Source organism: Anastrepha ludens, chromosome 6 (genome assembly GCF_028408465.1).
Source record: "Anastrepha ludens isolate Willacy chromosome 6, idAnaLude1.1, whole genome shotgun sequence".
NCBI lineage: Eukaryota > Metazoa > Arthropoda > Insecta > Diptera > Tephritidae > Anastrepha > Anastrepha ludens.
This window is the reverse complement of record NC_071502.1, coordinates 33,205,927-33,350,105: the sequence shown is the minus strand read 5'-3', so window position 1 is coordinate 33,350,105 and position 144,179 is coordinate 33,205,927. Positions and strand designations below refer to the sequence as shown.

Below are 144,179 nucleotides of genomic sequence, written 5' to 3'. Positions count from 1 at the left end.
CAATTCGAACAAGAAAACGACTGAAACCTTTAAATACGCTATACAATGGCATCACTGCGGACATAAAAACACGGATAGATAGGAGGTGGAATAATCTAGCCGCTCGTAAAACCGCGAAAATCATGTGTACGCAAAATACAGATAAACACGTCCGATTCGTAATAGCTCTGTCCAGAAAAGAAAGCAGAACTATCGTAGGTATGCTGACAGGCCACAATTTGCTAGCGACGCACACATACAAGATAGCAATTACAAACAACTATAGCTGCAATGAACTAGAAGAGAGGGAAGCTCTTGAACACCTTCTATGTTCTTACCCTGCATTAGCTAGAACCCGAATGATATGTTTAGGAGCTCTACAATATGAGAGATTACAATGTTTCTCGGGGTTAGAGCTTCAAAGCTTACTTAGATTCGCAAAAGACGCAGGCTTATTACAAGAAGCCTACTACAAGGAAACTTAAGAGTCAAGCTCAATATGGTACCGCTAAGGGCTAATAGGGCTATGTGATGGCTTTCAGGCAGCTAGGCCAACTAACCTTCATACCATAAACAATATACTTTTGTAAGTCAACAGAGCTCTTCAGGACATCTGAAACGAAAAAGTTGAACCTCTTTATTATTCTGTAGGCTTGTCATTCTGGCAGGTGCTACAATGGGAAATTTTTTTTAAAATAACAAAATGGCGGACTCTTGAAAAAAGGTATGTTTTTCGGGTGGAAATCAGACTGTAGTTTCATTGTAGCACCTGCCTGCATGACAAGCTTACAGAATAATAACACAGGTCAACAACGTTTTGTTCTAGGAAAGTGTAGGGTCATTTTCGAAGTAATTTTTTGCGTAGAATCCGAATCCGGGGTTTAAATTGCTGACGTGAGTCAGGATTTTGAGATATCCTAACCTAAAAGTGCAAAAAACGATGTTTTTGCCCATTTTTGAGGTTATGTAGCTACGCAGATTTTGCTCTTCATAAAAAAGTAAACATAGTATTTTAAAGTATAAGTCTTCCTTTTTTAAATGCCGTTGAGTTTGCTTAAATATCTTTATTTCTCACTGAGATATCGCATTTTGAAGTTTCCATGTTTGTGAATTTTTCGATATTCGAAAATCCATTGAGATAACATGAGACGTGATACGGTCGATTACATAGTCGCACAAAAAACAAACATGGAGACTTCAAAATGCGATATCTCAGTGAAAAATTAAGATATTTGAGCAAACTCATCGGCATTTAAAAGAGGAAGACTTATAATTTAAAATACCACGTCTACTTTTTTATGAAGAGCAATATCTTCGTAGCTACATAGCCTCAAAAATAGGCAAAAACAGCGTTTTTTGCACTTTTAGGTTAGGATATCTCAAAGTCTTGACGTGATAGAGCAATTTAAACCCCGGATTCGGATTCTACGCAAAAAAATTACTTCGGAAATGACAATACACTCTTATAGAACATTCCGAACCCATTTTTTTGCAGACCTGTGTAATCAATTTAACTTTTTCGTTTCAGATGTCCTGAAGAGCCAGAATCCTGCTGACAAGCTACCTATCTATCTTTTTTTTAAGACGCTGGTTTTGTATACTATTTGATGTCAATAATAACATACTATAAAATCAATTATTTGGCGCGTGCGCCTTGATGTCGTTCTACAAATGGAGGAGCCTACAGTTTTAACCCAAATTCGAAAGCAAAGAATTTTTTATAAGAAGCTTTTAAAAGGCAGAAAAACACACAGAGGTTTGCCATTGCCTGCCGAGGGGCACCCGCTATTAGAAAAAATCTTTTTCTTTATTTTTGGTCTTTCATCGAGATTCGAACTTACGTTCTCCGAATAGTAGTCACGAACCAGCCCATTCGGCTAGGGCGGCCGAGAAGATCGGGATTGGTAATAGAAAATAGAAGTGAAGTCAGTATCTATACTGATGGTTCCAAGGTCAATGAACACGTAAGTGGAGGATTTTACTCTGAGGCGGTGAGTAGCAGCATTTCCTTCCGGCTACCGGATTATTGTAGTGTAATTCAAGCTGAAATTTTGGCGACCAGAGAAAGTCACCACTAGAGAAATAAATATATACAAGGTGAAGCCCAAAATAAACAAGACTGAGCTAATATAGAGACGACAGGAGCTTTGTTCGTTCGTTTCTCTTTCGAATTTATGTCGTTCGTTCTTCGAGTTTGCTTATTTATTATTCAAACTAGTCCCCTCTGGCCTCGATACACTGTTTTGCGCGATCTAAAAGCTTTTCGAAAGAGTATTTCAGTTCATTGACCGGAATGTCCTTCAGGATGTCGGTACAAGCCTTTTGGATGGACTCTACGCATGCAAAACGTATTCTTTTGATGGCCAAATGCAGTTTTCCGAATATGCAGAAGTCACAGGCAGCCATACCAGGCGTATACAGTGAGTGATTGTTGGTTAAAATGGGATTTCTAGTCAAAAAATCAGTCACAAAAGAGGATCTATGAGATGGTGCATTATCATGGAATAAGCGTCAGCTTCCTCCTTCGCGGTATTCAGGGCGAATTGGACGAATGCGATGCAACAAACGCTTTAAAACGCCAAGATAGAAAATTGCATTGACGGTTTGTGGTACGAACTCCTTGAGGACAATTCCCTTGAAATCGTAAAAGCAAATGAGCACCTACTTGAGTTTTGACTTCTCCAAACGCAATTTTTTGGTTGGCGGCTCCTCTGGGGCCTTCCATTCGGCACTTTGACGCTTAGTTTCAGGTTCATGTTGGAAATACTACGTTTCATCACCAGCTCCAATGTTGTAAAGGAAGTTCTCATCTTTTCTCGCCTCTTTAATGAGGTCTTTCGAATGTTGAATTCTGAGCAATTTTTGGTCCTCAGTTAACTTGTGCGGAATGAAACGTGCACAGACCTTTCGTAAGCCCAAATGGTCAGTTAAAATGCGATAAATCGATAATTTGGAAATATTCAACTCCGATTCCGTGAATTTCAACCATGACTTCTGTTCCTTTCTGATACATTTACGAACAATTTCGATGGAGTTTTCGGTGATTACTGATTTTGGTTCATTGTCTTTTATGTCTTCACAACCATCTCTGAAATGTGTAAATCACTCATGAACTCAGGCACGAGATAGACAATCATCGCCATAAACTTTTTTCATCATTTCAAATGTTTCGGTAGACGTTTTACCGATTTTAAACAAAATTTGACATTAGCTCTTTGTTCGAAACTCATTTTTGTACCGATGACACAAACATACTGACACTTTAGATGCAATAACTTCGCTTCCACTAAACCGAATTTCACCAACCTTTCACTGGAAGTCAGCTAGGGATGTAACTTTCAACGCACTAACTCATTAAAAAGATGGCACTATCTCCTTGTATGTATGTATGTATCTGTGCGTATTTATTGATGCATTTATGTACTGCATTTCCGTATAAAATTACAAAAAAAAACTAAACCTTCAACATCTAATCGGCAAATAAATATACCTAATAATTTATGTACTTGCGTAATATTCGACAATGTAACATTCAATAATAGCAAAAACACATGTAAGTTTGCATGCACACAATTCAATAATTCCCAGATGACCTTTTTTCTTTGCACAGACCCAACTACGGGCATATATGGTACATACATACATTCCCAATTTCCCAACGCTGCCATGCAGAGGGGTTCTGACATGCCCATATGATGATTGACTCAAGTACATTATCTAACTGAATTTGAATTTCAATTGAATTGAAATTTGGTAAGTTTGCGAAACCAGAGCGAAACATGCGAGTAGCAAAAAACAAAGCAACACAGAAAAAAAAGACAACGTTTCCGCTTGTCTTGTTCATCAACCTCATGGCAAAACGAACCCAATTATCTTTCAATAAAGAGAGCACAAAGCGTCTATCCTCAAGTTACACAAATTGTTTTCTTGCTTTTACTGGCCCTATTGTTGTTGCTCTATTTGGTTTTTGTATGTAGCGGATTTGTATTTACTAAATCCAAAAAGCCAAAGTAACATCAACATCAACATCAACACCAAAGTGAGAAAATGCTTTCTGCATTGTTGTGGGTAAAAGCTATGCGGAGAGAGGGTGCGGCACTGTGCCGGCGAGTTCCATGCGAAGCCGTAGCATCAACATGAAAGGGGGATGATCAACATTAGCTCCGCAAATCCGTAACGTGGCGTAGTTGGGCTAAACTGATTTTGCGTGAAAAGTTCATAGTTAAATGTGGAGTCGGGAACGAAACACAAATCTCGCCTGCGGGCAAACATTTTTATTAATTCATAATCAAATCCAGACAGTATCTATGCACGTACATGCATATATACAAACATACACATGTGTGTGCAGGGGTCATATACACATAAGCCATAAGCCCAGTTGGGCATTCCCCTTCGCTCAGCAATATTCGTGCACGTTATGCCTACTACATACATAAATATATTATTACGCTCTGCTCTACTAGCAGTAGCAGAGCGATGATTTTGATTTGACTCCAGCGTTCGCCTTTCGGGTAATTTAATACTATTTTTCAATTTTCGTATTTTACAAGCATTCATAATGGCATGTGAGCGCAGTCGGTTAGAATGTGCAATAGCCGAAGAACATACACACACATACACACATGCATGCACGATATATTAGCAAGTACTCATGTACATGCACTTAAGCTCATGTTGCGCCTAAAGAGGTAATTTTACCGCTCTAATTTCTCAACAATGACTGTTACAGCGGAAACATTAATACATACGTAGATGAGCGTGTACTTCAAACCTTACAAGCAAATCTTCGACACATTCGAAACACCTAATAAAGATATTCAATTTATTCGCTATACTTCATGCTCGTAAACGAAATAAACAGCTTGTGCGGTCCAGTCATTGTTTGAACCAAAAGCGATCTCTTAAACGCAACGTGGTTTTCTTAGTAGCTTTCGATGCACAGCCGTGCTTTGCATGTAAATTTGATAGAAGAATCGATGAGCCGTGAAATTTTAAAATTTGACTTTGTTCCAAAGTGAATGTTTATCTCGTCAGCCTTTCCCCCACTAAATCCACGGGACCGTCTTTACCACCTGGACGCAGGAAGCCAAACTACAGCTAAAGGTGAAAGTCGATGACACACCAATACCGGCAGTTACCAACCACAAAATTTTGGGCGTCACCTTCGATAGTTTGCTCTTCTTTTTATCGCACACCACCGCAATTGCCACTAAGGTCCAAAACCGCAACAAGGTGCACAAATCGCTGGCCGGTAGCACTTGAGGCAAAAGCTAAGAAATGCTGCTGGTGACATTTAAAGCAATTGGCCGGCCAGCTCTGAATTATGCTGCGCCCGTCTGGTCACCTGCCATTAGTGATACTGAATGTGATGTCCCCTCTGCAACACCTTCACATTGAGGCTTCCACGTCCTCTGTAGTGCCCCTTAACTTAATGCTCAGTTAGAAATTTATACTGGGGTGATATATTTTCTAGAGCCTGAACCACCTCCCAGGCGTGTCAGAAGGCATCTCTTCAACTGCACTGACGAGATCCAGAATAAAACACAATTGCAATTACTGAACCGGACAGTATATAAAAAAAAAATAATTGGCGCGTACACTTCTGTTAGGTGTTTGGCCGAGCTCCTCTTCCTATTTGTGGTGTGCGTTTCGACGTTTTTCCACAAATCGAGGGACCTACAATTTTAAGCCGAATCCGAACGGTAGATGGCTTATTATGCAGAGCTTTTTCATGGCAGAAAAGCACTCGAAAGTTTGCCATTGCCTGCTGAGGGGCGACCGCTACTAATAAGAACTTTTTTTGTCATTTTTGTTTTGTGGACGGAGACTCGAACCTACGTCTTCCAAATGGTAGTCACGCTTCAACCCATTTGGCTACAGAACTCAGCCAGTGTATGTACCGACAATAAACGACATCCATCGGGAGACTCTGCCTCGCGAGACCTGCGTAACTTTGGCTTAATACGTTCTAGATATTGTAGCAGGTTAAACTCCTACTTTGTTTTTGCTCATTCCGAAACCAGAAACTTTTGCTAAAAAGAGCTTCTTTTGACTGAGCAGACAATAGAACAGTAAAGTCCTCTCCCAGCTTATCATTCTGCACGTGCTTAAGTATATTGATATAGTCCACTAAACTGACGAACAGCATTTCCTTTGCCTAACTCAAGCCATTGGAATGAATACGAATTCGTTATTATTGAAAGTATTTAACAATTTGTGAATATTAATGGCTCAGCTAAAGCTGCATTTCAACACAACTTGAAGAGAAAATACAAATCTAAATCAGCCTATGTATGTATAAATGTTGCGATGCCGTCTTTATCTTGACAATCGTAGCGTAGCGGCGTCTTTTCATGGGTCTCTTCAGTTTTGGGAACAAGAAAAAGTCACAGCGGGCCAGACCTGCGGAATACGGTGGCTGTGGCATCGTTAGTGTGTTTTTTTTGGCCAAAAAGTCGCGCACAAGCAACGATGTGTGAGCAGGTGCGTTATCGTGATGCAAGAGCCAATTTTTGTTCTTCCACAAATCCGGGCGTTTCTGGCGGATTGCTTCGTTCAAATTGCGCATAACTTGCAGGTAATATTCCTTATTGACCATTTTACCCTGTGGCAAGAACTCAAAATGCACAACGTCTCTGCCATCGAAGAAAACGGTAAGCAAAACTTTTACATTCGACCGAACTTGGCGCACTTTTTTCGGTCTTGGTTCGTGCGGCAGCTTCCATTGAGATGATTGAGCTTTGGTTTCCACGTCATAAGGATAAACCAACTAAGCTATGACCCTCTGGAGAAAATTTGGGCCGTCGCGGATAGAGTCCAACATCTCATTAGCAATGCTCATGCGATGCTGCTTTTGTTCGGAATTGAGCAGTTTTGGTACGAATTTTTCCGTCTCATGCAAAAATCGAATGTAACGAGCAAATCGATGTGTTTAGGTCCTCAGCAACTTCTCTAATGCGGTGATTCGAAGATTGGCCAATACCATTTTCTTCACTTCATCAAATGTTTCGTCTGTTGTTGAAGTGCTCGGTCGTCCGGCACGCTTTTCGTCGTTCACATCTTTTCGGCCTTCTGAGAACATTTTATACCACCGATAAACGTTGCTTTGGTCCAAAGTAGCGTAGCTTCTCCGTATGACACAGTCAACATTCGGAATGCATCCGCGCACTTAATTTCGTTTTTCACACAAATTTCGTTACAGGTTCTTTGATCCATCTTTTTGAATAGGTAAAAATCGAAGACGAGCCGAAACACGTGCAAGCAAAGCAGCTGTCAACAATTAACTGAACATTCAAAATGACCGAACTCGTGAGTGAGAGACATGAGTACCAACATATCGCCACAAAAAAATCGAAATTCGAATTTACGTAACCTGTGAAAATGAAAAATTCGCGATACTTTTTGAACACACCCCGTACAGCTGAAAAATACTCTCCCCATCGGGCTGTACATAGTCTAATCGGTCGAGTATCATCCAAGTATTCTCAATTTTGCCGATGGTTTGCCGAATAGTGCGTTCGGTAGGGCGTTGTTGTGGCGTAAGTCTTTCCATGATGAAAGGCCAATGAATCCTGAAAAAATTATGTATTTAGTTTGACAGTAGTCACGTGTGATCTGTCAAAAAACCCCTATTGGAAAAAGTACCTCCACTTTGATCACCCTTTAGTTTACTTTATTATATAAATCAAAATTTCAAACTTTGTACAAGATTTATACAAATGCGACGAATTTCCAGCAAAGTTTCAAACTTTTTAATTAGAATTTTAAAAGAAAGAAAGATTTGGGAAAACAGTTCCATATCCCAATAAATTTTAGTACAATAAAGCGCAACTTTGAAAGAGCTCAAAATTCTCGTTGACACTTTTTCGCTCCCAAAAAGTATATGACAAAGGACACAAAAGTTGGACACTCTTTTTGTTGATGCACAACAATTTTTCACTAAGCTATCAGAGAAGTGGTGAATCGAAGCGGATGGTATGCCCAAACAATTGCTTGTGCTGTGCTTTGTATCCACTGGAGTTTAAAGCGCAATTCTATTATTGCCTGTATAGTATTTTAGAGCGAAAAGATTCCTTAAGTCATGGCGTCATGTAGGTGTTTATTTAATGCTTTCTGTTTTTTCTGTTAAAACTTGTCTTAAAGAAAAATCGCTCTTATTTAGACACCAGTCGGAATGAGATCGTCAAGTTGCGATAGACTCTTTCGTTGAAAAACCGGCAATCGGCTAAGTTGAAGAAAAGATCGGCGATGATGTGCAGAATACGTTTGATGCTATTATCTTTGCCATTGTTATTGTGATTGTCGTTTTCTTTTCCGCTTCCACTTTTCAAATGAGAGCCCACCCATGTGCAGATGTGTGTGTGCGTACAAATTTTACATACTTTAAGGGCATTAAATGAATGCAGCTGGATAAACAAGGCCAATACCCAGATTAGGAAATGAAAAAGTTCTTTGGCTTAACAAAGCCAAGAATAACAAATACAATTGTGCGCATTGGTAATTCGCATACATACATATATGTGAACCCTGCTGGAAAGTGGAAATGTTTTGAATGATGCATAAAAAACACAAAATCTAATAAAGGGTGGTTAAATTTCAAGGGCCGATGTTGAATGTGAACCACACCTAAACGTCAACGACACCGTTGGACTTCTTTCTTTCGGGTTATTTGAAAGAAACGGTGTCCATCGATAATCCAGCAACAATTTAATAGCTAAAGGATCAGATAATACGGCAGATTAACGGCATAGAACCTCAATTATGCCTCAGCGTCATCGAAAATTTGGACCAACGGATGGAGGTGTTCCGCCGAGGCCCGCCGGCCATTTGACCGATATTTTGTTCCATACGTAATTGAGATATACCAATATTATCATAATAAAGAGAAATGATAATAATTTCCTAAAAAAATTTTATTTTATTCAAAATCAACACCGGCCCTTGAAACTTAACCACCCTTTATATGAATGTTTAGCTTGGTCTGACCTCATAGTGCAGACATAAACTGGTCAACTTCGGTAAGGAAGATATCAAATATCGTAAAAGGGGTCGACTGAATCGGTCTCAGAGATCTTCTTCACTGTTTTTAAAAGTGAATTGCACAACTTATTTCTTACAAAAGCACGGATCAGATGGAGCTTCATTTTTTCGTTTGCTATTTCGAAACCCCTTTGGCCTCAGCACAATAGACGTATGATTCAGAAAGTCCTGAGGATTCCGCGTCATTCAATTTCCAACCTCGTAGCTGTGTTTACCGATTATTGGACGATCGGCGCACACGCGGAAAAGCTGTGTTACCATTTAACTCCCTCCTTAATTGCAGAAGCTGTGGAGATCTTTCAGAGAAGGAAAATGTTGAGCATTTTCTCTATAAATGTCCGGGTTTGACAGCTAGACGATTAAGTTCAGTGTGTGCTTGTTTCTTCGGTACTCTGGAGCTCTGCTACAGCCTAAGTTCCCTCAACCTTCGCCATTACATCAACAGCTCTGGTTGGCTGTAGAAATTTCCCCTTTGGAGGTTTCAGAATGGCATCAAAACGACGTTTTAGTGCCACTTGGGGAGTGCCAGACTGGTATTTTCACCATTTCAACCAACTGCGGCTTCAAACCCGTTCGTAAAAATATTGGGTTTATTGGGTTCGACACAAGAACCGTCAGTGCGAATTACTACAACTTCGAGAAAGAGGCAAACGAAGTTGGTCTATAGGTGAGCAATCCAACAAGTAATTCGCTGTTGACAATCACTCGTTTGAATTCGAAGTTGTAATGGAATTTTTGGCCTTGGTAGCCAACTGAAAATCAGAGTCCACTCTCGAGGAATTCTATAAGTATCCCATTATGTTTTTTATATTATTTTAGAAGGCTCTTTAACCCTCCGTTGGGCACACAGGTCTGGCCAGACTGGCTTTTTCGACTTTGAATGTGAATTTCAAAAAATATTTCAGTTATTGCTAATGACATGAGCCTCCAGGCAGCTTTTTAAAATATAATTTTCTATTGATTTATGAATATAGCCTTTTTAAAAACGATCCTCGAACAGGACGAAAGAAAGTCTAGACCCGGATGCTCGCCCGAAGGTTTTAAAAAATGTTTTAAACTTATATTGGGTGAGTTCGTAAAAAAACCATTGGTACGAGAGAGAAAATGACGCTGTCACAGTAAGGGAATAAGCTTTCTAGAAGGAGCACGCTGCCTTCGCATCCCACACGAGCCGTAAATGGCGGCTGATGCCCATATTGATCATAAACTATGGAAGAAACACTTCTTCAATCTGCTAAATGGTGATGGCAGCAGAAACTACGGAAGATTCGGAGCGCCAATTCTACAGGGGTTACCCTCCCTTTACCCGACTACGATGAAATATACAAAAAACAATAAAGTTGCGGTAGATGTCGAACTACAAGGGCGAGAACTAGTTAAGGTGCATGCATCAACTCCTCTTCACCATATGGTTGAACGAATTCTCTCTGGCCGACTATAATTTCCACTCCTTACAGTCCAAGTCTTCTTAAAAGCAGGGTAAGATATTCACAATTTGGCAAATCTTACAAAATATCCTAGAACCTTTTCTTAGACGATTTTAAAGCCGCTTTCAACGATATTGCGCAATGCCACCATATTTGATTCGTCTTTTTCTTGATTGGCACGATAGCCGCTTACGCGATTTTGTTCAAGTTTAACAATGCACGCCAGTCGTTTCTTTCTCCAACTGGCGCCTCATCGGATATTGTCATCGTCCACGCCTCTATGCCATACTTTGGGACGGGCATGATGGGAGCTTTATGGAGTGTCCTTTTTTGCTTCCTAACCGATAGATACCAAAAGCGGTTTCGGATAAGATAATTCCCTTTAGTCAGACTTCTTTGGCCTGATGTTGGAAAGGATTGTTCGAGCTGCAAAACGAAATCGCACAGGTTCGATTTCTTATTAGGTCAAATTGTTACTGGAATATGAACAACTTCATCGATTTCCAAACGAAAAATGGTCCTACAGGGCACCTAATATGTACACGTGAATGCATATGTATGTATGTATATATGTATATATGTAAGCAAGTATATAAGTATATATAAGTATGTATTTATGTAAATCTGCGCGAGTTCCCATTCCGATATGATTTCATTGCAACAGTGGCATGTAGCCATCATTGAATGACATCAAAAAGCAATAGCCTGATATGCATGTGTGTATGTGTGTGTGTGTGTGCATAGGCACTTTCAGAGGCACAATCATTTCCCGCTACTATAAAATATGTATGACATATTTTGCGAATGCGGATGTCACTTTAACCCCTGTTGTCTTTGGCGTGTTTATTCGCGCCATTGAGCAGTTTTTAATCAGTAAATCTGTTTCAAAATCCAAAAGCCACAACGAAGGTAAATGTGTATGTACGTATGTATATGTGTATGTATGTATGCGGAAAATATGGTTGCTCATGAATTTTGATGATGCGACGAGTAAATTCAGACCTTTTTATTTAATGTACTCCTAATCCGCTTTACAATCTAAAATTTATCGTAACCACAACAACACAGCAAACCCCAGCCCCAGAGTGACAACAAAGCAGGCAAGTGGATGAAATGCATGCCATGAATATATTCCGCATTCACTTAATCTGTATTTCTCTAATTGTTTGCGCTACAACAAACACTTTGGGTCGGCTGCATTGGTTCGATGCTCATTGTTCGGCTTAACCGTTTTGTCATTTGTCGTTTTCGGCGCTTATCGCCAGCACCATCGTCATTACCATTGCCGCCGACATGGGCAACATGTCACCATCGGTGTCACGCTACATTGTAACTCCAATCCGCATATCCGTGACAACACAATCAACTTGGCAATCTTGATCCTTGCCCGTCTCGCTTCGCCTAGCAGCCGCTGCTGGGACGAACCCAGCCTGCATTCAATCACATACCAGCCTATCGAATTATTTCATAGTTGTTGGTTTGTCAAATCCACATCATAAATGGCTTTTAAAAAGGTTTCATAATGCTTTGACGCCTCCATTGAACAATGCACCGGTAGAGGCGTGTCACCTTTCGCCATCATTTGTCCATCGAGCAGTCAGCCTACAGCAACTGAGATCAACGCCGTACCTTGGTTTCGACTTTCATATTCCAATAGTGTACGGAGGTCTTTTCTCTTTACTAAATGAAAATTTATTCTTAAGAATTCTGCTAATTCCTTAATTTGAAAAATCCTATTAAGATGAGGGAAAATCTTGAAATTCCATTGCAGTAATTAGAATTTCTTGCCTTTTCGTACTTCAACTTCTCGCTAATGAGACAATAAGCGTAAGTGTCAAATTATGTGCAACCGAAGACACGCCCACACTTGGCTTCGATTTCAAGCGCTTTTGAAGTTGCATGGAAAATGAGACACAAAGCATGCAATGTAATGAAGTATTTGAGAATATATTCATGTTTATATATTTACATATGTATGTATGTAGAAAGTTGGTAATGAATATGCTGACAAAGCAGCAAAACGTGCTTTAAAATTGTGTCTCCACTACCACATGCCGTTCGGACAAAAATCCATCAAAAATATATTCTCCAAAGCTATGGGTTCACGACAAGAACGTAGTTGGTCCAATTATAAACACCAATACAAAGAAGTGAATCTTCATGGGAATGGGATCATCTTACCAACAAACACATCAACCTGGATGAACAAATGTTTTATACGCCTAAGGTTAGGCCACTGCCTTCTAACACATGAATACCTTTTGAAGAATTCTCAACCACCTTCATGTACTTTCTGCAACAAATCCGATCTAAGTGTACGTCATATTTTGCTAAGTTGTACCGCTATTTCCCATCTACGCACGCAATATTTTGCAAATAAAAACCCAATTGAAATTCTCTCCAATGCATCAGAAACCAACGTAAAACTCATTTTCAACTTTTTAAAACATTTGAACATGGCGCATCTAATCTAAGATATTATAATAGATAGGTATAGTATGTAAATAAATATAAGTATATAATATACAATAAGTAATACTAATCATTTCACGTAATGACTTAGCCGATAGCCCTGGTAGCTAGTGCAGTAAACATATTACTTTATAATTTTAATTATAATTTAATAAATAAATAATAATAATAATAATGTAGAAAGTTTTTTGTTTTTAAATGGGAGACTAACACTTTTAATTCATACTTAGCAGGATCAAATACTTTTAGCTTCGGTTAGGATTTTGTGGCAGTCGGTTTAGAATAGCCAACTCACTAAGGCCGTGTATGTCCCTTGAGGTGCCACTGTGTAACATGAGAACCGCAGTGCTTATTCATCATGGAACCATTGAGATGCTCTTATGAAGCCTAGGATAGATTTTATCCCAACACCGGATAGTTCCGTAAGATAGTCAAAGGAGTATTTTCCGAACAACCTTGCTCTACTCCTACCTAAGGCTGCACAATTACAGAGGAAGTGTTCCACTGTTTCTTCTTCTGCCTCGCCTCTACAAATTCTGCAGTATTCATGAGAAAATACTTTTAGCCTAGAAGAGTGCCTACCTAAGAGCCAATGACTGATAACACAAGCCACGACCTTCGAGATGTTCTCCCTTGAAAGGTTGAGCAATTCACCTAACGTTTCCTTATCTATTTGCGGTCAAATAAGCCTGGTTGTAGCACAAGTATTTTCTTCTCCCCATGACTTATTGGTATTTTCTGGAGAAGATTATTTTTATCCTTAATTTGCAAGTTGCCATAGGAAATTCAGTATTGCCTCCGTTTCCAAGCAGTTTTCAAATAGTGGAAGATTAGTACCTTTTCTGGCTAGCTAATCGCCTTTGCAATTGCCTTCAACAACTCTATGTCTCGGAACCCATATAAGTCTGATCTTGTAGACGGTGCTAATATTATTTGGAGCTGCTAAGCATTCCTGAGCAACTTTAGTAGAACTGCCTCCATTGATTTGATGCTTGCCTGGCTGTTCGAGAACATATTTATCGTAGTTTTTGTGACGGCGTGAGTGTTGAGGTACACAATTACCTCCTTTACGGCTCGGACTTCTGCCTGGTAGATACTACGGACGGAAGTCGGACAGATAACTCTAATCCTAATTCTTTTGAAAATACTCCATATTTATATATAACTGGCATTTACACCCTTTTTGGGTGTTTGGCCGAGCTCCTTCTCCTTTTTGTTTTTTGGTGTGCGTCTTAATGCTGTTTCACAAATGAAGGGACCTACTGCTTTAGGCCGATGCCGAACGACAGATATTTTTTGAGGCGCTTTTTCATGGCAATAATTCACTCGGGGGCCGCCATTGCCTACGGCGGCCGCCACCGTAGCCTACTTTATTTTCTAGCTTGGATCCATCAGTGTAAAAATTCATTTCCCCTCTTCGCGATGGTCTTTCACTTTCTTCTTTTCGACTCTTTTCTTGGCGGGGTGTTATCTTGAAGAGCCTGTTGAAAGTGGGTTTAGGGATAGAGTAGACGATTTCCTGACTATAACTACTCATACTTTGTAGTATAGATGCGTGGTCGAACTGTCGGGTCTTCCATAGCGCTGTACTATTAAGTCTAAGCGCTGAAGCGGCAGCCACGTGTTTTCCTACCAGATTTAGAGCAGGTAAGTTGACTGGCATCTCGAGAGCTTTATTTGGGGTAGTCCTTAAAGCGCCGGTTATGCTTAAAAACATAGTTCTTTGGATCTTGCGCAACAGTTTCGTAGAACTTGCCTTTTGAGTTGATGGCCATCACACAAGTATTCCATATAGCAAAACAGACCGAAATGGAAAGCCAGTGTATAATATGAGGTGCTAGTCCCCATTAGATTTCGACTGCTTTTTTGCATGTCTGTAATGCAATGTTGGCCTTTTGCATCCTATTCTACTTATTCAAATACTTTTGGAATTTAAAATTTTCTTCAGTTTCTCCCTTCTCAGGTTATCCCTCGCGATGATTCGATTGCAGTCGACTTCTGCAGGAGAGACTTAACAAAATAAACTTTTTAACATTTGGGCCTTAAGCCACAAAAAATTAGCGAAAATATGGATTAAAGCAGAACCTCCAACGCCCGCTATGACGAGGGAGATTACGGAACCTCAATATAAAGGGTCTTTCAAAAGAGCCCTTATGCATTCAATTATATTTTTCTAAAAAAATTCGTACTATTTATAACAAAAAAGTGCAAGTTTCAAGGGGCTCAAGTTTTGGCAATATTTTTTGCTGACGGTGTTGAGTGTTTTTTTCTTCCATTTAAAAAAATGTCGACCACGCAATAAATGGAGGACCCACCACCCAGAAAACCGCGTTTGGAGAAATCAAAAATCAAGTCGATGATCATTTTTTTTTACGATTCCGAGGGAATTGTTCACAATCAGGTCGTGCCAACGGGGCAAATCGTCAACGCAATTTTCTATCTGGGCTTTTTTGGTAGAAATAATCGCCTGAATGAGTCGACAATTCACACATTTCAAGAAACTGGTTCTGTCGAGGATTGAAAAAGGAGTGACAGGCCAAAAACTATATGGTCTGTTGAGAGTATTGCTGTTGTTGCATCATATTTATATATGAAAACCATTTATATATTGAAAGAAATATTGGGTGATGATCTAAGTTGACATCTTCTGACCGGCTTTTGTGTGACTAGTAGAACGAGACGAATATATGTGCATAGAGTGAGACTGAGTACTAGACAAGATAAAATTTCGGATGTAGATGAGTGTCCTACAGATAAACTTGAACTGCGAAAAATTAAATACAAATAAAAACATACCAGATGAGCTCTTACCCGCACTGGATGCAGGTGTCTGCGAATTTTGGTCTGGTTTGTTGTATCGCATTCGTCCAATTCGCCCTGAACACCGCGAAGGAGGGGGCTGAGGCTTATTGCATGATAATGCACCATCTCATCGATCCACTCTTGTGACTTCTTTTTTGGCAAGAAATCGCATTTTCACCATCCATCACTCATCGTTTTCGTCTGATATGGCTGCCTGTGACTTTTACCTATTCGGAAAATGCATTTGGCCATCAAAAGAAAACGTTTTGCGTCCTTAGAGGCCATCCAAAAGGCTTGTATCGACATCCTGAAGTGCATTCCGGTCAATGACCTAAAACACTCTTTCGAAAAGCTTTTAGATCGCGCAAAACAGTGTATCGCGGGACAGAGGGGACTATTTTGAATAAATAAACTCGAAGTAATCAGAACAAAGCTCCTGTCGTTTCTAGTTTAGCTCAGTCTTGTTTATTTCGGACTACACCTTGTATTACTTCTTATTTAATGTAGTTTTTTATTGAAATGGGGCGATTGCGGACGTGATCAATATTCACATAACAAATAAGGGGAAACGTTTGGTTTAAATACTTTTCGTGTAGCATTACTAAATAAATGTGGAAAACGTTATATGTATGTATGTACATATGTATAAAATTTTTCTACAATTATAAAAAGTGATCGGGTTCTACTTTCATTATAAATATTTGAATGTGACTTTTTCATTGATGGGCATTTGGGTGCTTACTATGTGACTACTTCCGGCAAAGCGTAATCGTGTATGTATTATAAGTGCATGCATATGCTTGTGTATTTGTAAATGAAAATAGTACATGCTTCCTATTATCGAACCTTTTTGAATGAATGAATGAGTAAACAAAATTCATTCATGGATCACTCGATACACTTGTAAATTGTTTTTTTGTAACATCTGACGTTTATCAATATTTGAAGATGCTCACGTGCCTATTCATGAAAGTGTTGCTATACCTACACACATACATATGCATGGAGTGCAGTGTTCATTTTGGCAGTAAATGACAGGAAAAGCTTACCTCTCACCTCTCAGCTATTGCTCACTTGTTCAAGCAAACTTTTGTATCGAGCTGCTACCACCACTGAAAGAGCAACCGAAAGCCGAAGGTGAAATTGCAGCAGCTTAAGGCATTTGCATGTTCACATTTCGCTTTATTTGAATTTCTTAAATTTGACAATTGGATCTTCAGCCACTTCAAAGTATTGTTTGGCTGTGCGCACATCCGACTTTAAATTGCTGACAGCAAACTGACAAATAGTAGAGGCTGGACACATACACACCTACATACATACTATATGTAGATACATATGTGTGTGTGCCAAGAAGGAATTTACTTTTGAGATTATTCATTTGGGGAATAACTGCAGTGGGTAGTAAGCATGAAAGGAGAAAATTTGGGCATTTGTCAATGCGTATGACTGCGTATTTGCATAGAGCGGAAGCTGCTAAAAGGCTGACATGTGCTTTACGTACACAAAAGGCGCTCAGACTCGGAGGTGTGGTTGTTGGTTTACTCATACTATGGGTGGCCATGCACATTAATGTTGGCAATAGCGATTAAATAAAGCGTGAAGTGTGAAAGGGTTTTGCACAGAGTATCTCATTTGCTTTGCTTGTTGTTGGTTGCTTATTAAATAAATATTTAGCGAAAAGTGACAAATAAATTTGGACGCACAATAAAATAGATAAACACATATACATACATACCCGTATATGTATGTATATATATGTGTGTGCGTATTTTATATGTAAACATGTCAGTAAAGCTATGAATTAAACAAATAAAATACAAATGTATGAAGACGCTTACATACGTACATGGTGAAAAGATTTGTAGAGGTGTACTACCTAGCAGACCGTTATTCGGCTCTGAGCGAATTTGAGAGATATGCCGACATCATTTGTTTTGTGTTTCACAAAATTTAGCTTTAGCTTTGTGAAACACAAAACGACCCTACTAGAAATTTTGGTAAGGCGGTGATTAGGCGCAAATAAGGCAGACCGCATTCCAAATTTGCGCCTCATAAGGCAGCCAAGCTAGGCCCAAGTCGCGAAAGTAACGCCACACATCCGCCTCATTAGGCGCAGATTCGAAAAACCGAACTTCGGTAATACTCCGGATGCCCTTCTACAAATCAGTTAGGGATTCCCATTTATGCCTAAGTGAGACACTGCCACAGATATTCGTGACCACAACCATATTTGGTATTGTTCTGGTATGGCAGTCTTTGCCTTGCCTAACGTGGGCCTGGTAAGGTAATAGTGAGGCGTGCCTCAGTAAGGCCTGCCTAATTCGGGCCTAACTGATTCTTCGGCATGCCTCATTGTAATTTTAGTCGGGGAATGACGTAGAATTTAAAGTTCCCCTCAAACAAATTTTTTTTCACCACACCCAACGAGCAAACCTGGTATCTATCATCCTTGGCTTACATAAATTTAATATTTTAATAAGAGGGACATCCTCAAAATTCCAGATTTGTTATTAAAATATAATAACCCAAGTATGTACGAGAAGACTCGCTTATCTGACTTACCAATTAAACGGCATTAACGGAAACTAATTCACTGGGCTTAAAGGGTTGGATAATTGAAACAAGCCTCGGCTGGTGAGCTATGAGTTTTTTGGAGCTTTAATCGGCTGCCGTAGCAATACATTGATGACTTGTACCTTAAGTTTATCTCTCCAATCTTTCACGTTTTTTATTGATGGTAAGGTCACCAGCTCAAAGTTTCGACCATAACTAGTAATCAGATGTTGGGTTGTAATGAACTGGTTTCCACTGGTTTCAACTCACACTAACAAAATTTGAAATAAATTAACTTGTGATAGGTTATCGTTTCTGCTGCGCCAATTGTGATCTTTTTTTGGTGTTAGGTTAGGTTTGGCAGCCGCATTGCAGCTTAGCCACTTAAACCACGAAATGGGTCCGTTGTGAGCCGCAGGGGCTGGGCTACATTTCCCTTTCCATATTGAACCATCCTGAGCTTTTTACAAAGTGTAAAAGGTTATTTGTACCTAAAGTGTATATATTGTCTATATTCGTTAAGAAGTAGGATCTTAAATATCGGTTACTGCTTCTGGCTAGAGCCGGGCATGTGCAAAAAAGGTGTTGAATTGTTTCCAACTCCTCCTCATTTCTGCAGCTACGACAGAAATCATGCATGTAAACGCCTAATCTCCTTGCATGATTTCATATGAGACAATGTAGTGTTAGGGCCCCTACTAAGGTACTAATTTGAAGCCTACTCAATTTTATAATACACGTGGACAGTCATAGATTTTGCCTTGGCCATGTTTTCCTAGCAAGGTATTGATAATCCATCCATCTTTGATTTACAGAACTGATTAGTGCGTCTTTGATAAGAAGCTTATAAGTTGCGAGTGGTACCCCCATAAAATTACTTATGTTTGGCATACAGGTACCTTCTCTTGCAAATTTGTCATCACTACAGTTCCCTGGTATATCCCTGTGGCCGGGAACCCAGCATAAGATAGTACGATATTGTTTGGCCATCTCATTTAGAGATTGGCGACAATGTAATACACTCTTTGATGTTATTTGGAAAGCATCCAGGGTCCATAGGGCAGATTGGCTGTCTGATAAAATGCAGAAATCTGTTGATGATATTCTGTTTATCTCTAACCATTTTAAGGCTTTATGAATAGCGTTTATTTCCGCTTGAAAAACACTAAAGTGATCCGGTAGTTTAAAGGATTCTCTGATAGAAAGCTCTTCGCAATATAACCTTGATCCTACACCGGTGTGCATTTTAGATCGGTCCGTGTAGATCTTAATAGGTGTGTTGGGTGATGGATCTTTTTCTAGCCATTCCAGTCTAGAAGGGATTTTCATTAAGAAATTCCTTTCGAAGAGGGAATGGGAGGGTGATAGTCACAATCACTGGGTATATTCGTGTAGTAGTTTAAGGTGGTTGAATGTTCATGTGTTACAGTATTCTATTGTGAGCTCGTTTTGAGCCTTAAAGCGAAACAGGCCGTTGAGTATTTGCAGAAGAGATCTAGGGGTGGTGTTACGAAGAGAGGTCTCAAAGTTCGTAGAATGAAGAGGCTGGAGAGGTTAGATTAGATGAGAATTGTGGTGGGCTGGACAAATCTGAGTACTGAGGCAGGAATACCGTTTTACTATACCCGGATAGATTCCAGTGGAACTAAAAGAGATACAGGATAGATGCCACATGGATAATGAGACGGTAAAATTGGTTTTGAGGTCTCTCTTCCGCAAATTTTTTGGATTGATTGATGAATCTTAAGAGATCCGGAATAGGAAGTGTATGAACCTAATTCATACTCAGTACATCACAACCCAACAGCCTAAGTCTGATTTTAGAAAACGCCGCACTGCTACAGAGAAAATGCTCTGCAGTGTTCTCATTCTCAAGAAAGGATAGGAATATTGGGTCGCCAATGATTCTCATGGCAGTCATATGGTGACGACAGGCATTGTGCCCTATCAGTACTCTCAGATTCTTCTTACTAAGTTTTAGGAGAAAGGTCGCTAATTTCCTGTTTGGTTCCTTCACAAAGCACTTGGCTCAGAATAATGTCTTCTGGGGTTAGAACTCATGAAGTCGTCAATCTGTAGTTGAATCGATGCCGAATTGACAGCTAGAAAGGGTTTTGGGTTTAGTGGTAGCCTGCATTATCCAGTTTGTCAGCCAACCCTTTTTTTTGATTGGCGCGACAACCGCATACACGATTTTGGCCGAGTTTAACAAACCGGCCGCCGTAGCCGAATGGGTTGGTGCGTGGCTACCATTCGGAGTTCAGAGAGAGAACGTTGGTGCGAATCTCGGCGAAACACCAAAATGAAGAAAATATTTTTTCTAATAGCGGTCGCCACTCGGCAGGCAATGGTAAGCCTGTATTTCTGCCATGAAAAAACTCCTCATGAAAATATCTGCCGTTCGGAGTCGGCTTGTAACTGTAGGTCCTTCCATTTGTGGAACAACATCAAGACGCACACCACAAATAGGAGGAGGAGCTCGGTCAAACACCCAAAAAGGGAATACGTGCCAACAAAGCGCGCCAGTCATTTCTTTCTCCTGCTTACCGGCGCCAGGTGGACACACCAAGTGAAGCTAAGTCCTTCTCCACCTGATATTTCCAACGCAGAACGATGATGTTAAATGAATTATTTAAATCAATGGCAAAAGCGCCATAAGCAGATGAATAACTTCCATGACGATTTGTGGCGTTTTTATTTCTTTCAATCGGGTGCCTTATGTTACCTTCAGTAAGAAGTATTGAGTTTTGATCTCAGTTAGATATCAATGGTTAGGTCCAAACGACCTATTAACGGGATTTAAGCGCACTTTCTACACCGACGGATCCAACAACTTCTGGTGGCGAGTAACTCCTCCTATCCGAAACTAATTGTCGAGAAATCTCAACAACAATGCAGACCAACGCAAAAGTTCAAGGCCAATGCTTACAGATGAAGAATAAGGTTTGTTTTGTCATCTTTTAGGCTTCAGTTGTGGCGCTTTTAGAATAGCCTTTCAAACAGTGGATTTGCTGGCTGCAACATTTGGCATTTCTTTAATTTTGGCTGTTGGAAGGGCGGAATTTGCTGAGATTCTCTCTGCGGTGTTAAAGCCATCGCAAGTCTGCCTTTTTAGTTCTTACCCTAGAAGGCACCTTGTTTCACGTAAGAATCCACAATGTTTGGATTTCGACCAAACTTTTTAGCAATTTGACGATTCGAAAGTCCCTCTGAGGTCAAGATGTTTTTTCTCGCGACCTGTTAAACCTTTCTGCTTTCCTATTTTATTAGAATTACAAAGTTTTCGACCAAACAAAATGAATACTTAAAAATGAGATACCTTTTCACAGCTGCGCAAATAATGTAGGCAAACTGAGCGATTCGATTTAGGTGAACCAATAAATCAGGCAAAATATTGCAACTGCTGGAGTTCTTTTGCTGCGAAATATCGTTTGATGGAATAATATCTTGGTACATGTTTATTTTCAAGCAAAGTATAGTCTTGAATTGAATTATAAAAAAAAGTTGGGTTACGGGAACAAGTACGGATGCTTTAATAACCTTTTTATACCATAAAAGTTATTGCCTACAGGTATAATCAAGTGAATCGGGTTGTATATCCAAAGTGAAAAATAGTTTATTTTTCAACTTCACAAACTTGTTTTCTGACTTTTCCACGTAGTTATGCCAATTTGAAGCGTTAGTGTAGTATTATTTGTACCCAAACTGAATCCCATAGGGACTTTCACTAAGCTCACGCAGCTCATAATTCCATTCGCTCAGAAATATATTACTAAGTTGCACTCGTAAACGAATTTTAATACGCGAAGGACAAATTCTTATTCATTTTTAAATTCATCAATTATCAATTTAAATGGACGCGAAGAAGTTGAAAAATCAAAACGAATTTCCGTTTTTCTATACTTAGCCTCAAAACACTGCTGAAATGCCATTCGGAAGCTGGGAGCTGTTAATCTACCCGTGTCAACTCCTTGCGTTCATAGTTTTGAAAGGGTTAAATCTAAGGAAGTGTTTATATCGTCTTTCTTATGTGCAAATTGCGTTGCCTATACTTAAACATACACACACGGATATATCTCCATATACATGTAGAACAAAATGTATGTATGTAAGTACTTACTGGTGCATATTTTTATTCAAATCGCGTTTGTCTATTTACACTACATTTGCTCATTTAATGAGCATCTCCGTGCAGCTGAGGGTGTGATAAATGTCGCTTTTTGTATTTAAATCCAGGTTTGGAGTATTTACGAAATTGTTGACGCCATTTACTTTAGACGATTGAAGATAAGACAGTGGGCAAAAGGGAACTTTTCGCCAGCATATTAAAAATCTATTGTATATTTAGACGAAGAAGTCGAAGCGGGTTGTAGATACGTAAGAGTATTTATGTGTGTATGTATGTACAGATGTCTGGTTGAACGCAGCAACAGTGTGTATAGTTCGCTCAAATTTGCGATTATTAAGGGGGCAGGTGCCTCTTAACGACCATATTTTCCCTGATTTTCATAAAAATTTTTTAAAATGAAGAAGTCAATATATTTTTTTCAAAATTGGCATACAGTTTATTTATACATTAAAATAATAAAAAAATTTTTTTATTTTAATTATTTAAAATGGCGGATGTACACTCAATTCTTCCAGGAAGGTTACAGCGGGGCTTCTCAATCGGCGGGCATCGTAGCATCGGCGTCAGTGACCTGAATACAAAAAACCAACAATTTGTTTGTTTAATAATGTCATAATTTCCATATGAATTAACAAAAAAATGGAAAAAAATCGCGGAATAAAACGCTTCAAAAAAAAAAATTAATATTGGGGCGAATTTTCCTACTGTGATATTTTTGTTTCCAAAAAAAATTTTATCAAAAAATCGAAAACTTGAAACACATCGAAAGTAATATCATAAAACAAGATGTCTGCAAAATTTCAGGGAGATCGGTAAATAACTTTTCGAGTTATCGTGTAAGCCAATTCGAAAAATATAGTTTTGAGAAAAACGCGCCTAAAGTCGGCAACGTAACTATACCTCTCCCAGCGCTCGCACGCAAAGAATATAATCGTCACGGTTGACGATCTATAATATAAGAAATACTTAAATTTACGTTCTAAAAATTTGTTGACATATTCTTAAAGGATTATATTAATATTTTATGAAAAAAAATTTTTTTTTTGAAATTTTACAGGTATCTGTCCCCTTAAATGCTTATATGTGAAAAAGTTTTTCCTAATAACTGTCGGCCCTCAATAGGCAAAGGAAAAGCATTCCATGAAAGCGATCTAGACATCACAAAAACGGAGAGGAGAAGCTTTATCATTAAGTTCTAAACATTCACACATACAAATGTAAATCAGCGAGGAGTTGAGAGCAGAGCTAGCTTAACAGTGCGGTCTCTTTCGAACAGAACTCTATGTCCCCTGTTAGATAGTCCTCCAGATTTTTAAAATTTAAAACCTGTCCACAATTCTTGAGGTGTTCAGCAACCTCCTCGACATAATAATAATTTTATAACAATTTGTTTTCTGGCTATTATTCAAAGTTTGTTAGTTAGTTAGTTTTTTTCGTTTGGGTTTGAAAGCCAGTTTATTTCGCAATTCATATTGAGTTGCTCGTAATACAAATGAGGTAGTTCGAAGGGTATTTGGGAAGTAGAGGTACTGTTGAGCGAAGGAAGTGTTTTGACATCTTTTAATTTAGCGAAATCATGAATGCTTAGGAAAATATGTATTAGCAAAGTAGAAAACAAAGAATGAATTCGCCTTGTTTCATTCTGTGCTGACAGCCACATGGATGCGGCGTAGGAAAGAAAACAACTCAGCTGATTTACCGATACCACCTTGAATAGATTCGCCTTGGCAAAAACAATATAGTAAGACTTGAATATTGTTTCATCGATTCTTAGCATAGTTTTTTGTTTCTTAAATAAAAATTTAAAGTAATTACTAAAAATGGGACGTGGAAAACATTGCACGCCGAAGAAAAGAACTCTTATATACCGTACGAGTTAAAACGGAAAAAGCTATGCAGAAATAGCTGAAATGATGATGTGCTCTCGGTTTAATTTAGTTAAGAAAGATTCATCCTATCTAAGCAAAAAAACGGAAAGAAAACCAAAGTCGCGAACAACTGATGTTAATGTGGATAGAGCTATAATACGCCAGAGCAAAGCAGATCCTTTTAAGTCGGCACGGCAAATAATGCTTGAAATAAGCCAAGAATCTGGTCCACAGGTGCCCAGAAAGCTTGTAGGAAGGCGACTTAACGAATCCCAGCTGTTTGGCTGCATAAGCAGAAAAAGTAACCCTCTCAAAAAGACATATCAAACACCGACTTGCTTTTGCAAAAGCCCACAGAGACAAATCTATTCAGTTTTCGAAAAACGTACTTTGGGCCGATGAAACCAAAATAAATGGGATGGGACCAGATGGGAAAACTATTGTAGGTCGTCCAAAAATCAAGCGCTAAATTATAGGTTCACAAAAAAGACGATTAAACACGGCGGCGGAAGCATTATGGTTTGGGAGCTTTTTCCTGGCATGGTGTTGCGCCGATTGTTCGCGTGGTTGGTAAAATAGATAGATTTCAGTATCTGGATATACTCCGGAATAAAATGGAGCCATTTGTGTTTCAGTTTATGCCATTAAATTGGGCATTTATGCAAGCCAATAATTCAAAGCATACTGCAAAGACAGTGAAGCTATGACTCAGAAGAGAAAGAATTCATGAATCAGTACTCATAAAATTAATCAGTTTTGGAACATTATAGTCCTGTGGTATCTTATGCCATTCCCCGAAAATAACGTTTTTGAGCTGTGCCCGAACTTTCGAGTGTTTTTTGCAACTTTTTTCTTTAAATATATGAACAAATTTTTTATTGGATTAATATCTGGGCTTTGGGCTGGTGTATCCAATACTTTACTGCAATTAAAAACAAGCTTTATGTTTTGAATCGTTATCCCTAGTAGAATTTAAACTGAGGTTTGTTGTCAACAATGAAACAAACTTTTTTTGCACAACTCGTCAAATGGCATTGCAGAATCAAATATTATTGTGCATCCATCATATCTTTATAAACACCAAAACTTTCATTCCCATGCCGGATATACATCCCTACACACTGACTAAAAGTTTGCCAAACTTCACTGTCGGTATACTATTCCGACTTTATAGCGCGTTCAAAGGCTATCTTCACACTCTATTAGGACATTCGTTGTAATACAGCATGATTTAAGTCTCATCGCAAAATATCTCATAATCCTAGTAATCTGGCTGAGCTGGGTACGTTCTATCGTAAGATAACCGCTTTTCATTATCCTGTGCAGAGAGCAAGGGCTTCTTTCGAGCACCTCAAGCGATTTCCGTTTTCCAGGCATTTTTGGGTTCAAATCACTCTTACGAATCTTGACTCATTGATGTCTAATGCGTGTGTAACAACTCAGTGAGATAACAGTATATCAAATCACTTGAGTAAACGATGCCGAAAATAAAGGGTTTTCCAATAAGAGGTGTTATTCCCGTAAAAGATCAATGGTTTCGTTGCTTGTGTGGCACGTAGCACCGTCTTGTTGAAAATAAACATTGTCCAGATCAATACCATCCAATTTTGGCCATAAAAAATCGTTAATCATCTCGATAGCGCAATCCATTCACCGTAATGTTGCTCCAGCTGACTCCGCCGGACCATAAACCGCACCAAACAGTCACACGTTGAGGATAGAGAGGCTTTTCAACAATAACTCTTGAATTTTCTGAGACCCCGAGATCCGACAATTTTGCTTGTTGACGAAGCCACCGAGGTGGAAATGGACCTCATAACTCAAGATGATTTTTTGATGGAATTCCGGATCATTTTCGTGCATTTCAACGACCCAATCAGCAAAGACACGACGTTGTTGATGATCGGCCGGCTTGAGTTCTTCTGTTAACAGGACTTTATAAGCCTGAAGACCCAAATCTTTATGCAAAATACGGTGTAATGACGTTTGAGGAATGCCTAATTCCAAAAAACGATGAGGAATGAACGAACCTGGGTTTTCTTAAACACTTTCGGCTAAGACAGTAATATTTTCGATTTTCGGCTGTTCTTGAGCGACGTGCACGGGTTTTATTCTTCACATCACTAACTTGTCCCAACAGCTCGAATTTTTTCACCCCTTTCTGTATTGTGGTCCCACAAGGTGCTTCACGATGACCCAAAAATGTTCGAGTTTTACGAACCGTCTCTGCCAAATTTTCACCATTTTTATAGTGAATGCTGTTTGTTGTTGTTTAAGCGTGTATTATTCCATTTTTATTAATAGCGTAGTTTCTACTTGCCAAATATCAAAAAATGACAGCTTCAAAAGTGACATCTACTGAAATAGCAGGCTGGGAGAAACACCTGTTGTGTTTTTGTTTTTGCTTGCTCTGTTGGATTCAAATTGTTTACCGTTACGTAGCACGGGTAACTCATGATGAAAAGATTTTTAATGGTATGGCCAATACCAGATCGTTAGCCGGCTCTCAGCGAATTTGGCCTGAACATCGATTGACGTTACAAAATTGCGAATTGCCTCGTGACGTGGCAGCCGAAGTTCACCTCACAATTGTATTTCTCATCATAGTTATTGGCCAACCTGGTAAGTATATCATCCTTGCTGGCAACTATGTAAGTTAATTAAAGGCTCTCCAAATTCAGTAAGAAGCGTTGGTGTTAGTGGAAATGACTTGAATATTTTAGTGTGTCCAAACATTTTCTTGACAAACTGTACATTAGATTAAGCTCAAAAATAATTATTTATGTATTTGCTACGCCGAGATGATTTCGGAATAAATCATGTGCTGTTTCTTTACACTCTCCCTTCATTATCTATATATTTTTATAAGGAAATTTCTACAAAAAAAAACAAAAGTGGAGACCAATAATAATAAAAGTTTCATCTCTTCGCACCACTGTGCAATAAAAATATGCCCGAATAAGTCAACAAACAATAAAAGGTTTCGTTCTAGTTGAAGGGTGCATAAATTGAATTTTAAATAAACCTTTTTATGCTCTTATTTTGTGGTTAAACTAATTGAGTCATCTCCCACACCGATCCGCCTGAACGCAGGAACAGTCTGCATCCAAGGATTCGTATTCCCCGAGAATGAGCGGGTTCAGGCGGGTAAGTGTAGTAGCGAGCTGCTGTCTGTTTGTTTGCACTCGGCGTGTCACCCTTAGAAGCTTGAAAAAGCAAATACGTACGCACACACACAAATACACTTACATGCACACACACACACGCACTTGTGCTAACAAACATATGCACATTTAGCCATACTTTACAATGTGAATTAATTTGATGAAACAACGGCAGTAATTTTTTCAGCCATCCATTTACATAACTGTCTGCCCTGCAACGAGCTGATTTGCCTATTGTTCGTGGGCGCTGATGGGCTGAGCTGCGGTGCATTTGTAAGTACGTAAATATGTAATTGCATGTGTGTGTACGTGTGCGGTGAGTCTATTTGAGTTTGCGGTTTCCTTTATGGTGCGTACTATCGTGGAACTCCCCAAACTGCCATCTGAATGGCACATTAAATGCTTGAGTGTAAAATCAATTATTTAGCATTACATTACCAGATATTTCGACAAATGCTAGCGCTCACCTCCACATTTGTCGCTTTTGTATTTACTCATCGTTGGCTCGTTTGTTTTGTCACCGCCAGTTAGCCATTTTTGGTGTCAGAAGGCAAACGTAAAGGCCGGATGTGCAGACAGACTGACGGACAACAATCGACAACGATGAGTCGCCCTTACGCGCACTTAAAATTACATAAATATTATACACATACATATAGGTATGTTTGTATGTGTGTGTTGTTACTTTATCTCTGATCTGGGCGTTATTCAGGTGATTCGATAATTGCAGATGAAAAGATAAGTAATTTCATGCCATAGGACAAACATTTATTGCAGAGGCTTCGATGACGCCGAGCGAGCATAAGCTGAGATGCGTGAATACCATCAGCAGATACAATAAAACGCTGTGGAATAGAGTTCAATTTGGAGGTTTTGCGCGATTATACAACTCAATAGAGTGCTGTTTTAGAAAAGGAATGCCCCAAAATACTTTCATGAAAACGGATCAAACGGCAGCTTTATTTCACGCACTGGAAGCTTTGCAAAGTTTCGAAATGCGCAAAGTCCTCATGCGGCTCTCGATGAATGCACCCGAGTTGCGTGTTCATTTTTGTGTTTATATATTGTTACGAATTTGTTACGTTTATATTCAAATAAAATGTACCACAATAATTCCGTATTAAATCGCTTTGTAGATTTGTTTGATATGATAACTGCATTTGTGAGAAAAAGGAAATCAACCATTCAAAATTAAATAATGACACGTACATAGTTACAAGGCTTAAGAGGTTACATACGTCCAGAATTTTCAAAAAAATTTTATTTTCCATTTTTCGAAAGGATAGCATCTTAAGAATATACTGTGAAATTTTCATGCGGAAATTCCCAATATTATAGCTTGTACAGCCCATTAGCTAGGTAGAGAGCGGTCCGCGCGTTCCTGTACGTCAAAGTTTGAACTCGTTTTTCTCGAAATTAATTTTTTCGGCACTCATACAGTTTTTAATATTTTTTGATGTGTTTTTTTAATATTTGAAAGTGTTTTCTTTATAGTCTGTCGAGCCGCATTTTTGCTATTTTTATTAAAAAAATTTATAAACATAATTAAAGTGTAACATTTATATCGTAAAACGCATACTTTTTTTAAAATGCCGTAAATTGCAAAATTTTCGAAAATTCGAAATTCGAAAATCCGGCTCGACAGACTATAGCTACAAATTTATTTTACAAGATTTTTTTTACTTTTTACAGATCCATCAACATTTCAAAGAGAAATGATCCAGACCGTGGAGCAAGTTTTTTTATTGTACTTTGGGTCACGTGATTTTTTATATACTACTTTTTGTAAATGCAGTTCTTTTCATTGGGGGGGATGTTTAAGTGGCGGGTCCCAAGCCCAACGCCCAGCCAGCTATCCTGGAATGCTTCGCCTTCTCACGTTAGCTCACTCCCGAACGGGTGTGGGCAAATCCCGGACGTTGTAAGCTGCTTGAACCATATGCAGAAGAATCGTCCTGGCCACTCCCAAGTGAATGGCGATCAGTTACTTTCCCACTTGCGTGAACTTCTACACATGGAACCATCCTCCAGAACTTGCAGAACTTAATCGCTCAGGCATAATATTTTATAAGAGCGTACAATTGTTGGCGTATGCCGATGATATCGATATCATCGGCCTTAACAATAAAGAGGCAAAGCGAATGGGTTTGGTGGTGAACGAGGAGAAAACGAAGTACCTCCTGTCTTCAAACAAACAATCGGCGCACTCGCGTATCGGCACCCACGTTACTGTAGACAGTTATAATTTCGAGGTTGTAAAAGACTTCGTTTATTTAGGAACCAGCATTAACACCGATAACAATGCCAGCCTTGAAAACCAACGTGGAATCTCTCTTGCCAACAAGTGCTACTTTGGACTAAGTAGGCAACTGAGCAGTAAAGTCCCCTCTCGAGGAACAGAACTAACATCTTACAAGGCTCTCATCATGCCCGTCCTAACGTATGGCGCAGAAGCTTGGACGATGACAACATCCGATGAAGCGACGCTTGGAGTGTTCGAGAGAAAGATTCTGCGTAAGATTTTTGGAAATTCGCACGTTGGCAACGGCGAATATCGCAGACGATGGAACGATGAGCTGTATGAGCTTTACGACGACATAGACATAGGGCAGCGAATAAAGATCCAGTGGCTACGTTGGCTGGGTCCTGTTTGGATACAAACGCTCCGGGTTTAAAAGTATTCGATGCGGTACCAGGTGGTGGTAGCAGAGGAAGAAGAAGGCCTCCTCTGCGTTGGAAAGATCAGGTGGAGAAGGACTTGGCTTCGCTTGGTGTGTCCAATTGGCGCCGATTAGCACGAGAAAGAAACGACAGGCGCGTTTTGTTAAACTCGGCCAAAATCGTAAGCGTTATCTCGCCAATTAAGAAGAAGAAGAATTTTTGTGAAGAAAAATTAAAATAAATTCTTTTATAAAGTTTAAGTTCTAATAAACAATGTGTACAATTTTTTCATATTTATTTCTCTTGTTATCCCTTCTAAAAACAGTTTTCTTTTAGCGCATTTTTTGCGCTCCACTTATGCTTTTGACTGAAGTCATGGAATATTTGTAAACACTGAATGTAGAATTGCAGGAAAAACTAAAATACTATCTGACCTCTCACAGTGTGCATTTAGTTTTCAAACTAAATTACAACTTTTCCAAAAGGACATTAAAAATAAAACATTTTGCCCATTTCCCTCGAATTAAAAAAGTTTGGTCCAATATTAAACATCCATAGGAAATTAACATAATTTGTAAGAGTTTTCCAATTTCAACATAATTATGGCCCAAAAAGCATCTGGCATCTCTGGAATCAAAATTAATAGAGATGCAAGAAGATCAAGCTCTTTGTACAATTCAAATATAAGTCGACGTTGTTTACTGAATTTTGGAAATTTGTACCAGAATCGAAAAATCCTGATTAAAAAAGGTTGCTTGTCGAATTATTTCAACATTCGGTACAACGGTATTCACGTATGTGAATAATTTGATTACACTGTAATTTAAATTCAATGTACTTTTCAAAAAATGTTGTTTCTGGTGCTTTTTAAATGTTTATAATCCTTATTATTTATTCATTTTTTTTTTTTTTTTTTAATAAACTTTTCTTAAATTTCTTTGTTTTTGTCATTTGTGAAAAACATTCTTCAGATTTTAGTCTTAGTTCTTTCATTATTAGTTACTCCATAATCCCTGAACGTTTCATAGTGCAGGTAGGTAGGTGAAATGGTTGAAGTACCAGTCTGGCACTCTCTAAGTAGTACTAAACGCAGTTTTGGCACGATTTTGAGACCTCCAACGAGCAGGTATCTACTGCCAGAGGACGTTGATTCCTATAATTTTTGGAACGATATTCAAATACGTACGTAGCATACGTATTCGTACAAGTAAAGGGTTTGCCAATAGCAGGCGCCATTTTGAATAGCCCGTATTTTGCTAGTTGTCACTTTTGAAGCTGTCATTTTTTGATATAATATTTGACAAGTAGAAACTAAGCCATTAATAAAAATGGAACGATACACCCTTAAACAACAACAAACAGCATTGCAATTTTAAAATTCACTATAGAAATGGTGGTGGACGGTTCGTAAAACTCGAACATTTGTGGGTCATCGTGAAGCACCTTGTCGGACCGCAATACACAACTTGGTGAAAAAATTCGAGCTGTTGGGACAAGTCAGTGATGTGAAGAATAAGACCCGTGCACGTCGCTCAAGAACAGCCGAAAATATTGCTGTTGTAGCCGAAAGTGTTTAAGAAAACCCAGGTTTGTCCATTCCTCGTCATTCTTTGGAATTAGGCATTCCACAAACGTCATTACACCGTATTTTGCATAAGGATTTGGGTGTAAAGGCTTATAAAGTCCTGTTAACACAAGAACTAAAGCCGGCCGATCATCGACAACGTCGTGTCTTTGCTGATTGGTTCGTTGATATGCATGAAAATGATCCGGAATTCCATCGAAAAATCATCTTGAGTGATGAGACCCATATCCACCTCGATGGCTTCGTCAACAAGCAAAACTGTCGGATCTGGGGCTCAGAAAATCCATGAGTTATTGTTGAAAAGCGTCTTTATCCTCAACGTGTAACTGTTTGGTGCGGTTTATGGTCCGGCGGAGTCATTGGACCTTACGTTTTCGAAAATGAAGCTGGAGCAACAGTTACGGTGAATGGATTGCGCTATCGAGAGATGATTAACGATTTTTTATGGCCGGAATTGGATGGTATTGATCTGAACGTTTATTTCCAACAAGACGGCGCTACGTGCCACACAAGCTAACAAGACCTTTTATATAGGGTGGGCCATGTAAAATTTGCTTTTTGAATCGGCTATAAAAAAAAACTAAACAATATTTTTTCATATCTTTTGTTTTATTTTGAAGTTTGAACATTGTCATTTATGAATAAAAAATAATATCGTTTAAATGACTGCCATGACTGGCTTTACAGTAGGCCATTCGATCAACCCAATTTTTAAGAACATTTTCGATTGTTTGGGCTCCAATCTCATGAATGGCAACTTCGATTTCGTGTTTTAAAGCATCAATCGTCTCTGGATGGTTCGCATAGCATTTGTTCTTATCGGCTCCCTACAAAAAATAGTCCAACGGGCTTAAATCACAGCTCCGAGGCGGTCAACTGATATCGGAATTTCGGCTGATTATTCGGTTTAAAGAATTTTTGCCCATTGAGCGAACCGAAAACGCATTGGATGGTCATTAGGCTTCAGTTCTTGCGCCAATTGAAGTTTGTAAGCCTTCATACCGAGATCTTTATGTAAAATTCTCCTCAAAGAAATGCGTGAAATGTTCAATTCTTGAGAACAATGACGAGTTGAGGTTGTTGGATGTTCACGCACATTTTCGGCTACAGTAGCAATGTTTTCGAATTGTTCGAAAAGTTTCGTTCACGTATTGTTTTATCCATTAACGATTCACTTTCACGAATACGATTAACAAATTGATCCACAAACTGTCTTGTTGTTGACGGTAACGCTCGCCATTTATTGCAATCGTGGAAGAAGAAGAAGACTCACCACTTTGGAAATAGGTTTTCAATATTTCCCAATTTTGTTCAAGCGTATAGCGTCGCATTTCGTAAATGCCAAACCTTTAAGTAAGTTATGAACACATTTGACATGTCATTTGTGTTACCATTCTCAAAAAAATAGGGGGTTCAAACAGCAAATGTGTGCAAATCGATCAAAACGTCGCTACGTATCCCATATTAGGGAACAGATACACGGCATTTTGCACTTGCTCCTTGTACGTATTTAAGTGTAACTCGAAAAGTGAATGAAGTCTCACTATGAATTTTTCGGGGATTACTGAGCAAAGTCTCAGATATTAACAGAAAAACAAATGAGAAAAAATCTGACAAGTGTTTGCCACAAATGATAAAAAAATCCTAAAAATATTTAAAAGAAAATTTAATTCTTTGGCAAAAAAAAAAAAATGTTTTTGAACGTATATTTCATGCTAAAAAATAATAATAAAACAAAAAAATTATCAAAGTATTAAAAATAACCGTAGATATTTCACTTTTTGTGTCTCTAGGGTGTCTGGTTTGTTGCCAATGCTTTCTCGCCCTTTTTAGTTTACTTTTTCTTATGCTAAAGCCTACTCAAACAACTAATTTTCAGAAAAATTTACGACCATAAAATAAATACTAAAATACTTGGATCACCTGACATGGAATCATTCTATAGTAGCAACGCAGCTCTCTTTTTGTTGCTTATGAATTCATTTTCAGAGATGCGTAACCGGAACTATTAAATTTAATTTTATATTTATGGCTCTATTCTAACTTAAAGTACAAGTCCTAGTCCTAGTTAGTTCTTCTTTGAATTGCAGGGCATTTTTAATGAGCTTCGTTTACCAAAGTCGTAGAGAGTAATCGAAAAACGGAGGCGTAAGATATCAATGTCTATTAAGTATAAAAAGTGCAGACTGCGATGAGCGAAGAAGTGATGCCTGCCAGTACACCTGCACTGTACCGCAAGGAAATCAAAATACATAGTAAATATATTTTTAAAACTTAATATGTCTCATGCGAGTACTTCAAATATATCTTTTGAGTTCAAAGCTTCATAAACGACAATTGGCAAAACTTTCCTTTTCACTTATTTTCCGCATTGCCTTAAATTTTCTTTTCGTGGGACCGAAATATTTATATTTTCACTTTGCATATTTCAAATTTTTATGTTACTGCACCACTTTGTGCTTTGTGCAGCACATAGCCGATGACATAACAGTTTGCGCCACTGCTGCGTAATGTGGGAGATGGTGGCGCCTCAGCAATTACCTATCGATGGGTGTGTGCGATGCCTGCTCGCTCACCACAAATAGCCATTTTCAAACGTTTCACCAACTAAAACTCAAACTTTTGATGAAATATCCCATTCAGCCGTCAAACAATCGAATGGCCTAAAGTTTGAAGCGCATGAATGTGTATGTGCATGTAACTATACTGAAAGGTACATATGTGTGTATGTATGTATGTACTTTGCACGTCCATAAGTACTTTCACGCAGCACTCGTCGCGACAGTAGCACCAGCTTCCGCGTCTGCATCAGGCACCAATACGTCAACTCATCATGTGAATGCACCAGCTTCTTATTTGACCCGGTTTCATCTTCCCTTTTTAGAGCTGTTAGTTATGGATTTAGGCAGATAATTGCTTGTCCTCTGAAGTGGTTGGCTCATCATCGCGCACAGCACTCAAAAGTGCGACTCACCTTGTAATTTGATTCGAATAATTTTCAGAAAATTATGGGAAAGGAAGCACTTACAAGACCAACTCACGTAAATTCATGAGTACGCACATACGAGTGTGTATGTATGTATGTGTTTACGTACTAGGGCGGTTGAACTTTAACTGAAATAAACTTTTGCCCTAACCCCTTTGCCGCCGATTTTTTTCTAACCGTATTTCTCGCTTATGTTGTACACTGCGTTAAATAAATGTAGCGAGGAACGTCTGGGCAATTTTTTGTTTCTTATTTAATTTTAATAACTTTTTTAAGCCATAAAAGTATTAAAAACAAAAACTCTAAAATTTTCATCAAAATTTCAAACTTTTTAGTCAGCATTTTTAGAAAATTTCTAGGTATGCAGTTTCGTAGCCATATAAACTTTGTTAGAGTTTCGAGGAATCGCCTTGATATTTTATATTTTTTGTTTACTGACTCCGTTGGGTGTTTTTTTTTCATATAAAAAATAGCCGAGCATTCGTTAAGTGGATGTAAGCATATATCGGGTGTTTTTTAAGAGCTTGAGAATTTAAAATTAATACAAAACGGAACGATTGTTTTAATGAATTTTTTTATTATAATCTGGTAGATAATTTCAAGTGCTACTTTGGTCTAAGTAGGCAACTGAGTAGTATAGTCCTCTCTCAACGAATAAAACTAACATTCTAGAAGGCTCTCCCTTGGGGCTACCCCGTAAGGCGTCCCTTGGAGAGTTTGATAGAAAGATTTTGCGGAAGATTTTTGGACCTTTGCTCGTTGGTGACGGCGAGTATCGCAAGCGATGGAACGATGAGCTTTACGACGACATAGACATAGCGCAGCGATTAAAGATCCAGCGGCTTCGTTGACTGGGTCATGTCGTCCGAATATAAAACGCTTCACTATAAGGTCTCCTCTGCGCTGGAAAGATCAGATGGAGAAGTACTTGGCTTGATTTGTTTTGTCCAACTCGTGCCGATTAGCATGAGAAAGAAACGACTATCGCACATTGTTAAACTCGGCCAAAATCGCCTAAGCGGTTATCGTGCCAATCAAGAAGAAGAAGATAATTTCATGGTAATTTTTTTTTAATATGATATCTGGCATATGTCGCCCGCGGCTACGAGTTACATGATCCATTCGATCAGCCTAATTTTGTACTACTTTTTCCAATGAATCTGGCTCTATGGGGTCAATGCTGCTGCTGCCCTTTTTGTTGTTGTTGTTTTTGTTATTTATCTTGTTCTTGCCTGCTCGACAAGGCAAGCTCGGTAGTCTTTAATATTTTGGGGATTTCAATGGGTCTGCCGCGATAGCGCATCTTGTCGAGGTAAGGCCATAGTTACTGCTCAGTTTGGAGGAGGGGACGTTATATTCCAGCCGAATTTACCACCTGGTTGCAAATCTTTCAATGGGCGCGGTGACCCATAACACCCTGGATTAGGAGGTGGCAGCTCTTGGTCATCGCTCTGAAGCAACATCAGACATCAGGGTGAGTTATCGTCTGAACGACAATTCCGCCCGGTGTCTGAATCCGTTTTGAGATCGATTAAGCCCGCGTCAAGGTGCCTGTCGTAGCTGGAGTATATAAAGATAAAGACAAAAAAATATGTAAGACATGCTTTAAAGTTTCAATTTACTAATCTCTCAGCCAGAAATAAAGAGCCATTTTCTTGCATGCACTCGGAGATATGCAATCGTCTGCCGGGTGGCGATCGCCATCACGGAAATATTTTATAATGGGTGATTTTTTAAAAGCTATAGGAAAGTTTTTCAAAAAACACGTAAAACTCAGAAAAATGCATGAAATTTTTATTTAAATCGATAGAACAGTCCATATTAGTTAATGTTTGAAGATTATTTCATGCAAATGTTGACCGCGACTGCGCTTCAAATGGTCCATCCGCTTAGTCCAATTTTGGCATACTCTTTCCAATGTTTCGGCCGGTATCTCACATATAAATGCTTTAATGTTGTCTTCCAATGCGTTAATTGAAGCAGGCTTGTCTGAATGGACATGAACTTTAACATAGCCCCACAAAAAATAATCTAAAGACGTTATATCGCACGATCTGGGTGGCCAATTGACAGGACCCGAACGTGAAATAAAATGTTCACCGAACTAGCCTCTCGACAAGTCCATTGGTACGCGTGCTGTGTGGCATGTGGGACCGTCTTGCTGAAACCACATGTCATGCAAGTGAAGCTCTTGCATTTTGGGCAAAAAAAAGTTGGATATCATTTCACGGTAGCGCTCACCATTCACAGTTACGTTCCGATTCGCAGCATCTTTGAAGAAGTACGGTTCAATGATACCTCCAGCCCATAAACCGCACCAAACTGTGACTTTTTCTGGATACATTGGTGGCTCTTGCAATTCTTCTGGCTGATCTTCACTACTCCGAAATCGACAATTGTGCTTATTTACGTATCCATTGATCCAAAAATGAGCTTCGTCGCTGAACACAATTTTTCGATAATAAAGTGGATCTTAAACTTTCTTAACAGAACACGCATTTTTATAATATAATTCAATGATTTGCAAGCGTTGGTCGTTTGTAAGACGATTCATGGTTAAATTATAGACCAAACTGAAGCTGTTTGACAGTGAAACAAAACACGAAACGTGCGTCGGCTGTTTAAACCAACTGTTTAAAAAGATAATAGCTAAAAAATCACCCTTTATAATTTAATATTTCATGTCCATATTGGGCTTCGGCCCGGACATACCATCGAGTGTTACACTAATATGACCTGCACCCGCTGCCACCTTTCTAGTTTTCTAATGTTTTCGCCAGTCGCGGAGGTGGATAGATAGAAGTCTGCGGTCGGCTTTCTCCGTAAGAATTAACAAATTTCGACAGAAAATTGCAATGCTGCGAGACATATGGGAAAAGGTGTGAAACGATTTAATCGAATTGATTACGTGTTTTACTTTCATTTCTTATTAACCGAAGTTTGGTTTTTCCCTCAATTTCAAATAATTCAGAATACTAATTTGCGACCACCCTAGTAAGTTCATAGGCATGTGCAAATGAACAAATAAACTGGCCCATTTGAGTGATTTGTGGTTGTATGCAGAACTTAAACGCCGACAATCAGAAATATCCATCTGTCTGTATCGAAGTTTCTGAAACGATAAAATGCAACGCATCGACTCTCCGTCAGCCGTATACTAACAACACCCTGAAGGCTTCTAATCGCCATAGATCGCCCCAGCCAGATATCAAATGGTTGAATGAATATGAAATTCCCAACCGCAAATAGTCACTTTCGAGCTCGAGTGCAGCAGCAAAAATCAGCCAACTGACAGGCAATCGTCTCATCTCTCCATCTCGATCACATCGCCCTATGTACATACATATGTACATTCATTACAAATACACATAGCTATGTACATCTGTGTGATCGCCGCATATTATTGACAGTGACGCGTCACTTTTGGTGCATTTCTCAGCAGACAACGACAACCAACATCAACAGGCAGCAGTGGCAGTAGCTGCAGCAGAGGTAGGAATGGCCCAGCGATCTTATGCGAAGCGATCCGATATTATCCAGGTTGCATGCGTATTAATATGTACATAAGTATGGAAGTAGTGTAAGTGTGTTTGAGTTTGTGCACACACACATACATACGTACATATATTTACTTAGAGTGCATCTGCACCTCTTCGGTCGTATGACTCTATTTTCATAAGACAGCTAAGTAAACCACTCAAGTAGGACATCAGCGTCATCATCAATGTTGATGATGGCTGCCCGGCTGCATACATTTTACGTTAGTTAAGTTTTCTTTGAGTTTGAGTTTCTTGTTTTTGTTATGTTTTTAAATGGCAGTCGCAGCGCCGGACGTGTCATCGTTGGCGCCAGTCACCAAACCAGCCAACTGGCTGAGAGCACCAGCGCCACAATCACCAGTCACCAGTCCGTTGCGACAATAGCCACCTTCGGCTTGGAGATCTGCATCTGGGAAACTTGCACCGTCAATTCCTCTGCACAATTTCGAGACAGAGGCACATGTGCTTATAGCCCACACATAAATACACACAAAATATGCGCGAGTATGTTTGTATGTATGTGCATTCTAATGTGGCACAAATAAGTGAGTGTGTGGCTATTAATATTATATGTGGAATGGTTGCGGATGCAGGGTAGCTCCTTTTCTGCTGTTATTGTTTACACAGAAATTGATCTTTTATTTCAAAACAAAATAATACAAAATGGCAAATTACTCACTTAAATGCGTAACTGCTATAAATTTCTTCCACTACACAGATACTGAGAGGTTCCTTTTACATCTGCACGCCAACTGAAATTTACATATTTACATATGAATAGACGTGCATATATACATTTCAATATGCCTACTCGTACATACATACTTACGTATACCACTGTGTATGCTCTTCAGTAGGCGGAGGTATTAAATCCTTTTGGAATCGAATTACAAAAAAAAAAAAAAAATGTTCCATAAACCGATTGCAATTCTTTTATTTATTATATAGTCGGGAGTGTATAAATTCGAATCTTCGTGCATGAACATGAAATAATAGAAAGTTCTTTCTAATAGCGGGCGCCCCTCTGCAGGCAATGGGAAACTTCCAAGTGAATTTCTGCCAAGAAAAACCTCCGTATAAAAAGCCATCTGCCCTTCGGAGTTGGCTTAAAACGTAGCTCCCATTATTTGTGGAACAACTTCAAGACGCACGCTACAAATAGGCAGCAAAGGCAACGGTGTTGGTTGATGAGAAACAACGGTTGTTTCTCTTCGAGGATCTTCTCGCTTTACTGTCTTTGAAGCTGAGCTTGTGGTGACTGTTCTCTCAGCGTCTAGGGCTGGTTCGTGGTACACCCCACGGCTGGTTGATGGTTCATCGTCCTCACGGGCGTGCTACCTAAAGAGCGATACTTCCGCCTCTGAGAGTCCGTCGAGGGGATGCTTTCCCAGCTTTTTTGCTACTGCCCTTTTTGTTGTTGTTGTTGTTGTTGTTTTTGTCATTTAACTTGTTCTTACGACTACCTGCTCGACAAGACAAGCTCGGTAGTCCTCAATTTTTTGGGGACTCAAATAAAATTTAAGACTTCAATGGGTTCACAAATAGGACGAAGATCTCGGCCAAACATCTAACAGCAGTGTACGCGCCAATTATTTATTTTTTTTTATTATCATTTACACACATACACACATTTTTTTTATGAGGAGGAAGCATCGACAGCTTAACCCCGTCAGTGTGGGACTAACTCGAACTAAGCCTCGTACAGTCAAAGTACTGATCCCGCCGTTAAATATTTCGTCGTGAGGAGATTTGAGCACTTCACTCAACGTCCGTTTGTCCTGATGCAAAACGTCGAAAGTAGCATCTGTTCGTTGCCACCCACTGTTTAAATCATTTGAAGAGAGAACCACCCCCGACGCATCAGTACTCCACCACCCGCCATATGCCTGTCCATACTATAGAAAAGTAAGTTTCGATGTCCGTTATCGTTAGTTTACCTGCATTTTCGCATTTTTTGCCTTACACGCTTTCTTCGCGTTCTCGCCTTCGCCTTGACTGCTCGCTGTACCGGAGTTGCCGCATTATTTGGAAAGTCACTTGCTGTGCGCTGTTCCATCCGTCGTTGCTCTTCAGCATTAGTGGTACCAGATTATCGGGCGTGATGCTATAGCCGAGGTTAACGGTGACAAGATTCGCCACTAGCTCATAAAACTGATGGTGGGGGAGATGTTTTCTAACTGACGCAACCAATTAGTACAAAAGATGCCATTTTGAAGATGTCCCACTTGTAGAGCCACTGCTTTTTATTAGTCGAACCATCTTTATTTGACTTTGAATTTGCCTATCTTGTCTGTTGTCTTTTCTGCAATTTGTTTCAAGAGAATCCCCCCAGTATTCCCTGTCGTAGAGCACCTAGACTTCGACACTCACACAGGTAGTGAAATACAGTTTCTTTAAATTCTTCTTGATTGCAACTTCTGCAGCTATCGTTGTACTGCCACCTCATCTTCCTGGTATAGTCTCCCAAAGGCTAGTGACCGGTTATTGACGTAATTATGACTTTGTCTGCTCGTGGCGTTCTTAACTACTTGTCAGTTCCTGATTTTTTGAAATTGCGCCACGTTTGTCTAGTTATTTTGCAGGTATCCATGTTACTCCATCAAGTTTCATTAGGCCACGTTAATACAGGGCAAATTTTATTGCTTTAAATTTGCGAAATCCTTTTTGCTGTTGCTCGCTGGAATTCTTGTTTTGGTGTTCACGGCATCACACGGTAACTCCGTTGCTTGCCATTGTTTCAGTTTTTAGTATATGTATAGTAAACAACAACATTGAGAAGAACGAGATCACAAACGGTGTTAACTGTGTGAACGCGGCCTTACTGATACTGATTAGTACAAAAGCTTTTTTTAAAAGCTTCTAGGCAAGCTTATTTTTGGCAGCTCCTTTCCTTCTCAATAACTAAAATGATTTAAAAATGCTGCACTTGCGCCAGACAAGACCTGACGAACAGCTGATTTTAATTTATCCTGTTCACAAGTTCAACAAAATAATTGTTACATAAAAATGGAAGTAAACCGTTCAATTCTATTATAATTTTTTTTTCTTTGTTCACTCCTCTCGGGAGCATAGGGCTTCGATAAGACTCTTCCATTGTACACGGCTGTTGTTTGTGCACCGTCCCATGAGATGTCGGCATCTGCTAGTTCGCGCAACATCGACCTTCTCCAAGTGTTTTTTGTCGATCGCGACCTCTGCTCCCTTGCGGGTTCCAGTCCAGTGCCATCCTCGTGGTGCTATCTGGTGGTTTTCTCAGTGTGTGATCTATCCATCGCCACTTTCTGCGTTTGATTTGCCTAGGTTCCTCGTCCGTTAATATCCACAGTGTGTCGTTACTGATGGTGTTTGGGCAGAATATTCTATTATATTCAAAATATAATTTGTGGAAGAGTTGAATTTTTTTTCGATCTTTTCTCAAATGAAATATGTAATATTTTCGCAGAAGATGACCTCCTCTGCGTTGGAAAGATCAGGTGGAGAAGGACTTGGTCGTCGGTTAGCACGCTTTGTTAAACTCTTATAAGAAATATTGACTGAGTGACTAAATTCTGTGGCTCGCATGATCTTTTCCAGCATCAGGTTAAAGAAGTCACACAATTTTTGATACCAAATGGTTTGGGGAAGTCTTCCCAATTCCCAAAAGAAGCTGCTGGTATTGCTCGATGGCATTTTGCAAAGCCGATAACAAATTCAGATATCGCAGTATATAAGCAACTACTTTTCGCGATTTAGAAAGCGCCTTTAAAATCTACGAAAAGATGTTCTATGTCAATTCGATTTTCATGGGCCTTTCCCCAGACTTGGTTTATTGTCAATAGCTGCTAAATTGTGGGTTTTTCACACTGATATGATTCAATATTTCACTTTTTTGTGTTTTAAAACTGAATGAGCTATAAAACTGCGTACGCAGAAATTTTCTGAGTATGGGAATAACTTTCCGTTCATTCTTAGCCAAAGTTATGAATTATTTTAACTATGATATTTTGTGAAGTATGTGCCATTGTAAGCTAAAAGTAAAGTTTTACTCCATCTTTCAGGCAGCATACGGATTCCTCTGACGAAAATTCGAGTTCTTTTGACTTGATCCACTCATTGAGCCAGTTTCCGTTGCTCTCGTAAGAAGTGAACCGCTATCCAATAATGGCGGACTGCATTGATCGGAACAGATGGTAATTCGAAGGCAGAATGTTTGGGAGATACGGCGGGTGGGGCAAGATGTCCGCATTCACTCCCTCTATATATTTCTCTCCAACATTTTCGACGCTTGGGGTTAGCATAATAGATTAATTTTTCATCGCCAGTGGCGATGCGATGCAGAAAACCTTTTCGTTTCTGCCATTCAAGAAGCAGCCCACTCGTCACCAAGCGTCTCTCGATATCCCTCTCCTTTAATTGATGTGGCACCCAGTTACCTGCTTTCTGGACCATTCCCATCGCGTGAAAACGTTTGCCGACGGTTGATCTGTCAACATCCAACTCTTTAGACACATTATCAAGGGTTCCACATGCGTCTTCATCCAATAATTGTTGTAGTTGAGTACCTTCGCATTTTTTCGGTACCCCTTCGCGGTCTTTATCACTCACGTCGAAATCGCCACTTTGGAAGCGTCGAAACCACTCTTTACCAGTTCTATTTGATGGAGCGCGATTACCGTAAATATTGATCAATATACGACACCTTTCAGCTGCACTTTTCTTTAGAAGGTAATAATGAAGCAATGACTGCTGGAGCAAATGCTGTTTTTTCGGGGCGAACGTAGACATTTTTGACGTCAGATAAAAAAGGATCTTTATGCTTAAAACGAATGCCAACTACTGCGATCGAGACCTCACATATACACCTTCAAATCACCAGTATATTACCAGAGCGAACACAAAAATAGTATCAGCAGCAACACCACTTCTACGAAATTTATTCCAATATCCAATTATTCCCATCGCAATAGTGGCAAGGAACAAAAGATATCTCATTGAAACCTTCTGTAACATTGAATTTCGTGCAAAATCAGTAGGCCTTAGAATAAATGAAGGCAAAACTAAATATCTGAAGGTCTCCCGCAGCGAAGAAAGACGAAGCCCTGAAAACATTCAAATCGGGACATTAACCTTTGAAGGTGTTCAACACTTCAAATATTTGGGAGTGTTAATAAAAAATGGCAACAGTAGTTACGACACAATACAAGACAGAATAATGGCAGCAAACAAAGCATAGGTATTACGCCCACACAAAATTGCTGAAGTCCAAATAACTGCTCACACGTGAATGTAAACTCCGCCTCTACCAGTCAATAATACTACCGGTGCTGTCCTACGGCTGCGAGTGCTAGACATTGACTAGCAAAGGCGAAAATAGCTTAAGAGTTTTCGAACGATGAGTTGCTAAACTTATGCCAGGGAGAAGACACCGTGAAATACATTAAATCCCAAAGGCTTCGATGGTTAGGGCACACTGCGCGCATAGAAGACTTCTTCTTAATCGGCGTATCCATGCTGGATGTTCGCGATTACATACAAACGTCATTGTGATCTTAGTCGTACGGTTGTCAGGTCATATTATTAATGATTTCATTATATTTTTGTCTGTTTTTCGCTGTTGTTGTTAGTTCGCCGATTGTTTTGAGGCCTGTCCACTCTTTGATGTTGTCTAGCCATGTCATTTTCTTCCTACCAGTTCCTCTTTGTCCTTCAATTTTTCCTTGCATCAGCAGTTTTAAAATATCATACTTGTCACCTCTTGTTATGTGTCCGAAATAAGCGACTTTCCTACTTTTTATGTCCATAAGCATGTTCCTAGCGGTTTGCATTCTATTTAGCACTACGTCATTTGATATTTTGTCATTCCAGCTTATTTTCAACATTTTTCTGTAACACCACATTTCGAAAGATTCTAGTCGGTGGATGCTTACGGTTTTCAGTGTCCAGGCCTCGCATCCATATAAGAGTGTTGACCATACATAACATTTTAAAAATCTTGTCTTTAACCCGTTTGGTATGTCCCGGCGTGTCAGTAACTTTTTGATCTTCATGAAGGCTGTTCTAGCCATTTCTATTCTCCCTCTTATCTCCTGATCATGGTCCCATTGGTCATTCAGCCACACCACCCAAATACCGGAAACGTTTTACTCTTTCTATTGTTTTGCCACCTATGGTTAGTCTCGCATAGGAATAGTCTCTGCTGCTTTTATTTACAATAATAAATTTGGTTTTGTCAATATTTATGTTTAGCCCGAAGTCTTTGCTGTGTTTTTCAACTTTGTGGAAGACAGCCGCCCCCAAAAATCTTTTTAATCAACGAACTGTCTAATGACCCGAGCCCGAGGATGTCCAAGCCATAGCCGACCTGAAAAAGCTACGAGTTAGGAGCTGGAGATCTGTTGCTATGGACCGTGCAGATTGGAAGAGTATTGTGGATGAAGCTAAAGCTCACCCTGAGCTGTAATCGCTACCTGATGATGATGATGTTCCAATAGAAAAGAACAACTAAAAAATAGAGTTACTTCTTGCGGGAAATCAGCACGAAATAAAAAAACCAAGCGCTCTCTAAACTGAATTTCCAAATAAAAATTCCCAATCTCGTTTGGTATTTGTATTTTATGTTATTTCAACTCATTTATTGCATTCTAATGATAAGCTATATGTATATTATATTTTTGGGTCTTACGATCTATTTACATTGACTCACTCAAAATTAACATGCGATTTATATATAATATTTAGTTTTTCTCATTCCAACTTGAGATATTTACTTGCGTTACCTACAAAACAGTTGAAGTTGTGCGAAATGTAAAATACATTTAATAACTAAACATAAATCGTAAAAGTTACGAATACAAATAATCGAAAAGTGAATACCACATAATATGAATATAAGTAGATTAATTAATTGTAATATTTCCACTGGTCAGCGCGCGACTTTAACAATTTATTTAACTCGTACCTCCACGAACTCCAGCTGCTGTGCATGCATCTATGTATGTATGTATGTATGCGCTTTGGGATATGAATTAATTACTCAGCATACATATTTTAGAATCATTTGATCACGCGATGTAAGCCACACCACCACCCACACACATATTTATGGTATGTATAACATTTTGTAATGAAAAAATATTCTGTACAGTAAAAGGCTAATACTATTTGAAATTCTCTTAAAATGTCGTATGTGTGCGTGTATGGTGAATCCTCCTCCCCCTTGATTTAATTTGGAGCAAAACTTCTCAAAATTCATATTGCGCCTATGGTGAATTATAAATTATTTTAATATTGATTGCACCCAAGGATGATAGATACCAGGTTTGCTCGTTAGGTATGGTGCAAAAAAAATTTGAGGGGAACTTTGAATGCTACGACATTCGTTTTGTGTTTGACAGAATTTCGCTTTAGCTTAGAGAAATACAGAACGAATGACGTCGGCATATCAATCAAATTCGCTCAGAGCCGAATAGCTGTCTGCTAGGCAGTACACCTCTAAAAATCTTTTCACCATGGATTGCACCTATGCAGGCACGGGGAAAAAATATTTTTTTTAAATTTTACTATTCAACTTTGTATTCTACAGTTTTGCCTCCGCTGAGAAACTTTCAAGTGAGTAACTCATGTCTCGAATACAAACATTTCTCTTCAGAAACACAGCAGTAGCTCCAAATGAAATTATGATGGATACCCAATGAAAATATCTCCTTCTTTTTGCCAACGATTTTTTTTATTGAACATAGAATAGGAAAGTAAAGTTTTTCTTCAACATTTAACCACTTTTGAGTTATCCAAATATTATTTTATCAAACGAAAATCTCTAAAATATGCAAACCAGTTCGATAAAAGCTAAAAAATGGGAAATCGAATTAATAAAATGGCGCATCCTTCAAACAATACACACACACTTCAGACAGGGTTCCGCTTGGGGAGTTCTACTACAAAGTTATACTGTTGTCGAGTATTAGTGCTTGTATGGGTGCCGACGGCTGTTGTATCATGTGATCTCCGGTGGCGCGGCATCGTGATTGTTGTGCGGTAAGTCCGGCGACGTGGAGAATGGTCGATGCAGCAGCTGTGCGCTATGGTGATGATGTTGGTACGCAGAAGTGTCCTGTAATGCCGCAACGGTATTCAGTGTCGCCGCTATGCTGTTGGCGGTGGAGTTGAGCTTTTCTGGAGAATTGACGCGAATTTTCGGTGGTGTGCAATCCACCGCATAAGCAGGTGGCGGATAATTGATGGCGACGTGCAGGTGGCTGCCATTCAAGCTATGCGCCTGAGCTGGCAATTGTGGTTGTGGCCTGATGACGATCGGCTGTATCGGGAATTGTTGGGACATTTCCTTGAGATTGCTAAAACTTTGCAAATAACAACCGGCATTGAAGAGGCTGGTGGCTGTGTCCAATTTAAAAGGTGGCAAGCAGGTGGATAGCGGTGCGGTTGTGGCGTATGTGGATGCTGCTACCAAATGGCTGGCCGATATAGAGGTGGCCAAGTCGCGTGGTTTATCATCATCAATGCTGAGACTCTCTTCGCGATCGTTGGCGCCATTCGATGTGGAGCCCGGACTGTGTTGTAGTTGTATACTACTAGGAACAGGTGAGTGGGTGCCCAATGAAATGTCCGAGTCTGATGTGTCCGATGCTATTGGAGAAGGAACTCCTTCCGGTCGACGACTTCGACAGAGGTGGCCGGAATTGTTTTGATTATGTTGTATTCTGAAACGAATGAGAACGAAAGTTAGAAGTTTAGTTTCGTACAAATACATTTACATACATATGTACATATGTATAAGTTTTCAATAAGATATCTCCTTTTTGTGTAAGATTAACATGGGTGGCCGCCGTAGTCGAAAAAGTTGTTTCTAATAGCAGTCGGTCCTCGGCAGGCAACAACAAATCTCCGAGTGTATTTCAGCCATGAAACAGAGCCTTATAAAAAAGAAAACAGAAACGATCTGCCGTTTGGAGTCCCTCCATTTGTGAAACAACATCAAGACGCACACCACAAATAGGAGGAGAAGGTCGGCCAAACACTGACAAAGGGTGTAAGCGCCAATTATATACTTATATACACCAATTACCAACACATTTAGCAATCCACAAAGCTGAGGGTCTTTCATTCTAATGCCAAATGAACTTCTTCACGGTGCCTTGTAAGACACCCTCCTGTTGCACATTTGCCCCGGTCTTAACCCCTTTTTTCCAGAAATGAAGAGATATGACGCCTTTACAAGACACTCCCCACGAAACCATTACGGAGGCAGGATGGTGGCCACGCTGAACCTTTGGAACAACATTTTTTGGGTCTTTAGATTTTGTAATTTTGTTTAAAAAAAAACTTCTTCAGCAGTGAAAATTGTCTCATCTGTTAAAAGAATATTTTCATGGCCATTGAGCGCATGCCTCCGAAGAAGCTGCTTGCATCTGTCGAGTCTAATTTTCTTCAAGCGCGTTGTCAAAAGATTAAAATGTGAGCGACGAAAGGCTTTCATGTGGAGATCATCTTTTAATTAGTCTTGACATGGATCTGGTCGATACATTCATTTGCCTGGACATGATTTTCTGCTTTCTAAGGGGATTTCTGCGAATTCCTTCCCAAACGGCTTTTATGGCTGCACTGGTTCGAAGCACTTGAGGACGACAACTTTTGTTTTTTTTTTCGTTTCCACGATAGTCGGTTCTACGTTACCGAAACGACCCGGATTTATATCCGGCCAAGGACTTTCACTCCAGCAGTATTCCCCGTATGTAGGTTAGGTTAGGTTGAAGCGGTTGTCCTGTGCGACACACTCAGACTCATAGCCCATTGTGATGCTGCGTGGGGAGCTTGTCCCTCTCTCTCCTAAAACCAGTGTGTGCTTTTCAAAAATTTTAAAATATCTCTGATTTCTGTAGAACTGAGGTCTTCCAACTCATTAAAAAATTGTCTACCCAGAATAGTAAACCTGCGTCTGGATAGAGCAGGACAGTGGCACAGTAGGTGCGAGATTGTCTCTTCCTCGTCCTCATCTAGACAACTTCTACAGAAGTCATGTGTTTGCACACCGATCCGTTGGGCGTGTCTACCTATTAGGCAGTGCCCCGTTATGACTGAGATCAATGTGCTAAGACAGTGTTTATTTTGGCTTCGCAGTGATTCTGTGCGCTTAGCATTTAGAGTCGGCTACAGTTGACGGGCGATTTTGCAGGTGGCTTCATTACGCCATCTTTCGTTTGCTTTCTTTACAATTTCATCAAGGATGAGTAGTTTACATGTTTGTAAGGGTATCCCTATGTCATTATCTATGTACTCATCAGACAATTTAGTGCCGAGTCTCGCTAGTTCATCGGCTCTACAGTTACCCTCAATGTCGCGGTGGCCAGGAACCCATGTTACCTTTAGGTGAAATGACTCAGCCATCTCGTTAAGAGATGTGCGGCATTTCATGGCTACCTTAGAGGTTGTCGACTGTTTTGTGAGGGATTTTATCGCCGCTTGGCTATCAGTGAAAATGTAGATATCATTTCCGGATATCGCGTCACACTGTATCAGTGTCGCGGCTTTTATTATTGCCATCAGTTCAGCCTGAAAGACACTACAGTAGTCGGTGAGCCGAAAACTGAAAGAGATCCCCAGTTGTTCGGAATATACACCTCCGCCCACCCTGCCCTCGAGCTTTGAGCCATCTGTGTATACATGGATGGACTCGCCCTGTCTCACATCGTCCCCGTTCCCACTCTTCCCTCGAGGGTAGGAGGGTCGTAAACGATGTAATGGCAAGTATAGGCGGGAGTGCATAGTCCACCAGTCCGGGAAGCCCCAAAGTGCCAGCCAGGATTTTACTGTGACCATAATCCGTGTTTGACCAATTATTTAGAGTGTTCAGCCTTATTGCCGCACTGCGTACGTTATATTATATATTGCCTGTCGCTTACAGTGCTTGCGATGGTGTGGTTTACATGGCGCTGGTTATCAGAACAGATCGGCTAGTCTTTGAACCTTGTCAAGTTTCTTGATGTTCACATCCTTCTGAAGGGCATCCCACCATATTACAATACCATAGTAGAGAATTGGCCTAACCACTGCTGTGTAGAGCCAATGTATCATTCTGGGTTCCAATCCCCATTTCTTCCCAATAAGCTTTCCGCAGTGTACATTTCGGTCATAGCTTTACGTGCTCTGTCTGCGACTGTGAGCCCCAAATTTAGCTTCCTATCTAGTACAAGTCCTAGATATTTTGCCCTTTCTGTTACTCTAAGTGGTTTCCCTCCTAGGAATAGTTGTTGCAGAGCAGGTGTTTGTGTTTCCTACTAAAAAGTATCAGATCGGTTTTTTCCGGATTTACTTCTAGTCCTCGATTTTTACACCAAAGTGATAATCTGTTGAGAGATTTTTGTTGGAGATCACATAATGTTGGAAGCTGTCTCCTCGAGATTGCTATTACAATATCATCGGCATATGATATTATTTTACCTCCAATTTTTTCAAGTTCTTGTAGTAAGTATGGGGAATGTTTATACTTCCACTTCTTTTTCTGTCTGTCACTTCAGACGTTTGGGAAAAACAATTGATCGTGCGGTAAACAAACAGTCTCGAAATATTAAGTTTTTTCAGCAATTGGTAAATCTCATTTGCCCTTTTATCACACTTTTGTAATGCAATCACAGCAATGCGATATTCCTAAGCTCCCCACTCCATTGCAAACAAGCGAAATTTGCCACGAAACTGAGTATAATTTATGAGTAGACAATGCATACGAACGAAAGCAAAAATAATGGAACTTTTTTCTGCGAATTTGTTCTTGCCGTATGCATTGTAAATTTTGTCACAGAATTTATGGCAAGACAAGGCTCGTTCGATTGATTATGAAAAATCTTCTTTGTTAAAACAGTCGGATATTATTTTTGTGTTTGTATGCATGCTTTGCTATTAATATTGTGGGTAGCCATGATCGATCAACAAATGCAAGAAAATAACTGACGGCTTAGTAATTACTTTTCTTTACATATAATAGTAAGTGGACACATGCAACTGCAGCTGTGATGAATGCACCCTTGCAGCCGCGTGTGTGGCCCGAGCAAGTCCGTTATACGAATAAGCGCTCATTCCACGAAAACAACTTCAAACACTTAGAATTAGAGGCTTTTCCCAATTAATTAAGTGGTTAGATAAAATTGCACCTACTTCCGCTTGGAAAATTCCCAAAGGCTAACTAACCGACCTGCACCATGGGGGCCAACGAAAATGGTTATTGAAGGCTTTCTCAATAGCAGATTACAGCGATAGGTACAATAAATAAACACACGAGTAGGTTCTTGTACGTTTTGTTGTTTTTTTTTTTCAAATACAACACAAATGGAAAGAAAATCCAAGTAATTTGGACGATTTCACGGATTTAAGCATGCATGTAATTTCCTCGAGCAGCTTTTCAAGAATTTGTTCCCACATTATTATCATCGACGGTCGATGGGCTCAGCTTCGACATGGAATGCGGCTTTTACGCGTGTGGGGAAAAACTAACTTATCTCTCTCTTGGTGTGAGTATTCGTGCTTTGTAGGTATGTATGCGCGCGCATTTCTTATCTCACACGTTGATTTCGACAATCCTGAGAATATTTCTAAGTGTACTCGCTCAGACCCAAGCAGTTGAAGAAAGAACTTTGCGCTATTAAGCGATTAACACATTTCAGCGTTTTAGGAATCTAAGATTTTCTACATCTCAATACATTCGTTTGCTGCACTCATCCATTCAACTTTAATACGATTCCATTTCGTTGCCATCAGATTGAAGGTCAAAGCAAAGGGGTAACCGCGCGAATAGCAGGGCACTGCTTAAATAAAAATGCGCTTGCAATGTGTTGTTTTTTATATATAAGAAGTAGAATGTAGAGTGGAAGAGTAAAATGAAAAAACTTTGATTTGCTGCTTTGTCGTATGCGAGACTTTTTAAGGTGCGATCATATTACCAATTCAACCTCTTCACTTCACTGAGTATTATAAGAATGCTTGACATGAGCCGATTAAAAATTTCCAAGTTTTGAATTTCAATATTTCGGTACGAAACGGCAAGACGTCAGCCAGCCTACAAGCCACGCAGTCAGGCTGTGCGGCAGTTAGCCAGTGTCGACTTCCGCCCGAGTGCCAATCGAGTTGGCCAACCAATGGAATCGTAATAATGATGTGTCGCTTAGGTAGGTGCCAGTGTATCGCATTTCACAAAATCCTTACTCTATTATTTGTATGTATGTTTAGTCAATTGTGTGGAAAATATTGTTGTTTTTATACGTTAAAGTTCGAAATTGGACTGGCAAATGCTGACGCTATACAACGTCTTAATTTTAATCAGAAGTTAGTATTAATTACGGCCAAATAACCTTGAAAGCAACTTCTTTTGTCACTTACAATGCAAAGATTACGCCGATCTCGTGCCCAAAGTGAGGCGAGTAAGATGATCTGGGAGGACAGGTAGCCAGCCAGCCAACCAAACAACCAACCAACCAGCCATGGTTCCAAACTGAATGAAGTCGTTGCGAAATAAGCGCAAGAGTAGCTGAAGATACCGATGGGTAGAGTTTAAAGTTGATGGAGCATTCGGCATACGACTGAGTGTACATACAATAAGCTGCTTTCGATTCCCCAGCGGTGATTAAAAAAAAAACACAAAATCCCTTGAATGCAACGTTGCATATGATTTGGCGGCACTGTATTATTTTCGTTTTGACAAACTGTTAGAACTCGTATAAAATAGCATTGCTTTTCAAAGAGCCGCGCCTGATAGTACGCAAAATGGTTTGATCCCTCCTAAGATAGCCAAAAGACAAGCGACCTGTTCCTCACGACATGTCACAAAGTGTTATGCAATTCCATTGTGTCTAGAGTATGAAAAAAATATAAAAAATGCCCCCTATTTAAAGCAAAAAATATATAAAATTATTTTCTAATAGCGGTCTCCCCCTCGGCAGGCAATGGCAAACCTCCGAGTGTATTTCTGCCATGAAAAAGCTCCTCATAAAAATATCTGCCGTTCGGAGTCGCCTTAAAACTGTAGGCCCCTCCATTTGTGGAACAACATCAAGACACACGCAACAAATAGGAAGAGGAGCTCGGCCAAACACCTAACAGAAGTGCACGCGCCAACTATTTATTGTATTTATTTTTTATACTTGGAAGCACGGGCCCAATCATATCTTGGGCTTGTGAGTTAAGCGACTATATAGGGTATACCGATAACAGGTGTTATTGGTGAATGGATCGCGCTATCGAGAGATGCTTAACGATTTTTTATGGTCGGAATTGAATGGTATTGAACTGGCCAACATTTATTTTCAATAAGACGGCTCTAAGTGCCACACAAACAACGAAACCATTGATCTTTTACGGGGAAAAGTTTCCGGGCCGGGTTATCTCTCGAAGAGGTGACCACAATTGGCCACCGAGATCTTGTGATTTAACACCTTTTAACACTTTCTTTGGGGCCACGTGAAAGAGAAGGTCTACGCCAACAGCCCAGAGTCGATTCAAGACCTCAAAGATGGAATTCGTGAGGCTATCGAGGGCGAGGATATAGGGTAGCCACTTTGCAATTCGGTTATGGAAAATTTCATGAAAGGGATATTGTCCTGTAAGCGTGGTCATGATGGTCATTTGCCTGATATTATTTGCCACTATCAACGGCACACCATAGCATTTTTCTTTGAATATCAAAATAGCGCCTCTTAAAAAAACCTTTTAAAGAAAGTCGCTAGATCTTCGATAAATTGTAGTTCCACTACGTATAAATTTACCACAGGCGAGCAGCGAAGCGTTTTTTGTTAAAACTTAACCTTTATAAAATATGTAAAGGGTGGTTAAATTTTAAGGGCCGATATTGAATGTGAACCACACCTAAACGTTAAGCTTTTTTCTGCATTTCATTTGACATTTTTCAATTTCAGACTAATTCAATTTGAACCATGGAAAGATACACAATCGAGCAACGCGTTTAAGTTATTCAGGCTTCTTATGAAAACGGGCGTTCAAATCAAAATGCATATCGCGCACTTCGAGAACTTAATCGTCCAAATGTGCGTACAATCGGAAAAATTGTGCAAAAGTTTGAGCAAACCGGTTCTGTAGGAGATGTGAAAACACCAGTGCATGTTCGTACAGCTCGTACTGCAGAAAACATTGCTGCAGTTCGCGATAGTGTGGTTGAAGAGCCGTCCACCTCAACTCGTCGTCGTGCCCAACAATTGCATCTCTCACGCTCGTCGTTGATGAACATTATGCATAAAGACTTGCATTTACACGCCTTCATTGTGCAATTGACTCAAGAACTAAAGCCTCTTGACCATTTCAAGCGTCGTCAATGGTCAGAATGGTGGCAACAGAAATGTCAACAGTGAATGACAAATTTTCGAAGGAAATCATCTTAAGTGACGAGGCACATTTTCACCTCAGTGGATTCGTCAATAAGCAGAATTGCCGCATTTGGGCGAATGTTAATCCAAGAGTGATTGCCGAAAAACCAATGCACCCACAAAGAGTGACTGTTTGGTGCGGCTTATGGGCCGGCGGCATCATTGGGCCGTATTTTTTCCAAAATGAGGCCGGTCAGGCAGTTACTGTGAATAGTGTTCGCTATCGTGAGATCCTCTCAACGAACTTTTTATGGCCCGAATTGCAAGATATGGATGTGGACGATATGTGGTTTCAACAGGACGGTGCCACTTGTCACACAGCTAACGAAACAATGGCTCTTTTGCGCGAAAAATTTGATGGCCGAATAATCTCACGTCGCGGCGATGTCAATTGGCCGCCAAGATAATGTGATTTGACACCGCTGGACTTCTTTCTTTGGGGTTATTTGAAAGAAAAGGTGTACGTCGATAAGCCAGCAACAGTTCAAGAGCTAAAGGATGAGATAATTCAGCTCATTAACGGCATAGAACCTCAATTATGCCTCAGCGTCATCGAAAATTTGGACCATCGGATGGAGGTGTGCCGCCGAGGCCGATATTTTGTTCCATACGTAATTGAGTAATATCAATATTATCATAATAAAGAGAAATGATAATAGTTTCATAAAAAAGTTGTATTTTCTTCAAAATCAACACCAGGCCTTAAAACTTAACCACCCTTTATATAAGAATGCTTTCTAGTGAAACTAATCACAGGTTGCTCATTGCCAGCTATGACTTCCTGCAATTTTTCACCAAAATTTCAAACTTTTTAATCAGAATTTTTTAGAATTATTTTGAGTATGTAGTTTATTAAAATAAAAAAAAAAGTATACAAAATATGATGGATTCTTGACTATAGTTTTGGATAACAGTAGCCATTTTCTGCCACATAAAAAAATGTTCAAACCTAGTTTGTATGGAAGAAAATGCGCGACAATGTTATATGATATTCACCTGAATGCTTAAAAGCTAAAGAGGCTACAATCCTTCATCAACAAATGCCTCCGCATTATCTGCAGAATATTCTAGCCAAACACCATCAGTAACGACGCACTGTGGATATTAACGAACGAGGAACCTATCCTTAGGCAAATCAAACGCAGAAAGTGGCCATGGATAGGTCGCACACTGAGAAAACCACCAGATAGCTTTACGAGGATGGCACTGGATTAGAACCCGCAAGGGAGCAGAGGTCGCGGTCGACCAAAAAACGCTTGGAGAAGGTGCGCGAACTAGCAGATGTCGACAGCTCATGGGACGGTGCAATAACAACAGCATAGAACCGTGTACGATGGAAGAGTCTTGTCGAGGCCCCCTGGCATATTGCATAAATACTTTTCGAGGTGCGTTCATGTAACAGTGCGTGTAAAAGTTGAAATTTCAGCGCTTCGTATATTTTATCACTTTGGCAAATTTTCTTATTATTTAAATACATATATACACCTGAGTTGTTTGATCTTATTTAAGGGGGGATCCTGCTTTAGAGGCTTCAAAAAATCGATTTTTTCGTGGATTTTTTTGTGAAGGAAAAAAATATTCGATTGGAACGAAACTTTCAGGTTTTATTGTTATATACTTCAATAGTCTTCTCAAATTTTTTTTTATTAAAATATATGTCATATTATGTCTGGTACAAGCATTTTGCCGAGGCGTCTCGAGTGTGCTTGTGGTGTGCGGCGGGAAAGATGCAGGTCGCAATTTTCATGTGAAACCAAACACCCACAAAATTTTTTATTTTAGTATAGTATAGCTTCAAGTTAAACCAAGAAAATTAAACAAAAAGTGAGAAATTCAACAATTTTTCGCTAATTAAAAAAAAAATCATTTTTTTTGGAAAAACAAATTCACTTTACATTGTTTAAAAAGTGGGTTAATCATAACTTTCTTAAGGTTTTTTAGGTTCAGCTAAAAGATAATTTAATTCCCAATGCAATCAATGTTATCTCGTTTCGATAGGACGTTTAACTTATTCCTTATCTTTCTCGCCAATTAGGAAAAATCGTAAAAATAAAAAACCGAGAAATCGCGCGTCAAAGTTTTTGTATATAAAAAATCCGCTCGTATAGGTACCTGCTCGACGCTTGCTCACAATTTCTTTTGTAACTGCGAAAATATTTTGAATTTGCTTCTGAAATTTTGAGGAAACATTCTTGGATAGTTTGGGAAGACATTTATGCAAAAAAAAAAAATCGATTTTTTGAAGCCTCTAAAGCAGGCCCGCCCCTTAAGAAGATAACAATGCCATAAAGAATTACAATATCAGCCAACCCGAATATTAATGAAATCACTCTTTTCCAGTTTTGTACAATAACTTTTTGACACTGATTGTTGAACGGCTTTTCTTCAAATGCCACGTATTAACTTTGAATAAATGGTTTTGTGTTCAACTCCCACTGAGCATAACTTTTCCTATTACTGCGTTGCTTGTCGTTTTAACAATTAATATACGCATGCCGTGCATGTATTTACATACATACATACATACATAGTTGTATGACGTTTTAATAAGTATGCATGCATGCATGTATGTATGTGTGCGTGTACTTGTATCACATACCTACGGTTCTCATGGATATATTAACTCAATTATATAAATGAGTTGAGTACGTCCGCTTAACATTATGAGATGGCATTCCTCACAACGGGATCTACTCTTCAGATGTGTGAAGAAAAATTCACACTACAACTGACAACACAACAATTAGGCTAGAAGCGCCGTCCGCAGCACGACATGGGGACGGAGGTGCAGCGATTCGTGGCACATTGTAAATTAAACAATTTAAAACTTCATTTGTGTCAGACGTAAATCAGACATGTGAGACATCGGCGAGTTAAAGGCTCGCGATAGCAGTAGCTGCATCGTAACGACGGCAATCGAACGTCTTTAAGATATGATGCCAAATGACTTTCAGTGCCCCTCGGTGGCTGAATGAATGTCGGTGAGTGAGTTGAAAAGGTGAAGTTGCAGAACTACAATTGGTGAAACTGTGAGCTGCAGAGCGTTCTACGCTTAACTCACGGCGCAGCAGGCATTGGCCAACAATATGAGTTATGTTATTGTCATTAATCACTCAACACGAGCAGTTGCCGCCGCTAACACTACTTACTTATTGCTCACTGATTACTGACCACCACTCACAACTCACCGCCCATGGCTCCATGATGTTGAGGCGCAAAGGTTTGCCATCAACGGAGAGGCAGCGCGCAAAGCGGCTGTGCACTGATTATTAATGTTATTTTGGGTCAGTGGAATGCGAAACGAAGAAGGCTTTGCAGTGTAGGAAGCTCAACCGATAATTATGACAGAGCAGGAGTCAGCATGATTTCGATGATGAATTTCCAACATTAGGACCCATTTGTTTCTCCTTCGCCGCACCATTTACCAATTGTTCGCCTGCCGGCCTCGCCTTCTAAAACTACTAGAAGTGCTTTTTACAGGTATGCCCAAGCGTGTAGATCTTTTTTTTTTCAACATATTTCTTCCCATCGGCACAGAACAATGCAGGGGCACAACAACGCATCGTAGTATCGCTTCAGGAGTGTCGATGTGTCGGCTTGATGACTGATTGGATTCGTGTTGAGTGAGTCTCACATTCAGCGTGCAACATTTTCTGTGCGGCATCGTCTCAGCTGCACTAATAGAGTAATCTTTGGCCAATGCGCTGCGGGCTGCTGAACGATTGGTGCTTTGTCGCGCGCACTCATTGTCAGGTGATGGGCGCATAAGTGAGTTGTCTGCAGTGGCGGCTTGTCTTGATTATTAAGTATCCACTGGTAGGGAGGAAGGGAGACGGAGTATGGCTATTATTTTATTACACCTTTAAAAAGTTCCGACTTAACGATGTGTGAAAGACGTTAAACGGTCGACGCAGCGGTTGCTAAAACTTAACTGATCACAGCCATAATTATATTAGCCCCGGGGAATCGCTTTACACTTACGATTACACCCGCTTTAATTTTTAGTACTAAAGTATCTGCTTTTTAAGTGAAATGTTAAAAAAATTGTTAATTCTATTACGCTGGCAATTTACAAGTGATAACTCATAAGAGAAAAATATGTGGCAACAAAAGTTCATAAATTCCAAAGAAAATGCCTTAACTTTAGTTAGGACTCAGTGTAGGAGAGATGCTTATTACGAAGCCAGTCTGTTTGTAGGCTTTCCTTTTTCAACAATGATTCTAAGGTGGCAGTCACAGTCAAATGTGCGGAAATAAAACATCGAAATGATAAAAGGCATTTTTTCCGGCAGTGACCGTCCGCGGCAGGCAAGGCAAATCTGTTACTACATTTTAGACATTGAAAAACTCCCCTGCGGAATTGAAGGGGAAAACATCAAGGTATACGTCTCAAGTTGGAGAGGAAGCTTGACCTAAACACCAACAAAATTATTACTAATACCCTTGCATATATATATATATATATAGAGATATTGAGGGAAACTGTAAAGCAGATGAGCTAGCCAGAAAGGGTACCGCTCTCCAACTGCTGAGTGATAAAAGTACCATTGGAATACCCATGGCCACGAGTAAACTAATAATAAAAAACCACTTTATCCAAGAGGCCAATAGGTCATGGAGAAATGAAGATACGTGTCTAACAGCTAGGCTACTATGGCCGCAAATAAACAAGAAAAGAACAAAGGAATTGCTTAGACTCTCAAGAGACAATATCTCGAAGGTCGTGGCTTGCTTAACCGGTCACTGGCTATTTGGCAGGCATTCCTCGAGGCTAGGAGTCTTCTCCCATGAATATTGCAGAAGTTGCAGAGATGAGGAAGAGGAAGAAACAGTTGAGCACTTCCTCTGCAATTGTCCAGCCCTAGCTAAAATCAGAGCAGGTTGTCTAGGTAAATACTTTTTTAATTCTCTTACAGAACTGTCTGGCGTGGGGTTGGCATCAATACTACGCTTCATAAGAGCCACGAAATGGTTCCACGAAGGAAGATAAACGAGGTTCCCGTGTAGCACAGTGGTATCACAACGGACCTGTAAGGTCTAAGTGAGTTGGTCGTGCAGACCGACTACCACCATAACCTGACCTAACCCTTGCATATACTGCCATATGCATGATGTTTTACTGCCATTGTAGCTATGGCCCAAAGTCTGCGAGAGGTTGAGGTTGCACAGAGGAAATTTTATAATTTGCTTTATCTTTTTTTAAGTGAGTTTTATTAACCCGTAAGTACATGAAAAAATGTTACACAAACAGTAACAAAAACCAGAAGATGCAGCCCTAGTAACATCTGGCATGCACCCGCCGGACATACTAGCAATGAAAGATGCCTAAATAGCGAGAACACAGAGGGCTATAAGATCGCAATCTCCTGTGGGGATACGAGAAAACTGCATCGATTAGTGGCAAACGAGGTGGGATGATTCTACAAAATGGCGTTGGACGCACAAACAACTAGAGAGGAACCTACAGTTTCAAGCCGACTCCGAACGGCAGATATTTTTTATGAGGAGCTTTTTCATGGCCGAGGGTGGCAGGTGAGGTCGAAATATTGACGAATAAATAATTGCAATCATTTAATTTCAGTGTTAGTTTTGTTCGTCGAGAGAAGACTTTACTGAGACTCTACTGCGGACTTTACTTGACGTATGGCGCGGAAGCGTGGACGATGATAAGATCCGATGAAGCGTCGCTTGGAGTGTTTGAGAGAAAGATTCTGCGCAAGATTTTCGGACCTTTGCTCGTTGGAAACGGCGAATGGAACGATGAACTGTATGAGCTTTACGACAACATAGACATAGTGCGTCGAATAAAGATCCAGCTGATGGTAGCAGGGGAAAAGGAAGGTCTCCTCTGCGTTGAAAGATCAGGCGGAGAAGGACTTGACTTCATTTGGTGTGTCCAACTGGCGCCGGTTAGCAAGAGAAAGAAACGACTAGCGCGCTTTTTCTAAACTCGACCGAAAATCGCGTAAAAAAGTTCGGCATATCCAGAAAATTTGTGAAACGTGCCATCAATCGAGTCTTAAAATCATCTCAAGTGGAGGAAAGACTCAGAAAACCGGACGTCCGAATGTTGCTCGCACGAGCAGTGCCATAAAAGATGTGCAGATGCAAATTCGACAAAACAGTAAACCATGGCGAGAGAGACTCATCTTCTAAATTAATGCCAAGATTAAGCCGTGATGACCTCCATATGAAAGCTTTTCGAAGGCACACTAGCCATCGTTTGACTCGGCGGTAAGTTAGGTAATGCCAGTAGTTAGGTTAGGTTAGCCTGGATGACAATAAGCCACGCATAGACCTTTTGGTCCCTAGCGATATCAGATGGAGACCGACCTCTATAAATACTGAAAGTAGACATCATGTAGGATGTAAGCGCTTTTGGTGCACCAAAAATAAAAAAAGCTAAAACTTGGCAATTCGTCGCGCTCCCATTATTTTAAACACAGATATAACAATAACATCTGGATTTATGGTAGTGAAAAATGGAAATGAAATACTTCGTCACATAATTTTTGTGGCCAAAACAAATTTATTACTGAAATGAATATTATGGTTGAAGCAACAAGATAAATATCTAACATAAGGAACATAAATATTATGTTTTTCTAAACAGCCGATTTAAAACCTGTAGAACTAATAATACCATCAATTATCAATCCAAAGCGCAGGTTCGCATGTTCACATAATCAATCTCATTCAATACCTGCCCTCGACATTTCAATGAGCGATGTCAAACAGCGTGAAAAGTGAGCGAAGTTATTACTTTATTTCATGTTGTACTCTCACCTCATGCACAAAGCACACACATATGAACATATGTACATTGCTGAGTATTGTTGGTACTACGTAAGTACACACGCATACTCGTATATGCGCATCTCTGTGTAAATGAATTTCGCAGGCTAAAGAAGAATTACCCACACGCGCCAAATTGTATGTAATGTATTATTAGCGCTTGTGGTCAACTGAACGACTGCCTAACCGACCGCACGACAGCTTGAATGGTACACTAGCCCGGCGTCTGGAAGTGGACGTGGATGTGGACATGGACGTGGGTGGATATACTAAGTGCTTCAGTACTTTATAACTAGGTATATATGTATGGATGTGTAAGTATATACATACCTACATATTTACAAACATATGCAAGCTGGTATGTATGTGTAGCTGTGGTAATAAATGTGCGTGCTTGTGCAAATGAATTTCAATTCACATTTTTTTGTATTTACCTGGTAAAATAAATGAAATTATAGTTGATTCAAATATGTGTATGTACAACACCACTAACAACAATGACATTAATAACGAACACTCAACACGAGTGGCATTGGACGACGACGCAAAGCAATGAAATTTGAAATAAATAAATCCCAACAAAACAGGAATAACACTAACAACAATGAGAATGAATTTTGAAGATTTGTTTTCGCTCATATGTGTATGTGTGTGCATGTATGTGGGTATAGCTGTGGGTGATCAATCAAAACACCCCGAAGAAATAAAGTGAAGAAAATCACAGTAATATTAAGAAAATTAGACAGATGAGTGTTGTCATATCAGGGGAATTTGCTGGCAATGAAAAAGTAATTTGTAAAATAAGTAGATACGAGATGCATACATATATACATAGGTACATGTTTCTGTTCAAATGATGATAAGTTGCTGCATATACATATGTTCGTATGCACCTAGTAATTGGTACATGAGTTAATTTTTTTGGGAATATAAAAATAAGTTAGTAACACTTAGATTATGTTTTTTATTATTCAAAGTCACTTCAAAGGCTAATTTTTACAGAAATGGGGATAGATGTACATACAGTTATAGAGTTAAAATTATTCCAGTTAGAATTACTATACACTTAAATTGAGAGAGAGAGAGCGAAATAGGAACATTTTAAATAACTAATAAACGTACATATATGTATGTGTGTATTGTATATATGTATTTATGCAAGTTCCCCCACTTACCAGTGTTCTGAGGTGCAACACCTGCCTAGAGAAACCAATGAATATGCATATGTACATATGTTTTAATACAGAAAAAAGTGCGTGTAGCGTAGTACACATAACAGAAGTGAATCTTTCAAGGCAGACAAAGAAAGAGGAAGAGAACCGAGGGAGAATGAGAGAGAGAGAGAAAGAGAGACAGAGAAAGAATATATATCTAAATAAATTCACAACATTTGCAGAGAATACAAATAGCCAAATTTTACAAAAAACGGAGAAGGGTCCACCGGTGTAGGTAAACGCCGGACACAAACCGTGACAACAACGCGCACTACTCCGAGCCGTTATCACCCGCACAAACGCAGCGATTCCAGGACCGCAGCAATGGCACAAATTACCGCAAGGCAATACCAATAAATCCGACGCCGGAATGGATAGCACTTTATAGTTCGCACAAGTACTAGCCAGGAAACGGAAATAAACGCCAAAAAGTAGGCACCACCAGGTATAGCTCTCTCTCTCCTTTTCCTCTACGTTATATTATTTTTCTCTCTCGCGGAACGAAAATGCCCAAAACGTTGCATGGCCTTGAAATTTTACGCTCCATTGTCGCTCGTCCATCGACGCCTAAGTGGTTTCACTTCAACCAACAACAGTGAACCAACAATTTTTCGTACATCCTTCCCAACTTCTCCGGAAATGCATCTGATACGAGTCATCCATATTCAAGTTTTCCCCTTTCCATTTTGTTAGAATTCAGTTATGTGATGAAATTAAATGGCGGGAAAATATATTTCAAAAAAGTACAGGGAGTCCGGTGGCAGAATTAGGTTTTAAATTTAAAGTTGCGTTCGCTTCGTCATTCGTGTGGGTTTTTTTGTCACGATGCTGCAGTGAACGGGTGCACAATGTGCGTTCGCAATCGAAGCGTATTTCAAAGCCTCTGATTCGTGAGCAACTGCTCGTCGTAGATTTTGTTCACATTGCAATATTCGACGTTTACTCACATTTATACCCATATGACTTTTACTGTGCGTTGGCTTAGTCTACCGGCAAACATACTCCCTCGCATCTTGGCTGACGAAGCAATAAGGCAGCGATCGCATTGGGTTAAGAAGTGGACTAAAATGTACAAAAGTGCAGATATGGATCGCCCCATAAATTTTTGGAACTCGGCTATTAAGTTTAGCCAGGGTTCAGCCGCACATCGTACAACAGCAAATGAAAATATTGAACTCATCGCTAAAAGTTTGCACGATAATCCGCGTCAGTTCATGCGCAAGAGAGCTGCTGTTCCGAGACTTCCAAAAACTATTGTGCATGAAATATTGAGAAAGGATTCAAATCGTGCAAGCGCTTAAGCGTAAAGGATTACAGTGTAAAAATTTCAACGAGACAATGTTGGAGTGATTTCGTACGTTAAATACTGTCTTTTCAAGAGATGAAGCCCATTTTCATTTGAATAACTTAACTATTGTAAATAAGGAAAATTAACATTTTTGGTCATCTAAAGGACATCTGAAGGATCATCAAAGGACAGAACCCACTATTAAAACATCAATAGCCACTTTACACTCCCAAAGTGACGGTTTGGTGTACATTGTCAAGCAGTGGAACAATTGGCCTGTATCTTTTACTTTGAACGATTATTTTCTGCCAATAATATGCCTCTTCTATTAGCCGCTCGCTGTCTCCATGCTCGATTAACTTGACGAAAATTTTGCATGCGGAAACAACAACAAAGTTATCGAATGAGGTTCGCCGCTAGCTAGTTAGACTGCACATGAATTTAAGGCTGCTCTCTTCCCGCATTGCGGACATACATATATTCATTGATTTCATCTATTCGCCTCTTGCTATGACTTGGCGAAAAGAAGAGGCCTAATGAGAGAACATCCGTACCTCAGTACGCACATACGGTTTTGGCGGTTTCAGCAAGATGGTGCCCCGCCGCACTCTTCTAGAGAGACCATGGCGAAACTGTGTGATTTCTTCCCTTCTAAACTGATTAGCCTTTTCGGTGACATATCACGGCCATCGGGGTCGCCCGATTGCATCCCTATGGACTTTATTCCATGGGGATACCTCAAAAGCAAAGTCTATGAACCAAACCCAACGACCATCTCAGCACTAAAGGAAAATATCATTCGCGCCGTTAATGGCATACCGACATCACTTCTGCCGCGAGTGGTAAGGGTCAACACATAGGGAAAATAATTTTTAACCATGCCACCAGCCACCCTGTACATACATACGTATGCCAGTCTTTATTATTACCTTCTACATTTGTGAATTTTTTCAATTATTCTTAACTTACCAGATTTCAACAAACTTTCACATGCTAATATGTAAAGCTTTTGTTTTTGTTTTGAAGTTCATATGTCAGTTGTTTACTCAAGTCAACGAAAAAAGTAATTTAGAAAATGACAAAACTCCCAACTAATTAAAAATAATGATTTGCCAGAAAATCTAAGGTAGCCAATAACAGGTGGAAATGTGAAAGGTGTGAAATCATACGATTTATCTGTAATTAACTTAAAGAATTTTCTTATTTCGAGATAATTAATAAAATACAAATAATTGCACAGAATTTATTTTTCAAATGCAGAAAATCTGGTTTTCCATTGAATATTTTTATTTAATCGCAAAGCGGATTTTGTGCATGCTTAGTTGTGTTATTTAAGCAGAATAAATTCTTATTTTTCTATGTAAAAATGAATTTGAAAGCGCAGCCTCTTCATTGCGCCATCTATGGAAGCCTTTTATTACATTATATCGCGCGCCTTTTAAGAGCTTGAGAACTTAAAATACAGTAGTAATTCAAAACAGAAATATTTTGAGAATAAATCTTTTTTTATTACATCTAAAAAATTTACCTTTCAAGGCATTTATTTTTTACAGTTCAATTTTTTACTCCTTTTTCAAATAAATCTGAGTAATAAACCTAAATGCGCCCAATCACCATTGGCCACGGTCATTTGGCTCCAATTCTTGCACGAGCAGGGTTTTAAAGGCACGCAAGCCAAGATCCTTACGTAAAATTTTCCACGTACCGAAGGACAAAGGCCAGCAAGTTGAGACGAGTTGTCGAATCGACATTTCAGCGTCTTCTTCAACACTTTGCTGTATAAACTTCGCGAACAGATTTAATATTATTTTTGCTTTTTTCTGTTTTCTGTTTTTTGTTCTGGCGTTAAACAATTCACGATGACTTGCCAAAATTTATATATAATTGGCGCTTACCCAGTTTTCGGGGTGCATCCAAATTCCATAAAAAATGTGTGTCCTATTTTCTAATAGCAGACAGTTACAAACCTCCGAGAGTATTTCTGCCACGATAAAACCCTCTCTAAAAACCCATTTGACGTTCGAAGTCGGCTTAAAACTGTAGGCCCCACCATTTGTGGAACAATATGAAGACGCCACTAATAGGAGGAGGAGCTCGGCCAAACACCCAACAAATTCTTATCTGTATATATGTATAATGAAAATCCGTTCCATTTGAATAGATGCAGAACAAACTACGCCTTCATTGCTCGTTCTCTTCATGAACTCAATGGGATATAGAAGTCTATTCATTCTTTTCTCATTTTGATTTATTTAGAGCTAGGAATTTAATTTGACTTCTTTTTTTCGCTTCAGCTTCAACTTGTTGCCTCCACATATTGGCTGATTCGCGCCTGTGACTCCCTTGGGTGTTCCACTCTAGTGCAGTTCTTGTGAAATCACCTTGGGGTATACGCAACGTATGCCCGATTCCTCTCCACTTACGACGTTGGATTTCTATGTGGACTTGTACTTACTTGGTCACATCTCAAAGGGGAAGAATATTCGCATAATCCTACGCAGGTAGCGATTTAGAAAGTATTGCAAAGGTTGCAGTATGCGCGCTGTCATGTTCCACGTTCCACACCCATATAAGTCGACTGACTTTAAGTTAGCGTCAAATATCTTCATCTTCGTACGTCTGGAAAAGTGAGTCGCTCTCCATACCTTGTCAAGCATGCCAAATGCGATGCGTTCCTTAGATACTCGGTTGCGTAACGCTTTCGAGGTAGCAAAATTCATGCACTCCTCCAAAGGCGTGCCAGCAAATTGAAGATCTTGCATTTCGGTGGTGCTGGCACGATTACTTTTGTTTTTGTAATGATGATTTTAAGTCCAGTTTGTGCTGCAGCGTCGCTTACCGCTTGTAGTGTTGTTGGTATTTATGTGATAGCAGACAGATGTCATCCGCATAGTTGAGGTATTCTAAGTGACCACACGAACCCCAGGAGATATTTCTGTTACTCACGCAGGCTTGTCGCTTTACTAAGTCAAATACTAGGTTGAGCAAAAGCGAGGAAAGTAGAATTTCGACGCTTTCACTTAAAACATTCCCATGTTTCACGGGGCAGGTAGCGCCCGAGTGCAGCTCCTTTGCACGCGAGGCTTGCCAAATTGCTTCGAGTGTTGAACGCGCGGAGAATTCACGGTTTATTAAAAGTTGTTTCACCTCAGTGTTCAAACATTGCAAGAAGCTACTTTTTCAATTCATTTTCCGTCAAAGAAATTAAATTTCGCGCTGCAATTACCAGAAAGCAAATCGTAACTCTCAAGCTTACCGGGCGAATTTGTGTGCACGCAACTGTATATGTATGCCATGCCCATTATGCGCGCACTCGTATACATGCAGAATTACACCAACATACAAATATGATTCGCGTTGGTTGAGCGCCAAGTGCGTTTGTACAACACGAAACGCGTAAACATTGATACCAATAGGTTCGAAACACTTGACGTCAACTCGAACGACGCTACATCAGCAACGCCAACGATGGGAAGAAAGTAGGTAAATAAACAAATACGAGCACTGCAGCTTCGGCATAACACTCGATCAGCGCTGACAATAAGTATTGTAGAAAAGGCTCAATGATGTTTACCAACTACTGTATCGGAGGCTGGGAATCAACAACAACACCAACATATACACGCATACATACATAGATACCCACGAATTTTGTACGAATACGAATACGAAGTTTGCTGAACTGCAGCAGAAAGCGGAAGTAGCCCATCTTGGAAAAATTAAGAAGCAAATACAAAACATTTGCATACATATACATATGTAGGCATGTATGTATGTATGTATATAGAAGGCATAGGAAAGGCAATCACAGCCTTTGCTCCCGAACATACCGGGACTATTTGACAACAGTGGATGAAATGGAGAGAGAAAAATCCTCTCTTACAGCAGAAACAAAACAACATCGACTCTAACTTTAACCACTTTCAGAAAATAAAGAACTTTTTTGTTGTTTTAAAATAAAGAGTAATGCGTACATGTAAAAAGTTATTCTGAGTTATTTGTTTTTTTATTTTAATAAAGTAGAATTTGCCGCATATTCTGCTTAAATTGTACGAGATTAGAATATATGTATGTATGTGAACTTCCTTCAACTGTATTCTGTAGTTTTTTACTTCTTCGATCTCTTGCCATGCCGTAGCTTAAGTCGTTTTATTTATTTATTAAATCAATGGATGTAAGAGATTCTTATAGGTAAGATCCTTATAAGCATTAATACAATTAAACTATTATAAATATTCAAAAATTTCAATAGCGAATCTTTTGAAAATGAAAAATCTATCTCAACAAATTGAGAGATTTCATTAAACTCAATTACGGCTCTAGTATTATTTCGAGCAGAAAGAGATTTTGAGAGACCAACATAGAAAAAATCCGGACTACGAAGAGCTCTGGCCGGCAAATTAAAGAAAAAGTTACTTTATTAGATATGTTAGATATATCACAGTTCCTCCTGTCACTAAGAAGAGGGGACTGCAGGCAGCTGGTTGGACTGATGACGGCGGGCCACTTTCTATGTGCAAAGCACATGAAAAAGGTGGGCATCTCAGACAGTGCACTCTGCCCAGCATCTGGAGAGGCGGACCGTTTTCTATGCGTCGGCTCGCCCTTGGCCCAATCAGGCTTGGGGTCTTTGGCACTGATGTGTTAAGAAGCGACTACCTTGGCTCCATAGCACCACAAGATCTACTCATATTTCTTCGGAGGTCGAGTAGATTTAAAGAAAAATTAAGTACAAGTGCAGTACAATGAACTTAATTGTGTCTGGGTGCTGTACTGGCTAGGCTGTTGTCACGAAAACAAAAAAAAAAAATAAATAAAGGCGGATCAGTTTGTTCTTAAAAAGTATTATCGGCTTTGATTCGGCGACTCAAGTATTCTACTGACAATTCTGAACAAAAAAGGAAGCTTAGGTTTAAAAAGGATTTGGAGCCTCATTATTTTTAATTTTAGTTAAAAAGCCCAAAAACAGTGTTTTTTTATTTTATTTGATTTTTTGAAGAAAGTGCATTTATTTGCGGTTTTTGAACATAATTGCCTATTTTTAATTGAATCTACCCGAGTTTGCCTATTTTTAAATAAAAAGAAAAAACGTTGCATGACAATTATTTTATTTCAATTTATTAAAGAAATTTATAAAAAACATATTAAAATATTAAAAAACTCTGAGGCGGCAAAATCTTCCATAAAGAGCCCTATTTACTAAAATTCATTTTAAAACAAGTCTAACAAGGAAAACTCGTTTTTTTGTTCAAAAGTAGCTTTATTCATTAACGTTATTTCCATCAAGAAAAACACAATCATTCCAGCGTCGCTCTAACATTTCGATACCACTTTTGTGAACCGATTTATCTTTTGCCTCAAAATAGGCCTCAGTTTCGGCGATAAACCCTTCATTCGAGCGAAATTTCTTACCGGCGCGCATGTTTTTTAGGTCCGCGAACAACCAGTAGTCGCTGGGAGCCAAATCTGGCAAATGCAGGGGATGTGGGAGCAATTCGAAGTTCAATTCATGCAATTTTGCCATTGTTTTGATTGACTTGTGACACGGTGGGTTGTCTTGAAAGTGAGCAAACGCGGTACAAACTTTGAACAGAGCTCCCTCTCTTCTGTGGCAATATAAAGCCATCAGGTTCTTTTGATATCTTTACGAACTCAGCTAACTGTCGCAAATTCACTTTTCGATCATTCAAAACGGTTTCGTGGTGTGTGATTTTTTTTGATGTTTTCTGGTGTTGCCGCTTCATTTGGACGTCCACTGTGTTTTGAATCTTCGGTGTATCTACGACCACGTTTGAGGTCAGTATACCATCGTTTTATTGCTGCTTCTGATGGAGCGGAATCCCCAAAACACTTTTCAAATCATTGCTCCGCTTGAACGATATTTTTCCTCATCAAGAAGCAGTGTCAAATTAAAACATGAAATTCTTTTTGATCCACTGTTTTGAAAATAACAAAAGTAGCGTCACTCTTAGCCCAATAACTCACGAACTAATTAATAGAATTTCATGAAATTTAACAGCTATCTTTTTAAGATTAGTACTAACTGAAAAAGGGGAGAATGCAAAAAAACTAGTGCCATCTAAGTGTTAGGCCCATGGCTTTTCAGCCCATGTGTTTAACTATATAAAGATCAAAATTAAGTGAAAAATCAATAGAAGAATGTAAATATTGTCTTCTTCAAAGAAATTTCGAAGCTAACTATTTTAATTTAATATTTATTTAATATAATAAAAAATATATTTATCGTTTCAATTAAAAAGTTAAAACTTAGTTTAGAATTTTAATTCCAGTATTACAGTGCTATGTTTGAGAACAATTGAAAACCACATTAAAGTTCAAGTTGAGACTAACTTAACCTCAACTTGATAGAGAGAGAGAGAGTCATAAACTGCATACAAAGAAAAAATGCCCCTTCTATTGAGAACGCCATGATTCTCCTCCTGAGGTTTTGTTGATAAGCAGCGTTAGAGAATTGAGAAATATGGTAATTCTCAACTTAACCTCAAACTGAGCTCAAGCCTTCATGTTTGTAAGGTGTGTATGTGCCGGTGTATTATTCTAATTCATAGGTATATATAATACATATGTATGGTGTATACTGTAGGTTAGGTAAATAGTAAAACGAAAAAAAAATTAAACGGAAACGCGCACACACACACACTTAAATAACAGCTGCCAGTTGTTTAATGAATTGAAAGGGCTTACAATTTTCGCAGCCCTCATTTTGGGCCCTTTACAGATGCTATTTTTCATCTTGGTTTCCGGAATTCCAACAACAGTATGAACATGCATGCATACATACATATGTGTTGGTAATGCAGTGTTTGAGTTTATTTGCATTCAATTTAAAATGTTACTGTTTAAAAGAAATCAGTGATAATTGTCCAATCGAAAGTTATAAATTATGTAAATTGTTAGACAGGAGTGAGCCCCTTGCAACCTAATACACCGTTTCACTTGGCGTTGTAATATAGAATCGTTTTGACATTTCACTATTTACTAGCAAGACAGTGACGCTCAAAAGCCAATCTGTTGACATAAAAGATTTCCGCGCTATTTGAAGAACAACACACACACACCGACAAACGAAATTGGAATTCGAATTTGAATTGCAATAACGACACGTGTTAATTGAATGTGTCACTCATCCACCCGCCCCCTTTCGCGTTTGATTGCGTTACAAATCCACCCCCTGGGAAATGGCTGGGGAAATTGTTTACACAAATTTTCCTTATAATTGTACACAAACATTTTGAATATTTATGACTTCACAGGCAGAGGTTGCCAAAAATTGAAGTTCTATTTCTTATACATACATGCATATATGTGTGTATGTGTGTGTATGTACATATGGATGTGTTCTAAACAGAGCGCCCAACAAAGCCGCTTTGATCTCTCATTTTCGCACACTTTCAATCACGATGTACTTACCACGGATGTAAAGTTTTTCTTTCTCTACCATTCCGGTATTAGCCTGATGGTGGGACTAATCCCTGGATTTAGCTATTCATAATTCTGCAACAACTTAACTTGAAAAAATTGCATCAGTAATGTTTGAGAAGCTCTCCTACCATGTAATAAATAATAAATGAATGGGCTTTGAATATACTTTTTTATTTTAAGTGAAAATTATTTCATTAGTAGCAAAACAAACGCCAGTAGTTAAAGTTAAACGCATTTTGTCACACATTAGTGTGTACATTAGGGCGGGTAAAATGCTTTCTCCACTTTGTTTCGGCGACTGAATTATTCTACTGACAATTCTGAACAAAAAAGTCCAGGGAAGCATAGCTCTAAATTTGTTTTCGAGACCCCTTATCATTAATTTTAGTTGCTAATCCGTAATAATTTTTTTGACTTACATTTTTTTGCGATGAATGTATGTATGCAAGTATTTTTTTTTTGGTATGAGAAATTAATTTTCTGTATTTCTTTTTTACTCAAAACCGTCCACTAAAGAGCAGGTAGAACGAGTATTTTTTCATATTAATCCAACTGCCTACTCGTTTCGATTGTTTTGATGCATCACAAAGATGGCGAAATGACAGCTTATTAAAATCTAGAAGGCAACAACAAACGCAATGATATTTTGAACTATTTAAAAACAACATCAGGGAACATTCGGGCATTTTTTTAGGTCTGGAAACAAATGAAAGTCGCTAGGAAGCAAATGTGGTGAATGCGATGAATGCTCCAACTACAACTTAAATTCATAGAATTAAGTCATTACCAAAATGTTGTTGTTGTTGCTGTAGCAGCATAAACATTCCCATACTTACATACGGGGAATGCTGCTGGAGTAACAGTCCCTGACTGGATATAAACCCGGTCGTTTGGGTAACGTAGAACCGACTGTCGTGGAAACGATTGTCAAAATGTTTTTGCGGCACGGTGCATTGTCCTGATGAAAAAGATTTTTTTCTTTTGCACGAATTTTTTCCTTCAGCTGGTTACAATAATATTTAGAATTAATTTTTAGAAATCCACAAACGAAATTCCGTTCGCATCCCAAGCAACTAATGCCAATACCTTCTTAACCGATGTGAGCACACGAACTCGTTTCGGAGCGGAAGAACCAAGTTTACACCACTCTTAGGCTTTTTTTTTGTTTGTGGCTCATGGTGATAGACCCAAGTCTCACCCATGGTCACAAATCGATGCACAAAATCCACATTATCCTCTCGAAAACTCTCTAAGTGTTGCTGAGAAAGTTGCACTCGAATGTGTTTTGTTCCATTGCTAGCGAATGCGGCACCCATCGCGCACACAGCTTTCTTACTTCAGTCAACATATTGCTTACACTGCCTAACGAGATGCCTAGGGCTTCTATTATCTCTTTCTTCTAAATCTCTTTCAGTCACTTCACGATTTTCCAATACGATGTCCTGTATTATTTCTACGATTTCTGGTGTTGTTGCGGTTTAGCTATTTTTGGACGTCCTTGACGTGGATCCTCTTCAAGGCTTGTGCGAGCACTTTTAAACTTAGCAACCCGTCTTTTTACTGTACTAATTAATGGCGGCAACTCCTTATACACCTTCAACATTCGTTCATAAATTTCCTTTGCTGCTAAACCTTCCAAAAATTCCACTGCACGATTCTTGATTTTTTCCCATTGTAGTAAATACTGTGACACGTCGATACCAAATGGCTTGTAATCGAAGAATGAATTGACAGATTGAAATGAAACTTCATGTACGTTCACATGAAGAGTGCACCAGCATAACAAAACAAATTTTGATTAGTAGCAACACCCTCTCTTTTCGAACCGTAAAACTTATTGAACAACCTAGTAGTTAAAAATATAGTGTTAAATTAATTTATTAAAAACAAAAATTTCTCTTTCGATTTTAATCCTCTAATTTTATATTCTCGACTGCACGTTCTTTGCCAACGCTGCTACTTGAATATTTGTTGTATAAAATGTTGCGGAAAAGTATTTTTCTCGCGTTATTCTCAACTAGCAATCCATGGTTAGAGTTGAATTGGAGAATGATGTTGGATATAAACTTGAAATCTAACAGTTTCTGTGAAGTAGGAGAAATAGTTGTGTGCTGTTTGTTGGTACGTTTTAATATATTATTTTCTCACAAATGGACTTCTTTGCAGTTTTATGTCGAGAAAAACCTTTTTGATATTGCACTTCATGCCCGTTATTAGTGGAGAATGAACTCTGTGCCTGCTCCACACACTCAACCGCGATTTCCGCCAATATTCACACAAATATTCTCAAATAATAAAAATCTATTGCATTTTCATTACCTTGCGAGTAAAAGCAGCTTGCTAATGTTGATGAATATGGCGGTGCATTTGGAAGATTCAACCCTTTGGCGTCCTTTTCTTGTTAGTTTATAGTAACGACTGCTGTTTTCAACAAGTTAGATCTAATTATTTTGCCCGGTATATCTTTTTCAATTCAGTATATCGTCAGTATCAGAGCAATAAATATCAGAGCACCTTCAGTGGTGTGTTTGATTGACTTTTGGTTGTTGCTTTGGCGACCAATAAAAGTATGACATTAGTGTACCCCATCTTGAACGCCACGTAACTGTTGGTTTGTAGGTGATTTTCGTTTTAATTTTTTCCTTCAACGAAAAATCACGAACCCCAAAAACAGCTAATCTAAACTAGGTTTGAGAATTAAATGAGAATCAAGTCAGAGTTGAGAATGAGAAAAATTCCCTGCAAGGAAAAACAAAACCACACTTCATAAGTCCCCAATTATGGGCTTCTCTGCCTCTTCTCTTCTATGTTTCTGCTTTGAGTATACCATGTGGAGAAACACTTGCAGACACACTAATACATATTTAGTTAGATCGTGAGAGAAATGCCAACTCGTGCAGTAAGCGTAACATTATTTACAACAATATTAATTTCAGTTTAGTGAGTATTCAGATTTTCATTAATTCTCAAATATTTATTCGCACGTATTTTACTAGGTTCCAGTCAAGACTTTGTTGCGTTCACTTACATCTAAGTATGTATATTCAACCATTTTTGTACCTACATTTAAATATTAACACAGCTAGGGTTTATTCGTATACCATTTTTTAGTTTTGAACAACAATTACTTTTTTACAAAGGGTCGGTTAAATATCCAATTTGCTGACATGCAATAAATTTCGCAAAAAAAAAATATCTTAAAATGTTCTTGAGGTCAACGGTAATGCAGTAGAGTTTCTGCTTCAGCAACGGACGACGACAAGCACAAGAGTAATGCGCTTCCATGGAAGTGTTGAAGAAGGAAGAACAGACTTCACTCACCTAAAAGGCGCCTCCACTATTCCGTTGAAGAAGCTAAGAAGACAAGAGTTGAGAAGGTGCAAACAAAACGTGAACAAGTTAAGTGTGATGACGAGGCAGAAGTGTAACCCATGTAAGTGAGCAAGCAAATAATATTGAAAAAAAACAAAATTCAGTTTGTGGGTATGCATACGTATTTAAATGCTCATACAGAAATGAGGCTAGGAACCGATGGCTAAGGCTTTTTGCCAGCCGGCCAATGGCCATGTTAAGGCCAATGCTTGGTTGTTGCTATTGTTGCGTGAAAATGCAAAATATGTGGATAGTATATGGATATGCGCTACTTACAAAAACGAGCAATGAATTCCAGCAAAGACTACAAATTCAATAACAACCTTACTTGGAATAATCACAAAAGAGCAACGAGAACAACTACAATTACTATGAAAATACCGTTGAGAGCGAATTACGGGCTTATCTAAGTACGCAACCGTACTCACAAATATTTTATACTGTGAGCATGTACTTGTACGTACTAGGGTGATCGAGTGGTTTTTTTTTTTTTTTTTAAATAGATATTAGCAGGTAATTACTTGCAGCCGCCGTAGCCGAATGCGTTGGTGCGTGACCACCATTCGGAATTCAGAGAGAACATCGGTTCGAATCTCGGTGAAACACCAAAATTAAGAAAACGTTTTTTCTAATAGCGTGTGTATTTCTGCCATGAAAAAGCTCCTCATACAAAAATATCTGCCGTTCTGAAACGGCTTAAAACTGTAGGTCCCTCCATTTGTGGAACAACATCAAGACGCATGCCACTCATAGGCGGAAGAGCTTGGCCAAGCACCCAAAACTTAAATTTGAGTGAAATTAATTTTTCAAAATTTCCCAATAAAATGATGAAATTTTTGGTAATATTTTACTAAGGGGATTTTCCGAATTTTCAAGTTTTTCCGACTGCATAAAGCCGAAGTGGTATAATTTACCACCAAACTAAACACTCCGGAGCGCAGGCTCATCATTCTAGTAGTTTTTTGTATTTTTTCGAAAACCAGCGACGTTCTTATTTATTCAACTTCCTTTTTTTCTCACAAAAAAAAAAGATGGCATAGCTTAGATTATATAGAAAAACAAGTTTTATCCACAAACTAGTAATTCTTAGGCGTGTAAACTTTTATTTTTACATTTTAAAAAATGATCAGTTGCAGTTTTGACTAGTCAGTCGACGATGCTCAAGTTTCTGTAGCAATAAAAGGACTCTTCAGTGCATTTAGTGGCTCGACAATTTAGACCACTCGAAACCAGGTTTAAGCAGCAACTTTGACCAGGGTCACATACTCGTACTTGAAATACATCAGCAGTGCGATTCCCTAACGCATTTTAACGATATTCGTTTTTTATCTTCCCTTAACCACAATTTTAACGATTTTTCTGTTCAATAACCCATTTTATAACGCAAATCGATAGCCCAAAATCAGCTGTTTTGGTTACAATTCGATTATCGCAAACTAAACGTCAACAATTTTGGTTTGATTAACTCAAATGAAAAAACAAGAATTAGTAGTTAAAATTAAAACGGTGATATCACACTGTCAAAATGTTATTAAGTACATATTTGGTTTTTGATTTGTCGATTGGTGAGGAGGTGAAAATTGAAATTTGAAAAGGTCGAGCCAAGGAGCACTAGGAGATTTGGTGGATCCTAAAACACTCAGGCTAAAAAGCCCATTGTATGTACAGCGCTGGAGATGGGCAGATAGTCAAGGAGGAGGGAGAAAAGTATCAGAAAAAGATATAGGAAAGAATAGAGACAGAGATAGAGATAGTTAGCCCCGTGAAAATTTTCCATATTCTTTGGTAAATCTGTAAATATCCTTCAGTCTTAGAGAACGAATATTACTCATTCTTCCGACATCGGAACCCAAAACTCGTAGCCTTGCTCTAACAAAGACAGGACACTCACAGAGAAAGTGCTCAGTGCTATCCGCCTCCTCCAAGCAAGACAGGCATACTGGGTCCTCAATGATTCCAATGATGGTCATATGCTGACCCAATGGGTTGTGTCCTGTAATGATACCGACCAATCAACCGAACGTCTTTTCTTCCAAGTTTTAGTAGAAAGTTTGACAGTTTTCTGTTCGGACTTGTCACAAAACACTTTGCAGTTCTGCAGCGTTCTAGACCGGATCATCGCTCTTTATGTATGCTAGATTGCCTACATAATCGCTGATCCACTTCATGATTCCTGCGGAACTGAGGTGAGGAGGAAGTGAGTCTGCAATATGAGGATAGACGTTTGCTCTGGGATGTGGAAAATTCTTTCCATTTGGCTGCAGGGCAGTTCCTACAAGTATTAAGGTTAACTACAGACTTGACGGAACCTGTATGCTAGGAAGCTCATAGGTCTCAAAATATATTTAGGGGGCTCGTAAGATACCGAAGACTTCATATTATGAGTTCTCACATTCATGGTTCACATGGACTTTGGGACCTTGTGAATCACTTAAATATTTTGTTAAAATTTTCCTTGTAAGATATAAAAACTGAACGAACAACAGTAAATATCTGGAAGCGTCTTAATAAAAAATTGTGTGCGGTGAAACAAAAAAATCAAAATGCCTTTGTTAAGGGGACAGATACCTGTAAAATTTCGAAAAAAAAAATTTTTTTCATAAAATGTTAATATAATCCTTTAAGAATATGTCAAAAAATGATTAAAACGTAAATTTAAGTACTTCTTATATTATAGATCGTCAACCGTGACGACTCTATTCCTTGCGTTCGAGCGCTGGGAGAGGTATAGTTACGTTGCCGACTTTAGGCGCGATTTCTCAAAACTATTGTATATTTTTCGAATTGGCGTACACGATAACTCGAAAAGTTATTGATCGCTCTCCCTCAAATTTTGCATGCATATTTTTTATGATATTACTTTTTATGTGTTTTAAATTTTCGAAAGTTTTTCGAAAAAATAATTTTTTCGAAGCAAAAATAGTAGGAAAATTCGGCCCAAAATTAATTTTTTTTTTTAAGCATTTTGCTCCACGAATTTTTTCTCCCCATTTTTTTTAAATTCATATAGAAATTATGGCATTAATAAACAAAAAAATTTTTGGGTTTTTTGTATTCAGACCACTGACGCCGATCCTACAATGCCCGCCGATTGAGAAGCTCCGCTGCGACCTTCCTGGAAGAATTGAGTGTACATCCGCCATTTTAAATGATTAAAATACAAAAAATAATACTATTTTAATGTATGATATAAATAAACCGTATGCCAATTTTGAAAAAATGTATTGACTTCTTCATTTTAAATAATTTTAATGAAAATTAGGGAAAATATGGCCGTTTACAGGTATCTTCTCCCTTAAAGGAGATGTTTTTGTGTCTCTGAAAGGATTTTTTCTTTACTTGATTTTTAAAGTTTTCGTAGTATTAAAAAGCCAATGAAAAAAATTAGCTAACCTGTTATTGTAAGATTAATAATTATAGAAAAAAATAGCTCCCTAGGATACCTGGTGACCTGTGTGAACGGGTACCGCGCTTCGAGAAGAATAAGTACAGACTTTAAAATTACAAGAAAAGAAATATTAAGAAAACATGTTTTAAAGGCGAATAGGAATGGAAAGCTGATCTGGAGTAGGCGATAATAATAACTTCGTCAGTTTTGCTCCGATCGGCTTGACATTTTGGCACAAAATTTTTGAAATATATTATGAATTAAAAATATAATAATTAAGAAGTTAGAAAAAAAAATGTGCGAAAAAAATTGCATTAAGGCTGTGAAACAATTAAAAGAAATTGCACCGATCACCCTAATGCATACCTTACACCAATTTTTTGTAAGTGTGTGTGCACTTAACTGCTTGTGTATGTGTATAGTTTTTTCACCAACCGCTTTAAAGTGATTCTGTTGGCTTTCCATGGCAATGGTGTTGATTATAAAGTTACGTTCATGACGCTTTGAGTCGAAAGGTGCCAGGGGGAGTGGCGTGCATGCATTGTTATTAGCGTGTTAGCAGTTATCGGTACCCATACACTTGCATAAAAACCGGAACTAAAAAGATGAAAATTATTAAAAGCCCATTAAAGGTGAGTTGTGAATATGAAAAAGAAATGAAAAAAATAGAAACAATTCTAAGAAGAGGCGAATGCAGTAGCTGTTTGTTTTCGTGTTTGTATCAGAATCATGAATAAAAGTTTGGTGCCTAGGTGTTTGTCATACCAGGTAAAGCATTATGGTGGAAGTTAATAATAATACAATAATGATTTTAAGCCGCTAACGAACGGTAAATGGTTTTTATGAGAATCCTTTTCATTGTAGAAGTGAACTTGGTGCCATTGCCTGTGGACTGTGGAGAAAACGGTAATTTTACTTTGATATATCATTTCTCTGCTAGCGAGCGAATCCAAGGTATTTAGATTACCACAGGAGACATACGAGGGGGGTTTAATAAATAGCCGTGTTAGAAATGAAAACACCATTTTTTAAAAAAAAAAAATTATTTTTCAGCATGATCCCCTTTTAGAAAGATACACTTCTCCCAAAGCTGCGGCCATTTTTAGAGCCCTCCAAAAACTAGTTTCTCTCGAATTCTCCAAAATATGCCTCTTTCCCGGCGTTGACTTCCTCGTTTGAACTAAATTTTTTTTCCCGCGAATCATCTCTTCATGTTAGGAAAGAAGAAAAAGTCGCAGGGAACCAGATAGGGTGAATACGGGGGGTGCGCCAGCAATTCATAACGCAATTCATGCAGTTCGGCGGCGACAACTCCGGACGAATGTGTCGGGGTGCGTTATCGCGGTGAAACAGCACCTTCTTTTCCGCCAAATGCATCCGTGTCTTCTTAAATTTTTTTGTGCAAGCAGTCCAATAACTCACTGTAGTATATTGTCCAGTGATCGTTCTTCCTTTTTCTAAAAAATCCAGGAGGATGACGTCGTTCACATACCAAAAAATCGTCGCCATAACCTTTCTGGACCATGGGACTGTGTTCGCCTTCTTTGGAGCAGATTCACTGGAAGAAATCTATTGTTTTGATTGTTGCTTAGTTTTTGATGTGTAATGATGAATCCAGGTTTTATCAACGGTGCCAACTCGACGCCAAAATGTGATCAACCGCGGCACCCATCGGACCGACAATTTTTTCATCGCCAACTTATCATGTAATGCCACTAGAAAGGATTCAACGACACGCTGCTCTATGCATAACAGAAGCGATGAAAACCACTCCAACGGTGACGCTAGAAATGATACTCAGCATGCCACCTATTGACCTTATGACGGAAAACCTGGGGTATTCACCTGCAGCACCTTCAGTCACAGCTCAATAGGAAAGTGGAGCTCAGGTTGCACAGACTGCATGACTCCGTACTTTAATTGGGAGAGAAGGTTTCGCACTATTGAAGATTGAAGAGAAGGGATGGCTCAAAGGCATGAAGCCTGGCCATAGAACTTTTCACATCTATACAGACGGCTCTAAAACTCTAGACGGAGTGGGAGCGGGCATTTACTGCTCGAAACTAGGGATAAGGCAGCCTATCAAGCTGCCAGACCACAGCAGTATTTTCCAAGCGGAAGTTTTTGCTGTGGGGAGAGCCGCGGAGCTAGCCTACACAAGAACAAGAAAGAACTCAATAATTAATATATACGTGGACAGTCAAGCAGCAATAAGAGCAATAAGCTCATATTGTATTAAGTCCAAAATTTTCGACGGAGCAGGGAGGCCATAGAAAGGCTAGCCGCAAACTGTAGGCTGCATATCTACTGGGTACCTGGTCACAAAGGCATTATGGGGAACGAAATAGTAGATGAGATAGCAAAAAGTGCTGTTAGACTACCTTTTGAGGAAGAGAACGACATACCAAAACCGCAAAATACAATATATGTACAATGAATTGGACGACTACATGAAAAGGCGAGTGGAAGCTAGGTGGACTAATCTAAACACATGCAAAAGTCATGTGTAGAATTAAAGACAAAAAACTGACTCAATTCGTGCTTGCGCTCTCGCGAAAGGACTGCAGAACTATCATAGGTATACTAACATGTTATAATCTATTGGCTGCACATGCGTACAAGAAAGGGATTGCCAACACGGACAAATGCAGGAAATGCAGAGAGGATGTTGAGGAAACTTTAGAACACCTTCTGTGCGTCTGTCCGGCATTATTAAAAAAGCGTTTAAAATGCCTGGGAGCCCCATTGTTTGAGGGTCTGGAGGACGTCTCGAAAGCGGATCTCCCAGTTCTGTTTATGTAGATTCGCCAGAAGCGCTGACATCCTACATGATGTCTACTTTCAGTATTCATAGAGGTCGGTCTCCACCTGGTATCGCTAGGGGCCAAAAGGTCTATGCGTGGCTTATTGCCAACCAGGCTAACCTAACCTAACCTATCATGTAAAATATTAATTGCCGTTCCCTTCGACGCACTTATGGCCTCTGTTACTTCGCGCACTCTCGTTTGTCGACCAGTGAGAATCATGTCGTGGACTTTTTGAATGATTTACTCGGTAACGACATCTGCCGGGCGTCCTGGCCGCTCCTCATCAAAAACGGATGTTCGCCCACGCTTAGATTTGTTCAACCAATATCTAACTGTGGTCATAGATGGCGAAGCGTACCCATGGACAGCATCCAGCTTCGCCTTTATCTCCTCGCATTTTTCCCCATCCAAAAACAAAAAGCGAATTACCTAACGGTACTGCTCTTTTTCCATCTTAGCGAAAATCACGAAACAGGTCTTACTCGAATCGCTGTCAAATACAAACTAACCTCTCAATCCGTTTGAAATTTGTTTTGCTTTCGTTTGATTGATCGCAGTAACGATGCTAACACCAATTCTCCTTAGGAACGCCCTCTTTCATCAAATACGGGTACTTATTGAGCTGCCCTCGTATTTGGTTGAAACTATAGAAGTTGCTGACATTTGAGCAAAAATTAACCACTGTTGCATTTAGATCATTAAAGAGGTTTGAAAAAGGGAAAAGTTGTACATATCGAAAAGTATTATAATGAAACTTAAACAAATTTGCTTAATGTATTTAATTATTTACTCAACCTCAACTCATAACTTAATCTTTTGCATTATATTGTAATTATATTTGTACATTAGGAATTTACAAATGCGTTTGTACCATAAAATGCGCGCTAGTATCTTACGAAGTGCCGCTCTTAGCGGCGGTCAATTTGATGTGGCACCATGAAAACGCTTAACCGCAAATAAGAAATTGAGACGCCTGCATGCGGCCGGGGTCATCAGTGCGTTCGGCAGAGATCAAACGAATATCGTACGAGTATCATTGGTTGTGAATCTCTTCGGCGGTGTCTCAGTTCTCATCACTGGAAAGTGGTTAGCTCGTTGAGAAAGGGGTTTGCAATGCTAGTTCGAGCAGTGATTGCTCCTCCATATATATACATACGAACGCACACCTTAAATGCTCCCCCAAGAAGTATCGGATTCCCATTCACCATGCCAGGCTTGCTTGGCTTGACTTGGGAATTCGCCAAAGCGTGCTTGCAAGCTGTTACACAACACCCGTTCGCTCAACCATTCACTGATCGTGCTGCACACGTGCAAAATGACATAGACCCAACTGATTTATTTGTAACCAGCTGTCATCTGTTTAGTGGTTTTCATTGAAATGCTACACCTACCGATAATGAGAATGCGCCCTCCGTTTTGTGCAAGCACAGCAAAAAATAGTTAAAGAAAGTTTTGTATGAAAAATTTTCTAGAATTCGAATTTAAATAACCTTCTATTCCCTCAGCAGTTAGTAGTTAATAGACTCACCTATTTTTGGCAGCAGCTGCACGATCCCTTTGCCTTCGATTTTTGAACCAGTTCCCAACTTGGGTGGGGTTGAGGCCGGTTGCTTTCGCTAATTCACGTTTTTTTGTTGGATTCGGATACGGATCCTGAAGGTACCACTCTCGCAGCAAACTTCGCGTTCGCTCCTTAAAGCAATGTGTTTTTTGTTCACCATCCCAAATGGTTGGTGGCAGAGGAAACTTTTTTCGAACGCGATATTTATCCACAGGACCTTAAATTTTAACAGAAAGAAATTATTAATGGAGTTCGTTAGGCAAGGATGCTTCAGTGGGTAAAAATGTAAATTTACCAGGTGGCGCAAAATTAATCACCCAATATTGTTTTGCATAATTTTTTCAGCAAATAAAAAAATTTAAATAATTTTTAGCGAAGGAATTCTTTATTTTGATCTTTACGCGCTCCAGCGCTCCAAAATTATAAATCTTCCTATAGGGTGATTAATTTTGCGCCACCTTAACAACAGGGTTGTTAATAAAAATAAAAAAAATTAATTAAATAATTGGCGCGTACACTTCGTAAGTAGTTGGACCGAGCTCATCCCCTACTTGTTTTCCATAAAATGGAGGGACCTGCAGTTATAAGGGGTTAGAAGTAGACAGAATTTTCAAAAAATTGGCTCTTAGTTTTTTGCCTTTTTTAAAGTATAATATCGTAAAAATTCTGTGTGAAAATTTGAAGTGAATCCGACAAATACTTTTCGAGTTATTCAAGAATTAACAACGGGCGCTCGGGCGCTCCGAAATCGATAGCAAAACTTTAAATGCGTTTTTCTCAAAACTGTGGTTTTTGCGCTGGTTAATCACTGCAACTTAAAAACTGCTTGGTAGATTTCAATAAAATTTATACTGCTAAAAACATAAAAAATTCGTGCCTGATCGAAGCATTTTTTTTTTTTTTTTTGAAAAAGTTCGATTGTTTTTACAATTAAATGTCGGTTTTTTTCTCGAAAATCTGAAAAATATTTCCTGAGGCCACCATATTGTTAATTTTGATACGCGCACACACACATACTTTATAGCCACGGCGTCTTCCGCATAAAAACGCAAACGAACTGCATTTGGAAGCTTTGTATTAATTTGTGCTTTCACAATTAAACACGCGGCACTTCGCTTTCATTAGTTTGTTTAGTTTTAATCTCACAAATCACAAAACCTCCATGCCCTTCACTGAATTTTCACAAATATGGAATTTCTCCTTCTTTCGTTTGTTTTGTATTGCGAACTGAGCTGACGCCAGACTTGTCAAAATCGCGAGAAATAAAGTAACTGTTTTTTAATGGAGCCCCCTGAGCTACTCTATTCGCCTTGATAGCAAACAGCTGTTCTGATCAAACATATGGGCATCTCTGTTCCACCTTTAATAGATTCGCATTGAAATAAAATTTGGTTATTTTTATTTCCATGCGAAGAAAAGTCATACTTATTGAAAACAAAAAACTATTTGTTAACGGTATAAAAATTACTTAGTGAGTCCTTGTCATACATACCCAGTGATCGGCCGCGCAACTTTTCCGCTTCAATGTAGTGAGCTTCGAGCCACATTGCTTGTAACTTGCCATAAGATGCCTTTGTAAATTTATGATTTTCTATTATTGCATAAAGCTCCCTGCAAATGAAATAAAGAAATAATTTAAATAAACGCGGAATATCAGAACTACGTTTTTATTTATACAACCGCCAGGTATTTACTGGGAAATTTTGTAACTGTTAAATATAGTTTTGAATTTGAATTTTACAATAAATGTGAACTTTCAAATAGAGTCGAAGGGAAATACGCCCAAATACGCATATCCAGAAACATTCTTGATGCTTGATCGATTATTAGTTTACAGAACTTAATTATCATATTTCGCTTCGGAACTCAGTTCCATTGACGAAATTTAAATTTCTGTCGTACAGGACCCTCTGCGGTTTATATTGAAATCAGTTTCGTGGACTGCGAAATATTATTTGCATAAATATAACGAAAATACAGGGTAAACGTTATGAAGTGCTACCTATTCAAAACACCATAACTTTTTTGTGTGAAATTAGTTTTTATTGATTTCGAAGACCAAATTGTTCAAAAATGATTACAATTTTAACATACATTCACTTTAGCTCGATATGACCACCTTTTGTCTTGACTATAGCCTTCAAACGGTCAAAAAATGAGTTGCATGCGGTTTTATTGATCCACCTCCATAGCGTTTTGTAATGCTACCAGTATCATTGTAACGTTTTATAGCGCGATACACAAACATTTTATTAACTTTGAGATGACTAAGCTCACGAACAATGGCTGGTTGAGATTTTCCAGCCAAATATAACGCAATCACACTATTACGTTTGAATTCCATCACAGAAAACAAAAATCAACAAAACTGAGGGGCAAATGCTTTTGATCGCTTATAAACAATATATTGAACTATCATTAGAACAATTTTGACGTTGATGTTATGAGCTGTTTTACTCGTACAGATGCAAGCAGTGTGAAGTGGTTCATATCGTTCACCCTGTAGTTTAAATAAGTCAATATTTTCCCAACTTATTTCCACACATTTCAAATGAGAACTTCATCAAATTTTGACATTAACAGAAGCAAATTCGTAATTTCCTGTATCTATAGAAAATTTATAGGAAAGTAAAATGCGGAAAACTTTGTCTTTCATTTTTTTCTTAAAATCAGGGGTTTCAAAACACTTGTTCATGGCGAGGAACAAGAATGAGAGCATTTAGAACTGCGACCTGAACGATCCATTGTGATTGATTGTGAGTTTGATTAGTTAGCACGCAAAATCCGAAACTGTGCCGTAGCTGATTGTTTTGAATGGCTGGTTTAACCAAACTATAAATAGGAGATTAGGAGATTCTGAAAATTTGGATGCGTTCCCTTGAAAGATGCTGCTTGACAAGCAAAACGCTGATTTCATGGTGAAGGTACCAGCTATTCTAATTTCCAAGGGTTTATTAGCACACCCGCCTATAAATAAATTCATAGCTGGTAGACTTGAAAGAATAAAAGATTCTTAATATGTCGCTTAGAATATATTGAATACCTATTTCACTTAAAAAAAAAACACTTAAGCGTCTACTTTTGACTCAGCACAAACAGATGTCCACGTCGCTAAACATATCCACAATGATTTAAGACGCGCGCAGGTTCGTAGACGAAATAACTAGCAGCCTATGAGCTAACCAGCCCAATGAGGTAATTTCTTTCTTGGACTGTTCCGCGGGCAGAGTGGTAGAGAGGTGTTTAGCACGTAGGTGTAGCTGTGAGGCTGCATGTCGTGCATACTGCTATGCCGGTATAGCAGTACTCATGAGAGTTTCCTCTTCACGGGCGTCATCCCGAAAAAAAAAATCACAGATTCATAGATTTTGCACACTACTGTAAATATGCTATCGCTTATATTGTTTGCTAACGGCACGCCATTTCTCGTGCGCTTTTATCGTTGCGGATAGAATTCTAGCAAGCGTTGCAGTCATACCACCCGCTACGACATCAGTGGCGGGGAAATTGTTACATTTTGTCCAAGTACTTCTGATGAGCTTTCGAAGTATTTGTTAAAAGTCTGCGGCTGACACTTTCTTCTATCGCCTATAAGATTGAATTATTTTGGGTTCGCACATAAAGAAAACCTGCCTGCACATATAAATTTATGTACTTATTTAAACACATACAAATGCATGTATGTATGTATGTAAGTATATGTTTAAGTACGCTCACGTATTTACTATTGGAGGGATATTTAAAGGCAATTGATTTGTGTGCTTATAATAGCAAATTTTATTATATTTTAGATTGCATTTAATTGAATCGGACTCATAAATGTCGTTTAGGGTATTTCTTAACAAAGAATAGAAGTGAAAAGATACCTTCGCTACAAAAAGTTTATTTGTACCAATAAACGACTGTTAAACGTTGAAAATTTTAACTTTTATGCTTTCAATTTTATTTTATTTAGTAATTTAAATAAAGGTGCAAATTGGAAATAGATCGAACTGTTATTGAACAAGCGATGAAGTTTAAATACCTCGGGGTGGAGATCTTCAATGACCGCAGCTTTATTAAGGCAGTGCGAGAAAGGTTATTAATATTATATTAAAAATCTGGTTTAATTAATTCTGTATTCTACTCTTCTCTTCTGTTCGTCTATGTCGCAGTTTTCTAATTTTCGTAGCAAAAAAAATTGCATCCTGTTCCAAAATCGAATTCTATGTTATGCCCAAAAAGAGTTGATTGGCTATTTTTTCATTTAAATTCGTAAAACTTTTGGTAATTCTTGATAATTCTTTGCTATTCGGAAAATAAAAAAAAAAAAAACAAATTCAGTCCGCTCAAAATGTTCAAAAATTCAGCTGTTGATTTACATAAATCCCCTTCCGATAACAAATTCACATACGTACGAGTATATCTGGGCGATTTGGACTGGAATCAGAGTATGTCGTAAGATGCTGGTTTGCCCTAAATGTCTGGCGAAGATCAGCGAGTCAACTCTGCAATGCTGTGCGAATAGAAATTGCGATACGAAAGCAAATTGTATTACAAAAACAATTTATTGTCAATGTTGAGTTGAGTTGAGTCTGCTTTTAAACTATATTTCTGTAAGAGATATGTAATTTGTAATTTCATTTCCCATTGCAAGTACAATTTGCATCGCATTACAGAGTAGACCCCCAGGAAAACGCGCGCTTGTACGGAATACAAAGGTGTGACCCAGAATGATACAATACAAGATTGAGCCGTCCCAATTCGCCGTGACTTCAGCACTGCGCGGAAAAGTAAGCGAAACAATGGAAGCTACTAAACATAAGCCACACAACACTCTTTCTTGCCATGGCGTCATCGGTAAAAAAATTGCATTTGGAGGTATTTTTGCAATTCGTGCCTTCACAATTTAGCAGCGTCATTTCACATTCATTAGTTTATTTAATTCACAAATCACAATTCTTAAAATTAGAATATTAACGAGCCATTCGCTGAATATTTCCAAACAAGTAACTCTGCGGTTATTTGTTTATTCGCAGCACTGCAGTCATCCGTTGTCAAAATCGCGAAAAATAAAGTAGCGATTTTCGGAAGGCGCCACCGTCTATATTCTGTATACCGTGTGTGTGGACAGCATTGGGAGGGCGTATGATGCAGAATGAGTGGTCACAATTCAGTGGTCAAATCTCTTATGTCGTAGCAGTCAAAGTTGCTGTCACAATTTTGCTTCGGATGACCATATTTTGTAATCTATTATTTTTGAGTAAAACAGCTTAGTTGCGGTTGGAGGAACCCTGCTTACTCGGTTTCTTTAAAATCTCTTTCTTGATTTTATCTGTACTCCCATCTATACTTGCTCTGTAATAGCATCTTTATAAATGAAAGGATAATAACAAGTAGTCGTGATGTATGCATGCAAAAAAGCGTTCATCTGGCTTGTAGCTAAAAAGTTCAGGTAGCGATTTCTTCATAGTGAACTCATTCGTCAAAAAATCTTCTTCTTCTTCTTAATTGGCGCGATAACCGCTTACGCGATTTTGGCCGAGATTAACAAAGCGCGCCAGTCGTTTCTCTTTCGTGCTAACCGGCGCCAATTGGACACACCAAGTGAAGCCAAGTCCTTCTCCACCTGATCTTTCCAACGCAGAGGAGGCCTTCCTCTTCCTCTGCTACCACCAGCTGGTACCGCATCGAATACTTTCAAAGCCGGAGCGTTTGTATCCATTCGGACGACATGACCCAGCCAACGAAGCCGCTGGATCTTTATTCGCTGCGCTATGTCTATGTCGTCGTAAAGCTCATACAGCTCATCGTTCCATCGTCTACGATATTCGCCGTTGCCAACGTGCAAAGGTCCAAAAATCTTACGCAGAATCTTTCTCTCGAACACTCCAAGCGTCGCTTCATCGGATGTTGTCATCGTCCAAGCTTCTGCGCCATACGTTAGGACGGGCATGATGAGAGTCTTGTAAAGTGTTAGTTTTGTTCGTCGAGAGAGGACTTTACTGCTCAATTGCCTACTTAGTCCAAAGTAGCACTTGTTGGCAAGAGAGATTCTACGATGGATGTCAAGGCTGACATTGTTATCGGTGTTAATGCTGGTTCCTAAATACACGAAGTCTTTTACAACCTCAAAATTATAACTGTCAACAGTGACGTGGGTGCCGATATGCGAGTGCGCCGACTGTTTGTTTGAAGACAGGAGGTACTTCGTTTTGTCCTCGTTCACCACCAAACCCATTCGCTTTGCCTCTTTATCCAGTTTGGAGAAAGCAGAACTAACAGCGCGGTTGTTAAGGCCGATGATGTCAATATCATCGGCATACGCCAGCAATTGTACGCTCTTATAAAAAATTGTGCCTGAGCGATTAAGTTCTGCGGCTCGTACGATGCTCTCCAACATCAGGTTAAAGAAGTCACACGACAGCGAGTCACCCTGTCTGAAACCTCGTTTGGTATCAAACGGCTCGGAGAGGTCCTTCCCAATTCTGACGGCGCTGCTGGTGTTGAGCAACGTCATCTTCTTAGTTTTGCGGGGATACCAAATTCAGACATCGCGGCATACAGGTAACTCCTTTCCGTACTGTCGAATGCAGCTTTGAAGTCGACGAAAAGATGGTGTGTGTCGATTCTCCTTTCATGGGTCTTTTCCAGGATTTGGCGTATTGAGAATATTTGGTCGATGGTGGACTTTCCAGGTCTGAAGCCACACTGATAAGGTCCAATCAGTTGGTTGACGGTGGGCTTCAGCCTTTCACACAATACGCTTGCTAGAACCTTATATGCGATATTTAGAAGACTAATCCCGCGGTAATTGGCACGAATTGCAGGATCGCCCTTCTTATGGATTGGGCAGAGCACACTTAAATTCCAATCGGCAGGCATGCTTTCATCCGACCATATTTTGCATAGGAGCTGATGCATGCACCTTACCAGCTCCTCGCCGCCATGTTTGAATAGCTCAGCCGGCAGTCCGTCGGCGCCCGCGGCTTTGTTGTTTTTTAGCCGTGATATTGCTATTTTCACCTCGTCATGGTCGGGTAACGGAACGACAATTCCGTCGTCAACGATTGGGGTATCGGGATCTTCACATTCTCTATGACATGCGCAGCTGTCACCGTTTAACAGGTTCGAGAAGTGTTCCCTCCATAATTTAAGATTGCTCTGTACGTCAGTCACCAGATCGCCGTCTTTGTTCTTACAGGAAAACGCCCCGGTCTTGAAACCTTCTGTGAGCCGCCGAACTTTCTGGTAAAATTTTCGGGCGTTGTTCCTGTTGGCCAGCATCTCAAGCTCCTCGCACTCACGTATTTCGGCCTCTCGTTTCTTCTGTCGGATAATACGTCTCTCTTCCTTTTTCAGCTCTCTGTAGCGATCCCACATGGCTCGCGTTGCGCCCGATCGCAGCGTGGCTCTATAGGCGGCATCCTTTCTTTCTGCGGCAGCATGACATTCCTCGTCGTACCAATTGTTTTTTCGGGCTCGCCGGAATCCGATTTCTTCTTCGGCGGCGGTACGTAGTGAACGAGAAATGTTGCTCCATTGCTCGCGCATGCCGGTTTGTTGGGCAGTGCTCTCCGAGAGCAGGAGTGAGAGTCGAGTGGCGAATCTTCTGGCTGTCTGTTGTGATTGCAGCTTTTCGATGTCGAACATTCTTTGCGTAGGAAGATGTACGTTTTTTGCTGCACAGAGGCGGGTGCGCAGCTTGGCTGCAACAAGGTAATGATCCGAGTCGATGTTGGGTCCTCGGATCGTACGTACATCAAATACACTAGAAGCGTGTCTTCCATCTATCACAACATGATCGATCTGGTTTCGCGTTTTTCGATCAGGTGACAGCCAGGTAGCTTGGTGTATCTTTTTATGCTGGAATCTGGTGCTGCAGACTACCATGTTTCGGGCCCCGGCGAAGTCAATCAGCCTCTGTCCGTTACCGGATGTTTCGTTGTGCAGGCTGAATTTTCCGACTGTGGGACCAAAAATTCCCTCCTTGCCCACCCTGGCGTTGAAGTCGCCAAGCACGATTTTTGTGTCGTGGCGAGGGCAGCGCTCATAGGAACGTTCCAAGCGCTCATAGAAGGAATCTTTGGTCGCATCGTCCTTCTCTTCCGTCGGGGCGTGGGCGCAAATTAGCGAGATGTTAAAAAATCGCGCTTTGATGCGGATTATTGCGAGACGCTCGTCCACCGGAGTGAACGACAGTACTTGGCGACGAAGTCTCTCTCCCACAACAAATCCGACACCGAATTTGCGCTCCTTTACATGGCAGCTGTAGTAGACGTCGCAAGGTCCTATGGTTTTCTTACCTTGCCCCGTCCATCGCATCTCTTGGATGGCAGTGATGTCAGCCTTTACTCTCACGAGGGCATCAACCAGCCGGGCAGAGGCACCTTCCCCATTAAGGGACCGGACATTCCAGGTGCATGCCCTCAAATCATATTCCTTATTTCGTTTGCAGGGGTCGTCATCAGTAAAGGCAGTTCTCATCCGAGGCTTTGTAATTCTTTTCATTGGGGGGGATTTTTAAGTGGCGGGTCCCAAACCCAGCGCACAACCAGCTATCCTGGAATGCTTCGCCTTCTCACGTTAGCTCACTCCCGAACGGGTGTTCGGAAGCTACCCAGAGGATACGTGGGCTAATCCCGGCCGTTGTGAGCTGCTTGAACCATATGTAAAATCTCATCTGACCTTTTTTCGAAGGTATCTGTTAAAGGAAATCATTCAAATACAAGGTTTTGCAATACATATAACTTCTAACTTCTTCATTTAGACAGCTAAAAACGTGGAATTTTATGGGCTATTAAGTATACTGAACAATCGAAGAAAAGTAGCCTGTAGATCGATGGTCTGTGAGTTACACTGATTGTTCAGATATCAACAAAATAGTGGTTATATCTTATAAAACTCCGCTGATTGAAATTTTTTCTTGGCCAAGTCAGTCTTACCAGGCTAGCCATCTACGTAACTACAGGGTGGGCCATATAACGTTTGGTTTTTGAACCACCCATTTTTTTGAGAATGGTAACACAAATGAAATGTCAAATGTGTTCATAATTTACTTAAAGGTTTGGCATTTACGAAATGGGACGCTGTACGCTTGAACAAAATTGGGAAATATTGAAAACCCATTTCCAAAGTGGTGAGTCTTCTTCTTCTTCCGCGGTTACAGTAAATGGCGAGCGTTACGGTGACTGCTCAACGAGTTTTTGTTTCCAAAAATTGAAGAGGATGACATGGTGCGAGTGCTTTGTCGTTTTGCTTGATCGTATTGGCGGGGTTGCTATAGAAAACTAGCATTTTTATGGTCACATTAAAAGCAATAGAATATCGACAAAACAAAAACAAAAAAATACAAAATAATATCTTTGACTTGGAAAATTTATGGAATTTAATCATTTTTTAGGCAACCCTGTATAAAAGAGCGTTTTGGAATCAGGCGATCTCAGCTGTGGGCATTTTTTGACAACCATCTAAGAGAGTTTTTTTACTTATGGCTGAAACTACTATTATGTTATTTTATTTATGTCCATAGATGGGCACTTTGCAGTAGCAGCGCAAATGCAGTAACTATAGTTACTTCCTGATTCCTTTCAGACGTCAGCCTGAAGATCAAGCGGGGAATAACTCTTGCCAACAGGTGTCCCTTTGGGCTCAGTAGGCAATTCAGAAATAGACCTCTATGCTGAAGGGCTAAACTAACACTCTACAAAACGCTCATCATTCCGGCTCTGCTATATAGAGGTGAAGCATGGACTATGTCAACAGAGGATGAGAAAGAATTGGCAGCCTTCAAGAGAAAAATTCTAAGTAAAATCTTTGGCCCTACGGTGGTGAAGAGTACCACGTACGATGGAACAGCGAGCTGTATGAATTATATATGGACACGGATATAAAAATCCATGTACGTGTAAAAAGTACAGCGTCTACTGGCTTGGCCATGTCACCCGTATGAACGAAGACGCTCTAGCAAGGTGAATCTACGACGCGGTACCCCAAAAAAGAAGACGATGAAGGAGAAGACCACATCTTTGTTGGAAGGACCAAGTGACGCAGTACCTCTCAGCGCTCGGGATTTCCAACTGACACGAGCGAGCGCAGGGCAGAAACAACTGGCGCGATATTTTGAACTCGGCCAGAACCAACACTCGGTTGTAGCGCCACATAAGTAAGTAGTGTAGAAATAGCAACAATGTAGATAAGTAAGTAGTTTAGAAATATCAACAACGCAAACAGAATATGAAGTGAAAATAATTTTCAACACTTCAAGTTTTCTAAATAAACATCTGGCTATTGAAAGGCAAAAACTCAGTGATGCAAATTTTGTTTCTGTTTGCTTTTGTGCTTGTTTTAAGAATACTTAATGGCGAATAAGGAGTATAAAATAACTGTTTCAAAGAAAAAAAAAGCGCATTTTCTCAAATAATTCATTGAATCTAGCGGTTGAGTATTAATATGTAACTAGCAGTAAAAAAATTGATTCTTGCAGTAATCAGTAAAAATATTTATTCTTGCCGCAATTTTTTTCAGTAATCAGTAAACAAAAATTTTTACTGCAATTTTTTTCAGTAATCAGTAAAAATATATTTTACTGAAAAGTTTTTCAGTCATCAATAAAAAAATATTTTTACTGCAATTTTTTCAGTAATCAGTAAAAAAATGTTTTTGCTGGAATTTTTTTTAGTAATCAGTAAAAAAAATATTTTTGCTGCATTTTTTTCAGTAATCAGTAAAAAAATATTTTTGCTGCATTTTTTTCAGTAATCAGAAAAAAAATATTTTTGCTGCAATTTTTTTCAGTAATCAGTAAAAAAATATTTTTGCAGCAATTTTTTTCAGTAATCAGTAAAAAAATATTTTTGCTGCATTTTTTTCAGTAATTAGTAAAAAAATATTTTTTTCAGTAATCAGTAAAAAAATATTTTTGCTGCATTTTTTTCAGTAATCAGTAAAAAAATATTTTTGCTGCATTTTTTTTCAGTAATCAGTAAAAAAATATTTTTGCTGCAATTTTTTTAAGTAATCAGCAAAAAATTTTTTTGCTGCAATCTTTTTCAGTAATCAGTAAAAAAATATTTTTACTGCAATTTTTTTCAGAAATCAGTAAAAAAAATTTTTGCTAAAATTTTTCTCAGTAATCAGTAAAAAAATATTTTTGCTGCATTTTTTTTCAGTAATCAGTAAAAAAATATTTTTGCTGCAATTTTTTTAAGTAATCAGCAAAAAAATTTTTGCTGCAATCTTTTTCAGTAATCAGTAAAATATTTATACTGCAATTTTTTTCAGAAATCAGTAAAAAAAAATTTTTGCTAAAATTTTTCCCAGTAATCAGTAAAAAAATATTTTTGCTGCAATTTTTTTCAGTAACCAGTAAAAAAAATGTTTTTAATGCAATTTTTTTCCAGTAACAAGTTTTTTTTAAATGAAACTGACCTCCGATAATTAGGTGGTGGCGACCTCTGAATGGCATTGTAATATATTTTCTAGTTGAGGGCATTCAAAAAACTAAAAATGTCCTATTCATTTAATGGAATCTTTAGTTTGAAAAGTTTCGAATTATAACAAAATAGGCCTCAATTTACTAAAAAACCATGATTCAATTATTAAAGATTTGCTCACTTGTGATATCAGAGTTTTGCCACTCCCCCACAAAAGGTTGCATTTTAGAAGGGTGAAGAAAGTGAACGCATTCCCTTTTGGAAAAAATGGTAGCAAACAAGTGTTTGTTTTACTTAAATGGAAACAAATTCCGAAAGGTTTAAAAACTATTTAGTTAATATTAGAATGTAAATAACATATTTTATGGACAAGGTAAATACTCCCAACTCTGTTTTTACACGGTAGATTCGTTCCTTAGAAATGCGTGCATAAAAAAAAATCGTGTGGAAAATTACATGCGACATGTAGTAAATTTATGGGATATAGGATATGTTTCACAACTTAAAAAAACGTGTAATATGAGAAGACTTTAAATATTTTTCCAAAAAAATTGGCAAAAGAAATAATAAATAAATCTATATTAAATATATAAGTATTTATAAAACAAAAGCTATTAATTTTTATTTAAAAAAAAAAGAAATTAAAATTAGTGTACGGCTAAAATTCAATCCATAAGTACAAATTATATAAATATTTAGAACCAAAATCAATTTGGCAACTACTCAACTTCACAACAAGCGTGCAAATTTATTATGCACTGGACCAAAAATGCTATCATCAGTAGATAAGACAAGCGGTATGCCAAATATGCCCAAGACATCTCTCGGCTTTTATTCGAATTAATAACGGCTTCTTTTGGCTTTTTAGTTGTAACAAAGTTTTTTATTGGCGACTGTTTTTTGCTTTCTCTAGTTGCTTACACAAGGTGTCGCAAAATTAAACACCCTATCGGAAAATGTATATTTTTTGCAAATGGCGTCGTACATCAGTTACATTTGGCACTTGCGAACGAAACAAGTGCAATATACAAACAGACAAGCAATGGGGTGCGTAAAGGCCAAATAAAAAGTTCCACCAATAAAAGTCACATTTTTTTTGTATTTTTAAAAACTACTTCAAAAACGAAATTGGATGATTAAATTTGCGCCACATTGTTTTTTGTACTTATTATCCACCTAGACGCTACCTAAAGATTACGTTGAAATTTTAATGCACAGTTGAACTAGATTAGTTCTTAAATGTGTTTAGTGCCTTGCACTCAAATTTTTTAGCTTGATAAGATATCCTTTTAGGAATTATGTTTTGTTTAAAAACAAAAACATTTTTTATTTTGAGATTCGTGCAATAACGAAAGTTTCGTGTAATTTGATTAAAACCGTGTTATTTCAGAATCGTTTAAAAAAAGACCGGGTAAAAAGAGAGTTGGGTGTATGTGTCCATATTTAAGTGACATATGTAGGTATGTATGTACCTTAACATGGAACTCGAAAACTTAGCTTTTATCCGAAGATAATATATATAAAATCTTTAAGTGAAGAGTTCAGCTGTAGAGATTTCAGCTCTACACCCATAAAAGGGTTTACGCGCCACTTATACTTATATACTTATACTTATATTATGGAGTTCAGCGTGGTTGAATTGTGTTATATATAAAAATAAATAATATACATAAAATTAAAAAATATAGTTCTTATATCAGGTCAGTCCATAAGTTCCTGCGTTTTTTAAAGGTGGTTTTAAAATTAATAAAAAAGATGGTTAAAGTATTTATTAATCAATAATATATTTTCCTTCATTATTTACAATGTCTTCCCAACGCTAAGGCAAATTTTTAATTCCCTGCTCAAAAAATTGTTTGTCCTTGGAGCCAAAATACGCTTCGATATCCCTTTTTATAGCTTCTTTTGAGGAGTAGTTCTTGTTACTCTTATGGGATTGAAGTCCACAGAAAAGGTGATAATCACAAAGTGCAATATCCAGAGAGTATAGTGGATGCGGCATTAGCTCTCATCCGAGCTCGTTCAGCTTGCCCAATGTTTGCCTTGCGGTATGTGGCCTTGCGTGGTGGCCGTGGTGAAACAAAACTTTGCGTCTATTCACTAAAGACGGTCGATTTTTGTTAAGGTTTGATAGCTGATGGGAATAATAATCAGCAGTTATCACCTGGTTTGGTTCCAGAAGTTCATAATAAGCAATACCGGCCATATCCCACCAAATAGACAGGAGAATCTTCGTGGGGTGAAGGCCATCTCTAGGGGTCGATTCTGGTGTTTCATCTTTATTTAACCATTGGCGTTTGTGAACAAGATTATTGTAAAGGACCCATTTTTCATCAACAATAACGATACGGTTCAAAAAACTTTCATTTTCAAGCCTTTGCAGCAGCTGAGAACACTCATTCACTCCCTGCTGAAGGTTGGCGACGGAAAGTCTATGCAGAACTCATTTTCCCAGCTTTGAAACCTTTCCCAACTGAATCAGGCGCCTGTCAATGGTCCATGCGATGAATTTAACCTCTGAGCTATCATATCGACTGCCAAATTTGGCTCAGCTTCCACGAGTTCGAGCAAGGCGTCGGAGTTAAAGACTTCAGGACGACCAGCGCGCGGGGCATCCTCCACGTCGCAGTTACCACATCGGAATTTTGAAAACCGCTTTTGCGCAGTCCTTACACTCACGGTATCCTCTCCGTGAACAGTGTTTATTTCTGCAGCAGCAGTTGTTGCATTTATACCACTTTTATAAAAAGAATACAAAATATGCCTCTTCTATCCGCGATTAAAATCACTTGTTGAATGCACAATATATCAAAGAAAATATAAATAGTTCCGTTATATTCCACGAATAATTTTCTGTATGCAAAAATCGTACAATAGTGAAATTATGGGTAAGCTGAAAGCCATCACATAGACCTATTGGTCCTTAGTGGTACCAGATGGAGCTTAACCCTTACGTTTCCTTGTAGTAGGCTTCTTGTAATAAGCCTGTGTTTTTTGTGAATCTAAGTAAGCTCTGAAGCTCTAACCCCGGGAGACATTCTAAACTCTCATATTGTAGAGATCCTAAACATTTCATTCAGGTTTTAGCTAATTTAGGGCAAGAATATAGAAGGTGTTCAAGAGTGTCCCTCTCTTCTAGTTCATTGCAAAGTCTGCAGCTATCATTGTTTGCAATTCCCATATTGTATCCGTGTGCCGCCTGTCAGTGTACCTACGCCTAAGCAAATTATGGTCATAATCAACTCTTTCGTAAAAGAAAGTCACTACTTTACAAACTACCCACACTTATTTAAATTTATATTTATTATTATTTAGAGAGCTGTTTAAATAATTTTAATAATGTTTTTTTATTTTGAATTTATTTGTGTAAATATTCAATTTGTTGATAAATTCTTGTTTTGGAAAAAGCTTATTGACGTCGGTGCTGCCATTCAGGTGCTCTGAACGCTACATCCACCCATGTGAAGAAAGGCTCATTGGAAACCGGCACCGTCAATCCCAGCTTTCTTATAATGCAGCCTGCAATGTATGCCATTGATAGTCTCCACGAGGACCTATCACACTCTACTCCTTTTTAAGCTCTTTGTGAAGTGCGAATTCCTTCAAAATAACCTCATCATCAAAGAAAAAGCTTTCTAAATTCTCTATTGAAGTGTAACTTAGGCGCAGCCATTCGGTTTCATCACCTTGCAAAACTTACACTGTTGCGGGCTGTGCTTAATTCCACATTCATTGAACTCTTGGTGGAAACTTATAAATTTTTAAAGTAACCTAGTAAGTTCTTCCGCATCCTTTATTTGAAAGGCATCGCGCAGGGATTGTCAAAATGCCCATCTCACGCGCGCAATGCTCCAAAAAATGCTCTATGCCAACCTGATTTAAGCGGCAAGTCTGGCTACATTCCATACCGTACTGGTGCTGAACATAACGCCCAAGTTTCTGCTCATAGGCACACACTTTTGAAAGCGAAATGTTTTTCCCACAAAATCTACTTTTCCTGCACTTTTACTCGAAATTTCTAGACTTAGCAACCCAGCGAACGCGAAAGTTGCTTACTGAGCAAACCTTCTATTATAATAAATAATTATCGAATCCGGCTAAAAAACTGCCTTTATATTCACGCTGACATATTTACAAACAAATTACTTAACATTCAAAATAAATAAGTGAATAATAAAAGCGTATAAATGGACGTCGAAAAATACTAGTGAAATTAGTTTGCTCACATAGTTAGGAATAACGATGTACTTATGCATACATACACACACACAAACTCGTATGCACTCAAACCAACGCACAATGCATGCAAATGCGATACGGGTAGTAATTAGAGTAGTTCTTAAAGTTAATTTCCATTACATTGTATTGGGGCAATATTCAATTATTTTAATTGTTGAACAATGAGACCCAGCCACTTCCGTCCAGTATGTATGTCTGTATGTATGTGTGTTGGCATTTATTTCTACATCGCTTGGCATATGAACAGCCAAAGCTGGCAAAAAACGCTTAATGCACGCAAACGATAGGCTATTAGATTCCGACTCATCACTCATCGCTGTTGTGTGCTCCATTGTTCAGAGCCACGCCACGTTTGCCAACCGTTTGTCAACCAAGAAAGCTGTGCAATGCCGAGGCACATAAGTTTCGAGATTTCACTTCGCCAAAGCAATGCTCTACAGAATCTTAATTAGTAAATTAATGGCATTGTTTATTAATTTAACTCCATTCTATCCTCATTACTCGCCTGCTCGTACCCCATACTTGCTCAGATCGTTTTATTCATTCACTAAGCTGGACGTGTAGCCAGCGCTGCGCAGCTTCTGGAGCTGCTGCTGCTGCTTAAGATATCAAGTGTCACGTTGGCCGTGCATAAAATTTCCAACTTACAGTCGAATTCCTTTCATTGTGGCACTTGAGTAGGGTTTGCGAAATTCAAAAAGACGGATATTTGGAAAACAATATGTTTGCGACTGCTACTAGCTCGATGTCAGGTAATTCGTTTGGCCCAAGCTGAATTATTGGAATAGGTACATAGGTATATGAGCCGAGCTCCTCGTTTCTATACTCGTACAATGCAAATTCATGAATACATACATAAGTACTCATACATATATACTGAATATTTGCAAATTTTGGAAGTTGAAGATCAACGCAATTCTTCTAGTTTCAGATATTTTCTAATATATGTATACTTATGCGCATATTTTGTTGCTATTTTATTTCTTTATTTGCTATAAAAATAGAGTGCATATTTTAAATTATTTGCATATTATTGATATTCATTTATTTATGTTGGATTTAAGGGCACAGATACCTGTAAAATTTCGAAAAAAAAATTTTTTTTCATAAAATGTTAATATAATCCTTTAAGAATATGTCAACAAAATTTTAGAACGTAAATTTAAGTATTTCTTATAAAGGTGGTTAAATTTCAAGGGCCGATGTTGAATGTGAACCACACCTAAACATCAACGACACCGTTGGACTTCTTTCTTTGGGGTTATTTGAAAGAAAAGGTGTACGTCGATAAGCCAGCAACAGTTCAAGAGCTAAAGGATGAGATAATTCGGCACATTAACGGCATAGAACCTCGATTATGCCTCAGCGTCATCGAAAATTTGGACCATCGGATGGAGGTGTGCCGCCGAGGCCGCGGCGGCCATTTGGCCGATATTTTGCTCTATACATAATTGAATCATACCAATATTATTATAATAAAGAGAAATGACAATAATTTTTTAAAAAAAGTGTATTTTATTCAAAATCAATACCGGCCCTTGAAACTTAACCACCCTTTATAATAGATCGTCAACCGTGACGACTCTATTCTTTGCATTCGAGCGCTGGGAGAGGAATTTTCATGTATTCAAACTTTAGACGCGTTTTTCTCACAACTATATTTTTCGAATTGGCGTGCACGATAACTCGAAAAGTTATTGAACGATTTGCCTGAAATTTTCCACACATCTTTTTTATGATATTATTTTCTATGTGAATACAAGTTTTCGATTTTTCGAAAAAATAATTTTTTTGAAGCAAAAATAGTAGGAAAATTCGCCCCAAAATTAATTTTTTTTTAAGCATTTTATTCCGTAATTTTTTTTTTATTGTTTTTTAATTCATATAGAAACCGTTAACCGCTTAAGCGATTTGGGCCTAGTTTAACAAAGTGCGCCAGTCATTTCTTTCCCAAGCCGTGAAACCAAGTCCTTCTCCACCTGATCTTTTTAACCCAGAGGAGACTTTCCTCTTCCTTTGCTACCACCAGCTGATACCTCATCGAATACTTTCAGAGCCGGAGGGTTATTAATGGTAACGGTTGTACGGGTTAGGATAAGGCCTTTATGCACTGCGACCAGATTAATCTAATTACTTAATTATTTACTATTATTTAATATACCGAGGAATCGAGCCAGCTCCATAGGAGGGAGCAATTGTAGGTCTTCCTCTTCTAGTAGGTAAGAGGCCAGTATTCTGTGTCTCCTGTAACCTAATACCTCACAGTTGGTGATTAAGTGTTCCATAGACTCCTCTTCATGACAGCAGAGCCTGCATAATCTTGTACTAGATAATCCTATTGTGTGAAAGTGTCTATTACAGACAAAGTGACCTGTAAGTGCTCCACAGATTAATTGGAGGCCCTTTTTATCTAGCGGCCGGAGGGTTTGTATTCATTCGGACAACATGACTCAGCCAACGAAGCCACTGGATCTTTAACCGCTGCACTATGTCTATGTCGCCGCAAAGCTCATACAACTCATTGTGCCATCGTCTGCGATACTTGCCGTCGTCAACGTGCAAGCGTCCAAAAATCTTACGCAGAATCTTTCACTCCAACACTTCAAGTGACGCTTCATCGGATATTGTCATCGTCCAAGCTTCTGTGCCATACGCCAGGACGGGCATGATGAGTGTTAGTTTCGTCGCAAGGGGACTTTACTACTCAATTTCTTACTTAGTCCAAAGCAGCACTTGCTGGCAAGAGAGATTCTCATTCAAAAATAACTTCTAAGTCCAATATTATACTGACCGAGCTCAGAAAACAATTAGAGGTAAGATGCCTTCAAAGGAGAAACATAGCTGACGAAAGTAATTTGGTAGCAGTTTGAAATATGTATTTAAAAATAGTTTATTTAGTAATCAAGTACACCATGAAAGGACTTTATCAAGCTCATTTTGAGCCATTTGTGAATCGTATGGGCTGCTTACACTAGAAAAGTTTTTCTTAAAGCCGTCGAGCTCCTTTTCCAATTTGTGTTGTATGCATTGATGTGGTTCCACAAATGGAGGCAGCTACAGTTTTGCGCCGCCTCTGAATAGCAGATACTGTTTTATGAGGACATTTTTCATGACAGAAAAACATTTTTCTTGATAGAAATCGACGCATTTCTTAAACGGATGGTGACTGGTGAAAACGATCGTGGACAAAGCGTGGCTAAACCAGGACTAACGGACAGCAAAGTTCTACTGTGAATTTGGTGGGACTTGAAAAACAACATTTTCCATCAAATAGTCTCTGTTGTGAAATAAATGAAAGGACCTGTGAACTATCAAATAAGTGAACAGTTTGGGAGTTCTTCAAACAAGAGCTTGACTCCTTTCTAGGCAAAAATAAAGCAATTAGCAGCCCTGATGATATCGAAAAGGAAGCAGTGGACTTCACAATACAGTTACAGAAATCTGCTTGATTAAGCACTCCAACATTTAAACGAAAATATGTATCACAACGTTATCCATATGGAATACTACGACTCATCAACAAAAAAATAAAAATAAGCAAAAAAGATTCCCACCATTAAAAACTGAGCTTAATAAATAAACTAAGCTGCTGAAAGCCAAATTACAAGAATACAAAGGCAAAATGCTCAAAAAAAATTCACAACGCCTATCAGCTGATAAAAAATCCAATGATTGGATTGGAAAGCAGGCGTGAATAAACTAATCATCACCCACAATCCTCCAATTAAAAAAGCAAATAACTCTCAAATGTTGGCAAAAAAACGATATCGAGAAGACTGAACGTTTTGCGCAACACCTTCAAAGCATATTTAAACCTCATGAAATAATTGATAGTTTTATCCCTCCCCCTGTTGTTCAAAAATCCTACAAAATTTAACGATTTACGCTCCTGGAAATAATTTCTCAAATCTCTAAGTCAAGAACGAAGAAAAGCCGCGGTTTTGACCTGATAACAGCTGAAGTTCTAAAAACCTACCGCGTTGGGTAAATTAACTGTGATCACGAATGCATGCACTCGTTTAAAATGTACTTACATACCATTAAAATGAAAATTATCGGAATTTATAATGATTCCCAAACCAGGAAAAATGCAAATGAAGCAGCCCAATCTCTTTACTTCCATGTTGGGAAAACTTTTTGAGACGCTATTTGCCACCCGCTTAAAAGAAATTATCGCGCTCAAAAAAGCCACTCTTTTGAGCTTAGAGAAATTCATTCTACGATAGACCAAGTGCAGAGACTAGTCCTTACAATAGAAGAAGCTCTGGAGCAAAAATGTGTCTGCTCCGCCATTTTTCTCGATGTCGCTCGAGCGTTCGACAAGGTATGGCAGGAGGGACTAAGCTACCCACCTAAAACAATACTTCTGACGCAGTTTACAGATCTACTAGAGGCCTATATGAATAATCAGTATTTTCGAATGAAGCATGGACGGGCCCGGTCAAACACAAAGAAAATTAATTCAGGAGTCCCTCCCTCAAGGTAGCATACTCGGACCTATTTCGTACTTGTTACACACTTCTAATATTTCCGTTCCTGAATCCAGCAGAAACGCAGCATTTGCGGACGATACGCGCATACTCTCCGTTGGTGAAAACGAGCGAATGTCAACAACGATTGATATATAACGCAATGGCCAGAATGTCGACCATAAAACTGATTGAAAAAAATCAGTACAAGTGAACTAGTGAACAAACAAAAGAAATATCTACCACCTTGCTAGAAAAGTTCCAAGAGCAACCGATAGGTAACGCTCTAAGTCAACTGAGCCGCACAGTGCTATCATCATCGGTGAATTTTAAGCCAAGAACGAGCGAATACCATCCAGTAGCCATCGATCGAACTCACTTGGTATGCCTCCCTGCGTGTTTTTCTGTTTGACCGAGTCAAAACCGTTTGACCACTACGGGGAACGCGTTTTATCAGCTGAAACGAAGTAATGGAAAAATCGAAGGCGGATGTGATGACTTTACCGAAAATAGAGTTCCATAAATGATTCGAAAACTGGATCAAATGCTGGCATAAGTGGGTTGCAGTTGGCGAGGAGTACTTTGAAGGCGATAATATCACTTTTGAGGAATAAAATCGTATTTTAAATTTTCTGAATATATTCCTGAAACTTTTTGATCAAGGTGTGTCTTGCCACAAATTCTGTCACAAATTTTACAATGTATATGGCGAGAACAAATTCGCAGAAAAAAGTTCCATAATTTTTGCTTTCGTTCGTATGGGCAATGCACTCATAAATTATAATCAGATTCGTGGCAAATTTCGATTGTTTGCAAGCTAAGGAAAATCGAATTCCTGTGATTGCATTACAAAAGTGTGGTAAAAGAGGAAGTGAGATTTACGAATTGCTGAAAAAAACTTAATATTTCGAGGTTGTTTGTTTACCGCACAATCAATCGTTTTTCCCCAACGTCTGAAGTGACAGGCAGAAAAAGAAGTGGACGTCCTCGCGTGCTTCGAACCATTGCAGCCATAAAAGCAGTGCTAGAAAGAATTCGCAGAAATCTCATTCGAAAGCAGAAAATCATGTACAGGGAACTGAATGTATCGGCCAGTTCCAAGTCAAGACTAATTCAAGATGGTCTGCACTTGAAAGCAGTTTCTTTGATGGCACGTGGTCTCGACCTGTGAAGGCATCCCGCACGACACTAACCAACTTTTCACATGCCCCATCAAGCTCACTCATCTAACACCCCTCTTCCTCTGGACCCCACCAGTCGACACAGCAAGTTTCCTCGGCCTACCGTTAGATGAGCTAGACGAAGACGACCAGTGATTTACACTACACTGGCAGGGTAAATTTAACTGCTACAACAACAACAACATGGCACGCGGTCAACGGCCATGAAAATATTCTTTTCACAGATGAGAAAATTTTCACTGCTGAAGAGGTTTTTAGTAAGCAAAATGACAAAATCTATGCTAAAACTTCTAAAGGCGCAAATAATATTGTTTCAAAGTTTCAGCGTGGCCACCGTCTAGCTCCCGTAATAGTTTGGTGGGGGGTGTCTTGCAAAGGCCTTACATCTCTTCATTTCTGCGAAAAAAGGGGTTAAGACCGGGATAAGAGTGTACCAGGAGGATGTCTTAGGACCATTGCCAAGAAGATAAGCTCAGAATTCTTCGATGACCCAACACAGCACGACCTAAAGTTGAAATTTTACAATTTAATGATTCGGTTGGACCGACATAGTTCGTTCTGGAAAACCTCGCGTCACTATCAAGCAATCGCTGAACCAGCACCCGCAGTAGCAGAGTTGACTGAAGAGGAGAAAAAAAAGAAGATAAAAGAGAAGATAAAAAGAAGCGTGACTCCAGAACAAGAAAAGGAGCAAAATGAAAAACTGATTTGTGCTGTGTTATACTGCGTATTGTGTTATACTCGTACCGTATGACAACGAACAGAGTGATATGATGGCACATTTGTCGAAAAATAAGAAGTTTGAAGGCATACCCGCTTACCGGTTGGTAATTGGACAATATATGTATATAAGGATAAAATAAGAATGAAATTTTTGTTTCAGTGAAATACTACGTTTATTCATGTCGAAAGAGCTTATAAGTTTTGACACATTCAATGTTGATTTTGGTACTGTGCCAGCCGACAATGGAGAGAGTCAATGGAGAGCATTGGATCTTCCAGCGAAATTCCGTTGCAGCTCATAAGGCAAAACCCCCACAGCAGTGGCTAAAAACCAGTATTCCTGAGTTCATAGCCGCAGAAGATTGGCCGTCTGGAAGTCCAGATCTAAGTTTGTGGTCGGACTTGGAGAACGTGGCCTGTCGAAGGCATCACAGATATTTGGAGAGTCTCAAATAATCTTTGGTTTGAGCTGCGACGTGAATATCGATGGAAACCGTGCGTGCTGCAATTGCTGAATGGCCTAATCATTTGGCCTCATCATTAGGTAAAAGCAAATAGTGACCATTTCGAATGAAAATTAAATGTTTTTTTTTTAATATTTGCACGATTAAATAAAACTAACTTCATTAAAAACGTATTCTAATTTCATATCTATAACGCACTTAACGTGTAACAGAACTTTTGGTAGGACTAAGTACATATGTATGTATGTCAATATGTATCATAACATTGGCTTCAAGTCATATTTTGAATTTTGTCAGATGTGTTTACTATCGATATGAAAACTTGGGAGCAGCAAAATTCTGTAGTAGACCGAGTATAACCCCAATGTATTAAATTAATATTTCTGCACCCTTGACCAATACTCGTAAAAGTAGCAGATTTTGTAATGAACTCTTACGTTAAAATCAAAATAACCAGTGGTGCCAAGCTTTAAATATTTCAAATTATTTCATGTTTTTAACAGTCTATAAATTTTAAATTCAATTTGAAAATTTCTAATTTTTTTTTTTTTTTATAATTTAGTTACAGCGTTAAAAAGTCCAGATTTGTGGCGGGAGAACACTTGGCATTTTACAATAATAATGCGTCGTCCTCAAATTGATTAATTGCTCCCGCCGGTGGCTCGACCACTGGTTCTTGATTTAGCTCTGCGTAACTTCTGGCTATTCAATAAATATAAAGCGCTGCACTAGAGGCCCTGGTTTGAATTCATATAAGAGATTAAGAGTAAATCGCTAAGCAAATTTGGCCTAATCGACCTGTCACAATAGGTCCGTTGCGCCAACGCATTTGACTGGCATGACGTGTGAAACGTACGGTGATGCCGCAATGAAAATATTGACGCATATAAACGAAAAAATGTTGGAGATGTTCCTGTCGTGTAAGCAAATGCCATATTTCGTGGTATAGAAAGAGGTTTTTGTTGGTTGTGTAATATATTTTTATAAAATTAATGCTTATTGGGGCGAAAGAGGGTTTTAATAGAATTTATGCTAGTCGCAGACGGCGTGTGCGACCATAATCGGGATTGGTATGCACATTCATTTACCAGGATAACTTGGTTAAGCCTAGCCATTTCTCTACTCATTCGAGCTTTTATCGAAAATATAAGGGTGCATTTGAAAGGAGTCAATTAATTTAAATTCCACTCATTTTCTGTATTCTATTTAATAAAAAACAGTATTGATCAAAATTTGCGCGATACGAAATTGTTCTTCTTTAAACAGTTGTCATTTGCGCCGCACTCGCCGTATGGTAAAAGTATAAAGTTGCCAGTTTTTGTGCATTCCGGCATGGCGCCTTCGACTCAAAAACACATAAACTATTTAGCTGTCAGTCAAAAGCGTTGCCCCAACGGACCTATTGTGATGGGGTCATAAGTGTAATTTGTCGCAGCGATTCTAAAACTTAAAAAAATGAACTCTCAATTTGAACGGAGTAGGAATATTTTTATAATTGTACTCCATAGCAGATTTTAATGGACCACAACTTTTATGTTTGACGCCACTTTTTCGCAACTTAAGAAAATCTCACTACGCTTGCATACACAGCAAAAGCTCCCCTTGGCCCCCTAAGCGAGCATCTCTTGTGACTGGGCGAATGACAAATTTTATGTTGTGCTTTTGGTGCAAATGAGTGGCTAATCAGCGGCAGCTCCTGTAGCCAGACAAACGCGTCAAATGAGTGCCGGCCTATGTAAGCTTTTACTGAATATGTGCATGTGCATATGTGTGTGTGTGTGCAAATGTAGTGCTATCTGTTACACGAAAATCATTGTACGGGCACCCCTACATACGTATATTTTATAATTGTGTAGGTATATATTTCCCACCTGAAATTTCCGACGTGATAGGCCACAACCGCCCGCGCCCTGAGTACGGCTTCACAATTCAATATTTCATGCATATTCGGCAAGGCCACCGGCAGACTCCATAGGAAGCGCGCCAAACGCTCTATGTCCCCGGAGTCCTCCAGGGTTTTGCAGACGATTTCCACTTGCGCGGCGGAGAAGGCGAGCGTCGGCACTGCCAATATTGGGCTGGGTGCTATAATCTGATGTGTGGGCGAGAATGTCTCTGAAGGAGGTTGCTTGCCCTCCGTCGGTCCAACGGCCATTTTATTCGTTGAATCCACTGTGAACAATTTCGCATACTATTCCGGACCACGAGTTTTGTGTAATTTTCAGCGGCGGCGGCAAAAGCGACAAGAGCGACAAGGAGAACAACAACAGCTATAAATCTACTATGCGCTGGAGCTCGCCAAAACGCCAAACGAAAGATATTTTAACAATACGTGCATGTGTATGTGCGTATGTATGTACTATATGTATGTGTGTATGACAAATCAAGTTCACTAAACACATCAAAAACTTAATCGAATCGATTGTAACGATTTCTAGCTGGCGCAGAAGAACACTTCATTTTTAATGGACATCTTCTGTTGTTTTGATTTGCAGTAGAATTCATCTAAGATGTACGTAGATGTAAAATTTTTTTATTTAACTTAAATCACAGCACTCATTTAAACAGTTGCGCGTTGTTATTAGACGAGTGATAAATTTTTGTTTTTGTTTTGCTATTCGATTTTCCAACACTTTTGCTGTCCGATCGTACGATTTCACACTTAACTGCACAGCACCGTTAGCCTATTGGGACGTGGCCACCAATCAAGCCGTTCATTCCTATAACGCGGTTGACTTGCGAATTAATCCGCAGCAATGATCTCGCAGGCAATCGGAACCGGATAGGACATTGATGCGACCGCGGTTTATGCACTGAACAACGAACGGATCGGATCGGTGCTACTTTGCGACGGGGTTATTGCGCGTCTACACGTAGGTAAGCTTTGCAAGTAGGCGAATGCCAATTAACTGCCACCGCTTCTGCGTTTGTGATAGCCACTGTTGCTGGTGGTGCCACTGCTACCGTTGTATTGCTACCGATGCTGCCAATGCAGCAGCTGCTGGTGTTGTTGGTGCGGCTGCTGCGGCGACGCCTGCGTGTAAATTATCGGACCCGTTTCACCAAACTCGTTTTGCGTTCTCGTGGCGGCGTTGCTGGGATCGAGCACTCAAATAGTCGTTGTCGCGACCGTCAACAAACAAAATCAAATAATGGCCTGTAACTGAGCTGACTACCAAGCCGACAACGACAACGACAACTACAACGACGACGGCGATGACGATGACGATGCAGGATTGGAAGTTAGGGTGCGGAGTAGCAGAAGCGACGCGTCATACAAAGCTAATAACAACTACAACAATGGCAAGCTGCCAGTTTTAATGTGAGCAGCACAACAGAATAGAGATACCCAACTAGTAACGTATGCTCATTCGTACGCCAACACACGGACACACAGACACACTGTGAGACAAACAGCAGCAACAGCAGCAGCCGTTAGCCAGTCAGCCAGCCAGCTAACCACCAAACAGGTATAGGTACCGTTGACTCGATGGATCGGCACAAAATCTTCGCAACAATGAGCTAAGCAAAGGAAAACATGTTCAGCCAGCAAATTTAGGAGGCGTTGCCGCTGCATGCGCCCATATTGTGCTCTCGCTCTAACCGCCGCCATTTTCTTCCGTGTCTATTAATACTGCTCATTTACTATTCCTTTCAAAGCCATCTCGCTCTTACCCCACAAACGTGCCTGATACTTTCTCATGGGTGCATATGTGAATGAGGAGATGGTCGTGTTGGTGAGAGTTTGCGTTGTAGGTTGTGTGTTTATTTTTTGAATGCAACAAACCGCGATACAACTACCAAGCCTTCCCACCTCACTTCGCATGCAATAATGAAATCACTTATGTACGACGACCGCCTAACTGCGATATGTTTTGTACAAATCTAATATTGGTGCACGAAGGTTTCGTTTCCATTTATTTCTCGATTGGATGGGATCTATTTGCTTAGAATTGTGAGAATTCATTACTATATTATGTCGGAGAATAACAAAAGATTCAGCGTACAGTGTAGCGAAAAAATGTTTTACTGTGCAAAAAATTTTAAATTTAGTATACACGAAAATCGCGTATGAGAAAACATTGTCCTCAACGGATCGCCGTTACAGGTAATCCTTCGAGTTTATTTTCGCCATGAATTATGCAGGAATGTACTTCGAAAGCTAGAGTAGGCGGTTATCATTTGGGGACCTTACGACCAACTTTCGATTAATAGAATAGAGCGCTTTCAGAAAATGTTTCTTAAGCAGGCATTACGTTCCATACGATTTGAGTTCCCTGTTCCATCCTATAATTCTCGGCTTAAGTTAAATAATTTAGAATCTCTAGAAACGAAAAAGACAGTCCTTTCACTTTCGTTTATTTTCAGTGTTGCTAATGAACTCGTCAACTGTCCAGATTTAGTCAAGGAGATAAGCTTTAATGTTCCACAAAGAAGTCTTCACAGTGTTTACCCTTTTTATGGAGAAAACTTTAAGATTAAATTTGCGAGTAATGCACTATTGCTCACGCACTTCGAGACTATAATTCATTGTCCAATACCAGCCGGCTTGATTTCGGTTTATCTGGGTCTAAGTTTATAAAAAATTTAAATTAAGTTGGTTAATATTGTATTTACATTGATTGCTAATATTTTAGTTACCAAATTTGGCTTACATTTCCTTACATTTTTGTCTAGTCTGTGAGGTAATTTGTACTGAAGATTAGAAATAAATGAATAAATAAATAAAAGCGGCATAAAATGTTGTTTTGTTTAATGGAGATGACCAAAAGCATTGAAAGTCAAAAATTGTGCGACTTGTCTTTCGACTCACCCATTAAAACCCCCTACCAGCCTCGTTTCCCTCCCGCGGGACAAACGTTAAATATTATTACTTCACGGGAGGTGAAGCGGCCTTTTGCCTCTCCATGAAGTTCTGCGCTGTTGTTCAGCGCGACGCAGTTTGGTTGTTAATATTTTTGCCATATTACTCCCAGCGGACCAATTATCTTTTGAGTCGCCCATAATATCCACAAGGTTACTAATCATTATTAGCTTCCCAACCCTAATACCCGATTCTTCCCTTTCGAACTCAAAACGAGGGCAGACAAAGAAAACATCTTTAACTAAGTGGTGACAAAAAGAGCAGTACGAGTCATTCTCATGCTTAAGTCTATGCAGATAAGATCCGTTTAGCCATTTGAATATATTCGGAATCAATCGATACGTTCAACGTCCGTTCACAGATTTGTTCCGTTCCTCCTGCCACGTACGGATGCTTTGCTCCCGTTCAGTCTTTCGGTTGTTCAGCTGTGCTGAATCCGTTCGTATTAAAATGGTAGGTCTCTCTATCCATGTCGGAAGCCATTATAAACTGAAGGTAAAACTTGGCGAAACGCTTAAAAACGCTATTTCGGATCTTGTTTATGAGCTTGTCATGAAAAAAATCGCTAACATTGTAAAAAGATAATTGTGACTTAATAATGTGAGAATAAGTGTATTTTATTTAATAGAATTTGGTCCAAAGTATCATGTAATATTTGAAAAATATTAACGAAACTTAATAATTCCGAATTCCAGTATTTCCACAATTGAATCGCGGGAGAAAGTCGGAAACAATGTACAAAATGTAAGCCGATACTCATAGTTGTAGAAACTATCAGAAAGCCAGAAAGAGAAATCGTATCAGAGCTACAAAAAAAACGATATTTATTAGCGAAATATTGAAAGAGCCAATGATTCAAAGTGCTGTCGTCTTGCCAAATGAACTGGAAATACAAATTATGGAAATACATAAACTTTTTTTGGGCGTAGTTATAAAATAACTTCCTTGAAATAAAGTAAGTGGCAGCTGGATATTCGTTTTTTGTTATTAACCCTCCGTTGGACACCTTTTCTAAAACCTTCGGTTGGGCACGTGGGTCTGCTCTTTCCTCGTCCTGTTCGAGGATCCTTCTTAAAATGATATATCGATAATCGATAGATAGATTTTGAGAAGTTCAAGTCGTTAGCTGTAATAGAAATATTGTTAATTCACGTCCAAAATCGAAAAACTCTGTCCAGAAAAGTCCTTAAGTCTCTTTAAGGCTATAATCATCTGCCCGCGATAATATGATATGATACCAGATTGTATTTAAATCAGCGAGCCAGGACTCCTTTTATTTTTCAAATGAAAGCGGATCAATATCTGCTTTTGCTTGAAGAAATTTTAATACCAATTGTAAGACAATTTAACACAGGTTAATTTTTGTATACCTTTATATCCGAAGCAAATTACAACACCGCAAGAAATGTACAATTTTTTTATTACAATGAAATATAATATTCAAATTCCTTCTTGGGCAGTTAACTCACCCAACCTGGCCCTCAGATACAACTGTTGGCTATACTTAAAATAGAAGGGATACAAAAGGCAAACTTCAAGAAAAATATACATATGTATATATTGTTCCACAAATGGAGGGACCTACAATTTCAAGCCGACTCCGAACGGCAGATATTTTTTATGAGGAGCTTTTTTATGGCAGAAATACACTCGAAGGTTTGCCATTGCCTGCCGAGGGGCGAACGCTACTAGAAAAAACTTTTTTATTTATTTTAGTCTTTCACCGAGATTCGAACCAACGTTCTCTCTCTGAAATCCACATGGTAGTCACGCACCAACCTATTCGGTTACGGCGGATGCCGAGATATAAGTATAAGTTTTCCATTATTATTGCGTACAAATTTTACGCAAATGGTTTACAACTGTTTTATGGTTGATCTTTAGCTCCTGGGCGATGGTACGACTACTAACATGCTGGTCAACTTCAATTGTTTCTGTGATTTTACGGCTTTATCGACATTTTCTTTAATATTAAAAACGCTTGAACGTAATCGACGAAACCAAAACTACACTTAATTAGTTGTTACAGTATCGGCACCATTCACAATTTCAGCGACCTGGCTTGCATTTGCGCCTTTATCAAAGAAAAACTATAAAATGTGCCGAATTTTTTCTTCCACTGACTTCCAATTTTAGTGTGCAATGTCAATGACAACGAGCATAAACTTTAAATTGTTTGATCCATACTTTACGAGATATCGATCACTACAGCCATCTACCGAGAAAACAATGAATTTATTTTTCCACAAACTGATATACTCATATATATGTAAATAAATATAAAAACAAGCAACGGTTTATTCGAAAAAAAGTAGTGCATCATTATTAAATAAGTATCTTTACATGCCTAATTTTTTCACGAAAAGGGGGCACAGAAAAAAATATAACAAATCTTATTTATCTTCAGAAGCTGAACATTTTGCCCTTCTGTAACGCCAACCACTGTAGCGAAATATATTACAATTTTTCTGATTTCTATTACTCAACTGATTTTTAATACCACCGAAACGAGCTGCTTTAGCTATCTCGCTCTCACTGCTTTTCTTTAAGTCCATACACTTTTCCATCCCCATTCTTATTTTACAATTCTGCCAACAACAACACTAGAGAGCTACAATAATGAGAATTCCACTTTGAGCTTACAACCTACGCACACACTCATATTAGCACTTGTATGTGTGTGCATCTGTGTGTATGCACAGTTGTGGTGCCATTTAAGTAACGAGCATTGTGATTACGGCTGTATCGATGGACGCCTTTCAACTGGCAGAGTGTTGGTGACGGCACCCCGGACGCCGTGCAAGGTCTGGCAGTTATTGCATCGCGTGTCACATTTTTATTTTCAGTTGCTAGCGAAATGCGACATGCGAGAAAAGTGGCTGAAATAGTGGTTGGGCGTTGCCATATTGCAAGGGCATGAATATGGAAAAAAACGTTCACAGTTTTATATATATTAAAAGTGTATAATTATATATGAGTATGTATGTAGGTATGTGTAGAAATATATAAACCTGTGTATCGCTCCCATATCACTTTGTCCGAGTGTTAACAGATTAGTTGTTTACATGCTAAAGTAAATGAGTTCTGTAAGTTGCTACACGAAAATAGTAGCCTGCTGCTGTAATGAACGTCAACTAGCCAGCGAAACATTTTCGAGCTCTGAACGGGAGGAAACGAAAAGCGGCGTGAGGCTCGGGCAGTCGTTTTGTTAATATTGTATATGCAAGTATACTTACACATATGTACATACATACATATATACAGTTGAGATGAGAATGATAGTATTGCCAATAATAAGTAAGGCACTCCGCATTATATATTTACTGCATTACAAAGAGTACCATAGTAATCAGTAAAATGTTTCTGATAATGAAATTTAATCTGCTGATTAGTGAAAAGGAGTGCAGTGAAAATATATATTTTTTACTGAATACTCTACAGGAGTAGATGACGGCAATGGGGTATTATATTTTAGAAAAACGTTTTTAATCGCCAGATGTTTATTTAGACAATTTGTTTCGTTTCGTTCATTTCGCTTTCGATGTAACTCAGTAAAGTACGAAACAGGTTTTTTACTCGAAAATTCATTACTCAAAAACAACTGATTTTAGCTACTGGAAATTCTCCTCAATTGAAGTTTGAGGTGTCCTTTTGAAATATTGAATTTCGAGAAAATTTCGCAGTTTTTGTTTTTTTACAAAATAAAAAATTTTCAACTCCTTTTTTGCTATTGTTTGTATATGAAGTCGCCCGGGCAAGTAATGAGGATCATTTTGAACCGAGAGTCATTAAAATCGGTTCATTTTGACTAAGTTATGAGCAATATAATCAAAAAATATAATTTTTTTAATTATATAAAATTTATATAATCAAAAAAATCGATTTTGAGCCGAAAAATAAAAATGCCGATAAATCTTCTTCGGGCGAACAAAAAAATACGTGTCTCATTATTTTAATCAGAGAGCAACATATTTGAGTTACATCGAAATCGAAGAACATGCCCCGAATAGCCCGGTTGAATTGAAATGGAAAGCATCTATAGTGAATTTTAATAATTTCAATGCGTTGTTTAAGCGTGTATCGCTCCAGTTTTATTAATGGCGTAGTTTCTACTTGTCAAATATCATAAAATGACCGCCTCAAAAGTGGCATCTACCGAAATAGCGGGCTATTCAAAATAACACCTGTTATTGGAAAACCTTTTACATATAATATTTACTCGAGATATCTGATAAAATATAATAAAGAGTGGTTAAATTTTAAGGGCCGATGTTGAATGTCAACCACACCCAAACGTCAAGTTATTTTCTGCACTTCATTTGACATTTTTCAATTTCAGACTAGTACAATTTGAACCATGGAAAGATAAACACTCGCGTTGCTGTTAAAGTTATTCAGGCTTCTTATGAAAACGGGCGTTCAAATCAAAATGCATATCGCGCACTTCGTGATTTTTTCGGTCAATTTAATCGTTCAAATGTGCGTACAATAGGAGAAATTGTGCAAAAGTTTGAGCAAACCGGTTCTGTAGGAGATGTGAAAACACCAGTGCATGTTCGTACAGCTCGTACTACAGAAAATATAGCTGCTGTTCGCGATAGTGTGGTTGAGGAACCGTTCACCTCAACTCGTCGTCGTGCCCAACAATTGCATCTCTCACGCTCGTCGTTGATGAACATTATGCATAAAGACTTGCATTTACACGCTTACAAGGTGCAATTGACTCAAGAACTAAAGCCTCTTGACCATTTCAAGCGTCGTCAATGGTCAGAATGGTGGCAACAGAAATGGCAACAGTGAATGACAAATTTTCGAAGGAAATCATCTTAAGTGACGAGGCACATTTTCACCTCAGTGGATTCGTCAATAAGCAGAATTGCCGCATTTGGGCGAATGATAATCCAAGAGTGATTGCCGAAAAACCAATGCACCCACAAAGAGTGACGAGTGACTGTTTGGTGCGGTTTATGGGCCGGCGGCATCATTGGGCCGTATTTTATCCAAAATAAGGCCCGTCGGGCAGTTACTGTGAATAGTGTTCGCTATCGTGAGATGATAACGAACTTTTTATGGCCTGAATTGGAAGATATGGATGTAGCTGATATGTGGTTTCAACGGGATAGTGCCACTTGCCTCACACTAACGAAACAATGGCTCTTTTGCGCGAAAAATTTGCTAGCCGAATAATCTCACGTCGCGGCGATGTCAATTGGCCGCCAAGATCATGAGATTTGACACCGTTGGACTTCTTTCTTTGGGGTTATTTGAAAGAAAAGGTGTACGTCGATAAGCCAGCAACAATTCAAAAGCTAAAGGATGAGATAATTCGGCACATTAATGGCATAGAACCTCGATTATGCCTCAACGTCATCGAAAATTTGGACCATCGGATGGATGTGTGCCGCCGAGGCCACGGCGGTCATTTGGCCGATGTTTTGTTCCATGCGTAATTGAGCTATACCAATATTATCATAATAAAGAGAAATGATAATAATTTCCTAAAAAAATTGTACTTTATTCAAAATTAATACCGGCCCTTGAAACTTAACCACCCTTTATATAAAACCAAGTCTTTAAAAAATGTGTCGTGTTAATTTAACTCCGTCTATGCTACTATTTTTTTAACCATACCTGTACGTATGTATGGACTTGTAAAGTGTTCGATATGCTAAACGCACGTCGGGGTGCGTTCGAGAGTGTCGACGTGCTAAGGCCTTTATAATCAACTACTATATTATGACTGGTCTGTTGTCAGAACAGCTATTGTACAAATACGTCTGTGCCTGCATGTAGGTGTGTGCTTTCATACACATACACACGCACAAGTACAATTTGTGCGAAGCTCTTTAGAGCACATCATTATGTACATAGGCATCTATGTTAAGCTAAAACGGGCAACATGCCACAGGCTACATGACTCTTGTTAAATCTGAACGATGACTTTTTGAGCACTTGGCTAAGCATTTGGATAATCGTATTACGTGATGATTTCGACTGCATGGCTCACATTGGCATAATCACACACGCATGCATGCCTGGTGGTATGAACATAGAAGTGTGCACTTACTACTACATACTCGTACACACATACATGTTTTTGAATATGGGCCTGCAAATAGAAATGCACATTTCATAAAAAGGGTAGTTAAAAATCAAAGCAAGTCATTTTCGGGATATTTTTTCCATCGCTTTTTGATCATGAAGTGAATTAATATGTTTCAAACTATAAATTACGGACGCCGATTCCGCCTATCTCAATTCGGACTGCTTGAGCAGCAGATTTAGTTGTCATATTTGCCCCCTTTGGGCAAACTTGCTTAGAAACCTCAAAATATCAAAAGCTTCGTTTAAATTGGCTAAGACTGACTTACGTACGCATTCGTTCGGCTTCAATAAGTTAATACGAGTCTCTGACTGAGTTATAACGAATATTTAATATACACGGGCTGGAGTGGTAAGGGTCTTGAATAAGGCATTCTCCTTTAAATAGATCACATTTGACCAAGTAATAAGGTTTTCTATAGCTTATGTTCACAGTTATTTTGTAAGCTGGGCATCGATACCACTAAACTACAGTTTTTTTTCATAACAACTACCCAACGAAAGCTTAGTAAAATTAGCCAATCTATTAATAATTTACATGCTGTTCGTTGACTTTAAGAAGTCACTCGACGCAATCAATCGAGGCTCAATATGGCTGGCGCTGAGTAGTAAGGGAATTCCCGCTAAGATAATCCGCCTCATCAGAGCCCTTTATGGGGCCTCCGAACTGGCAGTGCTTCACAACGGCAATATCAGCGATCCATTCACCACCAACGCAGGCGTAAGGCAATTGACCCTGCACAAAAGAGTCATCGTATTGAAACATCTTGAGGATCTGGACTTCTTCGATAACATCCGTCACCTCTCTCACAAACCCACTGATATGCAAGTGAAGGCGGACAGATTAGTCACGCTGTCACGCACTGTTGGACTGGAGGTCAACATCACCAAGGCGAAGGCTATGAGGGTCAACCTCAATAAAGCAGGCAAGACAGGTGCCCAGTGAACTTGTCGAAAGCTTCTATTACCTCGGCTGCAATATCACGGCAGAGACGGAGCAGATAAAGATGTAAACTGCAGGATAAAGAAAACAAGGGCGGCGTTTGGGCGAACGAGTACAGCATAGGCGCGTTTATCAGAGTATGTGGAGAATTTTGCAAATCCATTTATCAACGTATTTACGAAGTATTATAACTTAGGTTCGGTAGTTGTCCGGTGTAACGACCGAAATTTCGACGTTTTCTCATGAATATTTTTTAAAAAGAAAATACAATAAAATGCGATCGTTTTAAAGTATTTACATGTTTTTATTGGTGTTTTGAAGTATATAAAAAAGTTTTTTTAAGTTAATTTTATATTAATTTGTTTAAAATTTTTGACGTCAAAGTGGAGTCCTTAAAAAAAAAGATGAGTTGGTTCGGGGAAACACACAGCCTTCCAAAGTCATCTGAAATAAAAAATTCAAAGAGATTATTATTCCGTAGACTTTATTTTGGGTCTAGAACTTAAAATATACATGAAAATAAAAAACAAAAACAAAATGGCGGACTTGTGAAAAAAGTTCTCAAAATCTAATTTTTTTTCTTCATAAATTGTTTAAATTAAATAGTTTATTATTAAAAAATTAAATGTTTTAAAGGTCCGGGATCTAGATATGTGTGTCTACAATAACGGAATAAATTTGTAGCCAAATCGGTTGAATAGTTTTGAGTCAGTGATTCCCCGAAATTTCGAAAACATGGTTTTGAGAAAAACGCGTTTAAAGTTTCGGCAACACCTGGTGCTGGCGTGTCACATGCTTTCATACACATTACGGCGCGTTCTCTTATTTTAGCTATAACTTTAAAAATAATTAAAAATTTCTGTCTAAAATTTTTATAGTAGGTATATTTTTAAGATGTTTTTCTTCCGAAAAATGTAAAAAAAAAAATCGATTTTTTGAACCCGTCACACCGGGCTACTACCTTAAGAAGGTGACAGCACAAACCATTAAACTTTAAATAATAAATGTAAAAAGAAGAAAATGTCCTGTATGCATTATTACTTTTCTCTTATTTGGTTAGTGTCTCTATTCAAGTGAACCAATAAAGCAAGTACAGTTTTACAGCTGCTAAAACTTCAGCAACTGCTGCGAAACACCGCTATGTGGAATATTAGTTTGATGCACATTTATTTCGGAGCATAGTACATTCTTCACTTGAATTATCAAGAAACCTTGGATTACTAGTTCTAATACGGTTGCTTTAATAACCATTTTATTTCATAAAAATTATAGACTCTAATCAAATGTACCGGACTACATGTACTGCTTGTCAAGATCATTTGAATGGACAATGTGACGAGGGCTGCACGCAGCTTGGTAGCAAAGTGTTTATTCCGAATGCGCCCGAAAAGGAAAAAATAAAATAAAATTCTTTATATTTTTCTTCGCGTCTTCCACAGACGTCATCATCAACAGAAATTGATTTATAGACCTTTATTTTTACATCTTACGAAGATATCATGAAAGATTAATTTTTCGTACAACTTCACAGCTTTTTTTTGGTTCTATAAATCGCAATACTTCACTATTTTTAATTGCAGCAGAATCTTCGTAAGGCGAAACGCGAAGATTTATTTACAAGAATTGTGATCAGCTGTTTATCTTGACCTTCAAACACGTCTTGAAAGAAATATGATTATAACTGGTGATTTTTTAGCTATCATCTTTTTAAACAGTTGGTTTAAACAGCTGACGCACGTTTCGTGTTTTGTTTCACTGTCAGGCATCTTCGGTTTGGTCTATAATTTAACCATAAAACGTCTTACAAACGAACAACGCTTTCAAACCCACTGAAGCGGCTATTCGAGCTATTGTGACTAAATTTAGAACCAAATTTACATTATTGGACATCAAACCACCAACACCCTTACGTAGAGTGCGAACTTAAGAAGATATCGCATCTGTATCGGCCAGTGTTAATGATGCCCATCAATTATCGATTCGCAATTGGGCCTCTGTTACTCAACAACGTGGAAAATTTTGCGAAAGAATTTAGGTGTGAAGCCTTTCAAAATACAGCTGGTGCAAGAATTGAAGCCGAACGATCTACCGCAACGCAAAGTTTTTGATGAATGGGTTCTTGGAAAGTTGTGCGAAGACCCACTTTTTTATCGAAAAATTGTGTTCAGTGACGGAGCTCATTTTGGATTTGGATCAATGGGTACGTAAATTAGCAGAATTGTCGGTTTTGGCGTGAAGATCAGTCAGAAGAATTGCAAGAGCTACCAATGTATCCAGAAAAGGAGAGTATTCCAAAATTGGACTAAGCGGATGGACCATTTGAAGCGCAGTCGCGGTCAACATTTGCATGAAATAATCTTCAAACATTAAATTATATGGACTGTACTATCGATTTAAATAAAAATTTCATGCATTTTTATGAATTTTACGTGTGTTTTTTGACAAACTTTCCTAAAGCTTTTAAAAAATCACCCTTTATTTGATACTCAAATTTTGAAAATGGGAGTGGATTGGTAAATTGAAAGATAAAGCGAAATAGATTAATAAAGGTAATAAATAAACGGTTTTGCTAAGAGAAACAACTAAATAACTTTTTAATATAGGGTGGCCGTATAAGACCGATAGGGAAAGTAATTCAAATAAAACAACAACTATACGAGATATCAAACTGACTCAGTGTTTATTTTGTAGCTATATTTATGCCGTTATGTACGGAATAGCACATCATTCAAACGGTCATTTCGGATTTGCTAGCAGTGATTCAAGCGATCGATGCAGCTTTTGATGTCTTCGACCAATATAAGTATACGAGGTGTGGCAAGTAGTATAGTTTCCTCAATTGAAATTGACTTCCTAAAAAACAAAAATTCCCGGTCCTAGAATAAAGGCAACGTTATTGATTGAGTTGTATTTTGTTGTAAAGTTGCAAGAAGCAACCACTACTGCCTCCTTGAACCTTGAAGAACTAGCAGGTTATTTCAATTTCTGTTTGTCAAAAGATGTCGCCAGCAGTGTGTGCTAGGCGATTCTAACATAACCTAAACGTCATAAACCAAGCTTAGACATATGGTAAACAAATCGCGGGAAGTGCTGATTTTCCTCTTTCATTCGAAAAAAACGGCGGCTGAAACGCATCGAGAGCTACAAAAAGTTTATGGAGATGCTGCTTTAAGTGAAACAACGTGCCGAGATTGGTTCCGTCGCTTCAAAGACGGTGATTTTAATGTTGACGACCGTCCGCGTGAAGGAAGGCCAAAAACCTTCGAAGACGCTGAATGGGAGGCATTGCTCAAGGAGGTTCCGTGTCAAACGCAAGAAGAGCTTGCTTCAGTATTAGGAGTTACCCGCCAATCCATTTCCAAGCGATTACATGCTTTGGGAATGGTTTAGAAACAGGGGACTTGGGTTCCTTATGAGTTAAAACCAACGGATGTTGAACGTCGTTGCTCCAGCGGCGAAAAAGGAAGGGTTTTCTTCATCGTATCGTGACGGGTGATGAAAAATGGATTCATTACAGCAATCCAAAGAAAATAAAGTCATGGGGACTGCCCGGTCATGCTACTACGTCGTCGCCTCGACCGAATATTCACGCTGCGAAGGTTATGATATGTATTTGGTGTGACCAAGTTGGTTTTATTTATTATGAACTGTTAAAACCAAGCGAAACCATCACTGGAGATCGGTTTCGACTTTAAATGATGCGATTGAGTTGAGCATTGCGCGAGAAGCGACCGCAATACGCGGAGAGGCATGAAAAACTAATTCTACAGCATGACAACGCTCGGCCTTACGTTGCCAAACTCGTTAAAACCTACCTACCTGGAAACACTGAAATGGGAAATCCTACCCCACCCACCATATTATCCAGATATTGCGCAGTCCGATTATCAGCTGTGGCGATCGATGGCACATGGTCTAGCTGACCAGCAGTTCCATTCATGTGAAGGCATCAAAAAATGGTTGGATCCGTGGATAGCCTCAAAAAATGAACAGCTTTACCGCGATGGTATACGAGATCTACCAGAAAGATGGGAAAAAGTAGTAGCCAGCGATGGGCAATACTTTCAATGATTCACTTATAACCATTTTTTCAGGATAAAGTTGTATTTGAATCAGAAAAACAGCGAGCACTTAGTTGCGCACCTAATATTTATATGAAAAAATGTGAATGATAATTTTAAAAATATCAAATAAAGTTCTATTTCATTTATGCTGCATTTTTATGTATATTTTTGCAAGAACATTTTAACAATTAGTTATAAAGGTCCTTTCACTCATCTGTTCATTCCACCTGCTAGCCTGCCCACCCAGTAAAAATTCAAACTTCATTACGCAAATTTGATGTGCCCTCTAATTCACGGTCAAGGTTAACTTTTGGTTCAACGGCTTTGCTAATGTAATATGCAAAATTGTCTCATTTGGCCAAATTAGCCACTTGAAGGATATCAGGAAAATCTCTTGAGCAAACTGTTTGAGCCATTTTTGGGGTAATATTTTTGGAAAAATTTCATTCCTATATATTTCATACCTCTTGCATGGCATTATGCGGGCCGAACAACAGAGATGCTATTACATTTTAATTGGATTTTAATTGTTTTTGCAGCGACATACACAAATCGCTTCGGGGCAATTCAATTATGAGCTTTTTATTCGCCCTTAAAAGAGAAAATGTACCTGCAGGTATTGTTGTTGGAACTGTAAGTGCCAGCTAGCGCTGCACTGTCTAAGCAGCGCCACAATTGTATTTCATGACACAATTTCTTATTTACTAAATCACTGAGCACATGATTTGATTTGTTGTGGAATTTGATTTATTGAAGTAAGTGACACAGTTGCCGACTTCATTAACATTTCATAAAGCATAATGGAATATGAATTTATGTATATCACGAAGATGGGTAATCATTTGTTCTTTATTAAATTTTAGTGTACACGTAAAAGGAGTTTGCCAATTAAGGAGTATCCCCCCATTACTTACGAACAGTGCTTGGAGCCGTGTATGGGGTAATTTTATTTGTGCTTCTCAAATACAAAACAATTTTTATATTAATTTTGTTCTGATGCGGCGTCTTTTCAAGCTGAACAGCGATAAGGAAGTGCAGAGTCGTTTGTGTTCATTTGCTAAGTCAATTAGATTTTGCAAAGGAACAATCCGACGCCTCTAAGCAACATTTGCAAAAGGATGGTGTAAGCCCGTAAGCGCGATGCAGTCAAGGCCATATTTTTTTGAAGTTTTTGATTTTTTGTTTTTTCCAGTAACGATTAATTTGCTGCCAATGCTCACTAAATATTATTTTCAAGAAAATAAAGGGTTTTCGAATAAGAGGTGTTATTTTGATATTCAAAGAAAAATGCTATTTTTTTAATATAAATGATCGGATGTTTATTTCATTATAAAGGGGAAGGTATGCCGTTAATAGTGGAAAATAACATCAGGCAAATGAACAGCACGACCACGCTTTCAGGACAAGATACTTTGATAGCCTCATGAACTCCATCTTTGAGGTCTTGAATCGACCCTGGGCTATTGGCGTAGACCTTCTCATTCACGTGGCCCCAAAGAAAAAAGTCACAAGGTGTTAAATCACAAGATCTCTGTGGCCAATTGTGATCACCTCTTCGAGAGATAACACGGTCCGAAAACTTTTCCCGTAAAATATCAATGGTTTCGTTGCTTGTGTGGCACTTAGCGCCGTCTTGTTGAAAATAAACGTTGTCCAGATCAATACCATCCAATTCCGGCCATAATAAATTGTTAATTATCTCTCGATAGCGCAATCCATTCACCTGTAACACGTGTTATTGTAAAACCCTTAATTATCTCCGTTGCCGATATTTTAATGCAAACACTGTATGGTTAAATTAAATACTAATTGTTAATAATTACTAAATTAAATACTACGATTATATGAATAAAAGTATAAGTTGCCTAGGAAAGTAGTTTCGTTAGACGATTTAAGTTATCCAAATATTTTTCATTGAAAGTAAATGAAGACTGGCTACAGAAATGATCCTGGGAAGTACAGTAGCCGAATGGGTTGGTGCGTAATTACCATTCAGAATTCATAGAGAGAACAGGCAATGGCAAAACTCCGAGTGTATTTCTGCCATGAAAAAGCTCCTCATAAAAATATCTGCCGTTCGCTTGTCGGCTTGAAACTGTAGGTGCCTCCATTTGTGCAACAACATCAAGACGCACACCACAAATAGGAGGAGGAGCTCGGCCAAACACCCAAAACGGGTGTACGTGCCAATTATATATACATTAGGCCGGGTCGATTTGTGGGGAGGCAAAAAAATCGCCCATTGCTCTGTGAAAATCATATTCTAGGGATCAAAATAAGAAACTTTGCCAAACTTTTTAGTTTCTTTTCTCATGTAAAGGCCAAAAATGGTGATATTTTGAAGTGATTGTATGGGGAACCCCCCAGGGGAGTTCCAGGGGGTGTGCCACTGGCATGGGTGGATCGGCCGTCCAAAGTTAGTGGGGGGCGGTCATACATTTGGACTCGATTGGAGCACTCTAAATGGGTCAAAGTGGGATTTTTCGTTCGACCCCAATTGGGGGACATCAGAATTAGTTTTAGAGGTATGGTTCCTTCGGCAAAGTTTCTTATTTTGGTCCCTAGAACACGATTTTCACAGAGCAATGAGCGATTTTTAAATCGACCCGCCCTAATATACATATATATATAAATATTTTCCATAAATCACTCAGGCTACAATTATAAATAGCAATGTTTAAAAAAAGTTTTAAAAAATGTGTAAAGAATATTTTGGCAACCATTCACCAAAACTTTCGGTCAGAAGAAAACAAATGGAAAAATGAAGAATAGCTGAAAACTTTGAAACACCAAATCTAAGCAGAATCAGCACGAATTACTTGATATTTACAACTCGAAATCACACCTGCTTTTATCGCTTCAAAATTGAATGTCAACAATGTGTCGTCATAATTTTATCCGCTCAATAAAATTTTGTATGTCCCCTGCCACGCATAAAAGCAAATTTACAAATTTTATTTGGGTTTCGTTGATTTCAACCCTCTATTATATCTTTTACCCTCAAGATATATTTTATACAGCACACATAGGTGGACAATATGTATGTGTATATGGGACTTACACATATACAAGTATTTACATACATACGTGAGTGTACACACATACATACATACATATGCAATGGCACGAACGTAATTTGTATTTATTTATTAAGTTTTTATGGGTTTATAAAAACCATACAGGTATGAATGTTGGTTATATTTATGTAGATATGTATGAGTGCGAGGGCACATACATACATACACCTGTGTGCACAATAATAGCAGCGCAACATATTGCAAAGTTCTGATTATTTATTTATTTTTTATATATATGTTTTGTATAATTGTAGTTTATACCAGGAGGCTTTCGATAAGGCATGTCGCGGTGGCCTTCTCAACAAAGTAAAATAACTATTCCCAAGAAAATATAACAATATTTTGCCTGCGTAGCATAATTTTCGCAATCCTGCATGAGCTGGTTCTTGCCCATCTTGGGTTCGCTTCTTGATTCATTACTGCATCCATATCCAGTTGTTGTTTGCAGAGAGGTGAAGGCCGTGGTAGCTTCTTCTTCTTTCATAGCGTTACAACGCGGGGTGCGTCAAAGTTTCCTTCATAATGCTCCTCCAAAGCGGTCTATCTTGAGCTGTTGCTTCGTAGTTACGTATTCCCAGCTTCTTAAGATCGTATTCCACTGCGTCTATCCAACCGTTTCTCGGTCTGCCTTTGGCCTTCACGCCCATTAGCTTTCCAGTCAAGGCTTTCTTCACGGTACAGTCAGCAGGCATACGGATCACATGACCTAGCCATCTTATGCACAGCTGTCTCGTTCTGAGTTAGATCGTTCAGTTCAGAGTTCAATCGGATTCTATAGGTACCATCATCTGTTCTTATTGGGCCAAAGATCTTTCTTAAAATTTTTCTTTCCATGCGAGCAATCTGAGCACAATCATCAACCTTAAGAGTCCATACCTCACAACCATATGTTAGGATTGGTCGAATAAAAGTCTTATACATAGTGAATTTAGTAGCTTTAGACAAAAGTCGGGACTTGAACAAGTTAAGGTGGGCGTAATACGCTTTGTGGCGGCGTTGATGCGATCCCTGACGGCGGAAGTTGAATCACCGCTACATGCGAACATAACTCCTAGGTACTTAAAATGCTGCACTGCTTCAAAAGTATAGGCTCCCACATGGATATTTAGCATCTGTGCAGGCCGCCTCGATTTCAACAGATATTTGGGGTTGCCCTCGTTTACAAAAAGGTCAATATCGTTCGCAATTTTGTTAATTTTTAAGTAGCTACAGCAAGATTTCTGCCTGCTTTGTCTGTATCCACTTTCTCGTTTCCTTTAATTCCCTAGTGTCCTGGAAGCCAGTAGGTGGTGGCTTGCTTCTCAATTCCTACCTCATCCGGAACAGGACCGGCATTGTCGTACGCATTGTGAATTTGTCATGACAGCTGCTATTGCTTTGATGGCTGCGTGGCTATCAATGTGAAAGTTTATTTGAGGGTTCGGAGGCGTGTTCTCTAATGGCTATGCCTGCTGCTTTCGTTGCTGCGTAGAGCTCAGCTTGGAATACACTGCAGTAGTCCGGTAATTTGTATGGAGTTGATTCATTTCAATTTTGTTTTTTTTTTCCATATAAAATATTTTCGAGCATTCGTTATAACGAATGAAATGCATAATACCGCCAACAAAAAAATATCAAAAATTAGTGCGAGCTTTGAGCCGCTTAAAATTTTCGCAATATTACAAAAAGAAGTTTAATGGACTATAAAACTGCAGACCAAGAATTCTGCTTAAGACTTCGACTAAAAATTTCGATATTTTAATACAACTTTCTTGAATTTTTTAAATTTTCTACAAAAACTTTGAGATTTATTGTTTTTATTGTAGTATTTAATATATTTTGATAAAAAATTAAATAAAAACGAAATAAACAGTCGAAACTTTGCAAAATGTCACGCTGCTATTATTGTGAACACAAGTGTACATATGCCAGTCAGCTTTTCAATTCAAAAGCATATCCATCTCGACTGTCACCGCACTCGTTGATACTAAATTTCATTCGAGTTAACGTAATTTGATTTACCAACAAATCTAGCCCCATAGGAAATGCGAGTACATAAGTACAAAAACGAGCACATCTCAGGGTCAACTTTACATTATTTTAATCTTACATGAATTATAAACACACAAGCAATATTTGTGCGTTGGTTAGCTGTAGGTTAAAACAAAGATATAACTTTTTTTAATTTTGATGGTCAAAAGAGGTTAAATGCAGCTAAAGTAATATTTATTTGATGGCCAATAAATTCCTGTTTGGTCATTATTTATCATCATACAAATCTATTTATCCATTTGCTGTGAGCAGACAAAGTTTAACGAATTTCGGTTGAATCTGATCCGAAGCACAAAAGAAATTGAAATTAGATTTTATCGTTACGTAACAATTTCGGTATATTAAAAAATCGCTGCAGCAATAAATTTGGAGTAAAATGTTCAAAATTGGCGAGTCGTTTAGACATTTCCATTTATATTCATATTTATGGTTACAGAGTATTTTAATATACATACCTACACATTTTTTAAAGTTATAGAAGAAAATGAAAAATATCACAATGCCATAGAGACTTCAGTAGACGTAGACGATAAAACACAAGCACACTTATAAGTATATATGTATATAGGTATATGCACAATCAGCGTTAAAATAATTTTGCATGTTTATTTATCTTCTAATTTCAATTATTTTTTCCTAAGAATATAGTTCGTACTACAACAACTACCATACAAAGCAAAGTTTCTAGCTTTGTATACAATTTCATCAAAATTTCATACTTAAAAAATTTTTAGAATAATTTCGTGTATGCAGTTTTATAGATCATAGAATTTTAGTGTCATAAAGTGCAAGTCTCAAGCATATCAAAATCACACTAATTTTTTGAGAATTTTTTTCGGAAGCGGTCTTATAGATTTTCTCCATTTAGCGACTACTCCACATTTTTTCATATGGTACCCAACACCGCCACCAGAAAAAATTGTCACAAATCAACACAATTTTTGAACCACTTAAAATTTGCACTATATTATACCAAAATTCAATGATCTATAAAACTGCATACCCGAAATATTTCTGAAAATTCATACGCGTCATTTTTTCTATAAATTCTTAGTAAAAGGTTTGAAACTTTGATGAAAATTTGCCGAGTTTTTATAAAAGAATAATTGAAATTACAAAATAAATTAATAGTTAATTTTGACGATGACGGTATTTCAAGGCGAATCTATTAAAGGTGACATCTGAGAATGATAGAATACACGATTGCGCGTTCCGAATTCGCCGTGTCGTAAGAGCCCATGAATAAACAAGCAAAAGGAAGGGGAAGCACTTGTTTGTGAAGAAGAAGAGTAGGCGAAAGCAATGGAAACAACCATATCTCACAAATTACAATATTACCAAGCCTTTTACTGAATTTTCACAAAAATGTAATTTCTCTTATTTTGTTAATTTCGTTTGTTTTGTATCGCGAAGGGAGCTGACGTTTTCGATACTCAATTCGCTGGGATGGTATCGGTAAATCAGCTGATTTGCTTGTTTTCTTTCGTCGTGTCCATGTGGTTGTCAGCACAGAATGAAACAAGGTGAATTCTTTCCTTGTTTCTCACTTTGCCAATACTTTATTGTGACAATCAAACGTACCAAATATTGTTGATGGTCTGGTGCCACTACCTTTAGTGAATGCGCCTTGCGGTATATATAACCCGAGCAAATAGGGTATGATCAAAAAGTATCGGGAATGTTTAATTTAAACGTACCGCGCATGTGAGAACCGTTCTATATATGTTTCTTATGTTGATAGGACTGTAAGACACACATCTGTCACTTTTTAGCGCCATAGGATTATTAGTGTCTGCCTGGCCGGCCGGAAATGTGAGCAAACAATTCTTGAATTTTGCATGATGATAACGCGCCATCGCACCGAGCCGAAATTGTACTGGATTATTTGACCAAACACCAAGTAAATACCATCGTGCAAGCACCGTATTTACCTGATATGGCCCCGTGCGACTTCTTTTTGTTTCCCAAGTTGAAGTTACCACTTCGTGGAAGGAGATTTCAGTCGATAGAAAAGATCAAAGAGAATGCGACGAAGAAGCTGAAGGCCATCCCTTCGTCGGCCTACCAGGGGTGCATGGAGGACTGGGTTAAACGTTGGCACATGCGTGTTGCTTCAGACAGGTCATATTTTGAAGGAGATAATATAAATTTGCCTGAAATTTAACTGTTTTATTTTATTTAAACATTCCTGGTACTTTCTGATCATGGGGTATAGCAACCCAACATTTTAACCAGTTTTAACTTTTTTCCTTTTTTCTTTTAATGTTCGCTATTTTTTTATAAAAGCATAGCTCATTATCTAACAAAATACTATATTAATACAAATTTCAAAGTTTATACAAAAATTAGAAAAATTTGACAAATGTTCGCCAAAAATATCGAAATTCATCATCAGAATAAAACTTACAAAATTTTTCAAAAATTGGGTAGGCGATTTTATAGCCCATTAAATTGCCAGAAAATCCAGCTGATTGTTTTATATTTGCTTCTTGACGGTGCTGCTTATTATCTGCATATAACAAATCCTCGAAAACTTTTTTTATACGGAGAAAATACGCAGGACTGTCAGGAAAAAAAATATTAAAAATCAAGGGAATTTACTTTTATTTTTATTTTTTCTTTTAGTTTGCAGAATTTGATATTCTGTTGAAAATTTACAGAATTTCTATAAATATGGTATTTATTATAGAATTAATTATATTTTTATTAAAAATAAAAAAACAAAATTAAAAAATATAGAAATACTTAAAACTTGTTAAATGTTGAAATGCTATATTTTTTCGCGTGCTGTATATAATTGTTTGCTTAGCCGAGCTTCTCCTCCTATATTCGGTGTGCATCTTCATGATTTCTCACAAATTGCCCCAGTTGTATGCCGTCGCAGATAGTTATTTTATAAGGAGCCTTTTCTTGGCAGAAATACACTTGGAGGTTTGCCATTGCCTGCCGAGGGGCGACCGCTATTGGAAAAAACGTTTCACATCACTTGGTGTACGTGGCCTCGAACCACCAAATGGAAATCACAGAACAATCCATTAGCAGCTTCGTTGGCAGCTAAAAACCAACAAACGCTGAAAAAATCGCATAAAAACTCTTCTTATATTTTATGCTTAGATCTTAGTATCGCACAAATAATAACTACCTATGTCAAAATAGAGATGGACGGAGCACACAGGAGCCATTTTAGGTGGACCAGTTTTTAATGAATTGGACGATCCCAGCACTGTAGAAATAAAGAATCTTCCAAAATTCTTTCAAAGTACATTTTGTCCTTAGAAGACACAAGGACAAGTTCCCTATGCGGCATCACAATCGGCTACGAACCTAGGTGCGTCCCACATATTTAGTTTAGACTCTCACGAGAACTTGAAAATACATCTACATTTTTACAAAATTGATTAGTCTGCGTCAGACAACGTGTAAGCGATGCGTTAATCATCAACTTGGTTTTGCGTTAAGCTACATGAAACATTCCAATCTGAGATCGCGAGCAGGACAATTGAAAAGAATTAACTGAAACAAGAAGTGGACATCCATTGGCTCAACTATGTCCCTAATAAACATTCTAGTGTCGGAAATGCCAGCAGAATGCATCTACTTTGTGAGTGGCGTATTTACAGGGTCCGGCACTCGAAGTGTAACCAATTAAAAAGGCCACAAATTTATTTTGGAAAATTACTTTTATTCAATTCAAAGTAAAAAATGTGTGAAAATAATGCAAAATTAAGAATCAATTTAATTTGCTCGATATGACCACCTTTTGCCTTGACTATGGCCTTGAGACGGTCCACAAACGAATCGCAAGCTGCCCCAATGTGATTTGAAGGTATTTTGGCCCACTCGTCGACAATGGCTTTTTTCAGCGCTTCGAGACTGGTGAATCTTTTAGTTCGAACCTTACTCTCCAAACTGGCTCAAAGAGAATAATTCATCGGATTCGCGTCTGGTGAATTTGAGAGCCTTTGTGTGGACTTCATGAAGTGCGGAACGTTGTTTTTTAGCCATTCTTGGTTCAGTCGGGATTTGTGAGATGGTGCCGAGTTTTGTTGGTCTGTCACCGAAATGTTTGTCTACCCACGGCTTTAAAGCAACCTACAGAATACTTTCCCGATAATATTTCTCATTTATCCTTGACGCCAGGCTCGATAAAAACGATTGGAGGTCGCCCATCTGCGGTTACAGTGGCCCAAACCATTACCTGTGACGGGTGCTGCCTCCTGGTGGTCAATCGATGACTCAAATTCTCGTATGAACGATCGGTCAAATAAACCTTATTGTTTTGGGAGTTTACGAATTGCTCAATTTGAAAAAATTTCTCGTCAGAAAACTCAATGTTCGGAAATTGACCGCTTTCGGCTAAGCGAAGCAACTGCTTCGCTCTCTCAAGTCTGACTTGTTGCTGCTTTGGTGTGAGATCATGCTTCTCTTGGATCTTGCAAGGCTTGACTTTGAGACCATTTTTCAGTATGCTACGGTCAAATATTTTCAGTTCTTTCGCTACCTGATTTTCGGGGACTTCGCTCAAGTCGCTTCTTTACTTTTTGAACCATTTCACGTGACGTTGCAGCCTTTGATTTTGGAAGGTGATAATGATGAGGGAGAAGAACCAACCCCCCTCACTGCGAAATGAATTCGATAAGGTCTCCAACATTGCAGTAAACTAGAGAATAATTTTCTTATTAATGACCCCAATTCTGAACGAGCCTGTAAATTCCAACGTGAGCCGCAGAACTGTATGCCTGGATTTCGTAAGCTACATAAAAATTTACTAGAATCATCATCGCAAAGTTTATTTACTGATTACATTAGCAGAAAAGAAAGAGCTATGCAGAACGAGAATGAAATTTGGGAAAATCCATCCCCTTTTCCGCAAATATTTATCACAGAGACAGTCTCTTCTGAAGATGAAGGTGATTTCGCAAACGGTGCAAACCATCATCAGCTAGCATTAAGGATTAAAAAATGTGAAGCAGTATCGCTCTTCAATAAAATGAATTAAATTTGAATACAAGATTATTTTCAGCTTTCATCTCAATCTTTCCAACATTTGAAGTAATTTATTAAGCAGCCCATTTCCTTCAATTTAAACAGAAGCTGCTGATTTTCGAGAGAAGAGTTCTGCGAAAAATTTTTGGCGTTTCCGCCTTTATCACATGCGAGTGGCGGAAACGCTACAATCATGAACTCGAAAAACTATATGCGCACCCATCTGTGGTAACTACAATAACAGTCAACATCTTGAGATGGACAGATCACATATTGCGGGCTAACACGGATTACCCACCTCAACAATACTGTTCGGTAAATGCCACTGACAGAGAAGAAGGAGTCGCCCGCCGCTTAGATAGATTGACGGAGTAGAAGAAGACGCAGGCTTATTGGGATTTCGGGCATGGAGAACGCATACATGAAACCCAGACAATTGGAGGCATATGCTGCAGCAGGCGAAGATCCGGCCAGGCCTGTCCAGCCAACAATGATGACGACACGACGATTTCCTTTAATTTCTGAAAACTTTTTTATGAGGTTTTAAGTTAATTTTAACGCGTTGTTTTGGATTTATCCCTACTTTTTCAAGGCAGGTAAAGTCTTTTTCTATGCGAATGTTTATATGTGATTTTCGGTAGCACCTTTCCATTGCATAAACGATACCTTACAGCGTTAAGTTTCCCCAAAAAATATGTCGCTTGCATTGCGGCCGTTCAATCATTATTTCTGGCCCTATGAATGTGGCGATGGCAAACCTCCGAGTGTACATATTTCTGCCAAGAAATTAATAACTATGGGGGAACCAAGATTTTACAAATAATATTTATTCATTAACATACATATTCATGTACACACACACACACATACATAGTGGTTTTGTTATTTGTAAAAATTATCATTTGAAATTCAAATACACAATTAAATGCGATCGTCAGCCAAGAAAGGAGCCGTTTAGCAGCAGCGCCTGTAATAAACCTGTAATAAGCCTGTGAGCACAAAGAAATCTGGGAACTTCCAATTGGTGTTAATGATTTAATTAAAGCTGCGGAACCATGTCGGTCTTTCGTTATTTTCTTTTTTGAACACCTTCTGACGGGCAATGCTGAAAAAGCGAGCCCCTTTTTTGACTAAAAAAGGCACAGAGAGCAGGTTCCACGCCCAACTGATGAACTGCACAATGGTTTTCACGTTTTTGTCGGACTTAATTTAAAAGACATTTCGTCTTGGTGTGCAGATTTTGCGAGCTCCGATCGTACTGAGAAGGCATGAAAATATTTTGAATAATGCACTGCGCCGCGCAAGTACGAGTCACCATTCCATTCCGCCTGCCGGTGCACTGCGCAACGCACAACACACAACACACAAAATGCTACGCGAAACTCGCAACACTCAACACTCATTGTCACCGTGGACGTCGCGGTCACCAATTGTCGTCTTCAATCTGATTAATATGCGTAACATCAACATCACGGTGTCCACAGATCGGGACAGAGGCGTAAAAGCGCGAAGTAGCAGCGCGCAGAAGAGACGTGAGGCAGGGGAGCTGAAATGCTGAAATGCTATGCCGCTTTGCCGGCCTCTGTGTTGCATAGCAATATCAGTGGTCGTCATGCTGACTGTGGTAAGACATGCCACATGCCGCCATCGGCATGTGGTATGCGGCATCATCACAACAACAGACGTTGCAAAATAAATATAAAAAATAACGCCGCAACCACCATTTAGCCGTCCACATAGGATTCACCACAAAATATCATCATCAGCACCACCAGCAGAAGTGTACGAATTTCGCAGCAGGCATAGTTCTGGCATCTTTATGTTGCTCTGGCCGCTTTGAGATGTACACGGCAGGCGCAATGAGGTGAGGAGAGTAATCAGTTAGGCGACTAGGCAGCCAAATGGCAAAGTAAGCAGATGACAGCGTTTTGGCGCTTTGACATTTCCATTAAAAGCGCAGCAAAAACCAGTGGCATTTTGAATTTGACGAGATGTCGCAATCAGCGTCGCTGTCACTGAATCACAACTTAACAACTAACCATCACTAATGGTTCCCGAATGCGCTGACTGCGCCAAGTGCGGAATGAACATCTCCATCTCCATCTCCAACTCCAACCAAAGCATGGCAGCGGCCGGGCATTGGCCGCGCACCATCAGCCGGCGAAGTGGGCAAATCAACCAAATCGAGCTGCCACAGACGCATGAAGCTGAAAATTATTAAATGCATTTCAATATGACGCGCATTGCTGGCATATTTCCGACTTATACTGAATGCTGCTGTCAGCGTTGCCATTATTGCAACTGCCTTGGTTGTTGTTGCTGCCGTGACTGTTTGTGCTACTGAAGCTACATTTGTTGCTTTGGCAGTACTGCGGAGATGAAAAAACCGAAATCATCATCACATCATATGCCCTGACCGAAAAACAGAAGGGGAGCAGGGTGGAGCGTTTAATTGTTGACGGGCTGTGCGATTGAACCTCTTTCGTGCCCGATCATCGACGGGCGTCAATGACTGTTTATGACAACGGAATGTGGCGCAATCGCATGAACAAAATGAACTTTTGTTGGATCTTGAGTATTTCGGACAAACCAACCATTCACAGTATTTGCTATATTTACTGGAATGCGGTGTGATCGGCGTGGTGATTGCAAAACTTCTCTGTCATCCTTCTTCGATAGGAACGTGCAGGCTGATGAAACGCCGGCGCGTCAATTTTGCTTTGTGGCTCAAACTTTTATGAAGTTATTTCGAAATAATAAACTTTCAAAAATAAACCGGGAAAAATGACCAACTGTAATAAAAATAAGAGGTAATGAAATCAGCTTGCTTGTTGTTTTTTAATGGCCAAACATTCCGCATTCAAATTGCGCCAGCCGCCTTGTTATAAGAAAACCTTTGTTTAAAAATGATAAGCGAGACATTTTTTCGTAGTAAAGGGTCTTTCTTGTGTACTTCTAAGTGCATAGATCAGTTTGTGCTTATTTGTGCGTACTTACAGCCTTCAAGTCCTAGTACAAAACTGTAAAGACGTCCAGAAAGATATTTTTATATGCTTCATTGACTATGAAAAGGCTTTTGATAAGATACTGCACGCAAAACTATTTGACATTTTAAGGCATTTCGAACTTGTATTGGGGCCAAACTGCGAACGTGAGACTACAAAATGATGTGACGAGTGATGTTTCAATGAAAAGAGGAGTTCGCCAAAGATGTGTTTAATCACCAATGCTCTTCAATTTATACTCGGAATATATATATTATTTGAAGAAGCTTTGGCATCAGACACCTCAATATTGGCTGACAAAATTAATGACCTGCAATATCTCCTTAACGAAGTCAGCGGAAAATGTGTGCAATACGAGCTAAGATTAACACCCCAAAAACAAAATTTATGGTTGTTTCAAAAAACTCTCAACAAATCACCAATTCAAATGACAATCCGATCTAAAGAATATCCCGATTTAAGTACTTGGGGCTTAGCGAAATTTGCTGTCAATCCGACAGCAGCAAGGGAAGCTTTCTTCAATTACAGGAAAGTTCTTTCCAATAAAGGCTTGAACATAAAATTACGTCTTCGGTACCTTAAATGTTACGTTTGGTTTGTTTTGTTGTACGGTGTGGAGGCGTGGACACTAAAGGATACAAGTATGAATAAATTAGAGGCATTTGAGATGTGGTTCTATCGGCGGATGATGAAAATATCGTTGACAGACAAAGTTAGTAACAAAGAAGTCTTTTACGAAACTTATAAAGGACAGAAAGCTGTTATTAACGATAAAGCGCATCAAAACCGTATATTTTGGTCATATAATGCGTGGTCCTAAATATGAATTGTTGCAACTGATTGTGAAAAGTAAAATCGAAGGCAAACAAAGAATTGAAAGGAAGCAAATGTCTTGGCTACGTTACATAAGAGAGCGGACAGGATTGAGGACTATTGGGCAGTTGGTTGAAGGAGCCCGAAGCAGAGACGATTACCATAATATTATATCAAATATTTTATAGTTTTGTTAAATGTAAAAAAGAAGAAATAATTATTTATCTCATTTGTATTAAAATTAATGAAAAATTTATTACTGTGAGAGCTTACATTCTGTATTAAGAAGTGCAAATAAAGAAGGTACGCAAGTATACGAGGATCTTTCGCCGTATGACTACTTACTCTTACCTACGGTGAAATCTGCATAATGTCTTACGATGGCAAAACCTGATAGCTTGACTACGAGTGCTTAGTGGAGCATATAGCAAACGTCTACGGGTAGAGTTCGCAGGAAAACGTGATGGCGGTAATAGCAAACTTACGCGAGAGACTCTGCGATTAATAGGCCACATTACCACATCTCCTTCTTGGGATCAGCTCAACAAGCTTTTTACAGAAAAAGTCACGGTGCCAGCACAAGTTAGGTATCAAAAATTCAAACTAATTGTTGAGGGTTTAAGAGAAGACTTGGCAGAGTTCGCTACCTCTTTGGAGCTACCGACTACAGCTGATTTTCGTCGCCTCTATAACGAGCAAGGAGCAAAAGAACGGCAACAGAAAAATCCATCGAGAAAGAGGAACCAATATACGACTGGCAAAGAAGATGGGAAAAGTCACCCAAAGGGCGATGGACGTACAAGCTAATAGCCCATCTCAGCGAATGAATGGAAATAAATCATGGTGATACCGATTATTACGGCTGATTTATGGAATATCTCTACCGCTTCCAACAGGCTGATAGCCCATTTTGCTGAAGCTGGCCTAAGGCAATCGAAAGCGCGGAACACGTGGCTTCTCATTGTGATCGCCTCGCACGAAAACGTGCAACACATCAAAGAGTTTTGGGACACTTACCTAGTCCAATGATAAGTGGAAGGCGATTAGAGTGTTTTTCGAAAAAATAATGCTACGACTTTAATTCATATAATGGGAGCGCAAGGCCCAGCTGCAGCAGCTACCATTGCAAGTACGACATAGAGATGAAATGTTTCTGGACAGGACGACGACAAATGCAGACACTTGAGTCAAGCGCTCACAATAACAGCAGATAGAAGACAAGACGATAGTTCGTATATACTGCGCTATCGAAAATTTTCCAGTGTTCCAGTTTCTCCATAACCACTTATGAGAACAGAGGGAGGAGTGGATACTATCGCTGGCGTATAACCTCCATATGTCCACAACAGCGTGAATTGTACCTGATTGTGTCAATAGACATAAATGCGGATCCACCTTAAAGAAATACTTACAGCAGTTCTAGAGTGGAAATCTGCCTATTTCACTCCATTTATACTTTTACCAGCTCAGCTCCCACCCACCTTACTCCTTAATCAAGGAACGAATAGAAATGTTTATTTTCTACATTAAATCAAAATGTTCAAGGAATACTTTAAAATAGTATAATAGTAAACGGCTTACTGTTTAGAGCAAAAGTTTGAATTGCATAAAAAATAACTATTCAATTTTCTAAAAAACACTGTGGGAATTAAGTCTTTATAGATATAAAAAGTGCTGCCCAATCAGTCGCTTTCGAGGCATCGTACTTCTTAAATAAATTTTAGGGACCCCTTAAAACTGGTCTAGAATTTTCAAAAATCGATTTTTTTATATATTGCGAAAGTATAGGCTTTTAAGAATATAGAATGTTTGGAAGGATATTCCCAGTATTTTCGATCCTGCAGCCGTTTTAGCAGGTAGAGTCAGATGCGCCACGCGGCCACTTGCAAAACTTTAAACGCAATTATCTCAAAATTTCTTTTTCGGCCTTTTGGGTGTTTGGCCGAACTCCTCCTCCTATTTGTGGTGTCCGTCTTAATGTTGTTCCACAAATGGAGGGACCTACAATTTCAAGCGGCACGTATTTTTTTTATGCTTTTTCATGGCAGAAATACACTCGGAGGTTTGCCATTGCCTGCCGAGGGGCGACCGCTATTAGAAAAGTGTTTTTCTTAATTTGGTGTTTCACCGAGATTCGGACCTACGTTCTCTCTGCGAATTCCGAATGGTAATCACGTACCAATCGGCTACGGCGGCCGCGGTAAAATTAAAATATTTTTTTTTTCATTTTTGTATGTAAAAGAAGTTAAAAAGCCTGAAAAATTTAAATATCGTTTTTCATTTTTTTTAATGCAAAAACAATTCCTAAAAATACTTTAAATTTTCGAAGAGTTGCTAGAATAATTAATAAATTGTAAATATTCATCAATGAGATCTTCGGCATAGTTCAAGGGTTTTGAAAACTGTTTTTGCCATTTCTTCGTCTGAACTTCCTCAAAATCTCCCTGTAAGACATCACTACTCGTTTTACATCCCGAAGCAAAGTTGCAATGAATTGATAATTGGGTGCATCATTAGCTATCTGTAATCGTACTCCGAAAGAGGAATGAAATCGTCACAATCCCAGTCCGATGCTTATTAAAACAGTTTTTGAAACTACGACTGAATTGGAGTTGCAGTAAGAGCATCTCTAGCATCCACCAAGAGCTAAAAAGCATATTGCATTTTTCAGGTCGATATTTCCCAATGACTCATCGATAGTTAGCAACAATGTGACTTAAGAGGGATTTTCTGTAGTTCAATTTAGTAAGCCTTATAACGCTTTGATCCACGGGCTGTATTAGAGCCGTACAGTTTGGAGAAAAGCATATTACCGATATTTGGCCGTCGTAGCTTTTAAAAAAGGCGACTTTGAGTGGGAATGGAGCATTAACAATAAGAAGAAGTGCTTTTTCCGGAAGGTTTTGCGTACGAAGCAACTCTTTAACCTGTTTATTTAAGCAAGTTTTGATTAAACAGGATTTTTTGTTTTGAACATAACTCCGAACCAAATGTTCTGTGAAATCATTCTTCAAATAAAGTTAAGGTCATCCAAGCGCTTTTATTTCCTTTGTACACAACAGGCATATCAGTATTTTTTTTTAATGAACGCGGATTCGCCGATTTCCCAATAACCATCATTATTACTTTATGATTTCCAGCAGCATTTAGAAAAGCAAGGAACGTTATTCTCTCCTTACTGATTTCATGTTCCGTAGCCGAGTTTTCTTTTGAGCGCACACGATTTTTAACGGGTAAGAGCTTCCACAATAAGTCAGACTTATCGGCATTGTATATCTGTTCTTTTGTCAAACTTAGGTCGAACACACTCAGGCTCAGTGCACCATTATAACAGAGATTAGTGGGCTGAGACTACGTTTATTTTGGGCGTTTAGCATTTAGAGTCGGCCACAGTTGACGGGCGATTTTGCAGGTGGCTTCAATACCCCAACTTTCCCTTACTTTCCTTACAATTTCTTCAAGAATCAGTAGCTGTTCGTAAGGTATTCCTATGCCATTGTCTATGCACCATCGGTCAATTTGGTGCCGAATCTCGCTAGTTCATCGGCTCTACAGTTCCGCTCAATGTCGCAATGGCCAGGAATTCATGTTACCTTTAGGTGAAATGACTCAGCCATCTCGTTAAGAGATGTGCGGCATTTCATGGCTACCTTAGAGGTTGTCGACTGTTTTGTGAGGGATTTTATCGCCGCTTGGCTATCAGTGAAAATGTAGATATCATTTCCGGATATCGCATCACACTGTATGAGTGTCGCGGAATTATATGGAAGAATTATCGTCATCAGTTCAGCCTGAAAGACACTACAGTAGTCGGGGATAGTTTTCTTGGTTGAGGAACACAAGGCAGTAGACCGGTATACAACGAGTGGGTCCCCTCATGTAATAACTTGGCTTTTTATTTTAACATATCCGTTGCAATTGTGAAGTTTTTATTCTTTAGATCAGCAAACAAATTGAACAACGCCTTTTTATTTTTGGAAACACAGAAATCTTAAGAGAAATCAGAAATCAATGAAAAAAAAAAAAAATTGTGTCCCAAGTATTGAGGTGTGCAAGTATCCACATTCTACTGCACAAAGCAACACAGACATTAAACAGGGCTCAGACTACATATGTATACATATGTACATATCGGCCTCCGAAAAGCTCGTACATAACCTTAGTACGCTAGATGCAAAGAGCGAAAATTCATTATTTTTATAGTTTACCAAAAAATTACCAGTCAACAATCGAATGTCGGTCGTGAGTCCATAAATACATAAAACCATTTTGTTATATTTACTAACCTGGTGAAATCATGCAAACCCTCTACATGTATGACTTGTGCAGCGATTAGGGTACACTGGCTCCGCTGGCAAAGTCTCTATTGGAAATGGACCTGAAAATGTTTGGCAACGAATCTTCTGATTTAAGCAAAGAAAATAACAAGCGGATAAGGACTTGGTTTATTTAGTGTTTGTGTTCAACCAAAATCGCGTAGAAGGTATCTGCTCCATATAGGCACGCATGTCAGAGAACTGCACCGGCTCAGTGTAAAACATTCATACGCTTCACTTGAACAAAAAAACAGGCCTTTGCGTTCAAACGATCGAACTTGTTCAAATAAGTTATTGTCATTGTTTATTTCAGCTCAATCAAATCATGTGCTGCGTTTTAGCTCTCCGATGTTATCACCACTCGTCTTCATAGCAGCCGTTTCGGGTATTTGCTCGTTCGGCTAATACATTCATTTTTTTGAGCAAGAATAAAAGGGCTATAGAGCCAAATGAGCCGGTTTGAACACGTATGATCCCGCATGAGTTTTTGCTTGTAACTAACGATAGCAAAGTAAAAGCAAAATTTTAAAGCAAAAACACTATATTTTCATATTTGTTTTTTTTCTTAAAACTTATAATAAAACACGAAAGAAAATAATGTAAATAAGGAAACATTGCTGAAACCAACTAATCCTTTCAAATACGAAACCCAATTTACAGCGTACATTGTACGCCAACGCTCGTTTGCTCGAACATGTGCTATTTACAATAATGACAATTAATTCTTTGAACAAGTTTGATCGTTTGAACGCAAAGGCCGATGCTAATTTTATTCAATGCTGCTTTTTGTTCAATGATTAGATTTGAGCCGAAGACATTGGATCATACGTGTTGACTGAGCTGAACTACGCGTTCGCCTGCATGAGCTGACTGCACTTGACCAAATATTTTGGTTCAATTGACTGAATGTGAGCAAGAAATTTAGCGTTTGAACAACTCAAGAAAACAGTGAGCCATGCAGGTCTCTGACGCATGTACTTACCTATATTTGGTACATATACACATTAATGTGTTTTCCTGATCCAGCTTGATCCTTCAAGTAGATAACTGGTGTTAATGTTTAATAGTCGTGTACCCTACGAACTAGCACTAATTTTCTTATAAATCTATTTCTTTACTAAAATGCAAACAAAAATTGGGTAAATGTCAACTAATGAATGCGCCGCAGAGTGCTGATGAACTGTCAAAAATGTCAAATGAGCAGCAAGCATAATGAGTGCCATTTCACCAATTCATTATACCCGACGTCGCTTTCAACAAATGCATGCATACATACTTACACACACACACACATACATACCCCAACTGCATTGCGAGCAGAGGAACAGAGGAACTCGGTTTTTATTGTTTCCATCACTTCGCAGCACATTTGCATTCACCTCACAGTTCTTTGTTTTTGTTTATAAAATATTTAGTGAATGCACAGCTAAATATTAATAGCTGTCCCGCCCAGGAAGATATCGCGCTTACCTTAGCTGCTAATTTCGGTGTTTCGAATGCTCACTGACTTTGCTCTGATGAGCACTTTATTGTTTTTCCCATAACTCATTTAAAACTTGGTGAGCGAATCAACGGGCGGGAAGTGGCAAACGATTAACAACAACACGAAACTACTAACTGTTAATGGCAATCGCCTCGGCCCCTCGTTGCTCTCTTTGTTGAATGAGTGCGGCGATACGAGTGCCTACATTTGTATGTATGTATGTGCATATGTATGTGTGCTCACTTGGCTGTTTGTACGCTTTGAATTGGTGTCGGCTTTGGCAATAAGAAACTTGACAAGACAGAGACCATTAATTAGATAAGTATCTTGAAAAATTGGCCATTTGAAATGGTTTTCGCGTAATTAGATTTACTATTCACAACATTCTCATACGCGGAGCTTGGAAAAGAACGCAGTTCGTGCTGGCCAAGTAATATTAGATGCCAATCGATGTATATGTGTGTGCATGTGTTTGCGGGAATGTGTATGCGATAGGTAGGTACCCTGCAGGGAAAAATACTTGTTGTAAATTAGGTAGGTAAGTGGAAGTGGCCGGTCGGGCTTCAAACCTACTCACTTAAGGTGCTGGCTCAATGCAGGCGGGCTTTGCTTGGCTTTGAAAACTTGTATGGACTAGTGGGCGCTTTGAACGCTGACATAGCCATCAGATGATTCGCAAAAGAAAAAAGAGATGTAAGCTATATTCAATAATTCATAATATAACGGGTTTTCTAATAAGAGGGTGTTATTTTGATATTCAAAGAAAAATGCTATTTTTTATTGTAATATAAATGATCGGATGTTTATTTCATTATAAAGAGGAAGGTATGCCGTTAATAGTGGAAATTACATCAGGCAAATGACCATCACGACCACGCTTACAGGACAATATCCTTTTCATAAAAATTTTGCATAACCGAATTGCAAAGTGGCTGCCCCATGTCCTCGATAGCCTCTCAAATTCCATCTTTGAGGTCTTGAATCGACCCTGGGCCGTTGGCCAAGACCTTCTCTTTCACGTGACCCCAAAGAAAAAAGTCACAAGGTGTTAAATCACAAGATCTCGGCGGCAAATTGTGATCACCTCTTCGAGAGATAACACGGTCCGGAAACTTTTCCCGTAAAAGATCAATGGTTTTGTTGCTTGTGTGGCACGTAGCGCAGTCATGTTGAAAATAAACATTGTCCAGATGAATACCATCCAATTCCGGTGATAAAATATCGTTAATCAACTCTCGATAGCGCAATACATTCACCTGTAACATCTGTTATTGGAAAACCCTTTATTTTTGAATCATGATGTAAGCTAGAAGAATTCACAATCTAGCGCCAAATGTTTCTATCTAAGGTTACCTCTATCCACCGCCGCGTCTTTAGCTCTTAAGGTGAACTTCAACGTCTTCGAGCCATCTCTTTCTGGGGCGTTCTCTTCTTCTCTCCTTGGGCATTCTAAACACGCGTGCGAGCAATTTTATTAAGCAGCTTAAAATTAGAAAAGTAAGACTTATTTGGTGCTAAAACTCCATCATTTATTGTCAATGATGTATCCTTCTTATGTATCCTTCTTAGGAATGTTCAAATCCTAATGTCAAAAGCGCTGCATGTAGCACATTGAGCTATTTGAAGTTTCGCCGTACTTCAAGCGCTTTAAGCAAAGCTGCCATTTGATCTCAATTCATATATTTCGGTATTGTTCTGTTCAGTTTTGGCAGTTATCGAAGCCAAGCAAGCAAAGCCAGCCTGCATTGGACCAGCATCTTTAGACCGTTACCGATCCGTTGTGATACCCCAGCAGCAATTTAGCTGCTACTCCTCGTTAAACCATTTTGTTTTAAGTGCAAACCCATTGGTTTGGCTGGCATTCATATACCTAAGTATCCCTATCCCATTAGTATCATTTAAGAACGATAGGCCAAATTATATAACCTGATTAGTACCTGTAATGTTAGGAAAACTTAATATAGCTTTTCCACGAATAAATAGTAAAGGGTGATTAATTTAGAGGTATCGGACTTTAAATTGAAATAAAACAACGAAAATTTAAATTAATTGGGCAATCTTTATTACTTTTGTGTAAAACCATTCATAGCATTTATTTTTTAAAGATAATCCCTTTCAAATTTTGGCCGCAACTGCGCCGTAATTCAGCCACCCGTAAACATGAATTTTGAATGACTCACTGGAAGACTTCGGTCGGTATCCCGTAAATAATTTTAGTAATGTTGGTTTCCAACATCTCAATCGAAGTTAGTTTGTACACAAATCATTTAGACTTTACATACCTCCACAAATAAAAGTCCAAAGATGTGGTATCACACGATCTTGGTGGCCAATGCACTGGGCCGAAACGACGCGCGAACTGTATGGCAACTAGCGTCGTCTTGTTTGGAACCAAATGTTGTGGAGATCATGAGCTTCAATTCCCAACATCAAAAAATAGTTTGTCATGACGCAATAGTGTTCACTATTCACTGTTACATTTGCGCCAGCTTCGTCTTTGAAGAAATATGGTCCGATGATTCCCCCAGCCCATAGGCCGCACCAAACGGTTATTTTCAGTGGATGTAAGACAGTTCTTGAATAGCTTCAAGTTGCCATTGAGCCAAAAATGGGCCTCATCGCTGAACATCGTTAGGTAGACCTGAGCACGCGATGAACACTTTTCACAGTGCGTAGATTTTGGTAATACTTCGTTAATTGTACGATTTGTAAACGTTGTTGAGGCATAAGTCCTTCCATGATGAAACGTCAATGAATACTGAAAAAAATGATGTATTTAGTTTCACAGTAGCCTCGCAATATCTGTCAAAACCTCCTATTGGAAAAAGCACCGCCGATTTGAACACCCTTAATAATATTCTCTTACACTTCTACTGGTTATAACCATAGTAGAAAACGCAGATCATACAGGCTGAGCTTTTTACCCCCATTATCATTTCTTATCGCTCACGGAGGACCGTCCGTAGACTTAGCTATTTTTTCATTGCATTTAGCGGGAATTTTTCCAATTCTTGGAGCAATAAATTTTATTACTACAATGATTAGTATGTGACCCACTGATATAATACCAATAAAAAGACCCGCTCATTCTAGCTAAAAAAATTCTAGTCTAATATGTTTCTAAAATAAGTAGTTTTAGACCAGTTAAAATAAAAAAAAATTCCATTCCCTTCCAAATTTTTTCAACTCTCCAACTAGGAATAATGGCCAGAAAGATTCCACTGTGTATTTGGTGGGACTTGAAAGGAATAATAAAAGGAATTAGGAGTTGCGTCCGCATGGCCAAACACTAAATTCAGATCTCTACTGTCAACAACAGGACCGTTTGAAGGAAGCGATTGACTCGAAACGTCCAGAATTGGCCAACAGAAGAGTTGTTGTGTTCCATCAGGACAACACAAGGCCACACAAGTCTGTAGAGATTCGCCGAAAACTCCGAGAGTTCGGTTGGGAAGTCTTAATGCATCCACCATATACTTCGGACCTGGCACCAAGCGCTTACCACCCTTTTCACTCATTGCAAAACTTTCTGAATGATAAGAAATTTGTATCAAGAGAAGATTGTGAAAATCGATTGCTAGAGTACTCGCCAATGAGGACCAAGACTTCTATGAGAGAGGCTTTACGAAGCTACGTTTAAAATGGCAACAAACTATGCATAAAAACGGTGCATATTTGACCCAAATCGGACTGGCCAAAACATCTTAAATAATGTTTTGAATTTTACGCAAAAAGAAGGGATTTTTTTATCGCCAAACGTACATTTATTTATATATAATTGACGCTTACACTCTTTGTATGGGTATTTGGCTCCGAGCTCCTATTCCTATTTGTACTGTGCGTTTTGATATTTTTTTCACAAATCGGGGTACCTATAATTTTATGCTAACTCCGAATGGCGGGTGAATTTTTAAAAGGCTCTTTTTCATGGCTGAAATACAATCGGAGGTTTGCCCTTACCTGTGGAGGAGCGACCGCAATTTAGAAAAAAAATGTTGTCTATCATTTGATGTTTCGTACCCGGGGTTTGGAAGCAGTGCATGGTATACTAACCCACTTACCAACCCATTCGGCTATGGCGGCCACCGAAAATAAAGTGAATAAATTTCATGCAAAAATTAACTGATTTTTGCCCTTATTTAATACACTTGGATGTAGTGGTTTTTTAATAAAAGTATTCACTAGCATCCATTTATGTATAATCTTCTAATCATCGCGAGGAATTCGTGAGTGAGCCATTCTTATCTAAAAAAATCAACTTGTTTGCTGACAAATTTTATTTATTCTTTTTGCTACTGGTATCATTCTAACCAATGACGAACTAGTCTGATTTCCTCTATGTATTAAATGTCAGTAACTGAAATGAATGCGTTCATACTAGTTTGGCTTTTCCCTGCAGGGTACATACACATTGGAACATACATGCGTGAATACATACATAGATGCATACATACATACATTGCTTGTCAAAACCGCGCAGTAGAAAATGGAACTGTCTCTTAGAAGGACTAGTACTCTATGCCTCTTCCTTTCTTGACTCTCTCCAAAGAGCAGCTAGGCCTACGAGC

General features: G+C 38.8%; 1 protein-coding gene across 1 annotated transcript; it reads right to left on the bottom strand.

The window, feature by feature from the left end:
- Window positions 1-44,786: 44,786 nt before the first annotated feature.
- On the bottom strand, window positions 44,787-107,061 carry LOC128867349 (protein Optix). Its single transcript, XM_054108496.1, has 4 exons — window positions 105,799-107,061; window positions 82,930-83,048; window positions 81,405-81,654; window positions 44,787-46,906 (listed from the first exon to the last, which is right to left on the bottom strand). The coding sequence occupies exons 1-4, from the start codon at window positions 106,080-106,082 to the stop codon at window positions 46,183-46,185; spliced, it is 1,377 nt and encodes a 458-aa protein (XP_053964471.1). The 5' UTR covers window positions 106,083-107,061; the 3' UTR covers window positions 44,787-46,182.
- Window positions 107,062-144,179: the final 37,118 nt, after the last annotated feature.

Bases quoted from the DNA above. Each gene is read 5' to 3' on its own strand.
- LOC128867349 (XM_054108496.1), bottom strand. From the start codon at position 106,082: ATGGCCGTTGGACCGACGGAGGGCAAGCAACCTCCTTCAGAGACATTC. The intron at 83,049-105,798 runs GTGGGAAATATA...TTTCATTTGCAG, and splicing joins TATCACGTCGGAAATTTCAG to GGAGCTTTATGCAATAATAG. The intron at 81,655-82,929 runs GTATGTATGACA...TTAAAATTTAAG, and splicing joins GTTGCGCGGCCGATCACTGG to GTCCTGTGGATAAATATCGC.